This window comes from Phyllostomus hastatus, unplaced genomic scaffold (genome assembly GCF_019186645.2).
Source record: "Phyllostomus hastatus isolate PE091 unplaced genomic scaffold, TTU_PhHast_1.1 phas_contig_150, whole genome shotgun sequence".
In the NCBI taxonomy this organism is placed as follows: domain Eukaryota; kingdom Metazoa; phylum Chordata; class Mammalia; order Chiroptera; family Phyllostomidae; genus Phyllostomus; species Phyllostomus hastatus.
This window is the reverse complement of record NW_025333611.1, coordinates 18931682-19073399: the sequence shown is the minus strand read 5'-3', so window position 1 is coordinate 19073399 and position 141718 is coordinate 18931682. Positions and strand designations below refer to the sequence as shown.

The 141718-nt window shown below is 47.5% G+C and overlaps 3 protein-coding genes and 1 long non-coding RNA gene across 9 annotated transcripts in view; 1 reads left to right on the top strand and 3 right to left on the bottom strand.

Annotated features, from left to right (window-relative positions):
* ATOX1 (antioxidant 1 copper chaperone) overlaps positions 1 to 2507 on the bottom strand; it is a 13862-nt gene extending 11355 nt beyond the window's left edge. For both annotated transcript variants that reach the window (XM_045824099.1, XM_045824090.1), the window contains exon 1: positions 2386 to 2507. In XM_045824099.1, coding sequence (XP_045680055.1) covers positions 2386 to 2391 — 6 coding nt within the window. In that variant the 5' untranslated portion in view covers positions 2392 to 2507. The remainder of the gene's footprint in view (positions 1 to 2385) is intronic.
* Positions 2508 to 10347: 7840 nt separating this feature from the next.
* Positions 10348 to 15294, bottom strand: LOC123810410. Of its 2 annotated transcripts, XR_006784242.1 has the most exons (4): positions 15060 to 15294; positions 13884 to 14185; positions 12752 to 12951; positions 10348 to 10585 (listed from the first exon to the last, which is right to left on the bottom strand). It is a non-coding gene; the product is annotated as an uncharacterized LOC123810410 (long non-coding RNA). The 2 variants fall into 2 exon arrangements; XR_006784243.1 differs by lacking the exon at positions 10348 to 10585 and having other exon boundaries at positions 12680 to 12951; positions 15060 to 15274.
* A 356-nt stretch (positions 15295 to 15650) lies between these two features.
* Positions 15651 to 53762, top strand: G3BP1 (G3BP stress granule assembly factor 1). 3 transcript variants are annotated; one of them, XM_045830248.1, is made up of 13 exons: positions 15710 to 15806; positions 16462 to 16511; positions 30451 to 30563; positions 33323 to 33404; positions 33803 to 33976; positions 36387 to 36477; positions 37357 to 37450; positions 38853 to 39054; positions 40242 to 40343; positions 42205 to 42316; positions 42525 to 42653; positions 42948 to 43057; positions 46506 to 53762. In XM_045830248.1, exons 2-13 carry the CDS (start codon positions 16491 to 16493, stop codon positions 46710 to 46712), a joined length of 1437 nt encoding a protein of 478 aa, XP_045686204.1. In that variant the 5' UTR covers positions 15710 to 15806; positions 16462 to 16490; the 3' UTR covers positions 46713 to 53762. The 3 variants fall into 3 exon arrangements, with proteins under 3 accessions (XP_045686205.1, XP_045686204.1, XP_045686206.1); XM_045830249.1 differs by lacking the exon at positions 16462 to 16511 and having other exon boundaries at positions 15651 to 15806; XM_045830250.1 differs by lacking the exons at positions 15710 to 15806; positions 16462 to 16511 and adding an exon at positions 16155 to 16179.
* Positions 53763 to 66932: 13170 nt separating this feature from the next.
* GLRA1 (glycine receptor alpha 1) lies at positions 66933 to 138367 on the bottom strand. Of its 2 annotated transcripts, none has more exons than XM_045826333.1 (9): positions 137494 to 138367; positions 107876 to 108003; positions 102004 to 102071; positions 85885 to 86108; positions 83175 to 83257; positions 81837 to 81974; positions 80287 to 80501; positions 73235 to 73381; positions 66933 to 67315 (listed from the first exon to the last, which is right to left on the bottom strand). In XM_045826333.1, the coding sequence occupies exons 1-9, from the start codon at positions 137547 to 137549 to the stop codon at positions 67001 to 67003; spliced, it is 1374 nt and encodes a 457-aa protein (XP_045682289.1). In that variant the 5' UTR covers positions 137550 to 138367; the 3' UTR covers positions 66933 to 67000. The 2 variants fall into 2 exon arrangements, with proteins under 2 accessions (XP_045682289.1, XP_045682297.1); XM_045826341.1 differs by having other exon boundaries at positions 66933 to 67291.
* Positions 138368 to 141718: the final 3351 nt, after the last annotated feature.

Below are 141718 nucleotides of genomic sequence, written 5' to 3'. Positions count from 1 at the left end.
CACAGAGCCTCAGACTCGGCAAGGCGGGGACAGAGTGGGGTCGTGCTGTCCAGCTCCTCTCAGACAAGGAATTCTTTCTCAACGCGCCAGGACATTCAGCCTCTGAAGGCCCCAAATAAGGGGAGTTTACCACGAATAACATTTGAGGGCCTCCTCTGTGCCAGACCTGGCCCTAGGCACCTCTGTGAATTACAATGGTTAATCATTACAATAACCTGTAAGTTATTACTATTATCCCTTCTTGACAAGGGAGGAAGTTGAGGTTCAGAGGTCAGGTTGCTCACTCAATGTGACACAGCCAGTGAGTGGCAGGGCCTAGACCGGACAGTCTCCAAAGCCTGAGCCCACAACCACCGTAGTCCTTGTCAAAATGAGGTCTGAGGTCTGAAGTCTGCCCGCCGGTAGTTCCACCCTACTTGTCCTGGGTCTCTGCAACAGCCAGCGTTCCCTGTGGATTAGCTGTGCCAGTGGCTGAGCTGAGTATTTCGCTGGCATTTTCCCATCCATACTAACAGTCCTGGGAGGCCGGTTTTTACCCCCATTTTACAGATGAGGAAATCAAGGCCGAGAGAAGTAAAGCGGCTTCCCCAAAAGCATCGGGTTGGCAAGCAGGAGCAGGTGTTCAAATAGGTTTCTGAGACTGAAAGTGTTTGAGACACCAGCCTCTCAGGAGGCAGGCTTCCCCTTTCAGTTTTGATGGCAGGCCCTCTGCTAAATCTTCCATCCTCCGGCTGTTCATCTCGAGATGGGGCACCGAGTGCCCTCTTCCTACTGACCATCCCCTCTGATGAGTCTTTTGTTTGTCTAAATCCTCAGAAGTGAACAGAGGACAGTGATCCTCAAGCTGGCCACCCTCCCCCCCCCCAAAAAAAACAACCCTGGTGGCCTCACTACCCCAGTCCTGGGGTGACTGATGCTGTCCTCTAACCCTGCCACAGGCAGACTGGTTCAACTGGGAGCCAATATTGCTGGGTTCTTGTCCAGACTTTGTGTTGTCTGAGGATCTGTCGCAAGGCACCCGGCAAGACCCAAGGGAAATGACACCTGTGATGTTTGTGGCTTAGCCCAAGGGGCCTCTGGCTCATCTGTCAGCTTCCCCAAACTAGGAGGCTAAGACACAGGGCATCTGGGAGATACCTCTGAGTACTCCCTGGGAGCAGAGCAGTGAACTCAGCACCCTGGGGGCAAGTGCTAAACACCACCTGACCCAACCAGGATCTCTAGGATGCAGCTGGGATCAAAGCTTCCTCCCAAGCCAAAGGGACTACTTTTGTCCACTTACCAAGTGGCCAGGCCAGGAAAGACTGGGCATCTGAAGATAAGAGGATTAATCCTGGCTCCATCCATCGTCCAACTCAACCTTGCATAAATTATGAGCTTTGGGGTTTTTTTGTGTGTGTTTTTTTTTCTTTTTGGCAAAAGGTTTGCTTCCTTTCTTCCTTCCTCCCTTCCTTCTTTTTTCAAATTATAAGAGAAACTTTATTCATAAAGTTACAGAGACGAGCCCGCTGGGCTTCTGAAACAAGTTACAGAAGCCAAAGAAGGGCCCTGGGAGCTTAGAAGAGAGAAAGGCGAAGATAACAAACCGTGGGTGGGGCGAAGAACAGGAGGTAGGGAATGGCGGGGGCGCGCGCCCGACCGGGAAAGTGCGCTAAGAGGCCTTCATTTCTTATCTGCACAATGAGGCAGTGAGCTACTAGATATTTGCGGTTAAGACTGAGTAAGCGGCAAAGACCGGGGAAGACCTCCTCTGTCCTCCTGAAACCCTGCCACTAAGCAACAGGAGACGTTGGGCAGGTCCTGAACCTCTCCGGGGTTCCTGGGTTCAGGTTCAGAGAATGAGCGGCAAAGCACTGTCTCCATTCAGTGTCGTCCAGCCCTGACCTGAAAGTCGGCCAGAGCGGGCAGGGGAAGCGAAGGAAAATACGGACCTCTGAAAACCCTCCTGGTCCGCAAGGCCCTAGCCACCCCCTCCCCTCTCCCAAGGCCAGCTTCGCGGAAGCGCACCAGGCGGAAGGGCAGGAACTGGGAGTCCTAGTTCCCACTCACCACCCACTCCCCGTGTGCTCGCGGGCTCCTCTCTGCCCTGCTCTGGGTCTCCGTTTCCCCGTCTCTGCAGGGAAGGTGTGGGCTTGCCGCCGGAGGCCTTGCGGCGGCTCCGATGTTCCGAAGCCTGACTCCTACCTAAAACCCCCTTCGCACTCGACTTTCTGGAGCTTCGCAGAAGCAGGGGGCTGGGTGGGGAGGGCCGAGAAGGGGCAATAGGTCCCGGCACGGCCTGAGCCCTGGAAGAGCGACATCTGGCCAAGCAACTGTGCAGCCGAGGCGCAGGCCGGGGGCCGCAGACCTGCGCTGGGCAAGGGCGGGGGCGGGGCGGCCACTTACCGGCATGACTGAAGGGACCGTGGGAGGCAGCAGCGACGCTCCTGCAGGTTCTGAGCACTCTAGCTGCTGGGTTTCCAGGCTTGCGCGCCCCGGGGAGCCGCCCCGCAGGCCAGGCCCCGCCCCCTCCGCCCTGCCGGCAGTGAGGCCCCGCCCCCGCCCGGCCGGTCGGAGCAGCCTGACTGCCTGGTCGCTCCGCCCTCTTCCGGAGGGCGTGGCCCCGGACAGCAGCAACTTAGGAGCGAGGCCTTGCAACCTATTGGGCTGGCATCTACCTCCCGTCGGCTCTTTGCGGGCTGCTGGCTTCGATTCAGGCTCCTGTTAGGGCCTTTAGGAATACAAGGGCCCCTTAGTGAACAGGACAGACCCCGTCCCTCCCTAAAAGGACAACCTGCTGTGTTTACTCAGTCACTATTTATTGAATTACAACCATGAGCCAGAACTGTACTAGGCCTCCAAAAGCAGTGGTGGAAAAGACATAGCCCAGTAGGGAGCCAACGAAGCACGGCAGGATATTGCAATGTTAAAGGAAATGTGTCATGGGAGCAGAGAGAGGATCTCTAATTCAGAATAGAGAGAGAGAGAGAGAGAGAGAGAGAGTGTGTGTGTGTGTGTGTGTGTGTGTGGAGGGAGAGGGGAGATTATTGCCCGAGGTAATAAATGAGTTAAGGAGAAGCGAACAGGTTTACCTGATGCTGGAGGAGAAAGAAACTTTCCTCTACCTTCCAAGGTTCTTTCTGCTTGTCTAATAATTAAATTGTCATGACAGATTAATGGGAGAAAATAATCCAATTTAATAACATACCTGAATGAAATGTCACGTACATGAATGAGAGACCCCAGGTACATGAGAGGTTTTGAGTTAGAAAGGGGAAATAAATATATCACATTGTGAGCGAAGGATGAGGTAGGGTGTTTGGGGCTTTGGAGGGAAGGAAGGTCATTCTCAGAATAAGAAGGGCAGAAGTTCAGTAATTAGAAGTTCGCCCTGACACATAGGTCCTAGAAAGTTATTTCTGGTGATAAACCTTATGGGCAAGTCCTCTGATTTGAATTCTGCTAGTAGTTGGGAGGGGGCATGCAGAAGTTTCTCTTGAGTGCAATGGAGCTCAGTTGCCTTTAGCTTAAAGTAATCCACATGTCACAGAGATTCGTCTTGGGGTGAGTCATTATGAACCCCTACATGCTGAAGGAAGGTGAGCAATTTGGGAAGGAGGGAGGTAGACAGAATAGCAGGTATAAATGTCAGAAAGCAAGAGTGAGCATGGCTTGAGAGGTGGAAATAACTCAGACTGAGAAGCAGGCACAGAAAGAGATGGAAACATGAAACCCCAGAGGCATGAGCCCCACAACCACAGGTGAAGACAGATGGAGGCAGAGATGGCCCAGGACAGCTCCAGAGAAACAGGCCTGCCAGTGCTTGGAGTTTCAGACACACAGACAGACACCCCTCTGTACACACACAGCACCAGGGTGGTTCTGTCCTTGGAGTATCCAAGGATTCTGCCAAAGGGGCTCAGTCTGAGCAGTTCCAAAGATCTCTCCATCAACAGAGGGCTTGGAGAACTTATTAAAAACTCAGATTTCTAGCCCTGACTGGTGTGGCTCAGTGGATTGAGTGCTGGCCTGGGTTCCTGGTTTGATTTCAGGTCAGTGCACACGCCTGGGGTGTGGGCTGGGTCCCCATTTGGGGGCGTGTGCGAGGCAACCACACATTGATGTTTGTTTCCCTCTCTTTCTCCCTCTCTAAAAATAAATGAATAAATAAAACCCCTCAGATTTCTAGACCTCACCCTGTATGCATTGCTTCTTAATTTTAAGGCATGCTTTTAGTCCCCCATCCTCTTCCTGGTTTGGGGAACCACTGGTTAAGGAAAACTGTAGTCTAAACTCATGAAACCTTTTTAAGAAACTGCTGGTCATTGTCTCTTGGGTCCAATTCATCCTTTTTGTCTGCTCTGTGAAAAAGAATCCAGACCCTTTATATATGTCTTAAAGATTTTATTTATTTATTTTCAGAGAGGGGAAGGGAGGGAGAGAGAGGGAGGGAAACATCAATGTGTGGTGCCTTTTGCATGCCCCCAACTGGGGACCTGGCCCACAACCCAGGCATGTGTCCTGACTGGGAATCGAACCGATGACACTTTGGTTCACAGGCCAGTAGTCAACCCACTGAGCCCCAGCAGCCAAGGCTGGATCCAGACCCTTTAAATATTTTTTCCTTTGTCCACTGGCAAGATGGTAAGCTTCCTCCATAAAAGCTCTGTAGAGACTGGAAAGGGGAAGGTTTTTCCATCTTGTTTCCACTGTGCTCACTCAGTAGGCCCTTGCAGGATGTGTGATTGCCCCATGCCCAGCTTCTGAGGATGGCTTCTCCAGCACCAGGCTCCTGTTGTGCTCAGGGACCAGCAGCACCTAGCAGCCAGCAGCACCCCCAGTATCTAGCCCCTCGTTGTGTGCTTTCATAGCAGAGTGCCTTCAGTGAGATGCCTCTTTCTGTGACTAGCTTCTTTCATAATCCTAGCAGGTGGTTTTCCAGCCACGAGGGTGGATTTCTCATAAGTTCCACCAGCAGGGCGTTCAGTGGACCAAGCCTGGATCTCAGCCTAGGGGCAGAGGTGGGGTGGAGGTGGGGTGGGGGTAGGGGATGCTTTTTAGGTGTTCTATCTTTCTATCTTGGCTACATAGTGCTATATCATTCAGTTGTTCCACAGCTTATTTAACCAGCCCCCATGGCAGAAATCATTGGTTGGCTAATTCAACACTCATTCCCAATCTTTTTACTCTTGGTACTGTAGTGTAGGCTGGATCCCTAAATACTTGCTTTCCCATCTTCCCTTGCAGCCAGTTTGCTCGTACAATATAGCTCTGGATGATAAGTTCAAAGCAGAAGTCTGCTAGGAAGGAGCCTTTCGGGAAAGCTCTTGCTCTTCTCATAAAAGAGAACAGATACCGCTGCCTAGAATACTGATGTCATATCGAGAGCGCACGTGCACTCTCTTGCAACCATGAGGGGAATGCCAAGGGAATCAGAGAGGCTGGTCCTGGAGGTGCTCATTGAGCCAGCGCCAGCCGCAGCTTGCTTCCAGACGTGCTCTGTGGGAAAGGTGAGCCCTCTCTGTGTCAGCCACTGCTGCTCGGACTTCCTGTCACTCGCCCCTGACACAGTCTACATGCAGTCCCCCACTGACAGAGGTACAGGTTGCTTCCAGTCTTTTAATGTTCAGGATGATATAATGACGGTTTATATACATACATGTTTGCTTAAAATTTTACACAGACTAAACCCCTAGTGGAATTACTGACTCATTGTCAATTGTGATGCAGCCACATTGCCTAAGCCTTACCAACCACATTTGTGTTTCTTCACATCTGTGTATACTGCCCCCAACCATTCCAAGTTTACAGGTAATTTTTAAATGTCTCCTTTCCTGCTTTTCTTTGCCATATTCTCTATAATGAATATTAAGAAAAGGACCGCAGCGGGGGAAAAAGAGTTCGAGATTCTGAGTTCCAGACTGCCAGCAGTCTCATCACCAGCCCTTGTGAACTCGGGCCAGCCTTGCCATCACCAAGCCCGCCCGGGGGCCTGGGGGCTGGGCCCTTCTGGCCGACAGCCCTGTGGCGGGGACAGGCGTGTGGGGACCGCTGCCATGTGCAGATGGTGAGTTTGCCCACAGTGGTCGGTGCCCTCTTCCTGCTGCACCCCGCCTCTGGCCCCCACCTGCTGAGTGATCACTTGGCAGGTGCCGGGGCTCAGCTTTGCAGAGAAAGGCCATTGTAGCTGCCGCCTCCTCCCTCAGGATGGCTATTCCAATCTATGTTTTCTGCTGGCGGTGTAGGAGGGGGTTTTCCCACACGTTTGCCGACATTTGGTATTAGCAAGTAATTATTTTTCATGATTTGGTGACTGAACAATGATTTAACATTTTGGTGTCTTAGTTTCCCCATCTGTTGAAATGAGCTGTTTGAGGTTTAGATAAGCTAATATACATACAGATATTTTATATATACATTATATTTTACATGTATATAAAATAGCTATATGCACACATAATATATACATAGGTGTACACATACACCTATGTATATAAAATGCATAGGTGTACACATATGTATATAACATGCACATACACATGCATACATACATGTACATATATACCTACACATACATACATATATACATATACATGCGCACACACACACACACACACACACACACACACATATATATATATATATATATAAAATAGTTCCATTCTTCTTTGCTGGGCTTTGGATTTAGAGTGATAGTAACCTGATTTTGAATACCAGCTCTGTCACTTTCAAGCTATGTGACCTTGGGACAGTCACTTAACTTTTCTGAGCCATAGTTGCTACTTCTGTAAACTTGAGTTAGTACAGGGTGGGTCAAAAGTAGGTTAACAGTTGTTCGAATGGGAAACAATACAATAATTAATAAATAGTAATGCAAGAACAAACTCTGTGTTTCACGTGCTCACGGCTGTAAACTTCCTTTTGCCCACCTTGTGCTTCAGCATTTCCCTCAGGAGAAATGGAAAAACTATGCCTGGCACCGTGTCTGTCACATAGTAGGTGTTTGATACATGCCGATTCATTTGGACTTCAAATGTGGTCGTCCCTCTTCTAAGCCACAGCAAGTGAGGACTGCTAGGTCTGTGCAGAGAGTGTATAGAGTGTGCTACAAAAACCCTCTTGCAAAGAACTGCGGCTGCAGATTGCCACGATTCGCCATGGACTCCAAAATTCTCAAACTACCTGGAAATCTGTCTACACAGAATTGTCTGGTGGCACACCTGAGAGAAGGAAAGACCATCCCAGGTTCTCAGGGGATTCTGAGGAAGGCATGCCCCCTTTCCTACTGGGGGCTATATCCTCCTTCCTTGGGCAGTGGGTAAAAGAACCTGGACTTGAAACCAGGGAGCCCTGGCTCCTAGCTCTAGCTGTGTGACCTTGGGCAAGTTGTTTAACCTCTCTGAGCCTGTTTCAGAGAAATGGGAAATAGGGTTGTTAAGAGCATTAAATGAGGTCCTCTTCGCAGAGAACAGTAGCAAGGCACCTGGGTCATGGACAGCACTCCACAGACTCTGAGGGGGTGCCGAGCTTGCAGTCAATGCCAAGGGAAGCGTGCTTTTCTTTTCTTTTTTTTTTTAGATTTTATTTATTTATTTTTAGAGAGGGAAGGGAGGGAGAGACAGAGAGAGAGAAACATCAATGTGTGGTTGCTGGGGGCCATGGCCTGCAGCCCAGGCATGTGCCCTGACTGGGAATCGAACCAGCAATGCTTTGGTTCAAAGTCCATGCTCAATCCACTGAGCTACGCCAGCCAGGGCGAAAGCATGCTTTTCTAAGCCAGCGAAGGGTGTCTTTGGATCTTTGTATGGTTTCTGTGTGGTAAGGGGCAAAAAGAAAAGAAGTTAGCAGTATGGGAAGGAGGCAGATTAAAACCTTGGTGCCTCGTTTTCAAAACCCCCTGTATATCTGAAGGGGCAATAAAGAACTTCATCTTGTATTAAAGTCCAAAGTTGCCATATTTGTAGTTCTTCATATTGTTAATGGCAAACAGCACCAGATGTTAGCCCTCAGTCCTTGAGTTTTGGCTAAGAAAAAATTCATATTTAAGACTCAACTACAGGCAAAACTTTATTTAGAAGGCCACAGAGGTAGAAGGAAGGAGCCAGCTGGGCTGCGCGGCTCAGGAAACAAGTTACAGAGGCAAAAGGAGGGTCCTCGGAGCTCAGGAGGAAGGAGGCAAAGGTACACACTTAGGGGAAGGAGGGGGGAAGCCTCAGGTGAGAGAGAGAGAGAGACAGAGAGAGAGAGAGAGAGAGAGAGAGAGAGAGAGAGAGAGAGAGAGAGAGAGAGAGAGAGAGAGAGAGAGAGAATACGAGGGAGCACTGGGTCTTGGTCTGAAAGACTTTTATCTGGCCGCCTCAGGACAGGATCTCCGTGGAACAGTCAGCAGCCTTCCAGGTGTGTCTCCTCGGGGTCCTGTCTCCACTGACTGGCGCCAGGGCCCCGGAGCACCAGTCCTTGTAGCTGGTCCTGATGTCAGCCTTGGCGTCATTTATCTGGTTTTGCTGCCTTTCTGGTCCTGGAGCTGAAATGCAGCTGAGGCCTAGATGTTATCTCTAGTTTGAAGAAAACTCTGTCTCTTCGGTATTCTTAAGATTATTTGATGGTCCCTGAGTGGATGGGGGGTTGGCCCACACACTGAAAGGTCACCAGTTTGATTCCCAGTCAACAAGGCACATGCCTGGGTGGCCGGCCAGACCCTCAGTTGGGGATGTGTGAGAGGCAAACTGATCGATGTTTCTCTCTCTCTTTCTCCCTCCCTTCACCCTTTTTCTAAATATAAATAATAAAATCTTTTTTTTAAAGATTATTTGCTGGGACTCAGAACCTCATTGTCCTGAGGGCCTAATGCTTAAGAAAGTGGCCATGCAAGGGGCCGTGTGGGAGATGTAGGAGGCACTCCACGGCCCGTCTCATTCCTCCTCCAAGGGGGTCTGCCGCATGACTAGTGACGTGCCAGAGGAGGAAGGTTAGAGGGGGGTCCGGCCGCATCACCAGCAATGTGACAGTTCAGGGGGTCTAACCCTCATGACCAGTGATGTGCTCAGGGCTGAGGTCCCACCCTACTATTGCCCGTGGCTAGACACCCAGAGCTTTCTGCCCTGGTGACCTTCTGTACCTGGCCTATGGTTCTTACTCTGCTGGCATATCTGTCTAAATGCCTACTGTATGCATATCACTATTAAGGTCTGTATTTAACATTGAATTTTGTTTAAAAAGCCATTCAGTATCGAAGAGTACAGAATGAAAACTAAGCCTTTCTCTTACTCTGGCTGGCCCAAGTTCAGCTCCCTGTTAGGAATCATTAACAGTTTCTTGTGACTCCTTCCAGACATAATCAGTGGATGTACACCAAAACCATACAGGAATGTATTCGGATAACTATAGCAATACAGTATATCTTTTTGAAAATTACATTTTATTGATTATGCTATTACAGTTGTCCTGATTTTTCCCCCTTTGCTCCCCTCCATCTGGCACCGCCCACACCCTCAGGCAATCCCCCCCACCATTGTTCATGTCCATGGGTCATGTGTATGTTTTTTTGGCTACTCCATTTCCTGTACTGTACTTTATATCTCCATGCCTATTCTGTGACTACCTATTTGTACTTCTTTTTTTTTTTTAAAGATTTTATTTATTTTTATTTTTTTAGGGAGGGAAAGGAGCGGGGAGAGAGAGAGAGAGAGAGAGAGAGAGAGAGAGAGAGAGAGAGAGAGAGAGACATCAATGTGCGGTTGCTGGGGGTTATGGCCTGCAACCCAGGAATGCACCCTGGCTGGGAATCGAACCTGGGACACTTTGGTTCCCAGCCCGCGCTCAATCCACTGAGCTACGCAAGCCAGGGCTCTATTTGTACTTCTTAATCCCCTCACCTCTTCATTCATTCCCCTACATACCCCTCCCATCTGGCAACCATTAATTTTCTTAAATAAGTCCCTTAAGTCCCTTTAACATTTCATATAATAATGGTTTGGTGATGGAACTCCTTTTGCTTTTTCTTGTCTGGGAAGCTATCTGCCCTTCGATTCTAAACAATAGTTTTAGAGCAGAGCAGTCTTGGCTGTAGGTCTCTGCATTTCATGACTTTGAATATTTCTTACCAATCCCTTCTAGCCTGCAAAGTTTCTTTTGAGAAATCAGCTGACAGTTTTATGGGAACTCCCCTGTAAGTAACAAACTTTCTTCCTCTTACTGCTTTTAAGATCCTCTTACTGCTTTTAAGAATCTTACTGCTTTTAAGATTCTCTTTACCTTTAACGTTTTTAATTTTGATGTGTCTTGGAGTGGGCCTCTTTGCATCCACCTTGTTTGGGGCTCTCCGTGCTTCCTGGTCTTGCATGTCTGTTTCCTTCACCAAATTAGGGAAGTTTTCTTTCACTATTTTTCCAAATAGATTTCCAATTTTTTGTTCTTTCTCTTCTCCTTCTGGCCCCCCTGTGATGCACATGTGGGCCTCTTGAAGTTGTCCCAGAGGCTGCTAACACTGTGCTCATTTTGGGGGACTCCTTTTTCTTTCTTGTTGTTCTGATTGGTTGTTTCTTTCTTCCTTATGTTCCAAATCATTGGTTTGATTCTCAGCTTCATCCACTCTACTGTTGTTTCCCTAAAAATTGTTTTTTATTTCAGTTAGTATATCCTCTGTTTCTGACTGGATCTTTTTTATGCTGTTGAGGTCCTCACTAAGTTCTTTGAACATCCTTATAACCAGTGTTTTGAACTCTTCATTGATAGATTGCTAATCTCCATTTTATTTAGCTTTTTCTGGCGTTTCAAACTGTTCTTTCATTTGGGCCATGCCTCTTTGTCTCCTCATTTTGGCAGCCTCCCTGTGTTTCTATGTATTGATAGAGCTGCTTTGACTCGGTGTCTTGGTTGTGTGGCCTAATGTAGTAAGTGCCCTGTAGGGTCCAGTAGCACAGCCTCACCTCTCATCCAAGCTGGGTACTGAAGGTGTATACTTCATGTGGGTTGAATACATTCTCCTCTTGTAGTTGAAATTTGATTGCTCTTGGCAGGTCAATGAGAGGGATTTACCCAGGCCATTTAGCTGCTAGGACTGGCTGTGACCACTGACCACAACCCTCTTCCCCCCAAGGAGGATCAGCTGTGCAGGGTCAGGGTGGTGGTGTCCTGACCTGGTCTGTAGCTGCCCACTGGGTGCTTAGATTCTGGGGTTTCCTGGGTGGTGCAGGCCAAGAGCAGCCCCAACCTGTGTTTTGCCCAGCACACCCTGCATAAGCTATAAAGCAATCTGAGATGGTTGCTACTTGTGTTGGGCTTAGAGACTCCCAGGTGAAGCCAAGCTGTGAATCTGGGCTGGCTGCTGCTAGTGCTGGGCCTGAGGCTCACTGAGGCCAGCTGTTGCTTGTTTGATAGGATTTAGGAAGTTGTGAGGCACAAGCCAAGACCAGCCATTCATAATGAAAGGCAAAGTTGGTTTGGGTGGAGTCTTAGGAGATCTCCAGGGCTGGGGAAAGAGTATTAGCCGGGTTGTTGGAGTCTCAGATATGGCACCAGTCTGCTGGCTCTATGGGAGGATGGTTTAGAAAAGGGACAATGGTCTCTGCTGTCCTTGATGCCAGACACTTCAGCTTCTCCCTGTATGCCACTGATGCCTTTCAAGCTGCCACCTAGGTGCTGGAACTCAGAGGGACTGAGTCTGAGTCAGTGAGTCCGTGTGTGGGTTCTTTAAGAGGAACTGCTTAGAGCTCCAGCAGTTTCTTCCACTGACTCAATCCCTGCTTGGTTTTGCAGGCAGTAGTTGGGGGCACTTATGTTCCTGGCACTGGAACCCTGGGCTGGGGACTCCTTGCTCCCAAGATATCCCTCCTGAATTTTTATCCACCACAAATGGGTGTGGGACCAGCCTGTTCTGTGTCTGCACCGCTCCTACCAGTCTGGATGGATGTGGTTTCTTTAATTCTGTAGTTGTTAGACTTCCATTCAACTCGATTTCTGATAGTTCTGAATGACGGCTGTTCTATATCTTAGTTGTAATTTCAATGTGGTTGTGGGAGGAGGCGAGCCATGCCTGCCTGTGCTGCCATCTTGACTGGAAGTCTGCCCCATAATACACTATATCTTCATAGAAATAATTGCCCCAAGGTATCCCTCCCGCTTTTTTACTCTTCCCATAATTCTGCACTTTACTTTCTTCATTTATCGGTATTTCTTGGAGATTGCTCTCTAACTGTCCACATAGATCTGCCTCATTGCCTCTACGGTTACGTGACAGTCCACTGTAAGTGCGCACTGTTATAGTATTATATCTAACCAGTCCCATAGAGCTGATGGCTGGGTTGTTGCCTGTCTCTATTATAAGCAGTGCTACAATGAATATTATTATAGTAGGTCTTTGTTCATAGCTGAGAGTTTAAGTTATATACAGGCACATACCTGTATTTTTAATCACCCTTCATGAATGACTAGCTATGTTTGGGAAACTGATCCAGATAATATCCTTAGGATCATAATCTTTTCTGCCAACCTTCCACTCCCCCCACTAAATTGTATTTTCTGGGGTTGTGCCCATGTCTTCCCACTCTGATTCCCTGAATCTGAAGGGTATGGCAGGAAGAGGAGGGTGAGGTACTGCACTGGAGGAACTGCTGGTTTTGCTTAGTAGTGGAAAGCCCAGTAGGCGGCTGAGCAGGATCCACCCCCCCCCCACCCCGCCCCAGATGACTGAGACAAGCAGACCAGGGTTTCTCCAGCAACTTTTTGGCCTGGTAATTGTTAGTCATGGGGGGCTCTCCTATGCATTCCTTACCTCTACCCAGTTGTGAGAAGGTCATATGTCTCTTAGGGGCAAAATCTCCCCTGCCTCCCCCATTGTAAGAGGCATTGCTCCAGGCAATTCACTGTCGGTAGATTATTCATTGAACATGTCACTCAGTATCCAGCATTGGGTTCTGAGGGAGTATGATGTCAGTAGGGGAACCAGCACAGAACATGTCAGCTTGCTCTCTCCTGTGGAAGACAGTGACAGCCTGTGAGGTCTTGTCCACATTTGCCCTCTGGTGATCTGTTCCTTCCTTCCTCCCTTCACACCTTACACAAACATAGTCTTATTGTAAAACTTCCAAGTAATGCATTATCCTCATCACTTCCAACCTGGGTGGGGGAGAACTATTGTTTTATTTTAATTTTTAAAGATTTTATTTATTCAATCCTAGAGAGAGGGGAAGGGAGGGAGAAAGAGAGGGAGAGAAACATCCATCAGCTGCCTCTTGCACATGCCCAGTATGGGGACTTGAATCCACAACTCAGGCATGCGTTCTGACTGGGAATTGAACCTGCAACCTTTTGGCTTGCAGGCTGGTGCTCTACCCACTGAAGCATACCAGTCAGGGCTGTTTTAAATTTGGAACTCTTCCTATGATCTTAGATACCTATTTTAACAAACAGAAATCAGGAGGTATGTTTTGCTTGTTTTGTTTTTAACGAGACTTCACTATGTTTTGTTGAACTTGATTTTTTTCAATTAGAAGTCCAATGAACAATTGGAGACCTGTCCATATCTGTATAACTCTATCTCATTTTTTATAAAGTGCTGCATAGTATTCTATATTATGTGCATAGCAATAGTTAATTATTAATAGTTCGCAAACTCAGCAATTACTTTTTCAGTTTAAATAGTCTAACAAGCTGACAATACTGTAATATCCGTATACCTCTTTGTAAAAATAAAAATGTGGCTCTCAACCAAGATGTGGGATATATACAATTTAATAAGACTGCCAATAGCCTTACAAAAAGAGCTGTAACCACTTAAAATTCCCTCAAAATGAAATTAAGAATAGCCTTGACCCCTATCAAAGGCTTCTTGGGTTAAATGACCAATTTGTGGGTTTAAAGTTTTGCCAATTTGCTCTCATTAGCGGTTCAATTTGGAGAGTCACCTTGTAAATGCAAATAGAAATCTTCCAGGAGCTCTCCGCTGCTCGCAGAAGTTCCAATTTCCTTAGCATGGCTAGCGCGATCCTGCACCGGTGGTTCCTTACTCCAGGAAAACTTCGGCAGCACCGGTGGTTCCTTACTCCAGGAAAACTTCTCTCCTCTGGGCTCAGTTCCCTCTGGTGTCTTCATAGCCACAAACACCTGTTCCCGGGTCTGGGGAGCTTCTGGCCAAGGGCGGCGCTCTGGTCTGTTGAATGAGTGACGGCGAGCAGGGACAGCGTCTTGATCATCCCTGATTCCGGCCCTTGGAAATCACAACAAATGATGAGAGAGCAAGGCCGCTGGCGGACAGAGGCATGGGCGGGTGGGGGAGGAGGAGTGAGCCGAGGGGCCCTCTCACTTCGCTCCTGGGGCCAGGCCGGGGCTGGGAGGCGAACGGGGACGATCCCGAATGCCGCCAAGCGGCTGCCCGCGACCCTTTCTTTCGCAAGAGACGCCCCACGTGCTTCATTTCTAAATTTCTCTGCAAAAAACTTAAAGGGAGCCTCTCTTGCAAGGTCACAAGCCTGGAATGAGAAGGCACCCCAGGTGTGTCTTTGTATTTCCTTAGAAAATGCTTTTGGTCACCAACAGAGGGCCCAGCAATACACTTAGAGATGTGGACTGGACCAGATCTCTGTCGCTGGAGGGCCACTTTGCCGTTGAACTGTATCAGGAAATCTTCGGGATGTCCCTATAGGAATCGGACAAGTTACCTTTTAAAGATGGAATGACCCGGAGAAATAAACCCCCACACCCACAGCGGTTAGAAAACTGAATGACAATGGTGGTGACGCACAGGATGTTCGAGGCCCAAGCAGATGAGAGAATTTAAAAACTACGGCCCCTCGGCAACAGCAAAAAAGGAAGGACCTCAGTGAACACCCATGAGCCGACCTTCGGGCTGACCTGCAGCAGCACTTGCCAAAAACAGCAGGGCAATTTGTGTTCTTCCACCCAACCGCAGCCTTCACGTGTGACTTTTTACAAGATCTTAGGTATACGGTGGGAGTTATCTTTTCCTTTGGCTTCCCTTAATAGCTGTCCAACGATAGTGCTGATTAATGGTGAGAGCCAGCAAGTGCCCTTAGGCATGGAAATAAGTTGTTATAAAAGAAACAAACAACAGGAAACTTTACCACTTGGTTACTGCGGTGTCAATCTGCGGAAAAGGAGGGAGAGAGGCCTCAGGAGTCGGAGCCAACAAGTGAGGAAAAGAAAGGAGAAAGGGCACAACCCTAGACTGGAGAGCCACAGAACCGCCCCAGAAGCACTGGGGCCCAGGAGCTCCGTCTCCTTGGTGCAGCCCTACCCCCGCGTCAATCAGCTCCTTCCGCGTTGCGATTGGCCGAGGGCTTCCTTGGCCTCTTTGGCTCCCACCTCCTAGTTGCTTGGGGTTTACTTCCCCAAAGTACACGGGCCCCACCTTGTGGAGCAACCGCTCCTGCGTTAGAAAACGGGTCTCCGCCCAGGGGAAGCCGTTTTAACGAATGGGAGCGGCTCCACGCATTTATTGGCTTATGTTGATATCAGTCAAAAAGCCTCCCACCCACCTTCTCACTATAATTTTAAATAATTGGCCTCTCTCTGTGTCAATCCGTTACTAGGGAAACGAGATCTTCATAGTCTCATAGGCATGAGTCAAAGCCAATCAAGAGTCACGCCTTCGTCCTGAGTCAATACCCAATTGCTGCTCCAGGGGCCCAGAGGACACCGTTGGGATTGGTCTTCAGCCTGCCCGACCTGGTCGCAACAAGTTAGGCTGAGTCGCCGTTATATAGACCGGCGACGGAGCACGCGTGTGTGCGGGCGCAGTTGCGTGAGGGTGTTTTTCCTTCCTCCGAGCTGTGGAGCAAAGCTTGTTCCTTTCCCGCTCAGCCGCGCAGGTACAGCGGGGTGTGGGCGCCCTGGGGTCGAGTACCAGCTGCAGCGGTTGTGAGAGGGAGAAGATGGAGCTAACGCTCGTGCTAGGCGTGCCCCCCCTTTAACGGCCGCAGACGGGTGCGCGGGCGCAGGGGCGCGCGGAGGCTCTCCGTCCCGCGCCACTCCCCCCCCCCTCCCCCGCCAGCGCGCGTGGCCGTGTCCGCCGCGTGCACGTGCCGCGCCCAACTGCCACGCGGGGCGAGAGAGAGCCGCGGCCGCCGCCCCGGCTCCAGAGCGAGCTCGGGGGCCTGGGGCCCTGCGCGGCCCTGCGCGGGCCGGCTAGCATTTCCCGTCTGCCTCCCCACGCGCCCGCAGAGTCTTTCCTCCACTGGCAAGGTGGTTCAGCTTGGCCTGGGCCATGGGAGGCTTTTATTTAAGGGTGGGAGCGACACGAAAGTGCAATGAGGATTTTTTGACCCGGGAAGCAGAAGTGCTGGTCTTTGGTTTTACAGGGAGTCCAGGGGGAGCACTGAGTGCATGGGTAGTAAGTGCTAATAACTAACACTTTTTCTAAGCTCTCATTGTGTGCCCGGCACTGTATTTGAACAACTTGTGTGCCTCGCATTTTCTCCCACAAGGACTGATGAGGTAGGTTCGATGATTTTCTTCATTTTACAGCAGACTCGGAGGCCCAGAGATGGAGTGACATGGTCAAAGGAATGCAGACGGTAAGGGGCAGGTATTTGAATCCAGGTCGCCTGACTCCTAGGTACCGAGACCATTTTTTCCTTTGTTCCAGCGCTCTGTGTGGCCCCGGGGCAGTAGTAGTCCCTGGGGACAGCATCAGCCTCGAAGTCCAACTGCTGCAGCCTTGCAGCGGCATTTGTACTTGAGCCAGTTCTGGGCTTCCAGGGAGACCAGGGTTGGACTCGGGCTTAAAGACAAAGGAAAAGAAAGCATTTGTGCTTCCTTTCTACATGTATCCGCACAGCAAGCTGATGAATGTGCTGCCCTAAAAGCTTTTTGGAAAAGTATAGAATAAAATGAAGTAAGTGCTAGTGAACATGGACAGCGTTCCCTGTCAGATTTGAAACTCAAAGCATGATGATGGGAAATTCCCGCCAGCAGGAAGTTAGGCTCCGATACTCAGCCCTGGATCATCTCTCTCTTTTTTAAAAAAATTGGAGCAGAATTTTGAGAAAGACCTTCAAGAACATCGTTTAACTTCCTCGTTCTGTAGTGGAAGAAAATGAGGTTCAGAGCCATGACTTCCAGATCTCACCAGCATGTGTAGGTTAAAATTTGCAATTGGAATGGAAAGAAAGGATGGTGCTCAGTTACAGTGTGCATTTCACCTCTGTGGAGCTTATGCTAGGTGAACTACGGACGAGTGGGGTGTGTTGGAAATCTTACCCTTGCCCAGGTAGTTGGTCTTCTGTGGATGACAGGCTGTCTGCATTTTAGTTCATTATTTAGCATTTACTGTGAGGCTCCTGTGTAAACGTAGAAGACAATTTCAAAGACTTGAGTTTATATTTTTCTAGTAGAGTTATATTCCAGTTTTTTGAAAGCTGTTATACTCCCTGGCTTAATGAAATGTTGCATGTGTCCGTGTGTTGCTGGGCCAAGTCATACATTGGAGGTGTCTCTGTTTGAGATAAAACTACAATAAAAGTTTTGAGACTAATCCTTACGAATTAATTTTGATTGGAATGGCTTTCAGCCTTTTTTAAAAAAATTATTTTGTACAGGCACTTTGGGGGATTGGTCTTGACTTTTGCAGTCAGAGAGAACCCACGATTTAATCCTCAATCCTTGTAAGTAAATTTAAAAACTAGGAGGAAGCTTAATATTTGTGTTTCCGTTTACCCAAAAGTTTCAGTGTTTCTGAACAGCAAGGAGCAAAAGATACATGAGTGAAATTTTGTATTGACAAGTTGTACCTATGTCAGTGTTACCATAAATAACAGATTGCTTTAGAAGATAACATTGTTTTCCCTGGAATTTGCCTTTCTGTAGCAATTCCACTTGCCTTTACCGGTTAACTGTTGAATTAGCATTTTAAGTTAATCAAATGTAAACATACTATAATGACCTACACTAAACTGGTAAATTTGAGTCTAATTTTATCATTGCTTGAGGTAACATATAGCAATGAAATCATCTTAATGCATTAATGGAGGGAAAATTTTGTTATTTTTCCCTTCAGATACTTCTTAAAAAAGAACAGTTCTTGGCTTCAGACAAGTGGTTATCAGTTGGGCAGGAAGATGGAAACTGCCATTTCACCAGTTGGTAGCCTAGCTGTTCTGTCCTGGGTTCATTTATCAGGAACAAATGAATTAAAGAAAAATTATGCTAATGCAAGACTTGGGTGCCGCCCTGATCCTCAGCCAAGTCAAAGGTTACTTTTGTTGTTAAATCCTTTCAATCTAAGCTTTTATACCTCTTAACTGGTAGAAAAGTAGGCAGTTCTTTGTTCTGTATTTAATTCACTTTGCTGTTCTCAGCTGACAGTCTGCTAAGGAAAACAATCGGGAGATTTGGTAATGTTTGTTGGTGACCTACTTTGCAGCGGTTTTTGTAATTTATATTATTTTACTTAATTTTTTTTACTTTAACTTATTTTAGTACTTTGCATGGAAAATAAAGGGCAGAGGTTCGTTTTAAATTTTTACAGGTTTGTGAATTGTGTATGGTTCGCGGGGGAGGGGCAATGTTTAAATAAAAGATGAAATTTAATATAAAGCTTAATTTGTTACCTAAACCAAGTTTCTTTTTGCCAGTTTAATAAAATTACCCACTTGACCTTTCAACAAATAATTAAAAAAATAGTATTTCAGAATTTACATATGTATACTATGTTCATTTAATTGTGCTTTAAGACTGCTTTGGACGAAACTTAATTGACCTTAACGAAGGGAGATAATTCTCAGAGTAGGTGGGTTAAAAAAAAACTACCCCCTCCATTCCACTCCCCCCACCCCCCAGGCAGTTAACATCCAGTGGGCAAAAACCTTTAGTGCAATACTGCCCGTCCAGCCTTGGAGTTAAATTTAGACTCAGCAACTGTAACCTCACTTGTAGTTGGTGATCACACTGTGGCAGTTAACTAGGTTTATGGTTTTAAATCTCAAAAATAAACTTTCTGTTTAAATAGATTTTTTTTTTGTCTTGTTTTACATATTCTTGGATACCTTGATTGGGAAAGCTAAATTATGAGCCGGGTGATGATGGTGAAGAGCTGTTAATAATTGATAACATGGAGAGTGGGTTTTATAAACAGAAAGTAACTGTGAAATAGTTTCACTGGCTGTGGCCCTGGTAAATAGGGTCTTTATGTGATAGACTTGCCCTTCGGTGCTCTGGCCCATCTCATTACTTAGCTGTGTGTGATATTTCAGGTATTTAATGAAGAGTAAATATTAGACGATTCAGAGAAAGAAAGCTGGCTCTCTGGATGGGACACATTTTGTAGGGATGTCATCCTTGGTGGCTGTTAACTTAAGTGGTCATATAATAGCATTATTTTATATTTGTGTGGCCCTTTACATCTGTTAAAAGTGCTTTCACGTATTTTAGGTGTTCTCATGTTTTTACTTAAAAGAGAACTGATAATCTGATATCCAAATAGTTGTCTGAAGTAGTTTATAAAGCCTGTTGTGTGCCTAGCAGGGAACTAGTTAGATATATGCCAGCTATTCAAAAACACCGAAGAATTCCAAATCCGGAAGGTGTGAACGTGACACCCCCCGGTCCCGGGCTGTGCCTCAAGCACACCCCGTTTTCATGCACCCTGAGGTGTCAGGGCTGCCTGGAGTGTGGCCACACCTGTGTGCCGTGAGGTCTGAGGGACAGGAAATTACGTTTTTCAGAATTTCATAGTGTTTTTTTTGTCCTGGTGAGAAAGAACAGATTGTTGCTTAGTTATAAACCCAGCTGACTTTTTAAAATCGACTGGAGAGAGAGAGATTGATTTTTGTTGTGCTACTTATTCATGCATTGTTGATTGCTTCTTGTCTGTGCCCTGGCTGGGGAAGGAACCTGCAACCTTGGCGTATTGCGATGATACTCTAACAATTGAGCTACCCAGCCTGGGCTAATTTTTCATTTTGGAGTGGGAAAGGGATGCTAAAAACCAAGAAAAGACTTGTGAATTGTTGTTTTCTAACTTCTGTCTTGAAGTTGCTATCTTTTGGGAAAACTTGTTTTTGAGATAAATTTTAGATTTATAATGGAGTTGAAATGCAGAGACATCCTATACAGCCTTCACCCCACTTCCCTAATGTTCATGTCTCCCCTGACTATGGTGCATTTATCGAAACTAAGACATCGACCTTGATGGAACACTATTAAGTGATTGGTCTGAATTGGGTTTTCTTACCTAGTCCACTACTGTCCTCTCTCCCAGGTCCAGTGCAGGGTACCACACCGCACTCGGTCCTCCTGTGTCCCTAGTTTCCCTCCTCTGGCCTGGGACAGTTCCTGTCTTTCCTTTGTCTTTGTGGCCCTGACCCTTCAGATCTCAGTTTGGGTGTGTCTGGTGTTGTGAGTAGGCTGCGCTTATGGATTTGGGGGAAGAATAGCACAGGGGTGACTTACCCTTATTACAGCAGGGGGTACATAATATCGTTGCTAGTTGAATTTACCCTTGATCACTTCATGAAGGTGGTGTCCACCAGGTTAGAAGTTTCCCCTTCACGTATTCTTTTCATTAGAAGCTGGTCACTAAGGTGAGGAGAATCTGTAAATTTGTGGACATGCATTGAAGCTGCCACTGTATTTCCTAGACACCTTGAAGCTGTGCAAATACTCTGTTTCTCTAAAGTTTTCCCCTTTAATTTTAACATTTATTAGTGGGTCTTGCCTGTAGCTAGAGCATTCAAATGGTGATTCTTTATTTCCCTCCTTTCTGCATTTGCGGTGAGGAAGAGTTGTTTCTGCTCCCCCGTTTATTTACTTTTTACTAAGACTTTATTTTCTTACTCATTGATTATTTTTTCATGGATCTTTTATTCTTTGGATTATAATCCAGTGTTACCCTGAATTTATTTTTGCTTTTTTACTTACTTTATTGGTCAAGTTGTTACAGTTTTGGCTCTTGTGTCCCCCTCTGTTTTTCAAAAGATTTTATTTATTTTTAGAGAGAAGGACAAGGAGGGAGAAATAGAGAGAGAGAAACATTGATCAGTTGCCCATCACATGTGCCTCTACCAGGGACTGAACCTGCAATCCAGGCGCATGCCCCGACTGGGAATCAGACCAGTGGCCAGAACGACATCCAACCAACTTGACCGCCACCCATCTCGAGCCACACCGGTCAGGTCTCTTATGCCTTTTTGATGATTGTGTTCTTCTAGGCCCCCCTTTTTTTTTTTAACATTTTCTTTCTTTACTAGGTGCTTCAGGCTCATCTTGTATTTTTCTGTCCTGTCCTAGAATCAACTGTTGCTCCAAGGAGCTGTCAGGAAGAATTTTGAAGGGAGGTGGCAGGTGGGGAGTGTGAAGAGTTACAAGACAGATTGGGCAGCAGGCCCAGTGGCGGCGATCCTGCTCCTTCTCTGAGCTTCTGTGTGAGCGTTTCTTAGGTTCTGGGAAGACATCTGTTTCCCCAGTAGCACAACAAATTTCCAGCGTTTCAATACGTAGCAGAGTCTTGCAACAAAATGTACGGCAATTCATATTCATGTTAGTACACACAAACCCTTGTTTATTTTTCCTTAGTGTTTTTGATGAGTAATTAAAATAGAGTAAGAAGGTACCACTTAAATACCATGTACTCAGAATTCACATTTAACATTTTGTATCACCCTTTTGTATTTGACTTCTTTTTTAAAGATTTTATTTATTTATTTTAGAGAGGGGAAGGGAGGGTGAAAGACAAGGAGAGAAAAGCATAAATGTGTGGTTGCTTCTCTTGCGCCCCCTCCTGGGGACCTGTCCTGCGAACCAGGCATATGCCCTGACTGGGAATCGAACTGGTTCCCACAGATTCGCAGGTTGGCACTCAGTCCACTGAGGCACACCAGCCAGGGCTGACTTCTTTTTTCCCTGTACAGGTTTCCATCCCATCTCTTCCCGAGACGACCTTTCATCTTTCCAGGCTATTTTATTGGTGGGTTAAACAAAACAAAACAACTGTATTGTGATTAATTGACATACAATAAACCCCACGTGTCAGATGCACAACGCAGTCATTTTCAGCATCAGTTACACCCATGAAACCATCACCACAATCACGAACGTATCCGCTGCCCCTCAGAGTGCGTTCAGGCCCCTTTGCAGTTCTCTCCTCTGCCCACTCTCCCACCTCTTCTGCCCTCAGAAATACATTAGCTGCTGTCACTGAAGATGAGGTGCATTCTGTAGAGTTGTTACGTAAATTGAATCATACAGTGTGTGTTTTATTTTAACTGCTGAGTAGTCCTGTTCTGTAAGCATACCACACTTTGTTTATCCTTCCACCTGTTGATGGACATTTGGTTTGTTTCCAGCTTTTGGCTGTTACAGATAAAGCTTCTAAAACGACTGACATTCCCAAGGTGGTCGTACCATTTTTCGTTCCCACCAGCAGTGTTTGAGGACTCCGTTTCCGTGATCTCCTGGCCAGCACTGTATGGGCAGCCTTTTACATTTTAGTCCTTCTGTCAGGCGTGTGGTGGCAGGTAACTCACTGTGGCTTTAAGTTGCATTTCTGTAATTACTGATGGTGCTTAGCATTTTTCATGTGCTTATTTGTTTTTACGGGTTGTGGCTCAATTCTGAAGCTCTTTGTTCTATCAGATACATGCTTCGTAAATATTTGCTCCCAGTCTGGCTTGCCTTTTCATCCTCGAGTGTCTTGCAGAGCAGAAATTTTTAGTATTGTCAGAGTTCATGTTTTCTCTTCTTAGAGACTGTGTTTTTGGTGTTGTATCTACAATATTTGTATAACCCAAGGTCGTGCAGATTTTCACTAGAAGTTCTACAGTTTTAGGTTTTATCAAAAACCATTTCAAGTTGAATTTTAATATGATGTGAGGCACAAACGAGGTTTGTTTTCTGGAGGTGGATATGCATTTGTTTCAGCGCCATCTGTGGGAGAGTGCCCGTGTTCTGCTGAGTTGTCTGCACTTCTGGGTGTACTTCTTAACTGTGTTCTAGTCCACGGAGCCGTCTGCTTTTCATCCGGATTATTTAAAAACTAAGTTTATATATATGTGCCTGTGAACAGTGTCTGGTATTGTTTTATGTGTACTAAAAAAACGACTTTTAAACACTTTGGGCTGTCATACACCGCAATCTTGGCTATCGACTTCACAGTTAACATTGTTTTTGAAATCTCTTCCACGCTGACTTTATGACTGATGCGAACAGGGTGACTTTATGTTCTGGCTTCCTGGGGCTGATCCTCATTCACTCCACGTAACTGGGCGTGATTATTAACAGCACCACATGGTCGTCTTAGGTTTGGAAAGTTCCACAGTGTGGATAAGCCACAACTTAATCCACTTCTAGTTATTCCCTGGCATAGGTTTAGAGCTGGAGTGGCAGTTAAGGTCTCTTTATGTTTTGTGTAAACAGACGAGTTTCTCTTGTGTGTATATACACACCTAGAAGAGAATTGCTGGATTCATCAAAATGTTTCTGATTTTATCAAGATAGCTGCAAAGTAGTTCTCAACCGTGGTTGTGCCAGTTGTACCGTTTCTGCAGGTTCTCTCTTCCTGACTTCCTTTTGCCAGGGTTTGGTATTATTTTAATACTTTGGGAGAAATCTCCTGTGACAAGTGATAGGTTTAATTTGCATTTTACTGGTTACTTAATCTTTTGTTTGTTGCCCATTTACTTTTCTGAGAATTCCCTGTTCCATTTCTTTGGCCTATTTTTCTATTGGGTTCTGTTTTTTTTTTTTTTAAGTGATTTGTATAGGAGTTCTATACACATTCTGCATACTAATCTTTTATTGTATGATGCTGCATTTTTTTCTTAACTTAAACCTGGCATTTACATACCATGAGCTACTGAGGCCTTTTGCCATTTTGATTTTGTTCGAGTAAGCTCTAGAATTAAAAGTAATTTGGGCAGATTATGTGTGGTCCGTCTTCACTGTGCCTCCTAGCCCTCGGAACGTGAATGTTCACAGTTCCTCAGAGGAAGCACCTTTACCATTCCTCTGTAAACTTGTGCAAAATTATTGATGGGGAAGTTCTTTGAAGTTGCCTTGTAGTCTTGTAGTTTGGTAGTAAGTGGACATTTGGAAAGCTAAGGCAGTATTCCACATCAGGGTTGGTCCAGCAAAAATGAGTCATTGGTTATATTAATCTGTGAGGCGTCTTGGGCATTTCCATGTGCTTACGCTTTTCTAGAGTAGCACTTACTGATGATACTGTTCTTCAAATTAGGTAAGAAAAGTATAAAAATTACAGTATTCAGTCTGTATAGGTAACTGACAACCAATTCTGTTGCCTCAGACTTTTTTTTGCATTATAAACTACCTTAATCAAGCTTTCCTTGTTGGATTTGGAGGATCCTAAAGCCAACGCAGAGTGATACTGTTCGAAAAATTATAGTGTCATAAGCCAAAAGCAAATTCCTTCCTAAAATTGGAAAACTTGATCAGAAAGTATTCTGATAAAGTCCTTTAAAAAAACAAAGTACACAGATACCTTGTTTTAAGACAGATGTAAAGGTGAAGAAAAATTTAAAGTGTTTCTAGGCGAATGCTCAGCTCTTAGACCTTTGCCCTGAGAGCTGGAGAAAGTGACCGGATAGAAAACTTCCCGCATCATGAGAAGTTGAGACTGGGCCCTGACCAGAAGGTCATGTTTACTACCTTGCCCTCCCTGCGGGTTTCTCTGGCTCTCAGGCCGATGCTCCGCCCACCGAGCCACACCAGCCAGGGCTCCCTGAGGGTTTCTAGATGGTCGGCATTTCCTCCAGTTCTGGAGGTCAGGAACTGTTCCCCTTCCCTGGTGTGGCACCTTTTCAGTGTTTCTAGAAAAAATTGTTAAGGGAAAGTAAAATTGTTTAAATATATATATATTTTCCTGTCCTCTTTCATGGAGTACAGTTTTGGGATTTGATGACATTCACAAGCACTGGGAATATTATAAACTTGAATGTAAAGTGAGTGGTTCTCCTCCCCCCTTTACTCTCTTCATCTCTGATCTTTCTAGACTAAAGATTTTAGTTTGTATCATTCTTTGGAATATTATTTTTAAAAACTTGATTTAATTTGTTGGGGTGACATTGGTTGATAAAATTACGTAGGCTTTAAGAGTACAGTTCTGTAACACATCATCTGTACATGTACTGGGTGTTCACCACCCAAAGTCAAGTCCGCTCCCATCAGCCCTTGTTCCCCTCGTGTCCCTTCCCCCTCCCCACAGTCTCTCTGACTGTCACCACACTGTCATCCGTGTTGAGTTCTTTGTTGTTGTTTTTGCTTAATCCTTTCACCTTTTCCACCCAGCCCCCCAGGAATTTTACTTTTAAGTGATTTGTAGTATAAACCCTAAAAGTTTTATCCTGTTGCTCTAAGAGTGGTTGGTATAAGAAGGGAGTGATCTCCAAATTGGAATTATTTGGAATGTTTGTTTGACAAACTTTGACTTGGGAGAGTGGCTTTAATGAGTTCTTCACATCAGCACGGGGATTGAAACGGCAAGACTAGTTTCCTGCTCCTGAGTTTTGTGTTTGCGTGCTTCATAGTCTGACCACCAGTGCGTCCATCGGCATGTGCTGTTACATCGGAAACAGCCAGACTCCACAGGTGTGTGAATTTGTAAAACCTCTTTTAGATGGACCGTGTTCCAGAAGTGTTAGTAAATGAGGGAGATGTTTTGGAACTTTATAACATGGGTTTCCATGGGTGTTCATAGATGCATCATTGTCACAGTGCATCAGTAGCTGGTGGCAAGACACTAGCATTGCTGAGATGACGCCTTCTGCATTTGCTTACTTTCATTATTTTAGACTTGATAGGGGTGAGAGTTCTGACCAACGAGAGGTGAGGTTAAAGATTTATTCTTAGGAGGTGTGACATTAGTTCACGTATTCCTTGTGGTTTGTTTTTTAGGTCTGGGCCAGAAATGAAGATGAAGGTTTCAGAGAGATGATTTACCAAATAAGGTTTTTCTAATTAGGATGGAGTCTGTCCACTTAGACCCAGGTCTGTTGGGCTCAAATTGCCAATATTTTCTTTTTTTACTGAGAGTGGTTATTAAATAGGCGAGCACACTCACCAGACCTGCAGTGTGTGGTCTCAGATCACCCAGGAACTTCCCTCTCTGTTTTGTAGTGACTGGTGCTGTCGGGTAGTTCGGGTAGTTCGGTGATTTTAATTATGTTGGTACATTTTATGGTGTCTTCAGACTTTATAAAAAGCGTGGAAGCATGTTTTATTTAAAATTTTTGAGGCAGAATTTACAAACAAGATTACAGACAGTTTCTCACTTGTGCGCAGGCAGCTGCCCCAGTACCTGCATTTTTCCCGCGATGACCGGCCTCGGTGGTCCGGTCAGTGGGTACATCTCACTCCGCACTGTAGCCTGCCCTGCCGCCTCCCTTCTCTGTCCAGTGGCCGCGTCCTGCCTGCTGTCTGGCCCGAACGGCAGGCCCCGGGCCATTTGGCTGACATGTGGGTGGTCAGAAGTTCATTTGGCTTGTATGAAATTTTAACCTCCTGAGACAAAACTTATTTCCTCTCGTATGTCAGGGACTGTTAGTATCAGGACTAGAAAGTTCCTGTACAAAATGACTCAACTCTCAAGAAATACAACATTTAGGACAAAACTTTCATTCTTCTTAACTAATGTAGAATTCGTGGAGCCTTTGGCTTTTTAAATTTTGGAATCAGCCTCTTTTTGTTTGGTTTGTTTGTTTATTTATTTATTTATTTTATTTTTTATTTATTTTTTTTATTTTTAGAGAGGGAAGGGAAGGAGAGAGAGAGAGAGAGAAACATAGAGAGAGAAACATCAATGTGCGGTTGCTGGGGGTCATGGCCTGCAACCCAGTCATGTGCCCTGTCTGGGAATTGAACCTGCAACACTTTGGTTCGCAGCCCACGCTCAATCCACTGAGCTACGCCAGCCAGGGCTTGTTTTGTTTTTTTAAACAGGGAAGCAGTATAGTTCCTTTTTGCTAAACTGCCATATATATTCAGTCACATGGAGTATTATTTTTCTGTTTTTCCCAGTTTCATCGCAAAATAGTTGACAGGAATGTTATTTTTTAAATACCGCAATCATTTCCCTTGCGCGCATTGGTCAGTGTTTAGTACAGAAGAGCTGGAAGGGGGACTTCACAGGCCCGAGCTTCCGTTGTAGTGGGAGCGCCCAGGGCTGGCAGTGGGGACAGACGCCTCGGGGGCTGCACAGGCGCTGGAGCAGCCCCAGTGACTGGCGGTAAAACTGGCAACTTTGTTTCAACGAAGCTATATTGCATGCTCCTGGACTTGAAAATTTCAAGCCCAAATAAAGTACCATCTGTTTGGGAAATTCAGAAATGATCACGGCGAACCTAGTTTCCAAACTATTTATTCAATTATGTTAAAGTAATAAAGAAAACTAATGTTTGGAAACTTGGTGAATGATACGGATTTCTCTGACAAGCTTCACAATTATAGCAGTTAAGGAAAATATACAGATGATATGGTAAATTTAGCATATAAATGTTTAACTTCACTTAGTTGGCTTTATAGCAGTGACCCTGAGATAAAATAGTGATGATAATGGTGTGATCAAACTAAGAATGAGCTTTTAAAATTCTTTTCATTTGAATTATCTGGGCAATTTCAAAAGAAAGGGAAAAGAGGGATTCTAGAAGTGGTCTGTAGGTTTTAATTTTTCTTACCTTCGATACACAACCTAAAGGGTTTTCATCATGTTTGCCTAGGAAGATTGGTTGTGAGAGAGAGTATTTGATAACATGCTACTTAGAAATTTACAGCACAAGGACACTGCCTGGCAGTGAGTGGTAAAGGGTGACGTTCGGGTGACGTCACTGAGGGCAGTGGTGCCGACGTCAGTGGTGCCGGCTGGGGAATGGGCGCAGATGCCGCCGCCGAGGAGGAGTGCGTGCAGTCAGGGTGGAAGGACAGGGGTCTACTCAGTGCGCCCTGGTCGGTGCGTCTGTCCTGTCGGGGAGGGGGGGTCCCTTCACATTGCTTCATATTGTGGATCCATTTGTCTGCTCTGGATCAGACAGGGAAGCAAGATTCTCTGTTCAGCCTCAGTATATTAGAAAAAACCGTAAATACAGCTAAATGGAATAAAAGTGATATTAACCTGACCAGGTTCTGTGGAATTGGGAAACCGGTTTTCCATTTTTGAAATTCATTGCGAGATCTGCGGGTGTCATGGAACCACATTGGATTTTTCCTTTTAACTGGGGTTGGGTCAGATGTTAGTGATTTTTGCGTAGAGTAGTAGCTGAACTCTTTGAAGAAAGGAAAATTCGAGCATGTGAACGAGCCGTGGACGTGGACCCGACAGTGCTGTGAGGAAAGACAGTGGGAGCCGGGGTGGGCCGGGCGGAGGAGGGCAAAGGGGGAAAATTGAGACAACTGAAATAGCATAAACAAGAGTAATTTTTTTTAAAAAGGAAACTTTATATGGGAACTTGAATATACAAAAGGTGTGGCTGCCCTGGTTTAAGTAGTGGGCAATCTTAAAACTCAGAAACCCCAGGCAAAATCAGAGGAGGACGAGTACCATGTGATTTCACTCATGTGGCCTCTAATGAACAAAATGAACTAAGAAGCAAAATAGACACACACTCATAGGTAGAACTCAGGGACACGGGCAGCAGTGTGGTAGTTACTGGGGGGTGGTGGGATGCGGGGAGGTGGAGGAGGGGCGGGGGGATAATTGGTGATGGACGGAGACTCGACTTGGGGTGGTGAACACACAGTCCAGTGGAGAGATGACGTGTTGTAGAACTGCGCACCCGAAACCTGTATACGTTTGTTAACCAGAGTAACCCCAATAAATCAAATGTAAAAAAATCACAGGCTAGATGACTATTAAGAACCTTTAATGTTCAGCTGTAATCTTGAAGTTTTGAAGAATTTAGGATCAGTAAGAACATCTGAAATGATCTTTTTTGGACCAAGAGCTGGGGGTAGGGGCGGAATACAGCAATTTCTCATTCTGCCTCAGGTTAGTCTACTTTAAGTATATCAGCGTACCAGTTAGGATCTAAATTCTCATCACTGATATCCTCATGACCATGCCTGCAGGCACACTGATCTCGAGTGTGGCTGGGAAGCTATTCCACGGTGGCTGCAATTTGGGGAAAATGATGAATAGCTCTTCAACTAATTTCTTAGATTTGGGTGAAACAAGTAGTAAGTGGGACAGACATTTAAGAATAATGAGTAAATGCACTTAATGAAGATAAACATACCTCCACAAATTGCTTGTGCAGGAAATGTCCAGCCAGATTCAATTTACTTTGCCCGTCCTTTTAAGAAAATGGAAATAAAATTTGTCTCCTTTTTTATACTGTAATTAATCTGTATATATTGCTCTGTTTGCTTTTAAATTGAAGATAATTTTATCTACTTAAATGAAAAATTGAGATTATCTCATGCCAAATGTCATTTCAAAGTTTTTTTTTGTTTGAAATTTTTTAAAAAATTTTATTTTTTCAATTACAATTTACATTAATAGCCCTGGCTGGTGTAGCTCAGTGGATTGAGTGAGGGCCTGCAAACCAAGGGGTCATGGTTTGATTGCCAGTCAGGGCACAAGCCTGGGTTGTGGGCCAGGTCCTCAGTAGGGGGTGCATGAAAGGCAACCACACATTGATGTTTCTCTCCCTCTCTTTCTCCTTCCCTTCCCCTCTCCCTGAAAATAAATAAATAAAATCTTTGTGGAAAAAGGAATGCTCATTTGAAAAAAAAACAATTTACATTAATATTATTTTGCATTAGTTTCAGGTGCATAGGGGAGTGGTTACAAAATCATAGCTTTAAAAAGTTTCTTTCAAAGTAGTAACTGACAATAATTGAGGACTTAGTATCTTTCTGGTGCCTTTCTTAACACTCAAAGTCACTAACTTTAAATTGTCGTGATAACTGTGGCATGGCAGCGATGGTTTTGTTGTGAAAATCATTTTGTTTGTTAACTTCTACCCATATTATTTTCATATTATTTTTGGTCCCACTATAGTATGAATAAAACATTTAAAACTTCCAGTTCTTGTGGTTTTATTTCTAAAGACACCAAATGTTTCTTCTAGTTTGACTAGAAATGTGATCGTGTGTGCCTGTATGCCTAAGCTCGAGTTACTGTTCGACTCTGTCACCCTTGAGTGTTAGCGCTCTTACCTCTGGAGCATTCTGAAGAAAACTGGGACAGGTTGCGTGCTGGAAATACGTGCCTGTGAGGTTCTCATATTTAGTGTCAGAAAAGGAGTGTCAGGAATAATGATGAATTCTTCGTAGTGTTTCTTTTCCCCCCCAGTGTTTAGCTGATGGCAATAAATTTGAATGTATAAAGTCCCACCTGGTCTGTGGGTTTTCTTTTTATAGTAATAATTTCTTTTTAAAACCAGGAATTTCTGAAGTGATCTAGTGTTACTTGGATTTGGTTTTAGCTAAATGGTTACCTTCTCCCCATTTTTTTCCTTTGTGTAATACTTGGTCTTTCTGGCTGAACATATTTAACTTCTTTTCCAGGTTGAATTGACCAAAGCAATGGTTATGGAGAAGCCTAGTCCCCTGCTGGTCGGGCGGGAGTTCGTGAGACAGTACTACACGCTGCTGAACCAGGCCCCGGACATGCTGCACAGGTGCACGCGGCCCCCCTGCGCCCTCAGCGGCTGCTTCCTCGCACGTGGGCGCGTCTCCTCCAGAGCCTCATTCCTCACGCCCCTGGCAGGGTTGCTGCATAGCGGTGCTTTGTATACGTGCCAGTGAATTATGGTTAAAATGGTATCATTTTAATGGAATATACAGATAAAACTTAAGAATTGGACTTAAGTTACTAAAAGTTACACAGTTTTAAAAAGTTTTAGTTTAAAAGTTACTAAAACTTTTTCTGTGTGCATGTAAACATTTTAATGTACTAGCTTTTAGCTTATTTGATAATCTGGGGTCTTTTTACATGGATTATACAAGTTTCACAGTAATTTTAATATCCACAGAGAATCCCCTGATGAATAGCTTTCATTATTTCCCATTATAAACAGTGGTTCATTATACATAACTCTTACGTGTATATGGACTTGTTAAAATTCTTAGAAATTCCAAAATGTGTGTTTGCTGGACAAGAACTATTTTTCCTCTATACTTGGACCAAGCTTACATATTGGATAACACATGATTATTAGATGCAAAAGATAATTTATAAATATCTTTTACTGTATTCAGTTTTTTAAAATTAAATTTGTTGGGGTCATGTTGTATAACGACATTATGTAACTGTCAGGTGTACAGCGTTGTGACGCAACACCTGTGCACTCCGTTGTGTGCTCGGCACCCAGAGTCTCCTCTGCTGCTATGGGTTTGACCCCCTCTGCCATCCTCCTCCCCACCCATACCCTCTGGTAACCAGCATTACGTTTGCTTTTATGAGTTTGTTATTTGGTTTATATATCCTACATATGCGTGAAGTCGTGGTTCTTGTCTTCTTGTCCTTTTCCGTCTGACTTACTTCACCTAGGATGACACTCTCAAGACCTGTCCATGTCGTTTTAAGTGGCAACATTTTATCTTTTTTATGGCTGAGTAGTATTGAATTGTATATATGTACCACCTCTTCTGTATTCAGTCATCCACCAAAGGACACTTAGGTAGTTTCTGTGTCTTGGCTATTGTGAATAATGCTGCAGTGAATTTAGGGGTATCTATATATATCTTTACATATAAGTATTTTCAACTTGCTGGGTTGTATGGTGGGTCTGTTCTTAATTTTCTGAGAATTCACACGGTTTCCAAAGTGGCTGCACCACTTCTGCATCCCCACCAGCAGTGTGGGAGGGTTTCCTTACAAATCATCTCTGAGTCCTTCCTGTGAAAGTGGACAATCTCATTCTCTCTTTTTAAGACTTTACAATTTCCAAAATACTTTCACCTATTTCCTTTTGATCTTTTCTAAAACATTTTAGTAAAGCATTCTGGGAGAGTTAACCTCATTTTGCAGATAAAGATAGATGTTAAGGAGTTAAAAATTTTGCTGGTATTCGTGTAACTGTTACTGCTAGAAAAAGTCTCCAAACTTTTTTTTCCTTTTTGTTGTGTTTTAGGTCAAAGTTTTATTCTGTGCCCGTAGAAGCTAGGTAAATTTGAATGTAAAAAGGAGCTGGGGTTGGAAGAAACTAACCAAGTACTGTATTTTGTGGTGTATAATGCACACTTTTTTTGCCCAGATTTTTGAGGGAAAAAATAACTTGCACATTATACATGGGTAGTACTAATTCCATGTCTACAGAAATGTTTTTAATTCTTTTATTTATGCTCATGCATTAAAAGTGTAACTCTAGAAAGCAATAACGATATCTGTATGCAAAGTAATGCCCTGGAATATGATCACCAGTTTTGTTTTTAAATGTAAATAAATAAAAAATTGAATTAAAAAATGAAAATGAAAGATTTTCCTAAAAGTTTGGGCCAAAAACATTGGGTATGCATTATGCATGGCAGAATACGGTATATTCATATGTTAGCATTGCTGTTAATTGATTCTAAGGCATTTTGGTTCCCAGATTTCATCTCTGAGGTACATCTTAGATATAATGAAAAGTAGCTCAGCCAGTAGTGAACCAATTTCATTGGCTAACGTGCAGCCTTTTAATAACTTCAACAAATAAAGATGTACTTGGGGTCTTGTGGGCCCAGAGCTTCCCCCTTTTGGGAGGCTGGGGGAGGCGGAGTCAGGGTGTAGGATGGCACGTATGGCCTTACTTGGGAGAAATTGTTTATTTGGAACCCAGATATCAAATCCTTGTAGTGTGGTCGTGTGGTTAAGCCTGCATTGGCTTTCCTGATCCAGGATAGAATTATAATGAAAACAAGCAGTTGAGTAGAAAAGTGAAAGGTATGGGAATTATAGCCTGTAATGCACCAGCAAAAATTATTAAAAACAACTCCTAAAACCCACCTGCGTGGTGAGTTTACTGGGTTTTAATGGGAATTTCTCACGTTTATTCTTAGGTCCAGAAGGACTCTCCAAGTCCGTGGAGAGTACAGATGTTCTCATGTCAAACCCGCCTGTTTTCTTTGTGATTGAAAACAGGAACTTTGGTTTTATTTCATGCGGCCTTCCTGACGCGAACTTGCTTACGCGGTCCTTCCCGCCATGATCATCCTGCCCCAGACCCCTGCAGACTTATAGAAGAAGTGTTCTGCCTCCCTGACCAAACCCGTCCCCGTCCAGCAGTGCTCACTGGTGCTCGGGGCGACTCTGTGGTTGCGTACAAAGAGGAAATAGAATGCACACTCCTGCTTCCAAGAGCCTGCCGTTGAGGCAGTTAGGTGCCAAACGTGAAAAAGAAACACCTGGTCTTAGAGTGCTTGGGGGTGACAAGTAAATTACATTTCTGTTTCACAGATTTTATGGAAAGAACTCTTCTTACGTCCATGGGGGCCTGGATTCGAATGGGAAGCCTGCAGACGCAGTCTACGGACAGAAAGTAAGCATACCGGGCTTCGTGCGGGCTGCTGGGCAACTAGAAAATGACCCTGAAGCTGAGGTAGATGCATGCTTAACAGATGTGCTGGTATTTAAAGATCAGTTTTCTCACCTGTGTAGAAATTTAGGTGTTTGGTAACTTTGGTTCATACAGTTACTGAACGCTTATGATGTCGCATTTGTTCATTCTGTATGATGTATACACCGAAGGCTTCTTGCTCCCTGGCATATTCATCAGTTTGGCTCAGATAAACTCTCTGTACAAAGATAGATCAGAATGGGGTGTGTGTGGTTTGTGATTAAACACGCAAATTCTCTTTACTTGTGTTGTGTCGGGAAGTTTTTGTTGTTGGAGATTGCGCACAGTGTGAGGCATTAACCTGTTCCTCCATCCCTCAGGAAATCCATAGGAAAGTGATGTCCCAGAACTTCACCAACTGCCACACTAAGATCCGCCACGTCGATGCCCACGCCACTCTGAATGACGGCGTGGTGGTCCAGGTGATGGGGTTGCTCTCCAACAACAATCAGGCTTTGAGAAGGTTCATGCAGACGTTTGTCCTTGCTCCTGAGGTATGAGAAGAGAAACACCTCTTTAAAAACGATTCATTTTGAAGTTTCAAATTTATAGAAAAAGTTGTAAAAATAATACAATAACTCCCACATACTCTTTACCTGGAGTCACTGTCAACACTTGTCCACAGGTTTATAATTTTTCTATTTTAAAGAGTCTTCTATTTCATTTTAAATTCTGAACCACTTGAGAGTGAGTTGGAGATACCATGCCTAGTCATCCTCCAGAACTTGAGCATTTTCTGAGACCAAGGCATTCTCTTCCACACTGCAGTGCAGATTCGTGAAGTGTTGATGTAGCACAGTTACCAGTCCGAGGTCCATGTTTAAATTTTGGTCCTCTTCCCAATAACGTCCTTTACAGTAAGCCCTGCCCTGGCCCGTGGTTGAGTCTAGGGTTACACATTGTGTGTGGCCATGATGTCTCTTCACTCTCCTTTTGTCTGCATCAGTTATTTAATCTCCTGTTCCTTGTGGCATTGGTATTTTGAAAGAGCTTGATCCAGTTACACTGTAGAATGCCTCAGTGTGGGTCGCCTGGTACTTGTGGTCAGGTTTAGGTTACGCGCCTGCATGTCTTAGTGCTTCATGTTAGGGAGGCTCTTGATTCATTTAGTCTTTTTTTTTTTTTTAAGGTTTATTTATTGATTCGATTTGAGAGAGAGTGAGAGGGAGATAAACATTGCTTTGTTGTTCCACTTATTTACACATTCATTGGTTTCTTGTGTGTGCCCTGGTTGGGGATTGAACCTGCAACTGTGGATTATCCGGACAGTGCTCTCACCAGCTGAGCCAGCTGGCCAGACTTTACCATCGTTGATGTTAACTTTGATTACTGAGTTAAGGTGATGGTCAACAGATTTTGCCACTGTGAAGTTACTGTTTGTGCTTTTCTCATTAGTAAGTAAATTGTGGGTGGTTGTTTGAGACTGAAAATACCCTCTTCTTCATCAAACTTAGGTACTAGTTTTTGCATTAATTGATGATTCGTGCTGGAACCAACTGCTACTCTGATGATTACAAATGATGATTATCTTATTCCATCAGTCTGTGTTTATTAGGTGGTATTCTGCTGTGAAGAACTTTGCCTTTTTTCTGTTATCACTCATGGAGTCTTGGTTTATTGAATGGGTTTAATGCATTGCTCACTTTAATTGATATCTAAAATGTTCCAGATGTGCTAAGTGTGAACCTCTTTAAGCTGGCTTCTGTGTGTGTGTACATGAACATATGTGGGCACTTGTAACTTCGTGGCACAGGGTGTTTCAGGCTCACCTAGCACTGTCTCTGCTCCAGCCCCAGCCTTGGAATCAGCTGTTTTCTTCAAGGAGCACTGGTTCTTTTTAGGTACCATGCTCATCGTGGAGGGACCATGAGTTTATGTGGAATAACCGCACGTGCACTGTTTTCCCAGTAGGTCCGGACTGAGCCAGGGCAGGTGGCCTGTGCACATAAGCATGTGGAGGTGGTTCAGTTAGGACTTGCTAATTAAATGTTTTCTCAAGCATTACTCTTAAGATAATTTTCTGTTCAGGATCGTGAATCAAAAACCCCTGTCAGTTTACTGTTTGAATATAAAATAACCGAATTGTCTTTGAAAAATTACATGAAGTCACTTTAGTTTTGATTTTTAGAGGAAGGCTTAGGTTATCTGCAGTGTAAAGCTGTTGATGGACTTCTAAATATGCACGGGACAGTGTGGGATATGAAAGAGTAAGAATCTAACATTACCTTAGTATGTATAGTGCTTTGTTACACAAACTATTTCATTTAATACTCAGAGCTCTGCGGAATAGGGTGGTATTTCTCTTTACAGATTAGGAAACAGCCTTAGAAGTTGAATAACCAACTAGTAGTTGACATATTTGGATTTAGACTCAAGAGTGTCTTGATTTGGTGTATGCAAACCTTTTCATACCCTTGAGTGCTTGAATCAGTAGTCTTGGGTACAGATTTAGGGAGTTGAAAGCTCTCACATTTGGCAGTGGGTATTTATTGGTCAAGAAATGCTGTGAGGTGTGGCTGTGGAATTTACATAAAGTTTTGTTGATTTTTGGGTATCCATCTGGTAGTATTTAAAGCAAGCCATGTATTTGAGTGTAGTTGTTAACAGCCATAATGTGGAGCAGGCTTTTTGGCCTTGGCAGTGTTAATTTTTGGGCTGAGTTAAGTCTTTGTTGTGACTGGCGGTCCTGTGCATTGGAGGATGCTTAGCAGCACCCCTGCCCTCTACTCAGTAGTCGCCAGTTGCTGCATTGCCCTTTGAGAAAACTGAAATGCCCCCAGATATTTCCAAGTGGCTCCTGGGGAGTGGGGGTCAATAATACCTTCAGTTGAGAACCACTGGTGTAGGGTGATTTGGCTTGTTAAAAGTCTGCTGAATAGTAAAAACTTTTTGTTGGCATTGCAGGGCTCTGTTGCAAATAAGTTCTACGTCCACAATGATATCTTCAGGTACCAAGATGAGGTCTTCGGTGGCTTTGTCACTGAGCCTCAGGAGGGTAAGTTACTTGCCTAAATTTTTTTGGTGGCATCAGTTGACAAAGAGAATATGGGTTTCTTGAATGTTTCCATTATAGTCTATATTCTTCATTAATACCTACTGCTTGTCAAGACATAAGAAGGGCCTGAGTTTTTAACCTAGTTGAAGCTAATAAGTTAGTCTGCTTCATGGGAATTGATAGAACACATAAAACCCTAAGTCAGAAGTAGACAGGTTATTACAGCAAGACTAGTAGCATTTTTTGTCACGGTTTCCATGGGACATTGAAGTCCAAATGATACCTGCATGGCAACAAGGGTGCATTACAGGAATGGAACCTTAAGTTTAGGGGACCCAAATCTTTGAGAATGGGCAGTAAGCATGCCTGCACGTGGCTCGGGAGGGACATACAATTTTCCCTCCAGAGGTGGGGTGGTTTGCTATGTTAACTGTCCTTAAAAGATAGCCTGGAACAAAGGATAGCCATTGCCTCAATTGCAAGATGTGTAGAAATACAAGAGACCCATGTGAATGATTGTTTCAGAACAATTTGTGTATGGCGAGACAATAAAATTCTAAGCATTTTATGTTTATTGTGCAATGCAACAGCCTTATAGTTAGGTACTTTGGGTAGAGTTGCTCCCATTTAATAGACTAGGACGCTGCAGCACAGAGAATTTGCCTGGTGCCATCATATAGCTGGCTAGTCAGGTGGTAGAGCCTGTTTTGGATTATTCACAGTGCGATGTCAGAGTCCATGTTCTTGACCTGACAGTACAGTCACCTTCATTCTGTCCTTAAAGGCTGAGCCATCATTTTACTGAATGTACATCTGCTTTTCTTGTTTTGTTGCCCTTTCTATTGTGGTGTTAGTTTAAAATCTGTTTTCTCACTTAAGAGTCTGAGGAAGAAGTAGAGGAACCTGAAGAAAGACAGCAGACACCTGAGGTGGCACCTGATGATCCTGGAACTTTCTACGATCAGCCCGTCGGGTAAGGAGAACTTCGTCTGTCTGGAGCTGCGTGAGAGTTGGGTTGTCTGGTCTTTCTCTTTCTTGGAGCGCAGTCTTGTGTTCTTAGATTTATCTAAGAAAGTAATGATAATTCCCCAATAGGAAGGCTTCACTTTTGGTATCTTTGAGCTTAAAAAATCTATAATCTTTCATATAATCTACTGTATAAGGACTACTTACATAGTATCTTCAGTTACTTTTTGGCTTAGTTTTTTCTGGGTGGTAAATGAAAAAGGGTTGGGATTTCTGTTTTTAAAAGATTTTATATATTTTTGGCGAAAGGGAAGGAGAAAGAGGGAGACAAACATCAGTGTGTGGTTGCCTCTCCTGTGCCCCTCTACTTGGGGACCTGGCCCACAACCCAGGCACATGTCCTGACCGCCAGTCGAGCTGATGCCCTTTGGTTTGCAGCCCGGCACTCAATCCACTGAGCCACAGCAGCCAGGGCAAGAGTTGGAATTTCTTACAGAGTAATTAGCACATCGAGCCACTGCATTAAGTGCTTTGGGGGGGATATAAAGTATACAAGGACTTATTTAGAGATCAAGCATAAATTGATAGAAATTCAGGCATGATTTGCAGCAGTAAAGAATTTCATTAAGTAATTCAGACAGTAAATGCATGACAGTATCTTAGGTATTTGTTTTTGTGTTTTAACCTGCAACTAGAATAGAAATGTGTTTGATAGGAATAGAAATTAATAAACTGTTCCCATGTGATACTAGTAATATTAACATTCAATACTTAAAGGATATTTTTAAATGTTTCTCAAGGTGTACTAATGAAATAACCACAGTGCCTACCTGGCTTGCAGGTTGGAAATGATTTATTGTCACATCACAGATGTGCTGAATTAGAATTTCAGGGGGGGAAACACCTACGGCTTTAACAAACTGATTTTATGTGGATGTTTAAGAATTATTCTGAATCATAATTAATGTTGTTTTTCTTCTATTTGTTATGAGAGGTTTTTTATGGTAAAACCACATAACACAGTTTACCTTCCTAACACTTGTAAGTGCACTGTGTGGTGGTGTTGGCTGTCTGCACAGGGTTGTACAGCTCAGCTCCAGAACTGGGACTGTGTCCACCGAACGGTTCCATTGCCCTTCCCCCTCCTCACAGCTTGTTAGAGTTTTGTGATGTGTGAGAGGTAAATTGTAATAGTTTTGGGATTCTAACTGAGAAACTGGTCTGGTTCATTTTGACGCATTTGCTTATGAGCATTGAGCTAATCTAACTACAGTTAAGATTTGCTCATACTCAGACATGTGTTTCTTAGATCTTTTGGAGGGTTTGGGTTTCTGTAGTTAATGATACTTGGGAATTTCTTGTGAAGTCAATGGAGGCAGAATAATATTCCTCAAATTTTCCTGTTAAAGCAATGACTTGGAAGAGCATTTGGAGGAACCTGTTGCTGAACCGGAGCCTGACCCCGAACCGGAGCCGGAGCAGGAGCCTGTGTCTGAGATCCAGGAGGAAAAGTGTGAGCCAGCGCTGGAGGAGGCCGCTCCCGAGGATGCGCAGAAGAGCTCTTCTCCAGCGCCTGCAGACATAGCCCCGACGGCGCAGGAAGACTTGAGGGTGCGCAGCGCGTCTGCGTTTTTATTCTGTTTCCGGTTTATTTTTGAAATCTCTCTTCCTTATTATTGCTTGGTTGACTTGTGTAGGTGCATTTCCATATTGGTGGTTCAGGGAAATTTCTTACACATTGAGTCATGCCTCAGATAAGAAGATACACATTGCTTTATAAGATCAAAAGTACATTTTTTCACCCTCTGAGGAAACTTGAATACTTTTTAGACCAGAAATGTCAGGTGCTATTTTATTAGCCTATTAACAACCCTCATCTTTTAAGTTGCAAATTATTACGTTCTTCTTATAACAAACAAGTGGTTACGTAGCTTCAAAAAATAATGAGACAACAGACTTGCCTGCCTTTTTCTATGAAAAAATGTATTTAAGGATAACTTTATAGGAGTAGAAGCATACTGCTGAAATAGAACTACTTTTCTAATTAGAATACCTGATTTCAAAATGTTTAAGCTTTTCAGTTACCCCTAAGTCACATCAGGGTGATGTTAACTAACTCACAGAACTTTCACATTTGAAACTCTGTGAAGGAATATCTTTTAGTGCCGTATTTATGGGGTCAGAGTTGTTACAACACTGTGTGTGTGTGTGCACGTGCACGCGCGCATCTGACAGTTCATCCAGGTGCCTCTGTGGTAGGCATTGTTCTAGGTGTGGCAACTGTCTGTAAAGTGGGTAGGGTTCTTGGCCTCTCCTTTAGCTAATAAGTAAGTAAGTAGAAAAGAAACAGATTTTTTTAGCTGACAGGTAGAAAAGTAGTTGGCTGGATAGAGAATGGGTGAGTAGTAGTTGGGAGGTGGCTATTGTAGGGATTCTGGGGAGAGATCATGTATTTTGGGTTAGGGTCCTGGTAGTGGAGATTGGAAGGAAGATAATTAAGAGTTAAATAACAGGATTTAAAATAACAGTGATTTTTTTTATATGGATTGAAAGGTAGGTGTTTAAGGTAATTCTACAGTTGGTGTGACTGGATCAGTGTTCGTCCTGGATCGTAGCAGTCCTAAGGAATTTTAGTGCTGAATTTGACAGTGGGGGGAGGATGGAATGTCAGGATTATAAACTGTCCTGCCTATGAAAGTGCAAGGCATGTGTTATGTACAAGAAATCAGGAGCTCATAGCTTTTACGTTGTTCTGACATACGGTGTAATCAGCTGGTGTTGATGTTCTGTTACCTTAGACGTTTTCCTGGGCATCTGTGACCAGCAAGAACCTTCCACCCAGTGGAGCTGTTCCAGTTACTGGGATTCCACCTCATGTTGTTAAAGTCCCAGCTTCCCAGGTGAGAACTCAGTGAGCTTGTATTAAGACAAATTTACTTGTATTTTGAGTAATGAAGTTTCATAGAGGTTTAGACAATGTGGGAACTGTTGTGGGTAGGAGGGGTGGAGGCTGGTGGACCGGTCGGTCCCACATTGACATGCAGATAAACGAGGTGAAACAACTGGGGAGCGAGACAGACCGCACAACCCAGGGCCCCAGCATGGGGAAATAAAGCCTCAAAGCCTCTGACTGAAAACTCCTGTGGGGGTTGAGGCAGCAGCGGGAGAAACTCCCAGCCTCACAGGAGAGTTTGTTAGAGAGACCCACAGGGTCCTAGAACGGACACAAACCCACCCACATGGGAATCAGCACCAGAAGGGCCCAGTTTGCTTGTGGGAAGCGGGGGAAGGGACTGAAATCGGGCAGAGACTGGAGCAAATGCCATTGTTCCCTCTAGAACCCCTGCCCCACATACAGTGTCACAGTGCAGCGACCTGGGTTTCCCCGCCCTGGTGAACACGTAAGGCTCCGCCCCTCACTACGTGACAGGTGTGTCAAGATAAAAAAAATGGCCCAAATGAAAGAACAGATCAATGCTCCAGAAAAAATACAACTAAGCGACAGAGAGAGATAGCCAACCTATCAGATGCAGAGTTCAAAACACTGGTAATCAGGATGCTCACAGAATTGGTTGAATATGGTCGCAAAATAGAGGAAAAGGTGAAGACTATGAAAAGTGAAATAAAGGAAAATGTACAGGGAACCAACAGTGACGAGAAGGAAACCAAGACTCAAATCAATGGTTTGGAGCAGAAGGAAGAAGTAAACACTCAACCAGAACAGAATGAAGAAACAAGAATTCAGAAAGATGAGGAGAGGACTAGGAACCTCCAAGACAACTTTAAACATTGCAACATCCGGGTCATAGGGGTGCCAGAAGGAGAAGAGGAAGAGCAAGAAATTGAAAACTTACTTGAAAACACAATGAAGGAGAACTTCCCCAATCTGGCAAAGGGAATAAGACTTCCAGGAAGTCCAAGAAGCTCAGCCCCAAAGAAGCTGGACCTAAGGAAGCCACACCAAGGCACATCATAATTACATTATCCAAGAGTAAAGATAAGGACAGAATCTTAAAGGTAGCAAGAGAAAAGGAGACAGTTATCTACAAAGGAGTGTCCATCAGACTGTCAGCTGATTTCTCAAAAGAAACCTTGCAGGCAAGAAGGGCCTGGAAAGAAGTATTCCAAGTCATGAAAGGCAAGGACCTACAACCAAGATTGCTCTATCCAGCAAAGCTTTCATTTAGAATGGAAGGGTAGATAAAGTGCTTCTCAGATAAGGTCAAATTAAAGGAGTTTATCATCACCAAGCTTTTAATTTATGAAATGTTAAAGGGACTTATCTAAGAAAAAAGATATAAAATATGTATAGTAAAATGACAACAAACTCACAGTTATTAACAACCACACCTAAAAAACAAAAGCAAACTAAGCAAATACTAGAATAGGAACAGATTCACAGAAATGGAGATCACATGGAGGGTTATCAGTGGGGAGAGGCAGGAGGGAGAATGGAGGGAAAGGTACAGGGAATAAGAAGCATAAATGGTAGCTACAAAACAGATGGGGGGTGGTTAAGAATAGTATGGGAAATGGAGAAGCCAAAGACCTTACATGTACAACCCATGGACATGAAGTGGGGAGGGGGGAGGAATGTGGGAGGGAGGGGCTGTGCAGGGCGGAGGGGAATAAAGGGGAGAAAAAAATGAGACAACTGTAATAGCATAATCAATAAAATATATTTAAAAATATTAAAAACCACGAGAGAAAAGGAAGCTTGCTTGTTTTTTTTACACAAAAGTTAACTTACAAATTTTTCAGCCTCGCCCGGAGTCCAAGCCTGAATCTCAGGTTCCACCGCAGAGGCCTCAGCGGGATCAGAGGGTTCGAGAACAGCGGATAAATATTCCTCCCCAGAGGGGACCTAGACCACGTAAGAGCACAGAAGGGTGACTTCCTAGTTTGGGGGGTTTGGGGTGAGAACTTGTTTTTTGGCGGGGAGGTGCTTAATGCTTGCTTCCTTAAAAAAAATTGTGGGGTTGGTGGAATTACATGTATTTATGGTAAAAAGAAAGCAGTTGAATGGAATAGTCACTGAAAGGTGTCTTCATCTCTCATTTCTGTTTTTGTTCTGTCTTCAGTCCGTGAGGCTGGTGAGCAAGGTGACGTCGAGCCCCGGAGAACTGTGAGACACCCCGACAGTCACCAGCTCTTCATCGGCAATCTGCCTCATGACGTGGATAAGTCAGAGCTTAAAGATTTCTTTCAAAGTAGGTGCATGAGTTGTAAACACCAGGTTCATCTAATGCAGCACGCCCTGGTAGAACTAGAAGATGAGTCACACATGTAATCATTTAAACTGCCATTTCAACATGTGAAACTATATAAGGGACGGTATACATTTTTCTATACTCAGCTTTTAGAATCGTGTGTTTTTTACACATAATGCCAGTGACTGGCCATATTTCACGTGCTCTGTAGCCACGTCATATTGGGTAGTGTGCACGTCATCTTTCAAAGAACTGTCCCGGTGAGTTACTGGAGAATGTGTATTTCCCTTGCAGATTACGGGAATGTGGTGGAGCTGCGCATCAACAGTGGTGGGAAGTTACCCAACTTTGGCTTCGTTGTGTTCGATGATTCTGAGCCTGTTCAAAAGGTTCTTAGCAACAGGGTAAGCAGTGTCTTATGTTGATTTTTTTTTTTAAAAACCAAGCATGTGTGTTGGCTCTTTGCATCCACCTCCTTTGTGAAGCACAATTTATTCCAGCGTGTTTGGGCGACAGGTTCTGTCCCGTTTGGCCATCAGTATCAAAAGGACTGCCCGGGGGTTTAGAACAACAAAGTTCCTGCCCTAAATAACTTAGTTTTCGATGAGTGAATGGTGAGAAATAAATAACTAATAGTTACCAGCGCACTGAGATTTATGCAAATTCCATTTCTTGGTGATGGCTTCTGGTGTAGAACGTGGAATACAATGTTACCTTTAAGGTAATTTAAGAGCCTGTTTGCCCTGGGCGGTCTTGGTATAAAACTGCTGGCTGGGCTATAACTATCAGGGACTTCTTTTATTCTATACATTGTCTGGTGTTGGAGTCACCCAGCTTGGAGCCACTTCTACTAACAAAACTGTTGGTCTGATTACAGAGGGATTTGTAGAATCAGGCTCGTTTTACTGTGCAGTTCCTAAAGAACTCTTCCTTCTCTCACATCTTTCATTAGCAAATGGCACTTTTTGTAGCACTTGTAGTACAGAGGAACAGAGGGTTAAATAATTGTTAATTTACTGAGATTGGTGTGGGATCTTAAACTTCTCACTTTTAAAAAAATTTATGTAAAATTCACATAAAAATAGCCATCTTAATTTTATTTTTGATTTCTTTTTTAACCCTTACCAAAGGACATGCCCATTGACTTTTAGAGAGAGGGGAAGGGAGGGAGAGACGGGGAGAAAAACATTGATGTGAGAGAGAAACGTCGATCTGGTTCCCCAGACCGGGATAGGGTGTGCCTGGACCGGGAGCCGAACCCGCAACCTTGGCATGTGCCCTGACCAGGAATCAAACCCAAGACCTTTCAGTTTACTAAACTATGCTCCCACCAACTTAGCCACACTGGCCAGGGCTATTTACTTTTTTTTTAAAAAAGTGGTTTTGTTTCTTTTTAAACTTTTTCCCATTATCATTGATATTCTTTATTGTGAAGTATACAGTGCAGTGCTTAGACATTCTTATAACTTATGAGGCGGTCTCCCCGCCCCCCACGGAGAAGGCTAGAACAGTACAGTGGCGTCTGTTAACACTTGACTGTCTTACAGCCATTGCCTACCTCGTTACTCACATTCCCACCAGTAGTGAGCACCTTCCCCATTCAGCAGTCTCCCCATATCCTCACTACCCAGCCCCTGGCAACCACTAATCTGCTTCCAATCTCTGCAAATTAAAACTACACATTTTTAAAAGATTTATTTATTTATTTTTAGAGAGGGGGAGGGAGGGAAAGAGAGAGGGAGGGAAACATCCATGTGTGGTTACCTCTTGGATGCCCACTACCAGGGACCTAGCCCACAACCTAGTCATGTAGCCTGACGGGGAATTGAACCAGTGACCCTTTGGTTTGTAGGCTGGTGCTCAATCCGCTGGACCACACCAGCCAGGGCTAAAACTACACATTTTTAAAGCATGTAATAGAAATGCTGTAGATCATTATTTCCCAGAGGTTCTCCACAGTGTTTACAACTATACTGCAAAGTTTAATGTGGTCATAACATGGTGTGAGCCTTAATCTGCAGGCGTGCATTATCCAGAGTGCCAGTGAGGTGTGCACACTGAAGTCACTAGTTTTGTGAAGTGTCTCCTGCACAACACTGAGAAATGAGAGGACAGTGGCTTCTCTCACCCAAACCACAGCACACTGAACCCAGACATCTCCAGTGGGCTTTGTGGGTGGGCCCCTCAGGGAGCGTGCAGTGGGTGCAGTGGGTGCAGTGGCTGGCCAGCCTGTCTGGGGCAGCCTCGACTTCTTTGTGTCCTTACAGAGTGTGATACTGCCACTGGGCCAGAGGAGGTCAGACTTGATCATTGGCTTCTTAGTTAATTGTCCAAGATAAGGGGCTTGTTTCTTTTAAGGAATGTGGGTAAGCCGTGGTGTCTTTATCCATAAGAAGTGTTTGAGGTGAAGAAGTTCTCACAAGAGGGGCCGTGAGAACGGTCCCCATTCTCCGACACCTTCCCATTCGGGTCGCCTCTGCCCCCGGGGTGCCTCCTCAGCGATGTCCTCTGTCACGATGTTGAGCACATCCTCAGCCCCAGCCTCTCTCACCTTCATCTTTCAGGCTTTAATGCAATGTTATTTTTCCCGCTTAATCCAGAACATTGCCTGGAACAGCACTTCAAATTGCATGTGAAGTGATTTGTATAGTGTGCATAGACAAATATTTATATTATGTTAAATGTTAAATAAAATACATACATTTATAAATGTATAAATATATATTTCATCAGAATTTAAAATATAAATTAGAGTTCAAAAAAAGACTCTTCTACATGTACATTTCAGGTCACTCCTTTGTATTTTGGTAACTTTAAACGTAGCTTGATTTTTTTTTTCCTCTCTGTATTGTATTGGTGGGAGTCCCTTCGTCAACTCTTTGTGAGTGCAGAAGTAGCTTACACTAGCCTGGTGACCACGGTGTCTGCCATGCCGTAGCGTAGCAGAGCGGTTCAGAGCTTACGCCCCCCTCAGTCAGGATGGCCCAGTTTGCGCCCCTCTTCCATCGCTCACGGGTGTTGTGACCCTCGAGCTGAGTCCCTCACCTTCCCTGGCCCTGGTCTGCTAGTTGGTAAAGCAGGTATAACAACAGTCCTCAGAGGGTTGCTGTGACAATTAAATGAGATAATAAATGTGAAGCATATGGAGCACTTATCTGCATAGTAAGTACTGTTAGATACTGATTTTAAACAGTATTTCAGTTAGAAAACCAGTGAGTGCCAGTGAGGGGTGTACCGAGGTTGTCGGAGTCTGGAGTAATAACCCTTTTTTCCTACTCTGTTGGGCGAAAAAGGTGGCCAGTGACTTAGTGTGGTTGTATTTGTATCTTCTTTTTCTTTTCAATAAGATAATATTCTCTTTATTGTCTTCAGTATTTTTCAAGATTCTTTAAAGGCCAATAGCATTTTGTGAAAGTTAAATTTAGATGAAGTTAGTGATGCATTTGACATGTGTGTACTTTGTATAAACATGTACAGCACGAACTTTTCACATTAGGTGATGATGGGGTTTTATTCTGAGCCTTGCAGTCCATAGAGAAGGCGGCAGTTCTCATATTCTGTTTATGGAATTCTGTGGGAAAACAGTGTTTAATAAGTACAGTGGGGATTCCTTGTGTTGTTGTGCTGCTGAAATGGCCTTTTTGAACTAGCCCGCGTCCCCTGCACACCTGACCACCTTTCCATGTACTTGTTAATGGGGACATTACGTGTTCTGAGTTTGAGATGAAAATTGAACCCTGAGAGCGAAAGTGATTTATAAGCTGCTGGTTCTTTATATAATAGCCTTGTTTTAACTTTGATAGTTGGTAGCCCGTCAGCACTGTGTAAGTCTTCTCACCTTGACTCTTATAGCCCATCATGTTCAGAGGTGAGGTCCGTCTGAACGTGGAAGAGAAGAAGACTCGAGCCGCCCGGGAGGGGGACCGGCGAGACAACCGCCTGCGGGGACCCGGAGGCCCTCGAGGCGGGCTGGGCGGTGCAATGAGAGGCCCTCCGCGCGGAGGCATGGTGCAGAAGCCGGGATTCGGAGTGGGAAGGGCAATTGCTCCCAGGCAATGAATTGCTCTCTGCCGACGGTCACGCAGCAGTGCCAACGTCCACTCCTGCAGAACGGTGAATTTCTTCGACCGCCCTTTGGTGTCTTGCAGTATGACCCTGGTCTCTCATAAACTGCTTCAGTTTGTACAATTTTACTTTTCGTGTTAATGGTGTGTGTCCCCTCCCCTCGCCTCACCTTTCAGTCCTTCACTTCCAATTTTGTGGAATGATATTTTAGGAAAAATGGATTTTAAAAGAAGAAAAAAAAAAGACTGAATTTCCTTGCTTTACTTTGCATATATAGACTGGATTTTTATTTTTAACAGCCATTTCCCCAAAGTAATGTGTCTTGCTTATTACTGACATTTGGTATGTTTTATTCATTGGGATATTTCTTATTTTCTATGTGTTTCAAAGCCTTTGAGAAATACAAGATTTGATAAACATTTTGAAGGCAGGAAAAACCGAAATTGTTTCTTCTTAGGAGAGTCATGACTACCTTCTGCTGTGGAGAAACTGCCATTGGAAAAATTGACAATTTTGATTGTCTCTGGTGTGGTTAAAAACTGAATAAAAGGTGTTAGTGAAATTTTTTTCTTTTAATGTAAGATCACAAAATGATTCTAAAATCCACTGTTGATAAATGGAGATAGGTTTTAAATGTCTAGAATGCAACTGATAACACTTTTCTTTGAGTTGTTAGGTTTTTTGAAGTAGAGTTTTTTCTCATGTTTAATTTGTATTTGTAAAAACAAACAAAATACCAAAACCAGAATCTGAATAACACAAAACTAGAGCAAAACTGTTGTGCCTTCTATTTATCTTTGATTCCAGCCCTGGCAGTTGTTTTAAAGAAGACTAATTTAAAAAGTCTGGATCGGTTTCTGCCCCCAGGTTCAGAGTGTGTTGGGAACGGTAGAGTCCCTCTTTTCACTCTGTACATCTTCTGTTCACTTGTTATGCCTTATTCTGAAACTGAGTCTCAAACTGGAATGCCTTTGAGGACAGATGCTTCTGTAGAGGTCCGTTGACTTAAATAGTTTTGCATTTTATTTCGGCATCTTCAGAATTCTAATCAGCCCATAAGAAAGAATGCGATTTTAATATTGGACTTTGCTGATGTGCTTGAGTGTCTGCTAGTTGTTTTCCTTTAAATCATAGCCATATGGTAAATTTTCTATTTTGTTAATGGTTCTCTTTTATTGATGGGCATGCAGTGGGTGCTTTTTGGAAATGGCCAATTTTTATTAAAATATTTCTGGAAGAAAATTTAACCTGGCAGTATAGAGTAATGCTCGTTTTACATAGCGTGGTGTTTGTTGAGTGCTGTGTGTGAGGTGGGTGAAGGTTTTGTTTACACACTTGTGAAGCAAGCCTTTGTGTGATATCTTGTCATTGCTAATGGAAGGGCAATGAGGTTGTCAAATGTAACTTATTTATTTTCTTCACAGTGTTCATCTTTAGGGCTGCTGTCTGAGGGTAGTGTGAGTAGGCACAGGAGTGTTTATCTGTTACTGGGAAACTAGGCTTGCTGAAGGGTGTAGTCTTAAAATAAAATGAAATTTGATGTTATCAGTCCTCAGTACCATAAATATTTGAAAGTTGGCAGCATCTCTTTCATATAAAGAAACTTTATATAACTGAGTCACGTGGCTGTTTTGGGGGTCAGTTTAAACTGTTATTTGGTAACCACTCAATTTGGCCCAGGCCAGTGATAATTAAAAGAAATTTCAGCTTGTACTTCTGTAGCTTATATTAAGCTTGGGGTGGAAAGAAAAAAAAATACTTAGCCTGAGTTATTTTTGCAGTAAATATAAGGTCATATTATGGATAACCTAGAAATCATTTTTCACAAGTGAGTACTGAAGCATACATTTCAGAATGAGAGTTCTTCCTGCTCAGAGGGTTAGAGGCACTAACCAGACGCAGCGGTGCTCCGTTTGGGGCGGTTATCTCCTAGAGGACCTTGGAAATGTGTGAGATTACCGGGTGTGTGGCGGGGGACACTGCAGCTGTCGTTCAGTGGGTGGGGCCAGCGATGTCACGTGTTCTGTAAAAAACGAATCTACACAAAAACCTGGGTAGCCCTCCTGCGATGCATGGTGGGCGGGGCGGTGGGGACTGCAGCTGGAGTTGAAGACTCATTGCTTTGAAAGTAAATGAATCAGCAAATAGTTCTCTCTTCAGGAATTATAGTAACATCTCTTGTAAGTAATCTCGTTTTCCTTCATTTGTGCCAACTGTGTGGTTTTAAAAAATTTTGTAATAGAACTACAATAAAATACCTAATAAAATTGTTTTGGACGGGCGGCAGTATGCTAGATGCTGCTTGTAACTTGTTGCAGGGAGTTATTGCATGATCTCAGAAAACAAGTTTGCTTCAGTAATTTTGACTAATTAGAATTTGCGTGAGTGTGGAGTTTTGACTAGCATTGGACTTTTTTTATGAGTGTGATTTGGCACCATGGCTGACACTGTTAGAAACCCTGACGTCGTTGCTCACAGTTGTGCTGATGGAATAAACATGGTACCATAGAGGAGGTACATGTGGTCACACAGGTAGAAAGTTAAAGTAAAATAAAATAGATCAAGGCGAGATTATTCTGTGTGCAGCATCCGCTCATCACATTCAACCTTTCAGATTTTAAAATACAGTTTTTCATCTGTAAGAATGGCCCAGAGTATAGTTCTTTCCCACTGAGCTTAATGCCCTTCACCAGTTTACTTACCTTGCATCTGACTGGGCAAGATTGGTTTGGTTCAGTGTGCATCTTAGCCTTTTAAGACCTGTTGAAAATGAATACATCTGGCGACATAAAAAAATACTTTTCTTTTATGGTGAGGTTGGGCTTTACTTGTGTATTCCTGTGTTCTCAACTTTTTGAGCTATTGCTGGGAGCAGTAATAAATGGATAATCCCAAAACTGACTTTGAGTAGGTTACTGCCGTAGCGTTAGTTGAATTGCACTTGAGTTTTAGGTTGGAAAATTAATTTCCACCACTCTGTGAGCTAGGGAGTTTCCCCCAAAGCAATAGATAAAGAAGAAATGGCATCAGATCAGTTACAGGACTAGGTCCCCAAGCCATCCCTGCAGCAAGGAGCAGATTGGCCTCCCAAACGGATGCTTTTTCTCTAGAACCAATAGGCCTTCCTGTTTCCGTTTGAATGACGTTAATAGGACATGACCATGAAATTACTACAGTAAAGAGACCAGAGTCTATAAATCATTCTTAGCCAGGTTAGTTAGCATTTTTGTTCTCCGTGTCCTTTAGAGTAGTGATATAGCAAACATTGATTTTATTTTTTTAATAGGACTTCTTTTGACTTGCAGACTGTTTGGTAACACCCTAATAATGACTTTGTTCTTAGGTTATTTTCTTACCTGGATTAATAATACATTTAGTACAATCTTGAAATCCGATGTGGATGATAACTAGTTTTTGTTAGAACGTGACCCAGGTGAGTTTGTAGCAGTTGTGCTTCATGCTTACAGTTGCCGTCCTCTAGTCCTTTTCCTCCGTCCTTTCCTTTGTGAACAAGTTTATTTGAAAACCCTTGATGGTTTTAATGAGTTAGTGGGAAATGAGGCACTTTATAGAAAACATTTGTTAGAATCTATATGGAAATGATCTTTCTATGAGGTTTAAATTTGTAGACCATTGTTTATGCTGAGCGGCCTATTTCTTTTATGTAAATGGTTGCATTTGTCAAATCTACTGATCTAAAGATATCTTTTATATTGAAGTTGTATTTTTTTTTTGTTACTTAGAATCTCTGCAGGGGCTTCTCCTTTTAGTTCAGCAATTTTGAACCTTGTGCAAGAAGCGACTTCAACATTTATTTGAACATGAGGTTCTAGCTAACTGCCTAGTATACCAAAAAGGGGCATTGGACACTTAAGGTAGTCTTCCACAAATGTTTTAGAAATCTTAAGGAATACATTAGCAACCTAGCAGTGTCTTGTGTGGGATGAGGTTGTAGATTAAAGTTGCTGATCAAGTAATTGGCCATGCGGTTCTAGATAATTACGGAAGGATTTCTGGTTGTAAGGCAGTAAAACTTGGGACTTGTATTTGTGTGCTGTGGATATAAAAGTTCTGGGGACCATAGACAGGCTTGTGAACTCTTACTAGACTAAAGGAAAAATGGTGGCATATGTGAGATACAACTTTTATTTACATTCTTTTTAGTGAATCTGTACGTAGCTCAGGATGGTGCTGAACTTAGCCTGCGTGGTTCATGCTTCCATGAAATAGTCTCTCATCGTGGTCTGAATGAATGAAGAGCTGATTAGAGATGGCCTAAAGCCACTGTCCCATTTTAGTTTTGATTTTCGCTAGTGTATGGCGTAGAATCAAGGTTGTTTGCCTTTTGAGTATGTGACTTGTTTTGAAAACCTTGGACAGTTTACCTGATTTTCACTTGAACTTGGTAGTGGGTTTGTTTTGTTTTGTTTTTGTTTCTTAACAATAGTTCCCTGTGAGAAGACAATAGTATTAGAAGTCGGTTCCACTGTTAACTTCCATAGCATGTAACCTAGCCAACCACAGAAGTCCATACGTGTTCAGTACTTCGAAGTGTGGCCGGTGTCACAGATTCCCTAAGGGACTTGTGTCTGTCCAATGTGTCTTATTTTCTTAAAAAAAAAAGAAAAGAAAAAAGGAAATTAAGGGATGTGTACCAAAAATTCACTATTGAATTTCTTTAACAAGTTTTTTCGTTTGCTTGCTTGTTTTTTTTTTTGCCCCCACAAACCCACTTAATAGGAAGTTTGCTTATACTTTTGGTAGTAACTACAGGGACGATCATATTTCATTTAATCTGGATATAAGCAGTTTTAAATATTGTTATAATTAACCATTTTGGTTGCTGAAACTTTCCCCAAACTTTGATGTCACTATTTGATTTTAGGTTTGGCTTAAATTCTTAAATGTTTGTGTGATATATATACTAATTTGGCCCTTTTAAATGAAGACCTACCAAGAAGCTGGTATGAGGAAGTAGGGAGAAGAAAAGGACTTCCTTTCTTTAAAGATTCATTGCACACTTAAGTAAATTATGTAAAAGATACCTTGTTAAAAATAAATTCACATAGCTATGTACATGTTAGAAGTTGAAGAAGAGTGGGAGGTGGAACTTAGCTGATGGTTTTGGAATCACTTGTGATTTATATGGAAAAATCATAATTTTAAATGTGAAACAATAGAATGTTTCCTTAATCTCCATTCTGTTATTATCACAAGGGACAGGAGGCTCCTAGACTTCTTTGAATCATAGAAAGTCAGTGCTAGAAAGGACTAAAATGATTTGTACAACCCCTTCACTTTCCAAAAGATACAGGTGGCGCGGAGAATCTGCGTGTTAGTACGGAGTCCTAGATCGGCTTGTAAAAGTAACGTGAAGCGCCTTCAGAGAGATGCCTAGTCTGCCCGAGGTTCGGCCCCGGAAGCCCGAGCTGGTGAAGGTTGGGAGGTGGGGGAAGGAAGGAGCCACGTCTTACACGCTCACCCAGGGCCTTCGGCCTAGTCAGTTGGCACTCCTGGGTTTTCTCTGTCTCCTTAGAGCTCTCCATGCCCACCGCCACCAGGGCCCTTTGTCTAGGGATGCTGACAGCGCCCCCCAGGGACGGGTGTGCTACTAGCTGTCAGAGAGCTGTTGGGTATCCTAATGTGTTAATAGCTGAAACTCAGCTGTAATTTTCTCCTGAATCTGTCAGCATTTACATTCTGTACATTGTGGTGCTTTTTCCACCTTGTATTGTTATAACTGTAAGCTCCTAAGGGGCAGCCATCTGGTCTTAGGCATGTACCCTGCTCAGTGCCTGGCAGTGCCATGTAGTCTCAGGGTCCTAACCTTCCTTTCCAGTGATTTCTCCCATTCTTCGTGGAGGCGATGCTCCGGCCGTTCTGCACTACTTCTGGTTCCTCTCGTAAGCCAGCATTGCTGACTCCGTGGCTCCAAGTGCCTCTCTTCCCTGAAGATGGACTTGCACCTGCTTTGCCCCTGTGCAGATTCCTTGCCATCCAAGTCATTTTTTTGAAGACCCAGTTCAATAACTAATTTTTTTCCCCCTAAGAGAAAAGAGATTGCAACAGGAGTGGGGAACTCGATTTGGTGGTTGATGTGGCCAGAATTCGAAGTGAGGAACCAATCCATTCCCCTCCTCTTCCCTTTCACATTGTCCCTCCTGTCGGATAGTCTGTCCCAGTCTGGACTGCTAAGAAAACATGTGTTCCTGGGAGTACTTTATGCCTTCTCTTAGCTAAAAACTTCGACCCAGAGTTAGTGTGACCGGCATCTGTTCTACTACATGATGAGAATGCCGGCTCCTAGAGGACAAGGACCGAGGAGTTGACCCCTGGGCCCCACCGGAAGGCACGGGCCGTGCACAAGCGGCCCTACAGGGTGACTGCTGTGGTCGGGTGAATCAGTGTACTCTGGTTGTCACTTTCCCGAGGGGCGCATGCCTAGAGGTAGGGCCTAACCGAGTAGGTTTCGGCGCTGGGACACTTCATGGTGGTGAGAATTGTTGGGAAAGGGATGGGCAGAGGAGGGAGGAAGTCACCGGTCACTGGAGGCGCTCCTGTCCCCGGTCTGAGTGATGAGTCATTTCTTTCTGACGGCGCCCAGTGTGTCTTGGGGGGCTTGTGTCAGTGCGGGAGGATTTCGTGTGCCAATGTTTATTTCCTCTCACGGACCCACTCGGCCGTTCCTTCAGCTCATGCCATTGCCCACCCATGTCCAGGCCGCCTGCTCCCCTCTCCCCACTGCCCGCACCCAGTGTCCAGCTGAGTCCTGTCAGTCTACCTCAGCCATCTTTCACATCTCTCCTCCTCACCTGGGTGATTTCGGTGGCCTCTCAGCTTCCTTGACCCCTCCTCACCCCTGCCTTCTGTGTACCCAGTGCCAGACCCATCCCACTGCGACACGGCTCTGACTGCGCGTCCCGTGTGTGTGTCCTCTCTCCCTCCTAGACTGTAAGCTCCGACGGGCAGGATCTGTGTCTGAGACATCCTTGTATCTCCCGTAGTGCACATATCAATAAATACTTCCTGAATGAATGACATAAAGCCTTGTCTGAAGTGAAATGATGTCTTCCAGATTATACGTAGTTTTCTTTATAGGGGAATTGCAAAACATCAAAAGTTGTACGTATAAAGTTGGTTGAATAACAACAACTATGGATTAACCACAGAGAAAATTACAGAAAACTTTAATTTTTTTTCCATTGAATCAGCATGGATATGTGTGTATGGATGGTTCAATAAATATATTTTTATATACATGTATCACAGAAATTTTACATTCCATCTTCAAACTGCAGAAATAGGGTTTTTTTTTACAAGCCAAAAAATAACTGCCATAACTTTTATGACTTCATGCAAAAAAGGGAAGAGTAAGGGGCAAAGGGGAGTTGGTTAGTCCAGGTTAAGAGTCCCGTCAGAAGTAAAAATGTTACATTAAGGAAGCGATTGCTTAACACGCTGCTTAAGGTGGCAGCCAAACAAATCCTTAACTGCAGCATTAAGGCCATACCAAGTCTATACATATGTACAAAGATTTCCATATAAAAGACACACTGTCACATACTCTTCTGGGAAAGGATGAGGAGCTTCATGAGTAATTCTGACCCAGTTTTCCAGGCCAATTAATTAAGATTTCCCCAGGCTACTTCGAACTCTCTTTTACTTTGGCTAGCTGTCAGTTACTGCTCTGTGGGCTTGTGACTTGTGTAGGCTGTAACGCAGAAGTGTGCATGATCTTGAACCTCTTCCATTATAGGTGATCAAGCACTTCTTAGCTTCACGAGTTCTCCCTGCCCAGCCCAGCATACGTTTCACATCTCCCTAAAGTGCTGGAATCACAGAACTTGAACTTCCCGTTGTCTTACCTGTAACGGACTCCACAGCCAGTGCTGGCGTTGTGAGCCGCAGAGTTACAGGTTACCCTTCTGCTCTTTGGGGTTAAAAAACAACTTCTTGAATAGTTACAGTGAAATGAAGCAAAATGTGAAGTTTCAGGCAACATCCCCTGGAGCTCATGGAGGTTAACCTTGAATTTTCACCCCCTGTGTGTCATGACATTAAGTTGGCAGCTACCTTTTTGGAAAAAAAAAATGTAAAATCACTTGTAGAAGAATCATAGCATGGGATTTACTTTTCTGCCTAAACATCAAATCGGGTCACTTTGAAGACAACAGATAGGTCTTTTGTGCAAATATCCAAATGGATGAAGTGGGGACAACCTGGAGGGGGAGACCTTTGGAGGTGACAGCCTGTTAACGCAGAAGTCATTTACTTTGTCAAGGGGGGCTGAGATTTGAGATTGGGCGCTGGTTCTGTTGGTAGAAACTAGCATAAGAGGATAATCTTGGGTCAAAAATAAAGTGACTAAGTTTGTGATAAACAAAAGACCCTTCTCCCAGCGACTTGACTGAGCCTTTATTTGACAATGTAATTCATTTTGAATTGTTTTAAATCGCTCTAATACTGCTTTTCATTAATGCTGTTGTAGCTGTGAGTTGGTTATCACCAGGAGCCCCGCCCATCCCCAGTTCTCCCTGGGCCAGGTTCCAGGTGTGGCTCCAGCGTGTTCCCAACTATGGCTGCGGGATAGTTTGGTCTCCTCCCATGGGTTCCCAGGGCCAGTCCAGTGTGAGAATGAGGTCTCTGGAGATGGCCTTCCTGGGGGAGGAGACCAAATAGTAATTTGGAAGCACTTCAGTATGTTTCAACGCTTAGAAAGTGAGCAATCATGGTTCCTTCCAATCACACACCAGCTGCTCTTTGCCCAAATGACTAGTCATTTACACTAAAGTAAGTCTCATCAGTTCTAGAGAAGTGCGTTTAGCCAACAGACTGATTGGGACACTGAGACCCAGACAAAGAGACATGGACACACTTTGGCAACATTACCTAGAGGGCTGAAAAGCATTACGGGTTTTGTCTTGGTTCATTTTCAAGTCTAATTACAGAAGTTAAAGATGTGTATTCAGTTCAGTTTTTCAAACTTCAGTTGGAGGCGGCTGAGGTCCCTGCTGTGTTTGACTTGAAAGTTGAATTTGGTTCTTGAGCTGGCTTGGCTTTTTGGTTTTTTCGTTCTGAGACCTCTGTACTGATGGACACACACACAAGAATCACACGGGGTGGGCCTCTTGTCTCTTCCCAGCGGGCTCGGGAGCAAGAGAAGCCCCTTCATTCATTTTAAGTGTCATTAGTGCTGAAAATGCTGTGATGGACTAAGTATTGGAAAATTGAACCATTAAAATATGTAATAGTATGAATTTTAAATTCATGGGATAAGTTTTAAATTCAATGCTCTGAAGTGCATAATGGGAACACCCAATTTTTTAGCTTACAAACTATCCCCAGGACACCCTTACACACCCCAAGAGCATGGTGTGGACACCTTTGAATGAGGTAGGAATAATGTGGAGAATGTGGAAAAAATTTTTGAGTTAAGCAAACTACTTATTTGATATGTAAGCACTACATTAAAAAAATAATTTGGGCCGATCATTTACTAGGGTAGGTAATACTAATCTCTTTCCCTAGAAATAATTTTTCTAAAGAGTTTATTTACCCAAGAAAGGTAACTTTCTGAAAGAAGCTTCATTTTACCTACTATCAGTGACTTGATTAAAGTCATTTTGTCTTTTATAAAAAATCATTTGGCTTTTTTACTCTTCATACCTCTTGTTCTCTATGGACATAATTTCGTGTTTTGAATAGAGAGAGACTCCCTAGGCCAATGAGACGCAGCCGAAAACAAAAAAGGCATATGCGAGACCATGTTTTCTTCTGGGTCAGCCCTGTGGTGACTCCCTTCAACCCCGGGCAGTAACGGCACTCGCACCGCCAACTCCCCTGCCGTAACACCTCACTGTCCCAGCTGTGGGCTTGCTGGTAGACCGCAGATGAGGCTCTGGAAGCTTTTCAGAATCACTGTCGACTAGCAGCCTCAACGTGGAGGCACGACTCGATTGTCCTGTCATCCCGTTTCCAGTGCCTGCCTAGCACAACCTAAAAACTTAACGTGTTGGGTTGAATTGGGGCCCTTGAAGATGGGAGTTTCTAGTGGGTACTATACTCCTCTAAGATGAAGGAAAAGGTAAGTATCCCCCCCCACCATCACCACCCCCCTCCGCCCCCAAATAAGCACAGGAAATTCGGACTCTGGCTGGGGGTGTCAGCTGAGGGGAAGGGGGCAGAGCGAGCTGCTCTCCCACGAAGGAGGAACCTGTATTGATTGGTCTGTCTGCAAGAACTGCCGTACTGGGTCCCGCCCACCTTAGTCTGCATCTAAGGCTATGACGGACTCCGAGTCCATCGCTCCAGCCGTGCCTACCGTCCATTGGACTTGAACCACGTGGAAAACCACTGTGCCCGTGCGTGCCCCTGGTTTTTTGCCTCTGTGTTTTCACTCACGTTCCCTCTGCTGGAATGCTCTTTCCCCATCTGTCAAGACCTGGTGTGTTCTTTGAGGTACTACTCACTGCCCAAGTGGCCCTTGTGCCTTGAGACGTCCCATGGTTTATTTTCTGCCCACTTCGTGGCACTCTCCTTTCTCTTCTGCACTCCTCGTTAGTCACCAGTTTGGAATGTCTGTTGTCCCCAGGCCGTGCTTTATCCTACTGCCCTGCTGCTAGAGCACACTGTCTTGCCACAATTAATACACAGCAGGTGATGGCTGGCAGGCCGGTGTAGGGAGATTAAAAACAAAGCTGATACAAAGAGTGGAAAGAATATATATGTATATTCTAGTCCTGGCTGTGACGCTAACTTTTGAGACCACCTCCCTGAGCCTCTACTGACTTGAACCCTGAAAGGCTGAGCTGCTCTCTGCATGCCGAGCATTTCGAAAAACCATATAAAAGCAAGTGCGGAGCAGTTCCTTGGAGACCCGTGGATCCTGACTCGAGGTTGCTCACCAGACCCTGCAGAAAGAGTGCCTTTGTCTCACCAGCGTGTGGTGCCGCTGTGCGGAGGGCCAGGCCCTCAGAGCAGCGGCGGAGACACCCTGGCGTCCCTGCTGTCGCTTGTGGTGCTGTCACGCCCAAGGCCAGGCTTCTGGAGGCAGGTGACGAGACAAGGATGAGGCCCAGGAGGAGCTGCCGTACGCAGAGGCCTTGTCACGTGAATGGGCTGGCAGCCCGTACACGTCAAGTTACCTAGGGGATTGTTAGGAACGAAAGGACTGGGAGACAAGCAGCAGCTTCTATTTCACTTTTCTTTGGTGGAGGAGGGTAGGTCCATGCATTTCCCTGAAACTCCGTTTTCCCACGTCACGTCCAGAGCTTGCATGGGCGTCAAGAGCCACTAGAAGCCCCCCCCCTTTCCTGGAACTTGGGTTGTGCCACCTGTTGTGATAGGTCCACTTCTATGGGGTCTCCTGAGCAGGTGCCCCCTCTGTACCTGAACACCTGCTTGGGGGACATTGTTCCTTGCATTTAACCCTTTGAAGGATGAGTGAGACCACAATTCCATACACCCAGGTAGTCAACTGCGGGGGGAATTACCTGTGAGACTGAATTCTCTCTCACCTCTTCCCACGTCTTCCCTGGAATTAGGGAAGTCGCTAGTTAGGGACAGTGCTTGTCTTTGGTTCCCGTGCCTTGCATTGTGTGTAGTAGGTTCTTTGTCTTAGTTGAGTGAATGTTTTCAAGGGATTCCAGGCTGAGGAAAGACTTCCAGAGAAGGTCTAGCCCTTGCTCTTCATTCTGGCCAAGTCCGCGCCGCTCCAACTACACCGTGATCTCTTCCACAGGACTGTTCCCCGGGAGTGTGTTCCGGGCTCCTGCCCGCCTTGCTGCGCACCCGGTTCCCTCTCTCCCACGGTTCTGTAGCCAGAACATCACCCCGCATCAGCTCCAAGTCCTTCAGGGGCCAAAAACCCGGGTAGCAGGCTCTCAACATTTTAAGGTGGTCGGATGGGTTCGTTTGTCCGTGACCAAGTGGTGAGAAGGGGAAGACGAAGGACTGTTCAGTTTGGTGCTTGATCAAGAGGATGTTTGATTTCTCATCTAGTACAAGAAAGTATTCCTTGGCATTTCACAGATTATAGCAGTTTTTGTATACTGGAATGTACCTAGGCAAAAGGCTCCATATTTTTTATTAGCAGTTATAAGATTCCTTTAAGCTAAAAGGACTGACAAACTACATCAAGTACTTGTTTTTGTATTCAGTTTGGGACAGAAGAGCTTTACAGGTGGGTAACCAAGGTCACAGGGTGAGATAGTTTGTCGAAGGTCAAAAGCAGGTAAGTGGAAGTGGTGATCACATCACACCTCTTTCCAATCCTCCCATTGCTCATAGAGTCGTGTCCAAACTCTGGCAAGGTGTTGCCTTGGGCCGGTAAAAGAAACTTTCAGAGCCCTAAGTGCCCTAAACCATCAAATGAGAAGTAAGATCTTGGCCACTGTGGGACTGAAATGACTTAATTTTGAGAGACTGACATAGAATAGGTGTCCAGTAGCGGTGCTGTGATATTCACAATTCACGAGGTTTATTCACAGTCCGCTCCTAGTGCACGTGTGAGTGACAACTGTTTGTAGAGCTTGGTGTGGTGCCTCCTATTCAGCCGGTGCTCATATACCTGGGCAAAGGGGGTGCAGGCGCTTGGTCGGTGTAATCAGGACTGGAATCGAGGTCAGCGCGTGTGCGAGCTCGGCGGGGAGTGTGGAGTGATTCACCAGTGAGAGAATCCTTGAGCTCCTCGCAAAACGTCACTGTCAGCTGCTCCGAAGGGCGGGTGGATTTGGCTTTGGGAAGCCTGTCTCAATTCTAAAAGGAAGCTCTTTGGTGACCTCTTCTGGTGAGCAGGAAGAAGTGATTAGGATTTCAGAGAGCCTGAGATGATGAGAAGGCTTCATTTACAGCCAGGGGTGGGGTTAACATTCATGCTGTCATTTCACCTAGACATGGGGCTGGTGAGGTGGATATTATTGCCCCCAAACACAGAACGACCCTGAGGGTCAGAGAGGTAATGGTCTGGCTCAGGATGACGTGCTGTTCTTTGGTAGTCCAGGGAAGTCTCCTGGGCTGCGCTAGGACAACCGTGAGTGGACTAGAGGGAAGCTGAGAGAGTGGGACGGGGCGCCGGGCCGCTGTAGGGTCTGTGGGAGTCCTGCTTCCTCCTCCAGTTAAAAGACAACAGAGAAGTGGCTCTGAAAAAGGAAGCACAGCCAACTTTGCAGCTAGGAAAGCCCTCCAAGCCCCACTAATTCAATACTCCCGTTTTACAGACAGAAAAATTGAGGCTCAGAGGAAACTGAGAGGAAAATGGGAGAATTTTGCGGTGACCGTCTCTATTAACCACCCAGAACATGCAGTTACCACTTCACTCTTTGTTTTACTGACTGTCTATCCATCCGAGGCCTTTTTAAAATGTCCCAGATTTCAGTCTTGTCGGGGCAAAGAAGAGGTGGCCAGTTACATGATGATGGCACAGAATGCTGGTTTACAGTGTGGTTTCCATATCCTTATGGGAAGTTTGAAGCCTTCTACAGTATTTAAGTCTTGATTTTTAACTCCGGGAACAAGAACAAAGCTTCAGTCTGCGACATTCTCACGGACTCCGGGGCCAGGTGAAGGGAGAGGGGAGCACGTTCGTCATGTCACCCTGTAAACATTTTGAAGGGACTCCATTGATACAAAGCATAAATGCACCCCTGTTGGGAGAGACAGGAGCAGTGTTTCCCAGCCATAAAGAGTGTTTGTTGGAGCTGCAGGGCTGGGGAAGCAACTTCAGGAATTTCATTGCCGGGGAGGGGGGTGTAGCTAGGCCAGCCCCACACCTGCCGTAATATTTTTTTCTTTTTATTAGTGTAGCCCAGCTAACGGGATGAATTTAGATGAACCTCCCTAATGGCCTGGAGCGGTGCCACGCTTTCTGCCTATAACCACGGCTAAATTAACAGGGACAAACGGGAAACTATTCTCCCATCTCGCTGGCAGTTTGCTGTTCTGTTTAAATTCTGTCAGTGGGGGTGACGGCGCAGGCCGGGAGGGGCTCGGAGGCACTGCAGGTCTTCCCTGGGGCCTCGGCCCTGACGGGTTTCTCTCTGGTTCTTCCAGAGGCTCTGGCAGAGGGGGTCACGCACCTGCCCTGGAAGGCGGGTTCCAGCCTCCACAGGACACACAGGCTGAGGCACCAGAGCGGAATGCCCTTTGTTGGACAGGACGCTCAGGTGAGCAGCTAGCCTGAGAGGCAAGTCCACCCGTGCCGGGAAGTGCCTTGACCTTGGCGGCAGAAAAGTTAAGATCATAATCTCCTTGCGGGCCAAGACTCCTGTTGCTTAACCTCTCCCTACCCGCCCACTGGCTGGCCGGGGGGGTCGGGGTCTGAGTCAGACAAGGACGTGGGGAGGCAGTGCAGCATTTCAGGGCACGTGCCCTTTCTTCTCCTTCAACCCATGCAAGTGTCCTATCCGGAGTTTGGCTGTGAAGATTCTCCGTCAGCCCCGTTTTCACAAGGGCGTAAGCAGCGTACCTATGTTTCCACGGTGAGCCTGAGCCGGCCCCAGAACAAGGACCCCTTCCCATTGGCCTCTGTCCACTCCAGAAGGCAGGTGTGTTTACGCAGGGTGCTGGGTTTCCGAGGCTGCATAAGAAAGCAGGCGAATCTGAGGAAAGGGGGCCGGACACAAGGCAATGCAGGTGTGGGATCGGGAGACCCCTTCTGTCTGGAACCTGCGTGCAGCCTGTGGGTCCTTCCTCCCTGAGTCAGTGAGCTGGCGCTGCTCTGGAGCCCTGTGCACGACGCAGTCGTCCTGGCCGGGTCCTCTGGAGGGCGTGCTGTTGCCTGGCCACTCTCTGGGCTCCGCCTTCCGGCCCAGCGTGGCAGCGGGCGTTCTCCAGGGCAGGCGAAGTTTCAGAATGCACAGGCAAGAGGAAGAGGAGGGACAGAAATCGCAGCTGCAGATGAGCCAGGAGCTCCCGGGTCTGTGTTAGTGCCCCTGCATCTCCCGCCCCCTCAGGAGTAAACCAGCATCTTCTGGCAGAGTTTAGTTTCACGAAATGAGACATAAAACTGATGAAACAGGAAACGCAGATGGAGGGAGGCAAGGAGAACGGAGGTGGGGGGAGAGCAGAGGAGGGAGGAGGGACAGTCTGCATGTTAGCTGAGGCCTTAATGATCCTAAAAATCAGTGGGCAATAATTTCTACTTTGGAATTCATTTTGCTGTTCCAAAGAATGATAAAGCACCTTAATTATTGCTTTAAATAAACACATGGCTCCTTCGAAACAGCACGAACAAGCGCCCACGTATGAGCAGACCTGTCTCCCGACACTTGGCAGCTCGAGAAATCCTGAAGGAAGAGACAGGACGAAAAGCCGGTGGAAGCGTCACGGAGCCCGGGCCCTGGGGGCTCCAGACCACTGGGGCGGGGAGAGAGGTCTGCAGGGCGCTCCTTGGTGCCCCGAGACCAGTGGGGACAGACAGAAGGAAGTCACTCCTTTCCTTCTCTTAGTACCGGGCTGGGGTGGGGAGGGCAGCGTTTCAGCGTTTTTTTGAAAGTTCTTTATATCTACAGGGGTTTCAAGCTTTCCAGGGATGTTCCTTCTATGCACTGGCATTTCAGGGAACGGAGACCAAGGCCTTTCTAACACCCACTCTTCCTTACACTGATACCAGGCGTGAAAAGCAAGCCTGTTCAATCAGAACAAGGCCTGTTGCTTTTATGCCTTCCTTTGGCCGGGATGAGCTCCTGTTTCCAGCTCCACAGAGCTGCAGAAAAAGGGGAGGGTCCTTATTCCAAACTTCTGAAGTGGGTTTCTGAGAGAGGGGGCTTCATGGAGGGGGGGAGAAGCTAAATTGAATTTTAAGAGCATGTTTCCTGCTTGCCTGTTTAGAGAATTTTTGGCCCAGTTGGTTCATGAATAAAGATGCTTCCTATCAGGGGTGGAGATCCATTCACCCTTTCTCGGCAGACCCGACCTGCCCCTCCGAGCACAAGCTTTCTGTTTCACCCTAGGCTGGTAGGCCACGGGGGAAACCGGTATGCCTGCCTCCTCAGAGCCGCCTGCAGAGCATGCGGACAGCCTCCCTGACCGAATCGGGGAGCTGCCACAGAGCGCTCGCTGGTGGTGCCAGCTCTGGGCTTCCAGCCCTGGCGAGCAGCTGCAGGTCCCAGGTTTCGACCCCAGTCCTGACGCTGAGACAGGCTGGACCGCCACCGAGCCCTCCGCGTGCCAGCTCTTCCCGCGGAGGAGGCAGTCACTGCAGACCGTGACAATTCAATTCCCTTCCGTTTCAGTGTGCTGCAATTAACCGAGGAATCTAATTTTCACAACAGGCTGACTTAGTGACGATGGCACCGGCTTGGCTGGGGCACCAGTCTGCCTGCAGTCTAATAACACGGGGCCTCATGAAGCCATCTCTTTTCAATGAGCGATGCTCACGAAAGTGGGGACTTCGAAGGAAAGGAACCATCTCTTGTCTTATTTTCTCCCCAGTATGAAAAAAACTAGCCTATGAAGAATATTGGTGAGCTTCTTAGAGGGATGCATTTCTTATTTATTGGTAGCTTAGAAGAAGAGATTCTTTGGTTCAAATGACCTTTTGTCTTTCTAGACTTGAGCTAGAGTTATGCTCCAGGTACCACTCGTAGGCACGTGTGCAAGTTCAACTTCTTTCCGTTCCCGCCATCCTTGGTCCCTCCCTAAAGCCTCAGCTAAGAACGGACTCTGGCATGTGTGGAAGGACCAGAGGGTGGCAGAACTGAGCCATTTATTGTGGCTGCTCTGGAAACAAATGAGACACATTATAACCTAATAGGTGGGAAGTTGCTGGGATTATCTGTCTGCTTAATTGCTGTCCCCTAAATGTGGCTCCTGTGTCTCCTGGGAAGAGCTGCAGTGTGGGAGGCGGGGCAATCACCAGTCCCTCTGTGCCGGGATCAGCTCTCCCTCCAGCATAACTACCGGTCTCTGCGTGTGCAGGTGCGGAAACTAGTTGACCAGTCACCACACCTAAATCGTTGCCCCCCACAGTAGCACTGGGCATGCGTTTTCCTGAGGCATGGTATTTGCTGTGCTCAAATGGAACAGGAAATAAAGAGAGTTTTGTCTGTCCTCTCTGTTGGAGCCACCTAACACATATTTGGCCTAAATTATCTAGTCTGATTTCCTATAATGATGAAGTCCATGCGACTGACTGCTGAATCCTTGACATTATACACGAATGGTAACATCTTCCTGAGCACGTTCCATTCCTAATTCATGATGGTACCTTTGACTTCATAATAATGGATGTTTTTCCCCACTGCTCTTCCTTGTCGATAAAGCAGAACAAGAGGAAAAATGAATCTGCAAATTTTGCGAAGAAGAAAGGCGACGAGAGCCGTGTGGGCCCGTGTACGTGCGCATGTTTATGAGCGTGTCTGCCTGGGAGGGTCAGAAACCAGAGTGACATGAGGCTTCTCACTGCATGACTCCCCGCTGACCAGCTCCAGCACACAGGACAGTCGGAGCGGAGAGGGCTAGAGGCCACCTGTGCCACTGTCCCTGCTGTGTGTTTAGAGAAGCTAAAGCTTGGTCATCTAATTGCTCCCCCAGCACATTGCTCGCCACACTGCCAGAATGCATCCGGTCACATTTTTTCCCCTTGAGAGACACTGAGTTAGGAGTAGCCTGAGAGCAGACTTCAGTGACACCCCTCTCTGTGTCTTAAGGAGATGATCCTGTTGTCTGTTGGATCCCACCAACTAGACCTGGCAGCTCCTGGTGGGCCCACAAGCTGAGTGTGGTGACCGAGGCTCAGGGACCCAGCAGAGGTTGGGCGAGTGCCCCGTGATTTCTCTGTCCCGGAGAGAGACGCCAGACCCCTCCTCCGAGGGGCCAGGTCTGAGATCTGCAGATCTGGCCGTCTGAGGGGAGGCAGGGTGTCAGAGCTGCCGGCTCTGGCTCCAGTCCCCGGTGGAGACCTGCGCCCTTGTTGCCTGACTTCCCTGGACTTCAGGCTTTCTGGACGCACACCAGCAGAGTAGGGTAAAGGTGAGAGAAGGGCTTCTTTAAATTTTTTCCTTAAAAAATGATTTTTCCCTTAAGCAGAGTGAATAAAGTGCTAGTGAAGGGGCTAATGGCCTCTCCAGGGGCTCTTGCCCCACTTTAGAACTGTGGCTTCCTCCTCCCTTAAATAAAGTGAATGCAGTGCGAATGAAAGGTGCCGAAGCAGCTCGGAGACGGATACTCTGGTCTTGAACTGGCAGTAGTTCAAGTCCCTCCCTGTAACTTTTCCTCCTTTAGGTGCATGTGTGCGGTGGGGAAAAGGGTGGTGTTGGACGGGAGGCTCCTGCCCACCTGGCTCCTACCCGTAAATGCTTCTTAGGAAAAAGGAGTCCAGTGTCTGTCCCACACCATCCGAGGCTAGGATGCAGTTTGGCTTCCTGGGCTGCGTGGGCCAAGAGAATGGAAGGCCATTGACCTCAGAAACACAATGTAAACAGCTCTATCCTCAAGCCCAAAGCCAAATCCTTTTTGGCTGCATAGTGCATTTTCTTGACCTAAGTCACTCTAGATCCCCATCTTGGCCTGCTCTGTTGGCCTCTGGAGACATCGGCTATTGTGCATCGGGAGTGGGAGAAAGCTCCCTGTGGGAGGGTGCTTGAGGAAGGAGCAAGGCTCCCCGTGTCTCATCTCCGTCCTGGCCCATGTTGGGGACACTAAAGACGCAAGCGAAACCCTAAGCCGCAGTACAAACCGATTGTCAGCTCTGTCTCACTGTCTACCTACTGCAATCCGAAGCCACGACACTGACGTGCAAAGGAAGAAGAGCGACCCCAGTCGCTGACGGGAGCAGGGAGAGCGCCAAAGACAGCGGTGCCAGCGTCGGGGGCAGAGTGGGGTCCGCAGCAAGCGGGCGAGGCTGCTGGACACAGCCCGCCTCCTCGCAGCCTTCCTGCCTGAGGACAGCTGGGTCCCTCTGCGCATCTCCCCCCAACCCACAGTCCGCTTCCTAGGCTCTCTCTCTCCTTCTGGGGGTGCCCTAGCTATCCGGGGATAGATCTGGCACTTCAGAGTTAGAAGGAAAGAGAAATAGTTGTCACATGTTAAAGCTAAACAAAGCACCAAAAAGGAAAAAAAAAGAAAGACTTATAAAAATATAATGGGGTCATCTCCCCAAGCTTCCCACATTATTTGCAGTCTATGAAATGTCAAAATATAATGAACAGACTCTCCACGCATCACCGTTTCCCTCCACCCGTATGTGTCTGAGCTGAGGAGTGTCGGCAGCACCCTCTTGCCCCATGCGGTTCCACTCTGCAGGACCGCTCCGCCTCAGCTCGGCTCACCCTGCGGACCCCACCTCCCCAGGACACCGCCACTTGCAATTCCAAAGAGACGTTCCAAAAAAATAGACATTTGAAAAAAGTGCATCTGTTCACAGTCTATGCATAATTGTTTCTTGAGATTATTACTTTTTTTCTTTTTAACCGTAAAAAAGATTGCATATTGGCAATAGGATGAGAAAACCATGGTGGCCCCTTCTGGGTGGAGGACGGAGGGGCGGGTGTGGAAGCACAGAAGCGAGAGGACTCAGAGAGGGGCAGGTGCGGTCCTGAGCCTTGAGACGGGAGGATCGAGGCGGGCTCGTCTGGATTCTCAACCCGTGGGCCTCCGAAACGTCCCCTCTCTTTAGTCCTTTCTCTCCTCTCCACCCTTCCCGCTTCCTCGCCGCATGCTCTGGCTGCCCAGCCCTCTGGAGGCAGAGGCGGAATGGCAACAGCGTTTTGGCACGTGTCCCCCTGGGCCGGATGGAAGACAGGCATGGCGTTTGGAGGGGCGTGATGTGGGACACACACCAGAGCAAGCTTATTTGTGACTGTTTCCACTCAGGGAAAACTTGTCCATCACTTCTGTGACTTTAAAAATTTAAGCAGTTAGTAGGCGGATAGGTTAAGAAAAATCTTTTGTTCTCATGGTTTCGCATTAATATTAAGCATGAATAGATATCATATATTACATTGCTTTCCTACAGCTCTGGGGCAGAGTGCACTCCTTCCAAACAGGAGAACCACACAGGCCGTGGACTCCGGTGTTTGAAAGCTCTTCTCCCCGCACTCTGGCCCCCACCCTGCCCTTCCCTGGCCCCTCAGTTCCTGCATTGGAAAAGCCCCCCGCCCCCACCAGCTCACCTGTGCGCAGATAGATAGTGCCGCATTGGAAGACTCATGCACCACTGCCTTTTGCTGTGCACAGGTAGCAGAGAAAGAAGGAGCTGTGTACGCGCACCCCTTCCGCTCCTCCCCTTCTCTTCCTGTGCTCGCCCCTCTCCACCCTCTCCCAGCGCCCCCATCGCAGACCCGTCACTGGTTGTGGACGTCCTCCCTGCGGACAATCTTGTAGATGATCCAGTAGAACATGTTGAAGATGAGGAAGGCCATGGGGAAGCCGATGCGGGATATTTTGTCGATCTTCTTGGCCCTCTGGATGAAGAGTTTCCGCATCTCCTCCGGGGACTTGGATGGCGCAGGAGGGGGGTTGGTGGTGTTGTTGTTGTTGGCACCCTTGACCGAGATGCCATCCTTGGCCTGCAGGCAGGCTGGGCCCATCCCGTAGGCTGAGAAGTTGAAGCGGCCCTCTCCGGCCTCGTCCTCCTGGAACAGATTCAGCATGGGGCTCTACTTAAAATAAGACAGGGGCTGGGCACCCTCCCTGCAAGGCACTCCCGGGGGCCAGGCCACGCCCATCTGGTTCTCCCTGCCACCCTGCACCACCGTTCCAGGTTTCCGAGGGCTTTTGGCTGGCTGGGGAGTCATGCCTTATAGAGGGGCGCCCCTCTTCTGCCGAAACAGATGCAAACCAGGGGATGGAAACGTGGTGTGCAGTCTCGAGCCTCTGTTACCTCGTGGCTGCACGACCTTAGGAAAGTCTTCTGTGAGTCTCATGGTTTCTTTTATTTCATTTTTATCTGTAAGTGGGGGTAAGGGTCACCCTGCTACCTCAGAAGGTTCTTCTGCCCATCAGAGGTTTGAGACAAGCACGTACTCTGAGTGCTGCATTATCAGAAATCCAGGGGGCAATTTGGAGAGATCCCCTGCTTTGCTTCTGTTGCCTCCTTGCTCCCTTCCCCCACCCCCTGCCCCAGTTCAGGTCTTCTCATTTGTGGGTTGGGGGGAGGGGGTGAACGCTCGGTGAGGGAGCAAGAGCTGTGGGCCTCACGTCCGTTGCTGAAGCCAGGGAAGCCACAGTTTCTTCCTACCCCCACGTTCCCACGCCCCTGGTGGCTGTGACCTCAGACCTACCTCCAGACTTGTATCAAGTCATCATTCAAGGCCCTTCATTGTTTGGCTCCAACTTACCTCGACAGGTCTCTTTCCCTCCCACTGTTCGCTTTGCTCCCCGCCAGTATTGTTGCACTTTATGTGCTGACCCCGCGCACCCTACTCCCTGCCTCACACCAGCTCCCAAGGTGGCCGCTTCCCCCGCCTTTCTCAGCGCCCCTTTCCCAGCCATGCTGACCGTGCCCTGATCGGAGACCTGGAGGCCCTATTACTGTCTGCTCTTGAGTTCCGCTTTGTGTTTGTTCCTCTCGAGCTCTGAGGTGGCCCCAAGATCTCAGCTGAGGTTCTGATTCCTTGCGTGGCTCTGGGAAAGTTTTGTTGGCTCACCTTGCCCTTCCAGACAGTGGGAGCCTTCAGAGGGGCAGCCCTGTCTCCTGCTGGTCCCTGTGCACGATGGGGCCAACCGAGCCACTGGGGCCTCTCCAGCTCAACTCCTGCCACCCCATTTTGGGCCGCCATCTGGGCTTGTGATGACTTTCAGCCTAGTCTTCCTACTGCCCCCAGGTGGCCCCCACCCCAACCCTTCAGGGTTGTTATAACACAGATCTCACTGGGCAGCTTTTGCCTAGAACTTTACATAAGCTAACACTGACCTCAGGATAATTAAAAGCCTTATGTGGTAGACAGGGCCTTAGATTACCCGGACCCTGTGTACCTCTCTGGTCTCATCTGGTGCCTTCGTCTATCTGGTGTTCTGTGCTCCCATCCCCCGGCACATTTCTGTGTATTCAGAAGTGCCATGCACCCTTTCTTTAACTCCAGGCCTCTGTTCAAGTCCTCCTCCGCCTGGAGCGCACTCGACTCCAGCCCTGCTTCCAGCTCCTTCCCTTTTACTCAAGGAATTCTTCCTCAGAAGCCGTCCCTGAGCCCAGTGATAGGCTAGGTGTCCCTGCTCTGCTTCATGAGGTCCCCGTGCAGCCACGCCCACTGAAAGCTCTGAACACATTGCATTCTGTGATTGACATCTGCCTCTCTCACTAGACTGTCAGCCCCGGGAATGCAGAGGTGCAGTCTCTCATGGGCATCAACCTCTCAACACTAAGTGAACACAGGAGCAGGGCAAGATCACCGTATGCTCAGAAAGGGAGAAATTAGAAGGAGGAGGGCAGCAAGCTGGGTCTGACGGTTGCTTGTCACTAGGAATCTGCCCTAGCCGTAGGCTGCCATGTCAGGAAGTGTTTTTGCTGGGCTCTGGTTGTGTAGGGGAGGCACCAAGTTAACTGTCTTTGTATTGGGTTGGCCAAAGAGTCCTTTCTGTTTTTTCTCAAAATAAAAGGCATGTGTTTCATTTTCACCAATAACTTCGTTGGTTTGGGTGTTTTGAGTATGTCAGCTCTCTCCCACTACTGGCTTCTAGTGGGCAGAGGCCAGGGGCGCTGCTGATGTAGAGACAGCCCCACCACACAGGGCTCTTTGGGCGCACGGTCAGTAGTACCAGGAGCCAGGCCACTTTTGACACGTTTGATCAGTCACAGCACCTTCTCCACACATGGCTCAAATCTTTTTTTGCATTTCAGCTGCATTTTTACCTTTCTTGAAATAATAAGCCATAATGCACTGAAAAGGTTGCTTATCTTCTTTCATCTTTAATATTAAAGTGGCTGCACAAAAATTCACCAATTTGATAGGTTTTTAAAAAATGCACACTGATATGATGGCTGTCACAGTACAATCTAACAAAGGTGTTTTGAATGAAGTTAAAGACAACTAAGCACTACTAGAGCCATCATATGGAAGAAACATAACAGACTTTTTGGCCAACCCAGTAATTTTGGGTAAATTATTGTCTGCCTCATCTGCTGAGCATGGGAGTGGAAGGGGTGGGTGGGCACTGGAGGCCCCATCTGGTTAGATGACTATCAATTTCACTTTGCAGCCAGGAGAAGGGAAATTCTCTGGACACAACCGAACAAAGCCTTCTATTCCTATTCTAACCAGCAGGTGGCAGGAAACGAGTGCCCAGCGGCATCTGGAGCTGCTTGGGGACAGCGCAGGGGAAATCCCGTCATACTCTCTGGAACCCAGGGAGTCTGGGACTGTGCCTGCCCAGTCCAGCTCACAGAGGCTTCCTAATACTCTGACTAATGAGGCCCTCCAGGAATTCGATAACCAGATGCTTTCTGCCCAACAAATGAGGTAGCTTGGGAGGATGGCGGGAGTTGAGGAGCCTGGCCAGGATCTCAGGCTCTGAGAAACTCAGGCATGCAGCTAGTTCCTGTCCATTCACCATCTGGGGATTAAAATCCCCTCTGCCGCACTTCCTGCAGCCCGAGCCTGTGCACTGCCAGTGCGCAAGCCTCGCCAGAGCGGCCAACTCCAGTGGAAGCTCTTTCTGGTGTGTCTAACTCTGCGTCCTTGTAGGTCCTGACATGTGTGCCAAGCTCAGAGCTCTTAGGAACAAGGTCAAACTAATTTGAACACCCGCACGGGACTGGGCAGGAGAAATGTGAGCGATGAGGTGAGCCGGGCTGAAGAGCCTGTCCAGGTAGAGGGGGCTGCGGTCAACTGCGCAGGGCACCCCCCGCCCGAAGGCGTGTCCAGTGCGCCAGCACCATGTGGGATGGGCGTCCCACGGGGCGGCAGGCTGTGATTTTTTGAGAGATATTAGAAGTGTGGTTATTAAATGCTGGCACCTTATTCCAGATTTTTAAGACACTGCTCATGAAATGAATGATATTTCCATGTTGAACTTGACTTTCTGGCTACTAGTTGTTGACCTCCACCTTATTATAGTTCTTATTTAAGATCCAATAAACGCAGGACTATTTTTACCTGCTTCAGTATGGAAACACTGATGGGTTGGTAACAACGGACGCTGTATGGCTAGTGTGTGGGAGGAGCCGTGGGCCCTCGAACCCCGCCCCTGCCTTTACCAGCAGGGTCTCTGTGGTCCTGGTGACTGGCTCCTCCCCGCCTGCCGTCCTCTGCCCAGGAGGAGTGGCTGGGATGCTCTTTGAGAGATCTTGCAGCGCTTGCAGGCTGTGAGAGAGCCAGTGAGGAACTGCACAGCAGAATCTGATGAAATCTGGGCAGCAGCCTTATCCACACTTTACCTGCCAGAGTGAATGCGTCTGTTTTCCTCTAGTGTGTCATACTGGCAGGGATTAGGCAAGGGAGGAGGCAGCCTTTGGAAGTACCACAGGTCCACCCTCTCACACTTCTGCAAGGGGCTCCCTTCACATTGTAGCCTATGTAAGTAGCGCCCCCTGGAGTTGTGAAGTGCACAATCTAGGGGTCTGGTATTAATCATCTTTCAGCAAAAAGCCACTAGCCCATGGGAAAAAGGAAAAATAAAAAGTAAATCTCAGAGACAGTTGTGTTTGGTCAGTTCCTCACTTAGATTGTTTTGAGAGTCAGAGGCTAGAAACCCAATGGAAAGGTAATGGAAGGACTAAAACTAGGGGTCATGTAAGAAGCGCTTTCTGGCTTCTTAAACAGTGTCCTCTCTCAATGCAGGCCGTATCTTCCCTCCCAGGGGCACCTTCTGTCCTGGAGTGTCTGCCTTTTGCCTGCGGTGAACTGTTAGAAGTTAATTAAGTCAGATTGCTAATGTTTAAGAAACATGGATGGAGAGTTATCCCTGCGTAATCATTCTAATTCCTGGCACTTGTGGCGGGAATGAAACTTAAAGCTACTTTGGAGTCTGGTTTGATCCGCACCACAGCCCCCCTAATGCCAGCTTTAGTCCGCGTCACTGAGGGGAAAGCTGGGCCTCGGGCGAGGCTCATACCAGACAGAGCTGAGGAGGCAGGGTCCTTTGTCACAGCGCGGGGCCCTTCGGCGCAGTGGCACCGAATAGGTCAGTCTGAACTGTGTGGTGCCTTGGTGTGCGGCAGGTGTGTGGTGCGGCCCTGACAGGTCACAGCGTATGGGTTCTTGGTTGCCCTAATCTGCTGCTGGAAAAACTTCCAGGCAGGCTGTCGGCCTGAGCCCCGGTTCCTTTGCTCCTCTGTCTACGTGCTCTACAGACGGCTCTTACACATTCACTACGTATCAGGCCTGGTGTTGGGCACTAGGCATGTACCACTGAACAAGAGCAGACATGGTCTCTGTCCTTATGGAGGTTACAGCTCCGTGAAAGAGATGAGCATTAAGCAATCACATCACTGAATGTATAATTATGAGTCAAGGTAAATGTTCAGAAGGAAAGAAACTGGGTGTGAGCAGAACACGGCCTTTGCTAGTGCACACAGCCTTTGTGCGTATCAGGGGCTGGCCTGCCCCTTGGGGGCTTGTGATTGGAAGCCTTTCCTCTGGCTGGGACGGCCCATGCCAGGACACGGCTTACAGGGGAGGGCCTCGCTGGCTGGGGGCCCTTATAGGAGACAACCTGCGTGGCCACACTCGGCGGCCTTGTAAAGGAGCCTCAGTACAGGCCCGGGACCCTGGCCGAGGTATCAGGGAAAGATGGCTCAGCGGAGGGCTGGACAATGAGCGGGCTGAGCCCAAGCGGAATGTCCTGGAGGAGCAACCCAGGAAGGGAGAGCCAGCTTCCTGAAGACCCGTGTGTGTGTTTGAGGAGCTGGGGAGACAGCTAGTGTGGATGGTGTCCCGAGGGCACAAGAGAGGGTGACGGGAAGACAAGGCTAGAGAGAAGCGCAGGCTCTCTGACCCCCGGGGAAGTGGTACAGACCAGGGTGCAGAGTTGGTGTGCTACCTCAGCCGCACACTCCCAGGGGCGTTTGCTGGTTGGACTACAACCTCTGAGGTAGTTAGAAGAGGCTGGTGACTGTTCAGAGAAAATATTCCTCTATTCAGTCCGTCAGGGGGAGAATCCGCACTGGGGGAGGATTTTGCTTGATGCCCCTTCCTTGGAGGTAGGGAGCAAAGGCCTGGAAAATGGACACATTACCTGAACACCTCACCCAATTCCTGCCTGGAACCAAGCCCCCTGAAATAATGTGGCCCTGCAGAAAACACCAATAGGTAGCCCCCAGCCTGCCAGGCACTGGGTTTCTAGAGAGCCATTAGCTTGGCCCCGCCGGCATTTGCGCCATCAGCTCTGACTTCAGGCGCACCCTGGTCATTTCTGTAGTGTTAGCACCGTTGAATGAGTGACTGCCTGCAGACCCAGTCGGGTGTTACTTATAGGAGCGGAAGCTGGGACTTCTGTGACTCTCATTCCCATTTCCTGCCTGCCTCGCCCACTGAGAAGGATGGTCCAGTGAAACAAGCATCACCAGAGAAGGCTGCCTGCTGGGAGCTCTTCCATGTACCGCCAGCTGTCCCTTCCTGGGTGGGGACCCAAAGGCCTACCTTGTGGTGTCTTCGCTTCCTGCGGAACCGGAGCAGCTCTTTGTGCTGCCGAGACACAAAGTTGACAGCAGCGTACTCGAGCAAGGCGGAGAACACGAAGAGCAGGCACACCGCCATCCAGATGTCGATGGCTTTCACGTAGGACACCTGGGCGGGGTGGGGGAAGAACACAGGGCGGTGAGCACAGAGGAGAGGAGTGCTGACTGGTGGGATGGAACTCCCCCTCCCCCACTGCCGTCCCGCCCCAGCTGGGGCATTAGAGGGGAGGGCACAGAGGAAAACAAGAAAAAGGCACCAGGAAGGCCAGACAGAGGAATCGGAGGAGCACTGGAGAAGGGAGGACAGAGTGCCCAGCACTGTTATTCAGCGGAGCAGAAGGTTTAGTCTGAGGGTGACAGCGGCAGGATGCTGCACCTGTGTCAAGGTAGAGAATGCCAGTGAGAATCGGGGTGTGAGAACTTCAGAAACTCACCCCCTATGAGAGCAACAAGAGCACCAGCAAAAATGGTCCGAATAAACTTTTCTCAGAACTCTGGTAAAGAGCCAAAGGCCGACAACAACCCTGTGAGCATTTATTTAAGAAAGACAGCCTGATCTTAGTAAGAACAAGCTTTGTACTGTTTCAAAAAACAGCTTTGTTGAGATGTAATTCACACACTACATAATTCACACATGTAAAGTGTACAATTGAGTGATTTTATACATTCACAGATCATGTGCAACCATCATCAAAGTCAATTTTAGAATTTTTATCACCTCAAAACACCCCCCCCTAGAAACTTCTAGCTGTCATCCCGTAGTGCCCCAGCCCCCCACCCCCAGTCCTAAGTAACTAGTAATCTGCTTTCTGCCTCTGTGAAGTTACCTGTCCTGGACACTTCCTATGAGTGGGAGAATAAGTATGACTGATTTCTTTCACTTAGTGCAATATTTTCAAGGTTTAGCTTAGTACGTTGTAGCTGGTGTCAGTATTTCATTTTTAATGGCCAAGTAATATTCCATCGTGTGTATATATGACATTTTGTTGATCCATTCACCAGTCGATGGGCATTTGGGTTGTTTCTACCTTTTGGTTATTCTGAATAAAGCTGCTACAAACATTTGTGCACAGGTTTTTGTGTGGACATATGTTTTAATTTTCCCTTGGGGCTTTGTGGCATTTTACATTGCCCCATTTCTGTCCTCCCTCCCCCAGCTCCACGCAAGTCTTGAAAACCAACAGCTTGCAAACTCAGTGAAAACCATTACTGTGGCAGCCACTGATGGGGCTTCTTCAGAGTGCCACTGCCAGAGAACTGTTGTTCTTTACATAACCTGTGGTTCACTGAAAGACCTCACTCACAAACCAGGCTGTCTCGTCTTGGCTTGACTTGTTGCTGGCCCACATGAACAGCCATTTCCCCAGGGGTGTTTGTTGAAAACAGTGACAATTATTGAACATCCGGTCAGTCTGAGGCTGGTAAGAGAGTTGAGGCAAACAATAAGTTGAGCCAAAGCTGAAGAGGAAGAGCTAGGGAATGAGATGTCCACAGGAGGCTTGAGAAAACTCTGGCATATTTCTGGAAATCTACATGCATGCCCAGGGGAGGCCTGAGAAGGCCCTTAGGGTTCAACTCTGGCTAACCTTGATGTACTGAGCAAGCAGGAAGAACACTGCCCAGCTGGGTGCTGAAGTTGTGTCCTAATACACGGAGCCCCTAAGCAAAGGCTCGGGAGTTTATAGGTTCAAGACATTCAAGAAAATCTCTGTTTAATTTTTAGCTAACCACCAAACTTACTTAGTGGAGACTTCAAGTGTCTCTATTTCCGCAGCTAAGAAAGAATACAGACATTTCAGAATTAGTTTAGAAAAGTTACTAAACAAACAATGGCAACAACAGATCACCAGGAAGAGAATCTGATTTTCAGAGACAGCACATTAAATTTTGTAAAATGTGCAATTTTCAACAACACAAAATTACATGCAAAGAAACAAGAAATGGCCCTGCAATGGCCGAATGTTTGTGCCCTCCCCTCAATTCATATATATGGAAATCCCAATTCCAGTGTGATGGTATTTGGAGGTGGGGGCTTTGGGAAGTAATGATGCCACGAGGAGTGGACCCCTCGTGAATGGAATTGGTGCCTTATAAGAAGAGTCCAGAGAATTAGCTAGCTCTCCTTCAATCATGTGAGGATACAGTAATAAGTCAGCAGTTTGCAGCTGGAAGAGGGTCCTCACCAGAACCTGACTATGCTGGCACCCTGATCAGATTCCCAGGCCTCAGAGCTGTGAGAAATAAATTTCAGTTGTTTATGAGCTGTCCAGTTTTTGGTTCTTTTTTTAAAAAAGATTTTATTTATTTATTTTTAGAGAGGGAGGGGAGGGAGAAAGAGAGAGAGAGAGAAATATCAATGTGCGGTTGCTGGGGGTCATGGCCTACGACCCAGGCATGTACCCTGACTGGGAATCGAGCCTGCAACACTTTGGTTCGCAGCCCACACTCAATCCACTGAGCTACGCCAACCAGGGCCAGTTTTTGGTTCTTCATTATAGAAGTCCAAATTGACTAAGACTGGCCCATTCATAGGAAAAAAGCAGTCAAAAGAAGCTTCCCCTGAGAGATCCCAGATGTTGGACTTAATTGATAAAGACTTTAAATCAGTTGTTTTAAATATGTTCAAAGAACTAAAGGAGACCATGTCTAAATAACTAAAGAAAAGTATGAGAACAACGTCTCATCAAGTAGAGCATGAGAGAGAAATTACAAAAAAAAGAACCAAATAGAAATTTTGGAGTTGAAAAGTAAAATAAGTAAAAATCCCACTGGAGAGGATCAACATATTTGAACAGACAGAAGAATCAGTGAACTTCGAAAAGAAACAGTGAAGTTTGGGTTATCCCGTCTGAGGAACAGAATAAAGAAAAATGAACAGAGCCTCAGAGACGGATGGGGAACCATCATGTGCACTCAGGTCTGTTTAAAGCAGGGGTCCCCAACCTCCAGGCCATGGACCGGTACTGGTCTGGGCCCATTAGGAACCAGGCCTCCCAGCAGGAGGTGAGCTTGAATGTAATATGCTCGAATCATCCCAAAACCATCCTCTCATCCCCAGTCCATGGCAAAATTGTCTTCCATGAAACCGCTCCCTGGTGCCAAAAACATTGAGGACTGCTGGCTTATAGGATAGGAGAGAGAAAGAGGCAGAAAGAATATTTAAAGAAATAATAGCCAAAATTTTCCCCAAATTTGTAGAAAAATACCACACATCTAAGAAGCTCAATGAACTCCAGGCAGGGTAAGTGCAAAGAGATCCACACCTAGATACACCATGATCAAACTGTCAGGAGCCAAAGACACAGAGTCTTGAAAGAAGTGAGGGAGAAGCAACTCACCACATACAAAGGCTCATCAGTAAGAGCACTAGCTGATTTCTCATAGAAACTATGGGGTCTGGAAGGCAGGGGACATGAAAGACAGCCTAAATAAATGGCACTACATCCCATGTTCATGAATTGAAAGACTTAACAATGTTAAGATGGCAATATTCCCCAAATTTACCTAGAGACTCAAAGCATTTTTATTCAAAATTCCTTTTTTGTTGTTGCAGAAGTTGACACGCTTATCTTAAAATTCGTAATCATGTTCACATGGAAATGTAAGAACCCACAATAGCCAAAACAATCTTTAAAAAGAAGAAAGTGGGAGGACTCACCCTTCCCAATTTCAAAACTACTACAAAGCTATGGTAATCGGCATTGCAGTATTGGCATAAGGATAAACATATAGATCAATGGAATGGAACTGAGAGTCCAGAAATAAACCCATACATCTACGCTCAGTTATTTATGACAAGGATGTAAATTCAGTGGAAGGAAAGAATAGTCGTAACTAATGGTGCTGGAACATTTGAATATTTACATGGGAAAGTGTTATATTCCTGCCTCATACAACCTACAAAAATCTAAATGCGTCAAAATCTAGATTAAACTGTAAAACTCTTAGAATAAAATGTAGGTGTAAACCTTTGTGACCTTGGGTTACACATTAGTGTCTTACATAGGATACCCGAAGCACAAGCAGCAAAAGAAAATACATGAACTTGACTTCACCATAATTAAAACTTTCATGTATAAAGGCCACTGCAAATCAAGTGAAGAAACAACCCACAGATGGCAGAAAATATTTGCATATCTTATATCTGACAAGGGTTTAAAATCCACGATGCACAGAGAACTATGACAACTCAGCAATAAAAAGAGAATTACTTCAATTAAAAAGTGGGTAAAAGATTTGAGTAGACAATTCTCCAAAGAAGATACGTACATGGTCAATAAGCACCTGAAAAGAATGTCCAACATTATTAGTCATGAGGAAAATGTGGATCAAAATCACAATAAGGTACCACCTTGTATCAACTAAAATGTCTATAATCAAAAAGACATAATGACAAGCATTGGAGAAGAAGTGGAGAAATTGGAACTCTGGTAGGATTATAAAATTGTATAGCCACTTCGGCAATAGTTTGGCAGTTCCTAAAAAATTAAGCATATAGTTACTATTCACCTCCAAGTTGTGTGTGTGTGTGTGTGTGTATGTATATGTGCCATATATGTACATATATATGAGATGTATGATATATATATATATATGTGTGTGTGTATATACATATATAGAGCCAAAAACATGTCCACACAATAACTTGCACACATATGTTCATGGCATAGCCCAAATGTCTCCCGACTGAGGAATGGATAAACAAAATGTGGTATATTTACATGATGGAGTATTATTCTGCTGTCAACAGAGCGAACAGCTGATACCTGCTGCCACATGAATGGGCCTTGAGGGCACTATGCATGTATCATACGATTCCATTTCCTTGAGATGCCCAGAACAGGTAAATCCATAGAGCTAGAGAGTAGGTCAGTGGTTGCCAAAAGCCGAGGGAGGGGGAGTAACTGGTGATAAGTATGGGGTTTCTTTTGGGGTGATGAAAAATCGATAGTGGCGAAGGTAAACAACTTTGCAAATATAGTAACTGCCAGTAGATTTTATGCTTAAAAAATAAAAGCAAATGGAGAAGACTGTGAGGTTGAATGTTAATAGCAAACAGAGTCAAATAGTGAGTCTAGTGTTCACAATGACTGGAGCATTTTTTGATAATTCAGAAATTTTAAATGAAGATTCTCTATTGGATGCAATTATGGCATTATTTCTAATTCAATAATAATGATTCAATGAATGTTAATTTTTTTAGATGTGATAATGTTATTGTGATCCTTATTCTTTACTGTCATGATGTCTGTAGCTTTCAAACGCTTGCGCAGAAGCTGCACCTGTCTGCCTCCTTACCCACCTACCTCTCTGTACACAGAGAGACAGAGATAAAGCAAATGAGGCAAAATGGTAACAATTGGAATCCAGGTGAAGGGTACTGTGGTGTTCATCGTGGGTTATTTCAAGCTTTCTGTAACGAAGCAGAATGTGAAGTGTGGCACTAACTGGACACTGTGCAGCGTGTCGCATTTGGCGTGAGGCTGGAGGGAATGGGGTGTGGGGTTCGGTGTTCACAACAGAGCCAAACGTTGCATCGAGTGCTGAGGGAATAAACAGGATGCGTCTGCAATGACAGCAGGGGAGGTGGGACAAGGCAGTGCCTACCTAGCGTTAGAAGGAGCCCAGCAGAACGAGGCACCCAGTGTTCACAGGGAAGGGGGCAGAATGTGGGATCTCAGGTGTGGGTGAACGGAAGAGTATGAGGTGTTTGGCATTAATAGTAAATGAAGCAGAACATTATGTCTGATGTTAAACGTGAATGAAGCAGAAGGTGAGGTCTAGTGTTAACAGTGAGAGGAACAGGATGGTATGTTTCTTTGAGGGTGACTGGAGGAGAATTAGCATTTGCTGTCGGTAATGAATGAAGTGGAGTGCCGTGTCTGGCGTCGAGGGAACAGAACAGGATGATGCTGTGTCTAGCGTGGAATGAAGGAAGGAGAATGCGTCATCTGGTATTACTAGTAAACAGAGTGAAATGGGGTGTCTCGGGTTAACAGTAAATGGAGCAGCCTATGGCTTAATAGTTAAATGGTGAATGTGGTGTTCAGCATTAGAAATATAAGCATCAGACTGAGGTATGTATGGAAAAGCATAACAGGCATGAGGCTGCTATCCTGTGAAGGACCCGCTTGCAAGGCTGGCCCTTGCATGACACCTGGGAACTTGGATTTGGGGGGGGGTGTTCCCACTTTCTCTAACTGATAAGTGTGCCTTGATTCCTTGTACAAACAACACGGTTTGTGCTGAACATCTGCTGTCCTTCCGGGACTCTGGAATTCTGGTTTGTGCCAGGCACCCAGCACCCAGTAAAAACCTTTGATACTGAATCTTAAATGAGTCTCAAAACCATTTCTCTTTCTGTCTCTCTGGGCAGAAACATCTCAACTTGAGCTGCCTTTCGTTGCTGGGGCAAGAGGGTGCTCTACGTGGTCCTCACGGGCGGGAGGGAGCAGGCAGGAAAGCCTGCCCTTGGGTCCCGCCAGCCGCTGCATGTGTCTGTTTCCCGTGCCATCCAGCTGTGCGCCCTGAGTCTTCACTGTGGGGAGCCTCAGCCTCAAGCACAACTGTATGCTGAGACCGTGAGTCCCATCACATCTCTGAACGTGGGGGTGGACTTGGAGACCCCAATACAGAGTATCTCCTGCTACTGGTGAAAGGAGTAGAATGTGGTACTCAATGTTAAAATGAATGGAGGAGGTGGTTGTTAATAATAAATGAAGCAGAATGTGTGTTTCATGTTGGCAGAGAATGGAGCAAAACCTGTGCTGGTGACTATCTCCTTCACTTTTTCTTTTTCTCATCTTTTTTTTAAATGTGTGTGTGTGTTTATATTGAATATAATGTTAAATCTGGAGGAAAGGTTCGAGGGATCGGAGTGCTGGATCCTACCAAGTGTGGCTGATGGAGACACAGTGACCAGTTTCTCGTGCTGGCCTGTCTCAGGCAGGGGAGGGAGAAGAGCATCCTCCCCACCTGTCCAGGTGTTCTGTGCACTCGGGAGGTGGCGCTCACCTTGGGCAGGGAGGCTCGAGAGCCAGAGCTCTGGGTGGTCATGGTGAGCACAGTGGTGATGCCCAGGCCCACACGGGCGGGTGCGGCATCCATGTTGATCCAGAAGGAAATCCACGAGAGGATGACAATCAGCAGGCTGGGGATGTACATCTGGATCAGGTAGTAGCCCATCTGTCGCTCCAGGTGGAACCGGGCCTCGATGCAGGTGAATTTACCTGGAAGACATTACGGTGTGAAGGCAAAGTAGCCTAGTGGGTAGGACTAAGATTTTGGGGTCAGAACAATCTTGGCTGTGGTCTTGGTTCAGTGCAAATCCTAGCTGTGTCCTTAGACAAATGTTTGACTCTCTCTTTGTCTCACTTGTCTTGTCTATGGTAAATTGGGGAGGACGATGATGACAATAATAGTAATAGTAATAGTGATAGTAATAATAATAAGCCTACCTCACATGTTTACTGGTATGGTTACCATGGTTACTGTGATGCGGGAATGAGATGGTGCCTATAAAGAATGTTGCACATCCTCACACCTCACTAGTGCTCAGGAATGCCAGTTGCCATCATCCCCATCATCACGATTTTGTTGCAAAGAGTGGGCAGAAGTGCACCGTCCACTCCCCTTCTGCCACTTCTCTTCCCCAAACATGACTTGATCCTGTTCCTCCCCTTTGCAAAACCTCTCTTTCCTTCCTTCCTTCTCTCCTCATCCAAGAAGGTCCCCTTTACCTGCAGGGAAAGTTCAGACTCTTCAGTCTGCCCCTTGGGATGGAGGGTGGAGTGCTACCTGTTTTCCATCCCATTTCCCGTCTTTCTTCAACTTAGTCGCCCCCACCTACACTCCATCCCTTGCCTGGAGCCTGTGTCCACACTTGGTCGTGCCAATCCCTCTGCCTGGAATGCCCTAATTCCCCACCACAGGCAGCCCAGGAAACCCTCCTCCTCCTCCCCCGGAGTTTTTACACGTGGAGCCTCCCCCACCACAATGCCTTTCCCCCTGTGTGTTCCTTCAGCCCCGAGATAGAGAGCTGAGCTAGAGAGAGGTGGTGCCCCCTCCCCCTTGTCGCTGACAGTCTAGTGGTTGTTTCCCAACTTCACTGCTTGCTGACTTCCCTGCCACCTCCCGGCCTCCCCCTGCTGAGGTCTGACGTGAGCGCTCTCTGTGCCTGGGCCCTATCCGCAATGCCAGCCTCTCGGGGACAGAGATGGCTGATGTCCTCCCCATAGCGGCTTTTCCTTCTTCCCGAGGAATCGGGTCCATTTGAGTGAGGGGCACTGCCGCCTGGAATGAAGACTGTACCTCCCGGCTTTCTTTGCGATGAGCTGTGGCCTAAACCCATGCTCCTTGCCCCGGGACTCTTAGAAAGAAAGTGCCAGAGCCACTTTTTGGTTTCAGAGAACATTCTCCTCACCACTGGTCATAAACACACAGCTATGCTCACCGAGACCACCTCATACGATCTGTTGAAGCAATGGCTGAGTGAATGTTTGAAATGGCCTCTGGCCCTGGCGGAGGGTGGGGGTGGGACCCAAGGGGTGGCACCTTGCACCCACCTGTGTTGTAATGCTTGGTGCAGTATCTCAAGTCCTTCTCCTCCTTCAGGATGAACTGGGGCAGAGTCAGTCCATCTGCCACCTGCACCGCTCCCTGCTCCTGCCACTCAAAGATGAGGTCGTTCATGGTGTATCCAACTGGGATGGGACCAGAAGAAGGAGCAGTCACCACCCAGGGGCACTTACGTGGGGCGTGTCAGGGTTGGTTAGGGTAGAGACAGAGGCATCAGATGCTTAACAGATTCATGAAACCATGTTGCTCCTCCTCCCCACAAAGGAGGTTAAACCTGGTTTAGTTGTTTGCATTTACCCCACTACCCTTCTCCCACTCTTCCTACTGCTCCCAGTGCCCTACCTTAGCTTTCCCTGTTGCCCCCTTCCCCTCATCTCCATGGTCAAGTTCAGCTGACATCTGCCATTTGTGCCTGTGCACTATCCTTGCAAGCTCCCTCTTCTGCCCATAGCAGACTGTCCCCAGGGGAGTGACTCTGTGGTTTGCTTTTGTGGTGGGACTGTCACTTGGGGGTGGAAGTGTGGGATGGTGGCTCAAGAAGACCTGGCAGACTCTCCGCCCCAGGACTTTGACCCTCGAGTGGAGTCAGGAAAGGTTTCAGGGTTGGTCTGTGCCCATTCCCGTCAGAGGCGGTGCTTCAAGGGGCACGTTTGTTAGCTCCTGCTGCCTGAGTGCTCTGCCCTGGCTTCTGCACTTTTGGTTTCTCCTACAAGTCTGGGAGGGACCTCCATGTCCTTCCATTTAATTATACTTTAAAAATTAGATTGCTCTCTGGGTTTACCAGCAAAGAATCCAGCTACCTGTGTCCCCGTGCCCCCCGCTCCCGCCAGCCCTCGTCAGCATCTGGGTTCACTGCCTGTCCACACAGCCTTCTCCAACGATGCCCCTCCCTCCCATTCAGAAAGAAGCCCTCCTTCTGCCCTGAGGCCACCATGCTTGGTGCTTCTAATAGCACCCGTCCCACTTGCTGCCCTGTGCCAGCCAGTCATCTCTCTGCCCTGCGGGACTGAGTGTGCCCATGACCTCCAGGACCATGGCTCATTCAAGCGATTTCTCCTGCCCTCCTGGAGAGCATGTTCACGAGGGACACAGACCAGTGCCTCCTTGGGGAATGCTGCTGGTCCCTGAGCAGAGCCTCAGCCCGTGTGAGGGGAGCCACACTTCCAAAGCATCTTCCAAGGGCTAAGCCCCTCATCTGATATGTTGAGCTGCTACAGGAATCTCCTGGGGGCCTGAGGTCAGGAGCTGCTGTGTGGGGATGTCTGCCAGTCCCGAGGGTAAACGGGGGCCTGATCCTTTCTCGAGGCCTCAGGGAAGGGACTCACAGCTTTCCAGTTGCATGATACACGTCTGGACGTCCATGGGGAAGTTCTTCAAGTCCATGGGGCAGGCCAGGGTCAGGGTGATTCTGGGAAGAGAAGGGAGTCGAATGAGCAGGGCCAACAGACCAGGGGAGCTGTGCCTCCATTCTCCTTACGGCCAGAAACTGGTCCAGTAGGAGAGGTCAAGGGGTCAAGGAGGCCAGGGGACTAGGGTTTTTGGAACCAATGTTTGTATATTCCCACCCTTCAGGTATGTAAATGGAGGCTCCGAGAGATCAGTAGGTTGCACAGAGTCAGGGGAACTTCTGTGTTTCCTTGGAGTCTGTCTGGCTTTGGGAGGCCTGCCTTATCTAGGTGCCCAAAGCTCTGGAGGCCAGGCCTCCCCTCCCCAAATCCCTGTTTTGTGGAGACTCAGGTAGGAGCAGAACCTGAATTTTCTGCTGAGTAGTACCAGGCCTCAGGCATTCTCAGGGGCACCGGCAGCAGGTGCTGTGAGTGGTTCTTGGCTGCCTCTCTGCGTGCCCTAGGCTCATCAAAACTTATGTGCAAAGGTCTCCTGCCTTCTGAGTGTCCAAACACAGCTGGCTCACACCTGCGGGCTCATGCTGGGGTCAGCTGGAAAGTGGTGGGCACCCCAGGCTCCTGGGCTAGCTTTTGACTTTGGGTTGTTCCACCCTTGCAGAGGGCTGCAGCCTCAGACCCGGAGGAAGTCCCCTTGGCAGAACACGAGTCCTCTGGAGAGGCTTCGCCAGTGTCCCAGCACCTGCTGCAGGGACTGGAGAGGAAAGGCTCTCAGAGCCTTTGATCGTAAGGCCCACTCCCTCACTTGACAGGTGAGAAAACCGAGGCTCAGAGCAGGGTAGGCAGAGACTCCTGTAAGGTCCCAGAGCAAGCTGACGGCTCAGGCAGGATTTAATACCGTGTCGCCCAGCCTTGGGAAGCTTGGGCCATGTGTTGGCTGGCAGGCTTTCCAGCACTGCTTTCCTGAAAGGCACCGGGTAGGCGGCGATCTAGTGGCACTCAGTGCTGGCACCTCGGCTGCACACGGAGAGGCCCCAGCCCACGTGGACCTCCTCCCTTCAGCTCACACCCACGGCTCTGGATGTGGGTCCCTTTAGGCACCAAGTAGAAGCAGGAGGGGGAAAGGGAGGGGAAGATGAGGCAGAAGAAGGGTGGTGGAAAGTGAACACAGTTGATTTCTGAAGAGAAAAGCTCCAAAGTGGGGCAGCTGTCACACGGGGTTAATTTCCTGAAGTCAAAGGACCTTGGGAATATCACTTTCTGCTGATTTGTCCTTGTGTCAGGCTGCATGGGGGCTTAGCTTCCCAGACATGAAACTAGCCTGGCAGCTGCAAAATCCAACCAGGGTGATCCCCCCCACCCTCCTGCCCCACCTCCGCTGGCCACCACCCAACCCAGCCATCTAGACATGGTGGGTGGTCTCCCAGGTGAGGAAGGTGATGCTGCCTCTGGTTCCTCCCAGGCTGCCCCTCTGTGGAGCTTCCTTTCCCTCGGAAATTTCTCAGCGCCCTCCCCCACCTGTCTGCCCCTCAGTCACATCTGGGGGTCAGGGCCTATGCTGCCTCTCCCACGGGCCTGGGCATTTAAAGCTCATCTCCTAAGGGAAATTGAAAGATTTATTCCCCCTCAAGGAGCTGGAGTGGGAGGGGGAGTCATTTAGGACCAGCACTCCCCTTTAAACTCTTTCAAATAAAAGTGTCTCCATTCATTGGTCACATAGGCTACGTGGCTATTAAACCCCATGTGCCTGCTCTTTGAGGTGCTGAGTGGGCGTCAGATTAGCTGTGGGAACTTTGGTAAATTACTTAAACTTTTTGATCCTTACTTATCTAATCTGCAAAATAAAACCTACTTTGCGGGGCTGTTAGGAGGATTAGACATCCTCTATGTAAAGTACCCAGCCTGGTAAGTACGTTCTCAGGGAACGGTCATTTGTGAGAATCACGTGGACATTGGTCGTTTTCTTCCTGTCCCGGGGGAGAAGGCTGGGAGTTAGGTGGCGCAGGGTAGCAGGGGACTGACTGTGTCTGTGGGGAGCTGGGGACGGAGGACCCAGCTCCCTGGACTCAGTGGCAGGCACGGAGGCGGGAAGGCACCTCCGGAAGAGGCACAGCCTCCCAGGCTGACACGGGTCGGGTGAGCAGCGCCTCCGCCAGGCAGGCCCAGTTTCGGGAAAGTTGCTGGGACTTTTCAGGTTTTGTGCCTTTGCTCCTGATATTTTTTTTAACAAAGATGGTAAGAACATTTCACGTGAGCTCAGCCCTGGTAACAAGCACTGGAGTGTGCGCGCGTGCTGCTGACGGCCGCCCCGAGTGGCACCGCAGGCTGCCAGGGCCCATTCTGCTCTTGCATCTGCACGGTCTTGCTGTGGGCCGTCGCCTGGGATCCTCTTTCCCCACCTCGTCTTACTGAAACTCTGGGTGGGTTTAGGGGCCTAACCCAACCCTCCTTCCCCCAGATGCTTCCTTGATCTCCCTGCTTACAATAAACCACTTGCTCCTAGGACCTCCCATGGTATTCTGTTCTCACTTGCTGAGTGTGAGCTGCAGAGCTGGCTCTGCCTGTTTGGCAAAGGTGTCGGGTTCCCAGGGCCCATTCGCCTCTGTTTGACCCCTCCCTTCGTGCCTGCTCCCAGAAGGCAAGGGGCAAGGTGCTCCCTGAGGCTGGGGTGACAGGCCTCCCGGGAGCTCACCTGATGCTGTAGAGGACGTTGCCGTTCCGGGAGATCCTCAGCAGCTTGTTGTCCGTGGTGATCTCGTGGAAGTGCGCCCCCTTCTCGTTGGCAAAGAACAGGTCGGGCTTCCAGATGGAATCCAGCATGGAGGGGTCCAGGTCCAGAGAGTCGTCTGGGTATTCGTTGTAGGCCAGCCGGGGGTCGTTCCACTGCTGCCGCAGGAAGATGTTGACCCGGTAGTCCTGCGGGCAGGAGGCAGGGCGGTGGGGTCAGCACTGGGCCTGGGAGGTCCACCCTCCGAGGCCCACGTGCCTTCAGCCAGTGCCCCCCAGGGCCCCTCGGGGGTCTCTAATTAAAGTGCAGCTGGAGCGTACGTGGGAGTGAGACGGAAAAGTGGGTGCACCGGCCGAGTCCACGGGAGTCAGCGTCATCCCAAGACATTCGCTAGCTGCCCCACGAGTGTATTCATCTCTGAACTGAGAGGGTTTAAACCTTGTTCTTTCTTTTGAGAAGTTAGAAAAATAAAAAGTTCAGGCTGATGTCATAAACACCTGTGTTCATCCTGTCAACATTTTCATCCTGTGAACGTTGTTTTGTAGGTGAGAGAGGTAATATGTCACAGATAAAGTTTGAGCCCCCCTTTTATCGTGAACCCCACCAGTGCGGCAATTCTCGGGGGCACTCAGGTGGGGCAGCCCCCCGGCCTGGACAAAAGGACAGACTAGAGGCTGATGCCTGGGCGTTCAAACTATTTTGCCTAAAGAGGACAATTTCCAAGCAGTGAAGGGAGGGTGAGTAAAAATTCTACAGCATTCCTGCTGGTCCCAGGGTCCCCCCACTCTGTTTTCACGCCAGCCTTCTGTGACCTTCTGTGTGGTGTGTCGATCTGTGTGGGGAGAAGTAACCCGAGACACACTGTGGAGCCACATCTCTCTGGGTCCCAAACTGAGCACTGCGTGAGATGCTTCTGTGGGGCTGCAGTGTAGTTACTCCGCTGATTAAAAGAATTCACGGATCAACCAGTTAAGGGGAAGGTTCGGCTAACGCAAATGCAACAGAGCTCTTCATTGTAGGATTTCTCAGAAGTCACCTCAATGTGCTAATGACGTGTGTGGCTCTCCAGGAGGGGACTAGACTATGCAACACTTCCCTGGTTTATGATGGCCACAGAACTCTCTAAACTCTCTAGTTTGAGCACGACGCGTGTCTTCCACAGAATATGGGTTAGGAATTGCTCGCTCAGTCAAGACTCCTCCCCATTCCTGTTTTCCAGTTGGAGAAACTTAAGTTCAGAGAGAACTGCGACTGGCCCAGGGTCACCCTGGAAGGGCAGAGCTGAGCTGGTCCTGGCACCAAAGTCCCCACTTCTAGTGAGGGGTTGTTCAGCCGGCCCTCGAGAAACTGGGAGTCCGTTTAGGCCTCCAAGACCAGACACTGGGTAATGAAATTAAGAAACAGTTGCAAAGCCAAGTTTTTAATTTTGTGAGTGGGGCATTAGAAACCTGGGTTCCATGAATATCGTGATACACTACAAGTAGAATTTAGGGGATACCTGAGTTTTCCCAGGAACAAGAGCATGGCTCTCTGTTGGAGTCCCAGAAGAATTTAAAGTTCCCAAAGACGAATAACCTCAGCTCAGACCCAACGTGAAATGCTCTCCTTCAGGAAAGAAGCTCCAGCCATGAGCACCTGCTCTGTGTCTTCCCCCCGAAGGTGCCAGGTAAATGGGATCACGCTGTATTTTCTTGGGGGCGCTGCTGCTAAATGCTAATCACTCCTGATCTGTCACCTGCAGGGCTGAACGGAAACAAACAGCCCTCCCCACCCTCTCTCTCACCCCCAGCAAGCTCCTCCCACAGCACACGCCTCAATCTGTTTGCCTGCAGAAGCAGCGATAGCTTCCTAACTGTGCCAAGGTATTTTCTAGAAGGGCTCTATAATTTAATTGAGACCTCTCCCTGCAGCCCCGTAGAAAATGACGTTTGGTCTCATCATCTCCTAAGCCCCACTGGAGGGAGTGTGGAGGGAGAACTTCAGACCAGCTTGGAGTTGACTCTTTGGGGTTTTGGGCTGTTGTTGCCGACGGTCACAGCCAGCTTCCGGCTGGGCCCCATCGCATTGGGAGTCAGAGACAGCCCCCTCCCTGGGATCTCACAGGCAGCGTGCGTGTGCGCGCGTGCGTGCGCGTGTGCGTGTGTGTGCGCGTGCGTGATGAAGCAGGGGCGAGGAAGCAGGGGCCGGCCATGTCAGAGAAAACAGACTATGGATGGCGGGGCAGAGAAAGCCTTCGGACCCCAAACCCCAGCGGCACTTCTGGCGTTCTTGCCAGCGACATGTCAAACCTGTTTGTGTAACTGGTGGGAAGGAAAGAAAGTGGCATTTCTTACAACGGTCTGTTAGGCAGCAGGTGCTGCTCTGGATACTGCCACAGACATTTAATGGTCAGCAAAGCCCTGCACGTCCGACGTTCAGATCCCCATGGTAAGGGTAAGGAAACCGAGGCTTCGAAGGCTTGAGAAACGTGTCGGAGGCCCAGAGCTGGTAAGCGGCAGCGCTGGGATGTGGACCCACGACCTCCTGACCTTCAGGGAGCGAGCACCAGTTTCGGGTGGACGGACCACGCGTGTGGGAGGCCGTCCTGTGAGAGGGCGCTCTCTCACCCTCACGGCCCAGGTAAATTCCGCCCGCTCGGCTTAAGCCTCATCTCCTGCAGGAGCCTGGGTGCCCTCAGGCTTCCCCGATCTCTTCCTTGTCTGATCTCCTAGCAAAAGGGAATCGCCGGGAACATTTCATTTAGCACTTGCTCTCTGTGCGTGTCTCCTCTCCTAAACTTGATTGGCAACATTTGAGAGGATGAATTTGAGTTTACCTTTCTCCTGCACCGTCCCACCGATTCCCCCGACTCTCCCAGTCAGTGCACCTAGGAGCTACCCAGCATCCAGGAGGAGGAGGGGAAGGGACGGGGCAGGGGGAAGGACTGAGGAGGAAGAGGAGGAGGAGGCAAAGGTAGGAGAAGTTGGAGCAGGAAGAGCTTTCCTCATTTTATAGCTGGAAGGACTGAGAGTCGGAGAGGGAAGGCATATTCTAAGGTCACGCAGCAAATCAGTGAAGGGCCAGGGATTAGACCCTGAATCACTTCTCTGGTAAAAGAAGGAGTTAGGCAAGATGGTCTCTAAGAACACTTCCAAATCTAATAGCTAATAGTTTTAGCTAGTAGCTAGTCGTTATTAATTTGCTTTTTCAAGAAGATTTAACTGAGCATCTAGTCAGTGCCAGACACTGTTCTAGGCACTGGAGAATGTGCTGGGAACCAGAAGAACATATCTGTGCAGTCCCAGACCTGCAGAACCGAGTCCACAGCACCCCGAGGCTCAGGTAGGGACCAAGCCCAGGGTGCTAGGCAGACAGAGGAGACAGCTCCCCCATCCAGACTTGGGGTGGTAGCCAGGAAAGGCTCCAGGAAGACACGGTATTTAAGGTGAGGCCAGATATGGTTGAGCCAAAGCAGAAAAGCATTTTGGGTAGCTGCAACGGCATATGCGAAGGCCTAGAGACAAAGCAAGCGTGCCAGTGCCGTGCTTCGGAGAGGACAGTGAGTGAGTGTGGGGGTGGGGAGGGGCGGGAGGGGGAGCAGGCAGGGCTGCTCACGCCATCCTGAGGAGTGTGGACCTCATCCTGGGAGTAATGTGCAGCTCTGAGGAGTTTTAGCTAGGGAAGGACACTGTTTACATTTGTATTTTATTTCTGACATTTTATTTCATTTTGTAATAGGAGAAAGACTGCATTTGTTGATTGTAATCATCTATTAATCTGGTATACAGTGGATACTTTAACATACTGTACATCATTCGACACTCACAGCATCACTAAAATTAGCTTATTATCTCCATGTTGCAGTTCTTCCCATCTTACAGTTGAAGTCATTTAGGCTCAGGATAATTAAGTCATTTTCCTAACGTCACAAAGAAAATAAGTGGCTGGGTTCTCGTCCATATTGCCACTGCAGAAATGCATCGTGAAGAGTGCTTTCACATTAAGTACATGTGTGCAAACACACGGTGTTCTTTCACAGACAAAGTCTCTGTTTTGTTATCACTGCTATTGTGAAAATGTTTAATTTTTTCTTATTATAGAAGTAACACATGCTGATTGTAAACATACAAACATACCTCACCTCACAGAAGGAAAAACCCCGCAGGGTCTCATAGTGAAATGACTAACGGGAGGTGAGGGCGGGGCCTTGAGCAGGCGTCTGGGCCCTCAGGCGGCCCCGCTTCTCCCACGCAGCCACTGCCTGAAAGAGCTGGGCCATCGACTGCTCCCTCCTCCCCGGTGAGCAGCAGCGGGCACTGCAGTGTGGAAGGGATCGATGTGATTGGTGTAATAGCCCGAGAGCTAAATGCTGTTTTGCTTACTTAGCTGTGTACTTACGAAGCAAAGGTGTTCGACACGGTGGGGTCCATGTTCAGGTTCACGGCCCCAGGCAGCAACACTGGAACCCTCTGCCAGATAATCTCAGGTTCCACCTCTGGTAATTGGTTTCTAGATCTCAACCTCTCAAGGGTGGCCCACCTAAGTCTGAGGCGGAAGGGATTTCCAGAGTTCTAGTTCAACAGTTTTTAGCATTAGCTCACCGATCTTGCCTCCGAGATTCCCTCGTGGTCTGCCTTCTGGAAACTGGGTAATGGCCATGCTTGTCTGACCAAGGTGGAGAGTTCATTCATTCATTCTGTTATTCAACAAATATTTATTGAGGGCTTCCTGCGGGCCCCCCCTGCCCCAGCCACAGTGTGTCTAATTTCAGATTCTAACCCTGCCCGGTAAACTTCTCTAAACTCGGTATTGTCTTGAAATAGCATGAGGTGCTTTAGTGTGAAAGAGCTAAGAGCCTGGTGAGTGTGTTGGTGGGAAGGGGCTGGGGAAGGCAAGGTGTGTGCCCACTGCAGTCAGAACCAAGAGACACTGCCCAAGAGGTGACCAAAGAACAAGGTGTTTACACCTTCCTTAGCTTCAGCACGCCAGCTCTCGAAGGGGTGTGTCTCCTCTAAACTCAATTCAGCCCTATAAACATTAGGCCCAGAGGGAGTACCTTGACGGTGGAGGCACACAGTCTTGATTTGTACCCCCGCAGAGCTCAAAGTATCTAGCAGGCAAGGCCAGCTGTGGACAAAACCATTTACTGTACACACTGCCAGCGATAAGCGTCCTAAGAGGTTGTAACAAATAGCCACTAGGTATCGTTCCCAAGTCATCAACAGACTTCCAGCCAGGCTGGGTGACTCTGGGAAAGCTTCTGGAGAGCCCGTGGTGTTTGAAGTGGCCCCGCCAGTCTGTTTCATCCCCCTGCAGTGAGCCTCTCTAGATCTGGCGTTGTTCTGAGACGTGAGCGGGAGCTGGTTCCAGCTGGAAAGGAGGCCAGCGAAGTGAGACGAGGAAGGACCGGGGAGGAGTACAGGCTCAGAGCAGGATGGGACGCGAGGACCAGGGTGCAGTCTCTGTGCTTTTAGGGTCAGGATGTGAGGAGTTGAAGGTCGAAGGACTCGTGCAGGAGGAATAGCACCAGCACAGGTGTGTGGGAAGGGGCAAACAGTTTAGCTTAGCTCAACTGTTACCAGCAAAAGTAATAAAAGGTCCCCCTTACTGAGGACCTGTTGTGTACCAGGCAACAAAGTGCTGCACAGTTCAGCTCCTTTTACCTTTAAAACAATCCTACGACGTCGGTATTTTCAATCGAATTTCACGGATGAAGAAGGCTCAGGGAGGTTATGTAATTGGTCCAAATTCACAGTCGGTCAGCAGTGGGGTTGGAATTTGGATCTGGTCTGTCTGAGTATACGACGTTTGCGCTCTCAGCCCCTCCGCAGCGATGATGCCGTGAAGTGGGTGTGAGACTGGCCATCCTCCACTGCCAAACTGGGGGCTTCGGGCTTTATCCTGTGGCCGGTCGGGCACCGCCGAAGTCTTAAGCAGCAGAGCTTATCCCAGTTTAACTTCAGAAGGTCAATGTGGTAGGAATGGCCGTGCTGTGCTGGAAGGGAGCGAAAGCAGGTGGGGAGACCTGCTGTGGGCTGTTGGGAAGCAGTCCAGTCGAGAGACCGGGAGGAGCTAAACCAAGGCAGTAGGAATGGAGAGTGGGGTGGATGCGCAAGTCACAGTTCTTTGTGATCATCATCATCATCTTCATCATCACTGCCAGAAAGAACCTTGGAGGCCTCTGCCTCAGCTCCTCCATTTCACCCATGGCCCCGAGAGGGAGAGGGATTTTCTCCGGCCGCACAGCAGTTCAGTGGCTGAAGTGAGGCTTGCAAACAGAAATCTGGGCCGCTACCCTACCTCTTTTCCTGTCCACTCGCATGCCTTTGAGGGCAGAGGGGAGAGCCAGCTGAATCTGCCACCAGGCAAGCGCTGCTGTCCGTGGAGAAGCTCTAACCTAGACTCGGCTCTGACAGGGTTTGGGATTCAGATGCACGAGGGTGGACTCGTCTGCGAAAGCCAGGGGCTGGGGGCATGCGGACAGGGGGGTGCCCAGGCTCGGGTCAGGAGCTGCTGCCTCCTCATCCTCCTGCTGCCCTCTTCTCAAGCACGGTCCCAAACGTCTGAGAGCCAGAGGTGTTGCCTCTAAATGTGGGCGGAGTCAGCCCCAGTCTCCACACAGCCCTGCGAGGGGACGGACTCATGGACACGTGTCAGCTACTACACTAAGTGCTTTAGCGACCCCCTCTCAAAGTTCTCACAGTGACACCATTCCACAGATAAATGGAGGCTTTGCCGTATTTAGTGCTTTGTCTAAAGTTAGTGAAAGAGCTGAGGCTGGAATCCACAACTGACTGATTCCAAAGTCCTATGCTTTTAAGTAGCACACTGAACTGATTGGCTCCATTTATTAATAATAGCTTATACATATGTGCTGCATTTTACTTTTCAAATCACTTTTACATTAATTTTTTCTATGCAGTTAGACATGGAAGAGAAGATTCTTAGAACCCTTTGGACAAATGTTGAAACTAAGGCCCTAAAAGCTCAAGTTCCCACGATGAATTACTGGTAGATCCAGAATTGGTAATAACAGTGTTATTGGTAATAACAAATGATACTAATAGACTGAGACTTGACCGCATGCAAGGAATGATGCTAAGAGCTTTACGTGTGTTATTTTATCTTCACAATAATCTTGTGACGTAGGTTCTATTATCATTCAAGGTACTCAGAGGTGAAAGAACTGTTTCTAACATCACACAGCTATAAGTGGCAAAGCTGGGATTTGAACCCAAGATGTTAATGCCAGAGACCAAACACTTAACCACTAGATCACACTACCCAGGGTCTCTCAGAATTGCACTGAGGGATGGTTTTATGACACCTCGGGGCCACTGGATAATGCCTTTGGCTGCTGTTATGTACCTGTGGGTTGGTAGAGACCCACATTGAGGAGGAAGTATTAAAAAAAGCAAAGGACAAAAAGCCTGTGCCCCAGACCCGGCAGTCCACTGACGCTCCTGCCTCAGTCCCGCTCCGGCCCTCAGCTCTGACCCCCTGTCTGCTCTGCACTCAAGTCCTGTGCTGGCGGCTCCCCAGAGCCTGACTCACCGCCTCCCTGGCTCCAGATGCCGGCTCTGCACCTCGATCCTCTCCTCAGCCACCACCCTGTCTGGTGCATTCTCATTTGGGTCTCATGCAATCAGAGCTGTATTTGTTGTAAAGAACGGTAGATGGTTTGGACCAGTGGAGCTGAGCGTCTCTGTTTGTCTCTAGGGGATCACTGAAGCCCAGCATGAGTCTAATAATTGCACGAACATGCTAATAGCAGCAAGTTCTATTGGATGCCTGACATTTGCTTGAACTTTATATGCATTGTATCTCTCAACCTTTCATCAACCCAGCACCCTGGCTATTACTATGCTCGTTTTAGCAGGAAACGGAAACTCAGAGAGGTTAGACCGAGGTGAAGTGTCTTGTTCAAAGTTCTAGAGCTGGCAGGTGCTAGAGCAGGGGTACGAATCCAGGACTGGCTGGTGCCCAATTTCGCCTTCTTGTGACAACTGCCTCCCTGTCCCCACCCCCAGTCCTTTTTGAAAACCAAGTTCTGGGTGAGTGGGTTAAAGAAGTGTAGTAGCCGTCGGCACCCCACTGAACCCGTGTGACAGGCTGGCTCATGCCGATCCTGATAGTATCAGGTGGAGAACTTTGGGTGGGGAAATTGAACAGCGGGGTGGGTTCACACTGGTTGCCAAAGGTTACAGGTTGAAGGGCGGATATTAACCTGGAAAGGGGGACAGGGGACAGAGCTGGCAGTCCAGGGCACAGTGGCGAGACGCTAACTAACCTGGACCTGTGGGAAACAAGCCCGCCCTCTGGGAGTGGAACTGGTGGCAGAGATGAACAGGTAGCAGAGGAGCTGGGCGAGGCCCTGTGTCCATCGCAGTGACCGATGTGCAGCCCCGATGATTCAGGACAGGCGCGTGCTTGTAATCGAGTAAGTGGAATCTTAATTTATTTTATCACGTCTTGTTTAGAGACTGTCTTACAAACATGTGGGAGGTAGTCATTCAGTAGTATAAGAATGGGCAGTTCGAGGAGCAGGAATTTGGCAGCTGGTAATCTGGCGTCACCTGGGGGAGAGGGCGCCCTGTCTGGGGGACGCCAGCTTTCCTGTCACTGGAATGAGGGCTCCGGTGTGGTGAGGCTGGCGCCGTTTCTTAGGCGTCGCTTTAAAACGGCCTGGATGAGCTTTCCTTCCAGACTGTCATGTTCCTCCTGTTCCAGGTGCGTCAAAAGCGACTTTTGACTGGCTTCCCTGATATGCAGGGAGTGGCAAGGAAGTGCTTTCATGGAGGGCAGGAGCATCACTCTTATTAGATCGGAAAGATCCATCATAAGTTAAAATAGCTTGGCAGCCTTGGTCACCCCCTTCAGTCTTTTGTGGGTTTGATTGTCCTGAGTCAGCCTTCCTGGACATGACCTGACGGAGAGCCAACTCTGGGCTGTCACAAATCCACCGTGGTGACGCCCCCCTTGGTGGCGTATTGGGAGAGGGTCAGCGAGCAGATGTCCCAAGACGGCCTGTAATTTTGTTTTCTCTCTGAACAGACTCCAGCAGCATTTCCGAGAGCTCTGGCCTTGGCCTTCTCGTCGTCTGCGGTTTACCAGGGCTGTGTGGGGTGTTGATCCACATGTACCTGGATGACTTTTAAGATGCTTTCTCGTGGATTCCCCAACCCACGAGTGTGAGAAGTGACCTGGCATTAGCTGTGTAGACTGACTGAAGGTGTAGCAGAAAACGCAACAACAAAAAAGAATCTCATTCACAATAGCAACCAATCCCCTCCAAAATCTAAAAATAAGCCTAACAAAGAATGTGTGAGTTTTTTTTTAAGTTTTTTGGTCAAACTCTAAAACTTTACTGAAAAGCATAAGGGCATACCTAAGTAAATGGAGAGACACACACACCATGTTTATAAAATATTGTACAGATGTCACTTCTTCCCAAATTAATCTGTAAATGGTCTATAAGTTCTGAGGCAATTTTTATAGGTGTCCACAAGCTGGTCCTAAAGGTCTTGTGGAAGAGCAAATGGGCTGAAAGGGTCAAGAAAACTTTGTAAAGAACAGAGGACTACCTCCACCAAACTTGGAAAGACGCCGCGAAGCCGCCCTGATTGACACAGTGAGGTATTGTTGCAGAACCAAGCACCCAGAGCAGTGGGTGGGTCAGTACACGGAGACTGGACACAGACTAGACACACACGGGGGTTCAGTCTATGGAGAAGTTAGCGTGTCGAGTCAGTGGGGACATAATGGCTACTTAAGAATGGTGTTGGAAATAATCAGAGAAAAGTAAACCACCGCCAGATATTTTACAGAAAACTAAACCAAATGGATTAAGGAAGTACATGGAGAACAAAGAGCCTATAATGTTGTTCAAACTGCCCAATAGAAATATGCAAAGATGCTCAAGTTCACTAGAAATCTGGAGTGAAAACTAAAAATGACAATGAAGAACCATTAAAAAAAACCTCATCTGGTAAAAGCAAGCGCAGCACCTCGGGCGGCCAGGACAAAGAGAAGCGCACTGTTCTAAGGAGAGCAAATCACTGAGCTTCTTCAGAAGTAAGCTGGGCAGTGACACCTGTGAAAATACTACAACGAAGCGCGTGTTGTTTTGGTAAAGTAACTCCACTTCTGGAATATATCCTAAGGAAATGGGCAAAGAGTCCCACAGAAGAATAGTCATTTGTAAATGAAAAGCTGCCTAACCCTACAGGTCTGTCAGAAGGGTAGTTAAATGCCATGAGGGGGCGTCCAGGCCACAGAAGTTTACAGGTGGGTCCTCCAGTCTGGGAACATCTATCGAACATGCAGGAATGATAATGACCCATTATGCCCCCAAATTTGGTGGTGAGTGGAGAGTTAGGAATGAGGTGGACCTATCTGCAGTGGCGTGGACAGAGGCCAAGGTGGTGGAAGTGAGAAAGCCAACTGCGCCGTGCGACCCTGTCTCTGCAGAGGTGTGTGTGTCCACAGGTGAAGGTGTGGTCACGGAGAGGGCTGAGGAGGATGTACACGAGGTTGCTTATCTGCTCTCCTATTCCTCTTGTCTTTTTATTGGACCTATTACAAAGCTTGTTTCCCATCTATCACTCATACACTTTAAAAAGTGCGCAGAGTTCTGCTGTCCATGAGCACACCCTGGAGAGGCTGTCACTAACCCTGGGGTCCTGGCCGCAGTGCGCCCGTCTCGGTGCCAGGCTGGCCTGATCCTGGCTGAGAGAGGCTGCACCTTCTGACCTGGTAATGGAAACGCTGGGATTCCTGCCCAAAGGATGCCAACACACACGCACAGGCACACACTCTCTCTCATTTGTTTGCATATAGTTCCACGTGAATTGCAGCGACACACATGACCCTATATGCGCACACTCGCCTGTATACCTACACATGTGTATAGAGAGACTCACACTCACATTATTGACTCATGTGCACACTCACTCATTCACATATATTTGCATGCACATGTACACATAAAATATGCTGACTCATGCTGACGCATACTTAACCACGTGCTTATATATTCACAGATATTCATACATGATTACATAAATAAAAATAGTATCCTTTAGGTACAGTCACTCTTCACTACTTTAGCATATTTTTACATATATGTATACACAGATACATGCACATTCACACTTAAACATATTCATTTGTACATTTATAACCAGGAATGCACATACTTATCCCTATACATAGTCATACACATTTCCCTTTGAGGTTACACGTCCAAACATGTTCGAACTAGCAGACACATATACACATGCCTATGTGCACATTTGCATAAACAACCCCACAACACACACATATGCATCATACTGCACAGGCACACAGCTGCTTATGAGTGTGCATGAGTGAGTCGGTACACACTCATGCACACTCATAAACACACATGTCTAGACAAGCTGGGTGGTTCCCTGCAGGTTCTGCCAGAGAGGCTGCCCTAGGGCAGGAGCCCCTTCCTGCCTTTTCCTCATGCATTCCTGCTCCAGCTTCAAGTGGTGACCTTTGTCTGGCTGCCTAGACTCCAAGAAAGTCCCTGCAAAGTTCAGATGAAGGACAGGCAGCCTCTGCCCTCCCCGGGTCTGGAATGGATCGAGAGCCCCGCTGCTTTGCTGGCTGCCTGTCTCTGCTCTCAGGTCTGGTGAAGAAGGCCAGGCCCTGGGAAGCAGACAGGCGAATGCAGGGCCTCCAGCTGTTTCAGAGCTGCTAGGCACTGCTGCTGCTCCTGCAGAGCGAGCGCAGCCTGGGAGGGTTCTGACACTGGGGCTGTATCCACATTACCGGGGCTCCGGGGGCACGGCAGCTCTTCTGGTGGCTGGAGAACCCTGGCCAGGAAATCTGGGGCCCGACATACCAGGCCAGTGACATTTCCTTTCAGCTCTAACTCCCTGTACCCAAACCCTTCTGATCCTGTTTCCTTGTTGGTAAAACAGGGATCACACTTCCCGCCTCGGGGGGCACCGTGAGGTCCCGACGAGATGGTGTGTGCAGAAGCACCCCGCACCCTGCCTGGCACACCAGCATTGGATGTGTGCTTGTTGCCGTGGTGTGCTGAGTGACGAGGAAAGGGGCTCGGATGGGAAGGTGGCCCTAATGGTTTGGTGGGTAGGATCCAGGGGAGAGAGCTGAAGGGAGCGGAGCCCTCGGCCACTGCGTGGAGCACTGGTTCCAGGCTCCGTGACCTTGCTGCAGTGGTGCCCCCGCTCCAGTCATCAGATCCCTTTCTGTGGAATGAAGAACTGGCTTAGACCATCTAAGGTGTTTGCCAGCTATGAGTTTTGAATTTTTCTTCTCCCCCTAAATCATCTACAAAGCAAATTAAACACATGTAGATAATTAAAGACCCAGTGGGGGAAAATCATGGTACTGTGGGTGCACAAGCCGGAGAAGGGCAGCTCCTACTTTCTGGGCTGAGGTTAGTAAGTAAGGAAGTAAGGAGAAACCCCTCAGCTGCAGGCCATGCCCAAGACAGCGCCTCATCCCCAGCCCTTCATTTCCCGTCTAAAGACAATTGCTCCCCCCCACCGCCCCCCGACCTCAGGGGGCCTTCTGCTCTGCACTCCACTGGCTGGTTGTCCCTGTCATCACTGTTTGCCATTTCCCCCTGAGGTGTGCTGAGCCTGGCGTGATGAGACTGGGTTTCCACTTTGGGTAGCACTTAGGTTATTGCGAAAGTGTGCTTCGTGGGCTGGTGGGCCCCCAGCTTCCCAAATCTGCTCTTTGGTGTTCCAGTGGCATGATGCAGAAGGAACACTTGTCTGTGGTTTAATCCCTGCCCCGTCACCCACTGCCCTGTGACGGGTTGTCTCCAAACCCCACGTTCCTCAGCTGCCTAGTGGAGAACGTAGGGTCTGCCACGTCTACTTCACAGAGCAAGACCCAGCGCTTGGTGAAGGAATCTGGTGAGAGAGCGAGGGTAAGGTGTGTTGGAAATTCTCAGTGCGTCTCATAGCAATGGCTTATGTTCACTGTGTACATGCTTCGTGTCAGGCCCTGCACTTGGCACTTGCTATGCAGCAGGTCGCATGGTGGATGCTATCGGTATCCCATTTTACAGCTGAGGCAGCTGAGTTAGGTCCCCACCTTGCTCAGGTCGCAGAGCTGAGCCTCAGATCTTGTCTGGGTGTGGAAAAGTGTCCCAGTTGCTACACTGAGCAGGAAGCCAAACACAGCAGCAGAGTCTGGATGGGTAGACAGAGACCTGGGAGAGGAGCAAGCTAAGAGAAGTCTCTGCCGAGAGCTCACAGCTAATCAGTGGTAGCTTTGAGTCTTTAGTGTCCAGAGTCTCTATCGTCATCATCCTCATCTTCCTCCTCAAAACATTTAGAGCATTTCCAAAGCATTTACTGTGATAGACACTGTCCTGTACATAATAACTTGATGAGATCAGTATGTTCATCACTGCTGGGATTTTGCAGGTGAAGAAACTGAGGCATAAAGGCATGAAGCAAATCAGCTCCTACGTTTAGTGAGCCCAGGTCTATGTGAATCCAGAGCCCGGGCTTTTAATCACCACACCAAGTAAGGGCAAACTGCCGTTCTTTCCAGAATCGTGTCAAGGAAATAGATTTGTGTGGTCATTCCAGGGAACCAAGTGGGAGTGGTAGGGGAGCCCAGATATGCACACCTGTCCTCAGGTAGCCGAGTTCTTTACCTGCTGGTCCCTGATAGGGTTTGATAACTCTTTACCATTTTGGAAGAACGGAGGGGTCAACGCTCATTGCACAAAGACTGTGAGGAATGCAAATGTCAGTGCACCTCTGATTTGGGAGGGAGAAGAAGAGCAAGGGCTCATTAGGGGCATTTACAAGTTATCCATTCCACGTGCGTAAAAACATGGTGGGTTGACCTGGATGCCCAGTGAAAAGCAGCCATGTTTGTCTCTAGTCAACAGGTGGGATCGACTTATCTCTCCTTTTGGAGATAAGGGGCCTCATTTTGGAGGAGTTTGATCCATTGCCCGTTGGATGTGGGTAGGGTCTATTTGGCTTTCTCCAGACACAGATGACCATGTGGTGATTACTGAGGGTAAGCGGGGAGGGGGGAGGCAGAAGAGGGTGAAGGGGGGAGAAATGGTGATGGAAGGAGACTTGACTTGGGGGGCGAGCACACAACCTACTATACAGATGATGTCTTTATAGAACTGTACACCTGAAACTTGTATAATTTTCTTAACCAATATCGACCCAATAAATTCCATAAAAGAGCAAAAAAAAAAGGTCTCTCTGAAAAAGGATGGATTTTGGACCATTTGCCTGTGACCTACAGAGCTCAGTGACTTTTGTCCGTCTGGGACTGAAAGGTTCGATGTCATCTAATGCTTAGGACCAAATGATGGTTTGAATTGACAGGCAAGATATCTGATTTGGTTGATTTATTTTTAAAAGTTATCGAGTACCTGTTATTAAGTCACTGCGCTAGCTGCCTGAGGTTACCACAGGAAACAAGTCGAGGTTCTGGACGGCAACGCACTTGCATTACAGTGAGAGAGAGGAGGGGAGAATGAGCAGGCTGTGAGGGGGGAAGTGCTGTTATGGAACTGTAGGGAGTGTCATGAGAACAGGAAGAGGGGACCCATCCTAGTCTTGGGTCAAGGCCATATGTGAACTCACACATACACGTACACATGTGTTAGAGTGTGAAGTCTTCCTGTGGAGGTGATTTGAAGAAGAAACTTAGAGGAGAAGAGGACGGGGCAAGGGAAAGGAGGCTGCGTGGGTGCTCCAGGCACCGTGTCAACAGAAGCTGTAAACCAGAGAGAACCACCACCTGCGTGGGGAACTTCAAACAGTTACCTTTGTCCTGAGTAGGCAGCGAGAGAGGAGAGATGAAGCCAGGCAGAATCTGGAAGGGCCTTCTCAGCTTTGCAAAGGGATTTGGGCTTAATGCTGAAGGTGAGGGGGAGTCCTGGGGAAGTGTTAGAGCAAGGGTGTGGCGTGGTTAGTTTGCCTTGTTGAAAAGCCATTCTTTTTGTACGAAAGAATAGATGGGAGTGGGGGGCAGAATGAAAGCTGAGAACCCTTTGCAGTATGTGAACAAGCCACGTTGGGAGCCAGAACTAGACCAGGGGCAGGGGGGTGTCCAGAAATGGACGGTTCAGAGGACTTCAAGGATGTGACCTCTGCAGGACTTGGTGACTGGCTTCTTCTTTTTTCTTTTTTTTCTAAATTTTTTAAACATTTTATTTATTTCTTTTTAGAGAGGGAAGGGAGGGAGAAAGAGAGAGAAAGAGACATCAATGTGCAGTTGCTGGGGGTCATGGCCTGCAACCCAGGCACGTACCCTGACTGGGAATCGAACCTGCAACACTTTGGTTTGCAGCCCGCACTCAATCCACTGAGCTACACCAGCCAGGGCAACTGGCTTCTTCTTACTCCACTCGTAAAGAGAGGCCTTAGTTATTTTCTCACAGGTCACTCCCTTCCGGACAAGCAGAACTCATTATTTTTGTTTCCAAGGACTGAAAAAAATATTTTAAAGTATCATTGTATTTATTTATAATTACTAATATAATATTTTTTCCTTTTGGAAGTTTGAAAAATATAGAAACGCTGACAGAAAGAAAAAAAATTTATCCATCAATTTATGATATAGGAATAATGGCTATTAGCATTTTAGTATTTTTCCTTTCAGCCTATTTTGTGGTGTTATTGGTTTGTTTTAAACTTTTCACTATGGGACTTTTTAAATACATGCAGAAGTGCAGAGTAGAGTAGAATCAACTCAATATACCCCTTTCAGCCTCTGTAACCAGTCTTCTGGTATTCCGTAGTTGCACTTGAACCTTACAATACAAGCAGGTCTTTACGTTTTCTTTTCATCTAAACTTTAACCCACTGATAGGATTTTGTTTCTGGAATCCTGGGTGTTTGGCATATGTGGGCCCTGCTAGCTCTTTGGCCATTTTCAGATGAAGGCCCTCACCTAAAACATCCACGAGGACAGTAAAAATGTCCAATCGCTAGACCACCACAGACCTGAGAACAGATTCCCCACCTCCTTGGGGAAGACCAAAGCAGAGGGTAAACATTTCAGGGAGAGAGACATCCCCAGCAGAAAGAGCAGCTTGTGTTTTGACTCACTCACCATAGTTGTCTCAGCAATGGAGCCAAAGCTGTTGATGAAAATGTTGCAGCTCACGTTCACCGGGGGACCTGCCAATCAAGAGAGATCCCCCGCTTAGCTCTGTAGTCATGAAGAACCCCACAGGACAGGACTCGTTCTTGGAACACTGACTTCAGGGATGGAGACTCCTTGGCGAGGAGGCCCCCGTTTGCCCTCCACCCCACCCCCGAGCATCTGGGACTCCCAGCCACATCACTGAGCCAGATTCCCTGGTCCCCAAGTGAGCACCAGGTACAGAGCACCGGGGTCTGAGCCGAGATGTACTATCATTAACACGGGATGATTCATCATCCTGCCATATGGTTGAAATCCCTTCCCCAAAGCCCATCGGCTGCCTTCTGATTTTCGGCTGGAAAGTATTTACGGCTACATTTGGAGGCCATCTTGGGAATCACAAGGAACAGCAAGTTCCTTGCCTTGAACTCATGAACGAGGAATGATCTCCGGAAAGGGTGTTGATGGGAATTACCGGCTGAGGAATCCAGAGGGAACCTCAGGCAGGTTTTTTGCATCCTACTGCAAAGGTTAGGAGAGAAGTGGAAGAATTTTTGCTCTTTAGAATCATTGCTAGAGGGACCTCTGTCCAATTGAAGCTAAATATCTTCATTTTATGCTATTAATTATAGCAGTTAGAATTTATTGAGCATTACAGGGTTTGCTGCTGGGCTGAGAGTTTTACTAACATGATCTCATTTCTTCCTCTCTCAACGTGCTTATTACAGACGAGGAAACGGGCTCAGAGAGGTTATTTACCCTCAGCCACGTGGTTAGTGAGTAGACAAGCCCGAGTTTGAATTTGGACTTATCTCATTCCAGAGCTGGTGGTCTTAATGGCTGTACTTGTAGAAGAGAGGTTCAGAGGAAGGATGTGGCAGGTTCAAGGTCACACAGTGCTAGAATCCAGGGTTTTAAGCCCTGGGCCTCCACACGAGCTGACAAGAGGGCCAGCCTCAAATAATCAGAGCAGAGTGGGCAAGAGCGATACAAACAGTAGGAGCCCAGGTACAAGAGAAGTTCCAGAGAGTGAGGTATTAGGGAAGACCTCACGAAGGTGATGATCTTGAGCTGACCTTGACAGTAGGTCAGACTTGGATAACGGGTCATAATCCTGTACATGAATATTGCAATGTGCAGTTTGTGAATTTTTCAGGCCCACTTCCTTGTTGATCCCCATTGAGGTTGAGGTGAGCAGGGCAACTCATTTAGCCAGCAAGCCGTAGAGCCAGGACTCGGACCCAAGTTTTCTGATTGTGGAAAGAAGAAAGCAGATGTCCTCGTGTTCTGTGACCAGATCTTCTGTGTTCCTCTTGAAAGAGTAGCCCAAGCATGTCACCCAAACTCAGCCAGGATTTCCTTCTTTTCAGAAATCTTGGTGTATAGGGTGGGCCTCGGTCTTGTGGTGAGAACACAGGACCCTGGGTTTTAGACACAGCTCCAGCGCTCACCGGCTCTCTCACCTCAGGCACGCCCCTTCCCTGCTCTGGGCCGCAATTTCCTTGTCAGTCTGGGGGGAAGCTCTCGATCTGGGCATCCCTCTGAGCTCCAGTGATTTGGAACTCCCTTGGGAAGCTATTCATTCAAATCACAAGGTTATAGGACTTCAGCTATAGGCTGGAAGGTTTCTTAAAGGTCACCTGAACCTATGCCCAGACAGGGCTGTCTGCAGCAGTCACCCGGGGAACGAGTTCAAGTGCAGAGTCCTCGGCCCAGCCCTAGAGCCAGCAGACCCATATCTCTGGAGGTTAGCCCAGAATCTCTATTTTAACGAGCTCCCTGGTGGTTCTCGTGCACAGCCGGGTTTGGGAACCACTGCTGTAGACCAGCCGCCATTCGGGCTCAGCGCCGGAACAGCTCCAGCAGTGGGGAACTTCCCGTAGTGTGCTGGGCATAATGTGCACCCCTGTGTGATGTGCACCCCTGTTTTTGGCCCAAACTTTCAGGAAAGAAATCTTCTGTTTTATTTTTTTAGTTCAATGATTGATTCACTTATTTATATTTAGAAACAAAACCGGTTATGTTTAAAACCAGGGTGTTATTTTGCATATGGATATAATTATTACTTTCATGAGTTACACTTTTAACTCATAAGCATACGTAAAAGACTTAAAAACATATAGGTATGGAATTAGTACTGCCCATGTACAATGCGCATCCTTAGTTTTTCCTCGAATATCTGGGCAAAGAAGTACGCAGGGTACGTGGCAAAATACGGGTGTTTCGTCTCGAGCAGTCCTTTCCATGGTCAACAGCCTCGCCTGCTAAAGAATTTTCCTAAGGCTGCGTGGAGACCTGCCTCCCCGTCACTTCCACCTAAACAAAGGCCCATTAAGTTTTTTCCTCTCATTTAGATTCACACCCGGGTTTTTCTTTCCATTTAGCCTCTTCCTATTAAGATGCCCCTAAGAGTTACGGCCCGTGCCCTGAGTGATGTGCACAGAGCCCCCACCCAGCCCCTGCAAGTGTCTGGTGCGTGACTCCCCTACAAATTAGGTCCTGATTTATGTTTGCGAGAGGGTGCCAGCCGCAAGGACCCCTGGGGAGGTGAGCTTCATTGACATAAATCTGAAATTAAATTATCCTCAAGAAAATTACAATCTGGCTGCCTTTGGCAGCAGGGTAATGTATATATTTCATTAAATATTAAAGTTTAATTTTGCTTCCGTGTGTATGTGTTTGCATTGGGCCGTGCCCCTGATCCTGGGGACCAATATCCTACACAGGATCTTAGAGAAGATACAGAAAGTCAGAGCTGGAAGGGCCTCGTCTTGCTGGGTCATGGTACAGATGCGAGAACAGAGGCCCAGCTGTGTCAAGAACGTACTCTGCGTCACACGTATCCGGTGAGTGGCCGAGTTCTAGAATCGAGTTTTACAGTGGGCACTGCCCCTGTGCTCTGCAGACCGAGCCTGCCGCTCCAGCCATCCGTACTTCAGCAGAGTCAGGAGCTGGCGAAATTTCTGGGGCCTGACCGAAACCACTGAGTGGTTAATCGCTCCGGAGGTTTCAAACAGTGCAGGCCTCTTCTTATCGTGTTGGGGGCACGGGGGCCTTATCAGGAGCCCTGTGGTTCGCGTGGGGCTTTGGGGAATCTTCTCCGTGTCTGAGTGGAAGTGTGATGGGACAGTGTGTTGCCGGGGGTGGGGGGACCCAGGGGACAGAGGCCCCCTCCTCATGCCAATGTTTCAGCAGATACATTGCTTCCTAGGAACCTCGCTTCCCAGGAACCTTGCTTCCTAGCTCCTGGTGGGGTTCCAGGGAGCTGCACTGTGCTTGGAGCCTGACTCAGAGGGGACTGAGGGGTTTGAGACAGTGCAGGTTGCAGGAGGACTGAGATTGTCTATTCTGTAGATTTGGGCCCCAATGTTTGGCCTCAGGTGGTCAGAGTGGGCCCTGATTCAACGGTTTTATAGTCTGGGTGAAATTTTATTAAAAAAATTTTTATTTATTAATTTTTAGAGAGAGGGGAACGGGGGGAGAAAGAGAGGGAGAGAAACACCAATGTGTGGTTGCCTCTCTCTCGGTTCCCATTGGGGACCTGGCCTGCAATCCAGACACGTGCCCTGACTGGGAATCTAACTGGTGACCCTTTGGTTTGCAGGCTGGCATTCAATCCACTGAGCCACACCAGCCAGGGCTGAGATTTTATATTTTTAAGTTGTTCACTGCCAAGTCAGTCAGTCAACAAATAAATAAGCAAGTAAACAAGTAAATAAATGACTAGCACTAGATAAAGAATTGAGTCAGAGTGGCTAGCTGGGTTAAATAAAGTCCCAGCAGCCTTGGCAGTGTGACCTGGGAGTCACCTAACTGCTCTAAGCCTTAGCATAGTTGTTGGTTCATTTACTCACACATTCATTTATGAAGGGGTTATCAAGGGCCTTTCATGTGCCACGTGCCAATGTATGCACAAAGGATAGCTAACATGTGACCCCTGGATGTGTGCACATTGGGCAAATGAGTCCTTTGTCATAAGACAAGACCAGGGCACTCAGGATGGAGTTCTGAGAGTGACCACCAGGGGGCGCGGTGGACTGGAATGCCTGACAACTGGATGCCACCTGGTGTGGGGATGGGGGTGGTGATGCAACCTGGTGGTCAGTTCTTTAATGTATTTGATTTAGCCAATGGTGTTTCTAAAAGATGAGATTTAGCTGCCAACTTGGAAGATTTCGCAAAACCCCAGACTCAGGTCTTACCTTGGAAGGCCTGCTGCTCAGGGCCTATCTTTCTACCTGGCAGCTACTGCCTGAGCTGAGAAGTGGCTGCCCAAGACTAGCCCTGTGCTTCGTTCTTGTGCCGCATCTGCCTGGTCCCTCTGAGTGTTTGATATTGTGACCCTGGTGAAGGGCTTGGGCCCAGCGTACTGTGACAGCAACCTTGGACCTGACTTACCTGTCCTCGAGGGGACCAAGGTTTATGTTAACGATGCTGGAAGTGTGGCCTCAGGAGGGTGGTACTGGGGGACCAAAGGAGCCCCAAGGTAAACGGGGTGGGAGGTGGGCCCAAAGGAACCTCAGAGCATCTCCCAGACCGTTTTCTGTGTGCAGAGCACTCTGAGAAGGGGGCAGAGGGAGCAAATATTCAGGAGTTGTTGCCAGCTGTCACGTCCCTTGTTTGGTTTTGGACCTGAGCCAGAAGGAACAGTGAGGAAGGGCAACGGGAATCAGGGTTGATTAGGAGGCTGACAGTGGGTCCGTGACATGAGGTTTCTGCAGGGGTGTTGGGAGGTAGGTCAGAGAGCACAGGCTCCCAGAGAGGCTGTGAGGCTGCACCTGCAGAGTCCTGCTCAGTGGTCTAAGATGGTCACAGCCTCCCCAGCACCAGGGCACAGTGGGAACCGGTCCCTCTGGTTACAGATGTTGAGATCTCATAGGATCGTGAGGACTAAAAGGAACCTCTCAGGTCACTTTGGTGAGGGTTTGTAAATTGGCTCCCCACAAGGCATATTTGGCTCACAATTATTCTCTGTTTGAACATGTATATTTTAGGAATCAAGGAATTTTGCATAAATGTTGATTTCTGGCTCTTCATGGAATACTGTGGAGCACTGGGTGACCTGGCACGTGGGGCTTACATTCCTGTTGGGCAGCTATGTGCTGGGGCTAAGGAGAGGCTGTCCCTTTTAGAGGGCCTGCCTTCTACTTCTCCACAGTCTCCACCACTCCCTATTGCCTTACTCCTGGCTCCCCTCACTCATTTAAGTTACTGGCCTGATTCCTGTACTCATTTGAAATTGTGACTCTGATATAGACTTGAAAGCTTCAAAATTATTTGTTAATCTCTGGGAACTTTTCAGGAAATGAATTTTAGTTGAAAGCCTCTTACCTAAAACAAATACAAGTGGAGGTGCTTGGGAGAGAGGCCAGGTGAGCTTGCTCATTGTGCCCTCTGCCTCTCTTTTTGGGGGCACATGGAGAAGGCCCTGGAGCATTTATGAAGTTTAAAGGCCACAGATAGAGCCAACACCATTCCTGCAGAGATGAGGAAACTGAGGCCCAGAGAGTGGAAGAGGGCTATCAAAGTTCAGAGAGTAAATATGTGCCTGAACTCAAACTTGAACCCATTTCTTTATATTCCACATTGTCTATCTGTCCATCATACCAAAGGTAGCAAATAGGTTCTAGTTCATATACTGACTCCTGGCAACCAGAAGTATTGTTTGGTTGGGCTTGGTGGGGGAGCAGACTGAATTGATTAACAATGTCTGCCTAGGGCAGAGGGAAGAGTGTGAAATTCCTACCACGTATTTACCATCTGTGTCCAATACCATGCTGTTTGCTTCTTAATCTAGGAAGGCAGGTGCCTGGGGACCTGGGAGGAATGTTTTCTCTACCTTTAAAGTTGGGCCTGATCCTGGCATCGTATCCAGAGGTTCTGCCCATGAGCTTATCCAGGAAGTCCGAGGGAGACATAGGCTTGGGTGCAGAGCGGGCAGCTTCAGCCTCCTTAGAAGCAGCAAGGCTGAGAAGGGAGAGAGGAAAGCAGAGGGTTAATGATGGCTCTTTCTCATGCTGTGGTCAGATCCCAGCCTCGCCTAGCCTTTGTAGAACCACTAGAGTGTTCGCAGCCTGAGAAATGGGTAATAGCAATCCTCAGTGAGGTAAGGCCGAAGGTACAGCCCAAATATCAGCCAGCGTGGGATCCTGGCAGGCAGCTGCGTGTCTGATTGCTGCTGAGGAGCTGCTGATCTTTCAAGGCTGCAACTCTGGGGATCAGACACTTGGCTGCTGGTCTCCCTGGGGGAGGGGACTGAAGGGTTAAGTTCCTACTAGGCCCAGCCCTTTGTTTCGTGTGCCTACCCCCCCGCCCGGGTCCAAGAACAGCACCTCCAGAAAGAATCTTAGCGATCAAGTGGTCCAGGCTCTCCCCAAAGACTCTTCGGAATCAGTCACTAGTTAAAAGGAAGAAAAGTTGCATCCGGGAACATGAATTTAATCAAGCATCTTTACCCGAGGTCTTCTCAGAACCTTTAACAAGCTTAGACGCTATGCTTATGGGACTACTATCTCATGAAACACACACTTAGGAAAAAGCTCAGTTGGGAAAAGTGGGGCACAGCTGGTGGAAGGGACTGACCCCCCATTTCCACTCACCAAAGTGGTTTCAGGTTCTTATTTGTACCATAGTGTGAATTGCTGATGTCTAAGAACATGCAGATTTCTGGAAGAGTCAAAATGGGCAGCCGAAGGGCTGAAGAACAATCATTAGTTTGCTTTGTGCAAGTGGGCTCTTCTCGTCCTGAAATGCCCAGGAGAGGGCTGGGGGCTGGTGTACCCTGTCGTGCATGCTGAGGGGCTGGGATGTGGGAGGCAGTGCGTGCACAGGAACATGTACCCGAGAGTTGCCAAGTAGGACATGGTGTCCCCATTCCCCAGGACTGGGGCCTCCGAGCCATCTTGTGTCTCAGCCCCTGTCCTCTCCCCGCTCTGCCCCACTCAGCAGGTCCTGGCTGCGCTGCCTTGCAATCCAGTTCCTTGTGTTGTGTCCCCAAGACCAGGAGTCATGATGTTCGTATTCGTTATTTGTTCTTTCAATCTCCTGCTGTGCCTACCACGGTGTTTCAAACGTAACTGGTGCTGAGTAATTGCATGGAGAATGAATGAGTGAATAATATGCTCCATCAATAAATCAAATATCCTGGTGAGTAGGGTATTCATAAATATGCATGTATGGATCAACAATTTAAAAATAATTAGACTATTATACCCACTAATGAAAAAATACTGAGAGCCACTTGATATTCCTTTGAAGATGCAGAAGGTATCCCAGGATTATTCACACACTCGTGCTTAGTGATTTGAAGGACCCGTATTCCTAGAACAAGAGCTAGTTTTGATTGACAGGACGAGGGACAAATGCATTTTACTGTTTTTACATGCGTGACCGTGGGTGTGTATGGGTCTATGTGAAGTGGGTAGGTTTCCAGGTGTGATATGGATGCATGTTCTGTGTACAAGGGGTACATATGTATGGATGCGTGGGGGTTAGGGTGTGCACGAGGGTGTTTGCGGATGGATAGTGGATCATGTCCCATAGATTTGTGTGTGCAAACCTGTGAACAGCTGGGTTCATGGGAAAGGGTGCTGTTAGGTGTGAATTTAGTGTGGGCATTTTGTGTGTATAGGCAGGGTGTATGTCTACATGCGGTGTAGGGGTGACTGTGTGAGATGACTTTGTGGGTGCATGTATGTGGTGCATGTATCGCATGTGTGTGTCCCTGAAATGCACCATGCAATGTGACGTGGAACAGGGGATTTGGAACCAGTGCCGTCTCATGCTGTCTGTGTGGTCTCGGGAAAGTCACTCAACCCCTCTGAACTTTAGTTGCCTCACATGTCAAACTAGTTTTACACAAGGAGCAACTGAGACAGTACAGGTAAAAGCAAAACAAAACTCCTAGGACAGTTCTCGGAAAGGAGCAGACATTCAACGTATTGTCTTGCTCTTGCCTCGCTCTGCATGTATGTGTGTTTGAAGCGGCTCAGAACCAGTCTGGGGACTTCTTCTGGTCCCACTGCACTTTCAGCTGCACTGTGGACCCCACGTGGCTGGGAAGTCCTGCCAGAAGCCTCCCACGACCCACAGGGCAGAGGCACCGCATCCCCAGCCTTTTCTCCATTCAGCACCAGACTCATGGCTGCTCTGCGGCCCCGGTGAGCCAAGGGGACCACAGGGAGGCACCTGGTGATTCATGATTTCTCTGCTGCTGTAACTTACTTCTCGAACCTCTCCAGGAGGGGCAGTGATGGAGCTTTCATTAGCTCCCGTTCTCTGTCCAGCCCCTCCTCTCAGATAATGAGATTTGGGAACATCGAGCCCCCTCCCAGCAGTTACTACAGCGCAGGCCATCTCTTGGCCCCAAGGCCTCTTTCATCAGCCTGAATCCTATTAGGTGGTGCAGCGAGAGCATGAATTCGGCCCGAATTATCCCTTACCATGTGCTATTAGCAAAATGTGCCATTTCATGCCTGAATCCTCCCCAAAGCTGCAGAGTCCTCTGGTTCTCTGAGCTCGCACGTCTGCAGCCAGGCATTTGCCATCTGGGCCACTGGCCGTCAACTCACTACAAACCTTGGCAGGGCCAGCTGGACTGGAGGGGGGAGACTCTGAGAGGTTAAGTAACGGGTCTGGCATCACACAGCGCTTTAATGACGGAAGGAGTGAGAACACACGTTTTCAAGCGTGGACTGTCCCCATGCTCCCGTCTAAGGGAAAGTCTTTTATAAATGGCGGAGAGTGTAAATCGTGATAGCTGCTCTTACTACTAATTGTTTTCGAAGCTTGTTACGTTCTGTTACATCCCAGAAAATCAAAACATCGGTCTGATTTCCAGCAATCCTGATGTACACAACCCTGAACGCATCACCTAAAGATGGAGCAGAAATAGTTGTGAATTACCGAATGACCCTCTGTTTTGCCGAGTGATTGAGAGGAGAATTCTCTGGAACTCTGAGATTCTCTCTCCCGTGCACCAGGTACGAATGGCTTCTGAATTGCCTTGTTTCTTTGAAACTCACCCTTTTATGAAAGGGAACTTTCTGTTCCACGACTCACAAATGACGAACCAGTGTGATGTGCCATCACAGAGATAATCGTGGTAGTGAATACAATGAAAAAAAAAAAAAACAACCTAAAGGGGGAGTTTGAAATTGTGTAAATGCTGTTGTTCCAGAGGAAGACCATCAAATGCTGGGAGGCATGAGAGACGTGTTAACTCCCCCAGACTTTCTCCGTGAGCCAATGAGAAGAACAGAAGAACTGGCCCGATAATCCACCGTTAGCTGGGTGTGACCCACCTAAAATCCTTCCCGTCTCTTACTGGCCTAGTTCAAAATTTCCCTATTTTTCTTTTTTGTGAAATACAAAGACTCCATTTTAATGTCAAAATAGCCACACCCCTCCCCTTGACAATCGTGCGTGTCTGCGTGTGTTTGGACATTTGGCAGAGAACTAGTTCAAGGCCCCGCTGCGGTACATCTGCGCGCTGGCGCAGAGCAGACAGGTACCGCCAGGCCCTTGCTGCTCCGAGACGAGCGAGCGCTGCCTCTGCTGGGCGCAGACATCTGCTGACAGACCGGAGCTGCTGGACAGAGGGGCCGAGACACGGAACATTGGGTCGTTAGGATTTGCTGACCCTATGCAAGTATTTGGAAACGATGCAAATTGTTCTAGGGATTATTGCAATGTCCCGCAGTGAATCAGACGGGGTTTAGACGGATTTGATTACAAGTAATTTCCAGAAAGATGTGAGGTCTCCTGGGACCAAGTGACCTGCCCCTTGCAGAGAAGGCTTATGACGGTAGCTGACTGGGTGGAGTGTTACATTATCCGTCACCTTTTCGTTAGGGGACCTGTCGCACTGGGAGACTCTGGTCCTTGAAGGACCTCAGTGTTGACTCCTCGTGACAGAGACCTGGGAGAGCCCAGGCGTGAGGTCCCACAGTGGGGGCGGAGGCAGCGAGACCCACTGAGGTGGGTGCTGTGCGACCTTCTGTGAGTCACTCCCCGCTTTGCTTCCCGTTTCCCAAGCTATAAAACGGGGGGCTTAGAATAATCTCTAAGAGTCCTTCTGGCCCAACTCATTTCATTAGTCTGTAGTATGCTTCTTTTTTTACTCATCTGGTCTCAGGATCTGAATTTGTCTGGACTCCTTTGAGGGAACGGGAGTGTGTTCGTGTCTCAGTCCTTCCCCTCCCGTCTCCTCCAGGTTTCCCGCCAGGGGGCCACCTCGCATTTCGGGGATTTGTTGACAGAAAGGCCGGATCAATGCTCAGATTCTCGTTCTCCAGTTGCGACATCAGTTGGAAATACGGAATCAATATGGATCCGTCCATCTAAATTTCCAATGAGCTGGGGGTGGTGATGGCGCTGGGGAGAAACAGTTTCAATCACACCCAGTTGCCTGGCACTCCGCCCAAAACCATGCTGGGTCAGCAGAGGGAGTCCCCCCTGAGATTCCATCATCTCAGTTCACCAGGGCGGAGAGTCGGCAGTGGGGAAAGGGAGGAAAGGCATGGTGAGGGGGGAAGACGGAGCGAGAGAGGCTGAGGAGTAACAAGGGGCGGGGGACGTGTAATGGGGGAGGAAGCTGGAGGTTCGGCTGAGAAGGGAGGGCCGTGGGGGGGGGGGGGGGGAGGGTGGGGAGGAAGAGGCGAGTGGGACAGCGGAGGGGTTTGAGGTCCGGCCAGAGCTGCGCTCGGGGCTCCAGTGAGCACAGAGCAGGGAGCCTGGCTGCACTGGGTGGAAGAGGGGGGTTTCCCAGAGGCTGGTGGAGAAAGTGGCTTTTTACAGTAGAGCTTGCAGGCTGGGTGTGGAGTTGGCCTGGAAGAATAGGGAGGAGGAGTGTTTTGGGTAGAAGGAACAGCACGTACAAAGTCTGGAGGTGAGAGAGGACTTGGAGAACTGAAAGTTTAGTGTGTGTATGGCGGGGAGGGGGATAGAAGGGGAAAATGAGAGAGAGAGAGAGAGAGAGCACGCAACGACACTCGGTGAGCAGGGCATGCTGAGTCCGTGGGGTTGGACGGAGCAGGGGCTGGACCCGGGGCCTCTGTCCTCACAGTGGGTCTGAAAGTTAATGGGAGATTATCCCTCCCTAATCCCTTTGCAGTAGAAACAATCCATCTGGATTTCTCAGCGGTTTCTGGTCAAACGGAACTGTGGCCTGGCCAGGCCAGGGATACGCTCCCTCTGAAGACATCTCCACGGGGTGTGTGCCCAGCGAGATTTCCAGGTCACTTGTCCTCCGACTGGGGCTGGAATAAACCTCCCCTTGGCTTTGGCGGAGAGGCAGCCCAGTGAGCTGGTGTTTATGCTGTGCACAAAGTACCTGGTCAACTAGTCAAGGTTGTTTGAAGGTCAGCCCTGCGTTTCCGTGGGCACCTACCTAATTCGAAATTACGAAGGTCACTGTGGAATACAGGGAGAAATCTTGAGGTGGGGGCTGAGGAACCTGGGGGTAGTCTTGGCTCTTTTTGTAACTTTCTGTGTGGTCTCAGACTAACTCTTTTTCCGGGATGGCCCTCAGTCGTGTCTTCTGTGCAATGGCAGTTTTGGATTAGACCAGGCGCAGAAAGCATTTCCCCTTGAGTGCCCACCCCAGTCTGGCAGTGGCTGCTCAGAGAGGGGCTCTGGGCTCTGACTCAGCAGGAAAGGGTAGCAGGATGGGCCAGCAGTCTCTGCCAAGGGACTGCAGTGTGGCATGGTGGCTTGTCTCATCCCTGTGGGTCCTCCAGCTCTGAAAGTCGCCGATCCTTCTGATGTGTTAAGCACCCACTGTATAAGGCACCGTGGGGGAGACACAGATAAATATGTCACTGCCTCCGTGTGGGTGGAGTTCGAGCCTGTCTTGTTCGGTGCCTGGAGTGGAGGAGCGATCGATCACCGTTTGTTGATGAATAGCCTCTGCCCTCTAATTGTTTATAGTTCAGCAGATAGACTAGATTAGGTGCAGAAGCAATTCTAAGGGGCTGCCATCCAGTCTAGGTGGCATAATTGGATTGCTCTGGTGATTCAGAGAAGAAAGGCGGTATTTGTGGGGAGGTGGGGACATAAATCAGGTAATTTTTCTGAGTTTTATTAATTAAGCCTTTGCACAGGTTTAGAAAGACCCAACATTTGCCACTGCTCACGTTGTGAGTTTGGGAGAGAAAGCTTCCTCATGCCTGTGGGCCGTCCAGGGAAAGGAAGGGGGAGGTGGTGGGGAGGGCATCCTAGGCTCCTGGGAAGCGGTGAGGCTAAGTGAGGTGAGTGCTCGCTGGCCTTGGGGACAGAACCAGTTTCCCGTCCCTTGCTCTGACTCCCAGGGCCTTGCAGCATGGGCCCTGCTGGTCACCCTCTGCTTCGCCCTTGCGTTTGGAAGTGGTTGCATCCTTAGGTCAACATCTGGCTTTCCCCAGCCAGCTGTGCAATTTGGATTTTATCTGATTGCAGTAAGGGGCTTAGGCTGACCCCGGAGTGCCTGACATTTTATTACTCTCACTCCATGATCTGCTAAGCACCCCTGGGAGCAGAATGCACAGTTGTCATGCTCTGAGCCCAATTATCCCAGGGAACAAGCCATCCTCCCCGCTCCTGTCCCCTCTCCCACAGCCATAGCTGCTTCCTATCAGGAACTCTTATCTGGGTAAAAAGCACATGCATTGGAATATGATTCTCTACCACAGTAAGATACAATCTTGGATCCTTGCATCTGGTTCTTCCCCTGCCCCCAGGGAAGTCTGATTCTCTGGGGATCTCTTATACTCCTTATACTCCAGTCTGTTCCTCTGGCCAGCTTTCCGTCCACGGATTCTCCTGCTTTATTTTATGAATCCCCTACAAAGCAGGGCCAGGAGGATGGTGAGGAGAATGAGGTGCCTAGCAACATTTAAGGAAGCACTCATTCTCAGGCTTGTACAAGTGGCAGTCCTGCACTTGCTGGATCCCCCAAATGAGTGCCTCCTTAACTTTTTGCCCTGGTTCACTGGGTTCACTTGCTGCACCCTAGTCCTGGCCCTGCTACAGCATCACAGGCCTTCAAACCCAGTCTATCTAGGGTAGCGTTTCCTGAAGGTGGTCACCCAGAGAGGGAGTCTCTACTTCTCACAGCCTCTCATTTTATTTCCAAAAAGCTTCATTTTTATTTTCTTGTTTGGTGGCAAAAAATCCCCACCCCACCCCACCCCACCTTTATATATCTTATTATTTTATCCAGCCTGAGAGGCAGGGATATCTGTCCCCAAAATTAAGACGCGTGTGTCTTGATCCGACTCTGGCACACCACACTGTGTTTGGTGAAGCTACGTCAGTGTTTCCTTCTTCTCCCTGCTCCTCACTCCATGTGCACGTTGCAAGGCTGGAATCATGGCAACCCTAGGTTGTCAGGTGTTTTCTGCTTCAAGCTCAACCTTCGGCTCTCTACCTTCCTATCTCTTGGAATTGGGGCAATCAGGTGTCATAGACAAGACCCCAAAAGAATGATTTTTGTAAGATTCATTCCAGGCTCTTAAAAAATACAGTTCTCCTGGAGCACAGAGCCTGGCTCACGCTCAGGGATCAATACTTGTTTGTTAAACGGGTGCTAGACACCTTGTGTTCCGGAGGAAGTTGAATTTAGCTGCACAGGTACTTGGCATCAGTGATGTGGTTTCAGTTCTAGCCCCGATGCCTTAGTCAGTCCCTGGGGGAAAAGCACCTGGTGTCCTCTGGGAAAGCCCAAGGCAGGAGAACAGGAGGAGAAGGAGCTGTCCTGTTTCTTTTAAAAGCATCTATAACCCTCCACAGAATGACCCACACTAGTGGGCAAGGTCCAACCTTGGTGCATAAACCTTACACGTCTCCCCACTTAGCGTACTCATTATAATTCTGCAATGACCTCCTCACTTTGCCCTGACCATCCCTGTATGTCTTCCTTGGGGGAGTTTTCCTGTGCCTCTGGCTTAAGCCTGTGGCCATCGAGAAGGCCCCCAGATGAGTTACAATGGGAGGAGCCCAGGAGGATTCTTCAGAGGCTTGAGTGCTGGAGAACAGACCTGTGGGTGTCCTCTGCCCGAGTGGGAGCTCCTAGCTAGCCCTGCATAATCAGCATGCGCCCCACGAGTTGGGCAGGGGAGCAAATGGCTCTCATTACCTCCAATGCGGCTTTCTTTTTAATCAGATAAGTCTCATTGGAAAAGTACATCTTTACAGAGAATGGAGCTCAGGGTTTCTGGACTAAAAGTTTAGGGGAAAAAAGATTGCATTAATCAGCAGGGATCGGTCACTTGAGGTCGCAAAGAGCTGGGAATATAAATATCGAGGAGAATTAATAATAGGCTGAAAACAGATAAAGACATGGTATTAGCTAATGATAGTAATAGCTACTCTCCCCTTCCTACTTCCTGTGGGCCAGTACTTGAGATACGTTAGGGTATTTAATCTTCCCCACCGTCCTGTGACGGTGATCTCATGCCCGCCTTGTTGCAGGTGAGGAGGGCGACACCTGCATTTTTGGAGGTTCGGCGGAGGTCCTACAGCCTGCAAACGGCAGTGCTCGCCAGTTGGCGGGTCTCCACAGCCCACACTATTGACCGCTGCACCTGTGGACTCTTCTAAGTGACAGCGATTTGCGAAGTCCCTCTGAGGAGCTGCTCTGGCTCATGACATGAATGTTTGCCTGGCTCTTTGGAGCTACAGGGAGAATTCAAGGAGCTCTGGGAACAGGAAAGTGTGGGCTGACACTGGGTTATGACCGGTGTCACACCAGTAACGCTCTCAGTTCACATGGCACGCCCAAACCCTTCACTCAGACCGCCCCCGGGACAGCACCTCCACGCGCAGGTGATGGCTCGGAGGCTCACCTGCAGGTTAAGAGAGCTGCTCACGGTCCCGGGTGCAGAGCCACAGTGTGACTGAGGCCTCCAGGTCTGCTCTGGGGCATCTCCCGCTTGACTATCTCCAGTTCCTTCCCAGAGGGCAAAGAGGGGGTGGGTGAACCCTGCTTTTTGTTTTATTGAATTTGTGGGGTGGCACTGGTTGATAAAATTACACAGGTTTCAGGTGTACAACTCTACAACACATCGTCTGTGTATTGTATTGTGTGTTTGCCACCAAACCCTTCTTGATTATTTATGAAGTCGTCTCTCAGAATTTCTCTGTAGTCAGCTCGCCTTTCATTTTATTTTTCTCCATCTCAGTTCACTCATCTTGAAAATATGATCTGCCTTTGCCAGTGGCAGGCGCTGTCTGAATGGCAGAAGCTCACGGTGCCTTCACAGATGCTGTGCCAATGAGTGCTGCTCCTTCTCAGGTCCGTCAACCTTTGCCATTGGCCAGGCGCTTTGAGGCAGTCATCGTCTCATTGGAGATAGCATTAATTTATTACTTCACTTATTTGCTTACTTATCGAAAATAGTCACGGGTGCCTGCTATACATCAGAGATGGTGCTAGGTGATTGAACAGGGCATGAATAATAAAGTAATAACAGTAGCCCCCGTTGAGGGGTTAGACAGTACCAGGCATTTCACTAAGAGTTTTTTTTTAATAAGACATTTACCTTCTTTTTTTGTTTAAAATTTTATTTATTCATTTTTAGAGAGGGGGGAAGAGAAGGAGAAAGAGAGGGAGAGAAACATCAATGTGTGGTTGCCTCTCATGAGTCCCCATACTGGGGACCTGGCCCGCAACCCAGGGACATGCCCTGACTGGGAATCAAACTGGCAACCCTTTGGTTCACAGCCTGCACTCATTCCACTGAGCTATACCAGCCAGGGCTCACTAAGAGCTTTATCTGTGACATTTAATCCTGAATAGAATCCTGTGGGTTGGGTATCATTTATTTTACTGATGAGGAAACTGAAGGTCATAGAGGATAAATAACTCATTCAGGTGCCCCTGACCCCACAGACCTCTCTGTCACCTGCGTCAGTAATGAATACGTCAGAACCCTTGTTTTCCAAAAGCTCCCAAACTAATAGAGGGAAACCTATGTGAGGACAAGGAAGCGCTAGAATGTCTGGGCCCTGTTAGAGGACAACATATCACCTTCCCCTCCCAAGTCTACACTAGCTCAAACCTATACTGAAAAACAAGCCAGGTTGCAGTGAACCTGTAGAAAACACACTAGCAACATGGGCTATTTAGTCCCAGAGGAAACATGTTTTCCTAAGACGTGAAGGCCACCCATGTGGTCTTCAAGCATCCAAAGGACTGATTCGAAGGAGAATGTTGAGAAAAGAAACCATCCTCACTGGGCGCTGAGGAACAAATGACTTTAAATTGTAGAAAGAGCAACTTGGCTTAAAATCTGAAGCCGCCTTTAATAAACCGACTCGTCTTCAGACTGAGAACACTTCACTGCGAGTTGAGAGGGCTTAGCTGAAGTGGGCATTTGTATGTAAATAGAGAATTTACGGGAGCTTGGGGCTCTAATCAAGCTCTAAGTGGCCGAGCCCTCTGCTGATTCCCTGAATCCTCCAGACAGAGAGCTGCAGCTGTGAGCTGCTCAGTGGGGTGGAACTCCTCTGTCTCACTCACTGCGCAGGTTCCAAAGTCTTGGGGAAGGCGTAGGCAAAAGAGTCTTAGAATTATGGGTCCTGGTCCTCTTGTGCATTAAAAAGAAAAGACATTTATTGAGCACCTGCTGTAAATTAATGACTATACCCTAACTCTGCAATGCCAGGAGGGGTGATCGTCTTCATGTTGTAGGTGAGGAAACAGACTCAGAGGTTAACTGACAACAATAGTAATTGCTACCGATGATTGCACACTTTCTAGGTGCCATGCACAGCGCTGCGCCACTCACCAACTCTATGAAGAAGGCACCATTTTCTTCTTAAAGATTTTATTTATTTATTTTTAGACAGAGGGGAAGGGATGGAGAAAGAGGAGGAGAGAAGCATCAGTGTGTGAGGGAGACAATCAGTTGCCTCTCGCATACCCCCGAATGGGGAGCTGGCCTGCAAGCCAGGCATGTGCCCTGACCTGGAATCGAACCAGAGATCTTTCACTTTGCAGGCCGGCAGCACTCAATCCACTGAGCCACAGCAGCCAGGGCCCAGTTTCTTTTTTCTTTTTCAGATGAGGACACTGAGGCCTGGAGAGGTTAAATGACCTCATCAAGGTGCTTGGATGGCAGAGTTGATATGTGAATCTAAATGAGGTAGAATTTGGCATAAGTTTTGAAGCATCTGTTCAAATGTTGCTAAAACAGCACACTCAACTTGAATGTGCATTGTTCTAAGTCCCTGCTGCTCTGTGGGTTAGTACAAGCTTCTATCGGGAGTATTTACAGAGGAGAATGGAAGAGGAGGGGTGTGAATGAAACCTATGGGTCTTAATGAGATGAGAGGAAGATAGACAGATGCTGTGGCCAGTGCCCCTTCTTGGTTTTGGGATGGGGCGGGGCTAATGCCCAAGTGGTCTCAGAGGTTTCTGCTGAGTCTTTTCCTTCTAGGTTTGTTTTTCCTTCCTACCCTGCACCTCAGGATCCTCCAGGTGCTTCACCTCTTTGTAGCTCATGGGGGGACCAAGCAGGGGCCCCGAATTCCTCTGCCCCCTGCTTCTTGTCGTATGTCACTGCAGCAGAGAGAGGCAGCCCAGGGATGGGAACAAGCTGCGGGTGTGGAGTTGGGAACCCTGGGTTTGACTCCGCCTGTTCTGATCCTTTCTCCTGCAACCCCGAGCAAGCCCTTTATTGTATTTAAGCATCAGTTTCCTCATCCACTGAGTGTAGATACCTCCTGTCCTAATTTATAAATTACTATTTGAAATCATGTTGAAGACAGCATAAGACACTGCACAAATGAAGACCTATTTCTGGACTGAACCAGGGGCATGCTCCGGGGAAGCGCACGGACTCCCAGCAGGCCCAGGCTCCGCCGTGCGCCAGCTGCGCAGCCTCGGACACGCTCCCCATCCTGCCTGCCTCGGTGTCTCCATCTGTTAGGCGGGGGTGACAGGAGCTGCTCTCGTGGGGCTGCTGCAGAGCAAAGCCCTTCTTTCCAGGGTTGACTTGGGTGCCTGGTGAGCAGTATGTGTTTGATATGATTGTTAGCGATTGGGAGAGAATTGGTGGTCTAGGCTGTACGATGGGGGATGAATATGTGAACTTCTAGAGGCTTCTTTGTGCTCTGTGCTGGAATCTTCAAGGACCCCCTCTCACACCTGGAGGGGAACCACAGTGCTCTCAGGTAATCACTCCCCTGTGTTCTTAGTAAGCAGCCCACTAATGGTGTTGCTTTGGCATGTCGATCAATAGGATTAGGGTGAGCCGCTGGCAGTGGAGCAGGGGTTGCTGCTGCGGGGACAGGACTGTCCAGTGGTGAAAACTGTCCCTTGCACGCTGGCTGTCCTCAGCTGAGGTTCCCTCAGCCCTTAAAAAAGTAACACTTTCCTCTGATGATTAAAGCTAAGTGCACATTGGAAAAATACCACAAGGACCAAAGAAAAATGGACATCCCACGGCAGTTTCACTGTCTAGATGCTATTGCTAATATATTAGTAAATCTTTTCTAGTTTTTTTCTCTAAAGATTATAATCAATTTTTTCCCTGCTTTTTACAGAAGACTCTAAACGAGAACTTTCTCTTGTTATTAAACCTCTAGAAGCATGATTGTAAATGACTGCCGAAGTCAGTGTGTGGCTGTGTTAGCATTCATTGAGCTGGCCCTCCCTCAATGATGGGCACATGTATCATTTTCAATTTTTAGCTGCTATAAATTATGCTGTGAAAACCCCCTTGGTCACAAACCTCTGCTCACGTCCTAGAAGCAAAATTTTGCTGAGTCAAAGGGCATGAATATTTCTAAGGCAGAAAAGCTGTATCTGTGTAAAGGAGCCCTCCGCCCAGGCCAGCAACTCGGCTCCTCATTGCAAATTCATTCTCCAAGAGGCGGGGTCTGCCTTACAAAGAATCATTTGTATTGTACATGGTTGGTCCTGCATGGTGCTATATGCTCTTTAAAAATTAAATTGCCCTGCCTATGACTTCTGGTTGTGTCCTAATCAATTCCTTATTTCTGAAAGTCTTTACAAATTATAAACGTCCCATGTGAGAGAGGTAGGGTTGTATGGTAGACACCAGACTGATGATTGTGCCACACAGCTGTGTGACCTTGGGCAGGTCACTTACCCTCCTCAAATCTGCTTCTTGGTGAAGCGAGGGTAATAATGGTGCTCCTAGGATTGGTGGGGTGGACGGAGCAAACTACGCGCCAAGTGCTGCTACAGTGCCAGACACGCAGAAACCACTCTGCACGTTAGCCATTAATACCAATAAAAATTAAAGCTTCTGTTCATAAGGGTCAAACATTCTTCACTAAACTTTTATGCCAGTCCAGGTTAAACCTCGTCACTCTGAAGAACCTTAGAAAAATCTAAAGACTAAAGGGGTCGAGTGGCAGGACGCACTAGCTGAGAGCTGTGCACTGTGCTCCGAATCTCGGCTGATTATTTATGTTCTACCGCAGGTCCTGCATTTTAAGAGGGACATTAGCAGGTTGGAGTGGGCCCAGAAAAGAACAGCTGGGCTGGTAACAAACCTGAACTTGACCAGTAAGGAATAAGTAAGGGCTCTGTGGCTGTTTGGCTCAGAGACTTTTTTCTAGACAGGGAAATAATTTTTACAAATCCCTTTTGGGCTGTCATGGGGAAGAAGGTTTCAACCTAATAAAATAACGTTCCTGAGTACTTACTGTTTGCCAGGCACTGAACTAAGCTCTTTGCAAATACGACTTATTTTTTCCTCCAGAACACTTTACGAGGTACATATTTGTGTTTGTACTGTACAGATTAGGTGACCCAGGCACAGATGGCAGAAGCGACTTGGCTGAAAGTTCGATGGCTAGTAGGGGGTAGGGTAGGAATGGAACTCTATCTTTCTGATTTCATAGTTCAGGTACCTTCAACAGCCCCCTGACTTGTTCTAGGTGACCAGGGAAGGCGGACGGGAGTTGCAAACAGGGAGGCAGCTGCCTACAGAAAGTGAGGAGAGACTGTTTTGACCATTAGATCCACCCAGCAATGGAAGAGGCTGACTTAAGAGACAGTGAGTTTCCTGTTGCTGGAAGTGTGCACGTACACAGGCACACTTGTTTGCAGCGTGCTATCCAGGTGCACCGGCTGAGGAGGGGGCTAGACTTGTGACCTCACAGCTGACTGGTATGCCTTTGAAAGTTACTTAACTTCTCTTAGCCTCGGTTTCTTCACCTGTAAACTAGGAGTACTTCATTCCAATTTTAAGATTGTTGAGAAGAGTGAAAAATTCAGATTAATCGCTGAGCCAAGAAGCTGGCATTCAGCAGTTGCTCATTGTACGCTGCGTGAACAAGTACCTACGGCCTTGTATTTGCACCTGTGGTTTTCACTTACACGGTGATGCTCTATTCGTTTCTTCACTGGGGTCAGCTACAGATCTGGCGACGCCACCTGTAGAGCTGGAATGCTACCTCTCTTCTGCAGAGGCCGGCGTCTGCCAGCTTCTGGCTCCTTGGGCAAATGGCAGGTTGGACTTTGAAACAGGAGCAGCGAAGCATAAATGAAAGGATGTTTAGACTGAAATGTTAAGCAACAGTGTAGGTATTACTGGGAGAGAGTTTAGAACCATTTCACCCTAGTGAGCAATCATCAGGTGGGTCTGAAGGGCCCACTCTGCGCCCAGCACGTCTGGAGGCGCTGTCTCTGTCCCTGTTGTTGAGGGCCTCGGGGCCTGGGGTGGCTCAGGCAACTGTGAAAGGAGAACGGGGCTGAGCGTCCTGCTCCTGCTAAACCCTTTGGCACAGGGCAGGCAGGGAAGGGATGCTTAGAGGCAGGGGGCTACGGAAGATGACCTTGGGAGATTCTTTCCACCCTGGGGTTTTCTCCATTTGGTGGTTCCCAGGACCGAGCCCTCCCAGGCACCATGCGGTGATGCTGCACTGCCAGCTCCCTCGGGCACACTTCTCCAGTCCTTCCCCCCCCGGGAGTATGCTAATCATCGCTGTTCCTTGTTAGACCTGGATGGAGAACTGGGCTACATCCTCCCTCTTTCCCCTTCCTCCTCAGGGGCTCCTGTTCTTCAGGCATCAGCCACCACTCCCGCCAGCGGGACCCGTGGAGTTGGCTGGCTGAGGATAAAGCTTTTATTGTTGCTAACTCCTGATGTGAGTGTTCTTTCCTTTCAACAAGACAAGTGGACTCCAGCTGCTCTGGGGAATGCCATCCTTTCTTCCTTCCCTCATTAGCATTTGCTTCTTCCCACCTACATTTCTCTCCCCTTCTGGTTCTCCACCTCCTTCCTTTTTCTTTCATTTGTTTTTGAATCCTAGAAGGATGGTGCTAAAAGAGATCTCAGAAGTCATCTAGTACATCCACCCACCCATTTTACAGATGAGGATACTGTGCTCCAGAGAGGGAAAGAGATGCGCCCAGTGAGTTCTTGGCGGAACCCAGAGAGGACCAGAGTGGAGTGCTCTTCCCTCTTTATTTTTCTCCATATCTCCCCCTTATTCTCCCTCTTTTGTTTCCCCCTTTCTATTGTTTTCCTTCTTTTTTTTTAAAAAATAATTTATTTATTTATTTACTTTTAAGATTTTATTTTTTTTTTATTTTTAGATAGAGAGGAAGGGAAGGAGAAAGAGAGGGAGAAAAACATTAAGGTGTGGTCGCCTCTTGGGTATCCGAGGCATGTGCCCGGTTTGGGGACCTGGCCCACAACCCAGGCATGTGTCCTGACTGGGAATCGAACTAGTGACCCTTTGGTTTCCAGGCTGGCACTCAACTCACTGAGCCACACTAGGCAGGGCTATTTCTTATTCTCTTTTGAAAATATGTCCCATCCTGCATTTGTTCTAAAAACCCAAGCCTAATATAATTCTGACCTTCCATTTCCCAGGGACAGTTTCCACTCAGCAAACTGACTTCAGTGGGAAAGCAACTTCCCTTTGCTCAGAAAATTCTTCCAAACACACCCTTCTCAGCCTCCAGCCTGGTTTTCACTTGTTTTAATCCACTGGGCACTGGTTCAGATCACTGCAAGTGCCTTTTTTTCTCTACCTGGTGCAGGTTATCTTTTATTAAGGTGGGCTCCAGGTTTGATTACATCAAACCTCTGCTCTCTGACATTCTTTTAAAAAATCTATTTTTCAGCTTTCAAAAGTTATATATATATATATATATATATATGTATATATATATATATATTTGTAAAACATTCAAGCATTACTGGAATATTTAATGCAGGAAGGAAATGTCCCCCGTAGTCTCATTCGAAATAGACAGTCACAACTATAAACAGTTTGGGGCCCATTTCTCTGGACTTTTTTTCCCACATGAGAACAATAAAACACTTAAAAAGTAAAAATGGGGCCCTGCTATGCATTCTGTTTTGCTACTTGCTTCCCCTCCCACCCAACCCCCCATTTAGTCTTTCGTTTTGGATATTTCCGACTCTTCTGCATGGAATGAGGCCACCTGCCTTTGGGGCTTCTTGGCCACGAGACTTTGGATGAATCACTGCTCCGCTCAGGGTTTCTGTTTGCTCATCGATAAAAGGGAATGGCCCTCTTCCACCTCCCCTCTCCTATGCTTAAGGCTCTAGTGGAAGTGCAGGCGCCCTGGGGCAGCCGCTAGTGGACCATTCTCTGCCCCATTATCCTGTTTTACTAGGTTTATAGCACCGGGGGTGGCCTGAATTCTGCAGTCTCCCAACTTGCTCCTTTGTTTGCTCCCCGCTCTAGGAGTTGAGTTGGGTGAGAGCCGGGACCATGTCTATTCTGCTCATCACTGTTCTCTCCCCAGAACTTAGAACAACTGCTGGCATATAGTAAGAATTCAGTACATATTTTTGGATAATGAACACATTATCCGCTCTCAGCTGGGCTTCCAATGGACGAGAGGCCCGTTGGAAGGGAAGAGAGCAGAGCAGGCCTGGGCTGAGCTTGGGCAATGGTGGACAGCTGGTCGATCCAGTGCCCTCGAGCTCCTCTGCACCCAGCTTGCCTGTGCTTCAAGCCCTGTTCCTCTGCCTGCATCATTCTCTCTTGGCACTCTTTGCCACCTGGTGAAGTAGTCATTCTTTATGGCTAATTATCTTAAGTGTCCTGACTCCTAGGAAATCGTCTTCAACTTTGTACTGTCTCCCCACCTGCAGGCAGGGTAAGTCAGACTCTTCTTTATGCTCCCACAATGCTTTGTACCTCTCCCTCTTGAATACCAGTAATCATGGCTTTCTTGCTTTGCACAGTTGCTATGTGCCACATGCGCTGCTAACCTTCTGCATGCCTTCTTCCATTTCATCCTTTAGTGTGATCTGTCAGGGAGGGATAATTATTGTTGCCATTTCACAGAAGAGGAAAACTGAGGCTTAGGAATCTTAAAAACAATCTTGCTCCAAGGCATCCAGCTAACAAGTTGTGTAACCAGGACTCCGGATTGTATCTGGCTGATTCCCAAGCTAGAGGCTTTAACTGCTGGGCCCTTTGTGAGCCAACTTAATTTGAGAATTATGCAATGATGGCTGGAAAGACCCATTGTCTTTACACAGTTGAATCTTATTTCAAGGAAGGAAAAACTAAGATTCAGTCGCAAAGTCAGAGCAGGGCCCTCGGGGGAAGGAAATCTCGCTCTAAGCTCTGGGCCATCCAGTTTGAGGCAGCGAGGAGAGGACATCTTCACTGAACCTTGTCACCTTCTCGTTCAGGAAGTGTAGCTTTTTATACTTGGAGGCATAGTCAACGAATCCCTCCAAGCCCCTTCTGTCTGGGCATGATGCTGTCTTTCCTTGGCTCCTGGGAGGGTTTTTTCAATTCTACCAGATGGTTCAGGTCCCATTAAGAAAATGATCTCCAATAAGGCCCATGCTTTCTGTCCGATTACAACCATTTTAGAACGTCTGCCTTGTCCCACGGAAGGGGCCCCTCTGTGGACCTGGGTAACGGTGGGGAGCGGCCTCGTCTGCGATGGCTCAGATGTTTCGAGGGGCCCAGAATGTGGACGTTCTTGGCCACCCAGCGAGGATCAGGCTGAACGGTGACTGAGTCAGGGCCGAGCTGCCGCGTCTAGCTCACTGTCACTGTGACTCATTTCTTGGAGCAAAACGGGTCACAGTGAGACACAGCAGTGATTTGGGGTTGGCCGGGGAGAAGCCTTCTGATCCTGGGCTTCCGCAGAGCCAATAAGAGGAGAATAGGAGCAGGCACACGGGGACAAAGCAATTCAATTGCACAAGCCCTGAATATCTAATATACATGAGCCACGGGATGATACTACCTGTGAGGGGGACGTGGAGCAGTTAAAAGCCCTGGGTAGCACCAGAGTGTGTGTCCCTTGTCTTCTTTTTGGCCTTTCACAGGCACCGAGAACTTCATTAAGTTCCTAGTCATTGAAGAGCTTGCAATTCTGCAGGAAAGTTAGGGCACCTAAGTGTATGCAAGGCCACTTAGAGCAAACTGAGTGTTGGAAGGGAAGCCTACATTTCCAAAGGGATTTAGGACTGAGAGTCCCGCCCAGTCAGGGGTAGGGATGGTGGCAATCCAGGGGGCTTCTCTGGAGAAAGCAATGCGAGGGGTGGGCCTGGAGGCTAGGATCCCAGAGAAGTGGGGAGGGAATGCCATTTGTTAAGGGCTTGTACTCCACTCAGAGAGAGGACTCCAAAGGTGACTGTTCATCTGCTTGAGCAAAGTGCTAAGATAATAGCACAGGGAAGTTGGTGGGCTTGGATCCAAAGCTTGGGGCATGTCTTTCACGGCGGAAATGAGGAAAGGGGCTTTCCTAGAGGTGTGGAGGGATAGACAACCATGTGAGAAAGTGCAGAGGCGAGAATGGTGGCACATCACAGAGACCCATGAGAAAGTCTGTTGGAGCTGGGATTTGGAAGAGGAGCTGGGAATGGTGGTGGGGGCCGGACTGCGTCAGCTGAGAGTGGTGTCATGCCGGAACCTGGCGTTCGCAGTGACAGGTGGCCCAGATGCAAAAGTGACTGAGGTAGACCTGCGTGTACAGCGCCAAGGTATTGATGAGGGAAAAAAGGGAAGGTGCAGAACGTGGTGTGTAGTACAAACCCATTTTTGTGAAACAGGAACAGCTCACTATTGTAGCAAAGCAGTTAAAGGCTCTCTGGAACCAGACTGCGTGGATTTCCGACTGGCCCTGCTGTTTCCAAGCTGGGCAATCCATGAAAAGTATTTTAGCTCTCTGTTTCCTCGTCTGTAGCCTCATCCATAAAAGGGATGAATAATAGTATATACTTTATAGCATTGTCCTGAGCATTGCGTGGGTTAAAACATATTCAACTTTTCATATTCAAGATATTAGGCATGTAGTAAGCACTCACGTTTTTGTCATTATCCTGCTATTACGATCATTTGCAGATATGAATATCAGACTGTTTAAGTGATTTACCCCAAGGAGTAAGATTTCTCTGTATTTTAGTTCTAAACATACCTCCCTATGTGGTTTAAATATTTGATAACAAACATGTACAGTGTTTATTATGTAAACAAACAAACTAGCAAGTTCATTTCAGGAGCCGGTACTAGGAGACACAGATGTCTGTTGTATTTTTTCCTTCGCTAGCAGCAGGCCTGCTGGGGGCGCACCCAGGGACGTCCCCGGTGTCCCTCAGAGGGCCCTTGGAAACAGGTGTCCGAGGCAGCACCGCCTGGGCCTCCCACAGGCCGTGACTAAGTGCTGCCCACAAAGCAATGGTCCTGAAGGGAGAGCTAGCCCCGCCCTCGCTGCCTCTCTCCAGTGTGCCCCCACCCCGGCCTGGAGGTGCTCTGAGTTGGGGCTGCTTTGTGAGTGGCAAGCCTGGAGCTTGTGGTGAGGCCTCCAGGGCTGGAGGCCGGGTGGCCTCTCCAACCTCCCACACTGAACAGTCAGGGAAACCGGGTACACGCAGTCCTGTGTGTTTGGGGTTAGAGCGTGAGGCTTCGGAAGGTCTTCGGTCTAAGTACTAGGGAGTAGCAATTAAAAAAATAATAACAGACCAGAGGATGTGCTGTCCTTCTTTCTGACCTCCCGACTCAGTCAGAAGTTCTCTCCCATAATCCTCAACAGCTCTTCCAATGGAGGGACTTAGGTCACAAGGCAGGTGGGACAGAGAAGAGAGGATGGGCTGCAGTCACCTGTCAGAGCCCCAAACATGTAGCTCTGGGACGGGGTGGAAGTCAGCACCATTTTCCTCCTACGTGAAGGATGGAGACCGGACACTCATATCTAGTTACAGATGTACGTTAACTTCATTAGTGTCTAGACCCGCTTGCAAGCGATTAGCCCTTGACGATCTGGAGAGGCAAACTCTGCCCCCCGCCCCTCATCCAGTTCAGTCTCCACCCTCCTCCCTGGTTCGTTCTTGGAGTAACAACAGTGGTGCGGTAGGTAAGCGGTGGTTAAAAGAGTATTTCCTGGGGTCAGACCTGTCTTTGAATCCTGGCTCTGCCTCCTACTAGTTGTCTTGCTTTGGGCAAGTTACACACCCTCTTTATGCCTCAGTTTTGTTACCTGTAAAATGGGAATGTAATAGTGCTTACGACTAAGGACTTTTGTGGGCTTAGGACATGAAGCATATGGTTGTTAGCACAGTACATATTGTTGAATAAGTACTCAATAGTAACGGTTATTATGAGTAAGTGGTTGCAGTCAAGGCTGAGATAGAGCATTATGAGGGAGGGAGGGAGGCAGGGAGGGAGAGTTCTGGAATAAAGGGGCGTCCACCTGAGGTGTCTATTAGCACCGAAGATGCACGTGCTGTGGGCCCAGCAGTCCCAGCTCTTGTTCTCCTTATCTGCCTGGACAGCGGTCATGTGTGTTCACAGAGACGTAGGTGCCCTGTGATTATAGCTGCACTGATTGCAGTGGGAAAGTTAGAAGAAACGTAAATGCCCAGCAGCAGGGCGACGGCTGGACACAATGGGAAATCCATGGCAGAGTGGCCTGCTGCAGTTTGACGTCGGAGGCAAGCTGGGAGCCCCGATGGGGCAGCTGCCCCAGACGTGCTGTCACGTGCGCAGGACGAACTGCAGAACCGTGTGGGCAGTGTGGCTCCATGAAGCGACGGTATACGTATTGCAATAGATAGTACATGTATTTCGATAGATTCCAGTATGTTTCAACATATGGGCGTATAACTACTGGAATAGATATATCACCATTTCGTGTGTGTGTAAAAACAAAACAAAGGTGATCAGGTAAGAAGCTCCTTAAATAAATAAAAGCTGGGATGGACCTGGAGATCATTATTGAAGGGGATTTAAGGCTTACATCTTGTTTTAGAACTAAAAAAAAAAGAATGTATGAATGTATGGTACAATTCGAAAGGATCACAAACCAAGAAAGAAACACCCATCTGGCTAAGAATCGGAAGGAAACGACGCTGTCAGAGCAAAGCCCCGACGGCAAATTCCCAGCTCTTCTCCCATAGGCCTCTTTCCGCCCCCACGGCCCCCTGGCCAAGGGGAGGGCTGTTCGCCTCCTGTCTGTGCCAGCTCACAGGGTGGCAGCTTTAAGAGGAACACGTAAAGAGGAATGGGTGCGAAGCATACAGGGCCAGGGACATACATGGACTCCAGCTTCACGGGGAAGAGGCAGTGTGGCTGGCCAGGGGGAAGATCTGCATTTGCATCCTGGCTTTACTCTGAGATTAACAGCGTGGTCTTAGGCAAGTCATCTTTCTCCTCCGAACCTCAGTTTTCTCAGCTCTCAAATGGAGGTTGTAACTGCTGTTTTGTTTTTCTCAAGGTGATCGGGAAACTTACATGGGGTCATGGATGTGAAACTCTCTATAAACTGTGAAGTGCTCTTGTCCGAGTGCCGGCCCTTGGGCCTGGCAGTGAGGACCGCAGCAGCCTGGCCTTGCCGCGGTCCTCCAGAGCCGGGGAGCACTGCAGAACTGGGCATGCGGCAGTGAGCACGCAGCCCTCAAAGGCCCAAGGTCAGGGCAGTTACCTTGCTCCGCGGGTATGATCCTAACGTGCTTTGGTGGACAGGGTGATAGGTCAAGGAGGTAGAGAAGAAGGGAGGACAGGGGTCAAAGTCCGACAGACAGTGGGTGGGCAGCAGCCTCTGCACATCTGGGAGGGTGAGGGGGGCCTCTGGTCATGCAAGGATGCGGGTGCACCGTGCCCAGGAAGACTGGCCTGCGGTCATCCTTGGGGAGAGAATCCACGGGTTCCCTCCTGAGCACCTGCCTCTTCCATCTGTCCCGAGGGCTCTCATCGTGGTGTTCCGGGGTTCAGAGCCCATTCTCCAGGTGCCCCTCTCTTACGCAGTGTCACCGTGTGGGAGCTACCCACCGTGGGAATGAGAGCTTTTGGGGCACTAGGACTTCAGGGGATGTGGATCACTCCCCGAGGAGCCCTTCTCTAGGGGCGTGCTTGTGGCTTGGGGGGTGGCCAGTGTGTGAGAGGGCTGAAGGAAAGTGCAGTGGCAGAGTCCAGGCCGCATGGACTTGACTGGAACACGTCTGGGGACATGCACAGTTGGGCTGGGTTTTAGGAGCTCTGCCATTCCCTCTGTAACCTGGGGGATGGGGGGAGTCATGTATCCTCTCATCTGCAAAATAAAAGGGCCCATCAGGAGCCCCCAGGCAGAATGATTTGGAGCCTTGCTACTCACACCTTTGGTCCCCCAGCAAGAGCATCAGCTGGGGGCTGTGAGTAATGCAGACTCTCAGGCCCCACCCCCATCCTCCTGAGTCTGACTCAGCATCTCCATGAAGTTGGAAAAGCACTGACTTACAGACTCTCATGAACATTCCAGGTCTCCCGGTCCCAATCCAGAGAGATTCTGTGTCAGTAGCCTAGTGTGATGGTGGGAAAGTGCGTTCTAGGATTCCTCACAGCTAGATTTGAGAACTGTTGAATTGGGGAATGCTCTACATCTCCGTGATTCTGTTGGTACTTAAGACACCGAAGGAAAGTGTGGTTCTATGGGGTTAATGAGTGGGCGATGGAGGGGGGACCTGGTGAGGAAGGGAGCAGAGGATGGTCCTGTAGGTGCCTGTGGTTTGCCCAGGACATGAAGCAGGAGGCAGCGCTGCCCATTTCACGGCTGGGATTGACTGTCAGCAGCTCCCTCTTAAGATGGCAAACTCATTCAGCCACGGACACTGAAAAACAGCCGAATTCAAAGGCAGAGAGTGGTAATCTAATTGCACTGAATTAGCCTCGGGAGACTCGGACAATATCAACTTCAGAAAACCACAAAGGAATCCTTTATAAAGAGTTTCAAAAGCTTTGGGGCCTCAGCTCTCCTCCGAAGGGATTGTACTACAAACCACATGCAGTGCGTGGATAAGCCTCTCCCCCGGCATTTCTGGGCATTGTCCCCTTCCAGTGTGCTTTCTGAAGGGACTTGCTGGCCAGCCGTAGGGTGTTATCAGCTGTGCATCAGGGTTAACAGGGGGTTGGTTCAGGAGAGATGGCAGGAGTTCAGGGCTGAGAGGCCTTCAGCCATCCCAGCCGTCCATCCTGTGAGCACCACCCGTGCCTGCATGTCCATGGACCAGTGCATTTTCCGTTGGTCCTTCTGGCTCTGACAGTCTCTTCTTCTGAGGGTGTTCTCATTGCACACAACCAGGCTCTTACATAATGGGGATGATTTCATTTCAATAATCCTTTGTTGTATGGTGTGTGTGTGTGTGTGGTCATTGTCCCTTTCACAATACAACCCATTTTAAAGAAGAAAAAGGTGCGAGTATGTGTTTACAGCACCAGAGAGCTTACAGAGATCAGATGGTAATTTGGAAATCAGGAAAGGAGGGAACTTAAGTATCTGATCTGCGTTTTGTTTACTTTGTTGCAGCATATTACAAATCTCACCCACAAAAGCAGTTCATATTTCTTCTATGTCCCTCCTGCAAGGTGGATGCCCAGTCTCTGCTTGCATACCTCCACTGACAGGGACCCTCACTACCACTGAGGTGGCCTCTTTCGCCATGTGACAGATCTGCCAGATAGTTTGAAATGACATCAAATCAGAATTTGCATATATACATTAAAAATTTAATCTATCCATTTACTCCAATTCTTCTCTTGGAGCAATCAGAATAAATCAAATCTAATGTTTTCTAAATGGGGTCCCTGGGTACCTAGGGTGTTCATGAAATAGTAATGAGGACTCAAAATCCATCTGAAACATTTCAGAGACTTTAACAAACTGCATATGTAACACTTCTGACAAGGCTTTATGGACGAACCGAGAGCATCATGTGCCTTTACTTTTGTTTTTTTCTTTGGTCAACTCAGTATGGTGACACTGCTTATCTTATGGTGTTTGTATTTCTGGCAGTTATGTATACCTTTGATTCATAGAGAGAAGGGAAATAAGTTATTTATGAGTGAGGTTTGGTAAACAAACATTTAAAACATAGTCTTTATGTGAGAGAAAAAGCCAAACAGAATTGTTGATGAAAAAGTATAGGAAACTTGGCTCTTCCTCTCAGGCCATTCTTGAGACCTATGAGAATGGTGATCAGGCATCCTATTTTCTCATCATATGAAGTGTTTTCTGGGGAAACTGACATTTTTATGGGACCTGTCAATAATTGTTTCTAGGTTGGGGTAACTCCCCAGAGAGTGAAGGTGTTAGTGAGGTCCTGAATTCTTTCAGACTGCTGAGCCTGAATATAATTCAATGTTGTTCTTTCTTGTAATAATTAAAATATGCTGAATACTGTACCCAAAACTGTTCTATTATGGAGGAGGTTGGAAGAACATTGTCCTTGGCCGGCAGACCTAACAATTATTTTAGACAAAATGATTTGTGCATTTCCTTCTCTCTTTTTTTGGCTGGGGAAACTGAGGCCAGAAAGGTCATAGAACCCTCTCAAGGTCGTGCCACTCGCTAAGTTCTGGATCCCAGGTCTTCTGCCCTTTGGACCAAGGCCACTTTGTCTAAAGCGGCAGAAAACCCGCAGAATAGCATGGAGATGGCCAGACGGGAGACAGTGCCATCCATCTTAGAAATCATTCTGGCTTCTGTCCGCTGATGAAGGAAATAAAGTTAATGACGCCCACATAAATGTGGTGCTGTCGCAGGGCGCGCACAGGCTGGCTGAGCTCTGCGGGCCCTCTGAAGAAGGAGGAAGGTTTTGATGTAGCTTTAAAGGGAGCCACGTCTCCCCTTCCTGCAAGGACAGGGACTGTGGCATCTGTTACCTCTGTCTCCCCTGTGGAGTGCCTAGTTTTGGACTGGACACATGAGCACGTGATACATAAATGCCTGGTCAAGAAATGAAGGCAGCATCAGCAGTGAAGCAGCTTCATCCTGAGCCTTTGTGGGCTCGGGCCTCTGTCTCTCTTAAAGACCTCATGCGAAGCTGGAGGGGACTCAGAGGTGTTGGAGTCAGTCATCTGAGTTCATCGCTAAGAAAACTGAGTCCTCACAGGGGAAGGAGACCTGCCAAAGCCATGCTGCTGGGTGGGGGTAGACCTGACTCTAGAAGGGGCTCTCAAATCACAGCTTGGCCACTCTTCCACTGCACTACGTGGTTGCAACCTCTTTCCCAAGGTGGTCTACAAAGCAAGTTCCCTAAACACCCCCTGAAAGTTCATTATCAGTTTTGCAAATATGCATGAGGTATGTGCCAGTGCATGACTCTGTTTATTACCTTAGAGTCCTTGTCCAAGCTGTCCCATGGGAACAGAAGACATAATGGTTTCTCTTTCTCAAGTTTCCTAAGCACCACCCCCCAAATGGGTAGAGAGACATTTTGATTAGCCCTACTGAAAACCTGCCCAAGGGGCTCCTTTCCTTAGGAAAAAGTCCTTGACCCACTTCAGTAGCTCCTAGACACTTTCTGCAGTGCCCAGAATGCAGCGGGTGAGACTCAGGAGGATACCGCTATGCTCCAGGAGGAAAGACCCAGGTGGTCATCTGGCCCGCTCAGCAAGCTTGGAGACCAGGAAGCCAGAGGGGCCACCTCAATGGAAAGCACATTTACCTTTCAACTGAGTGGTTTTTCAAGACTGAGATATGAAAAAAAAATATCTATTTGCCATGTTCCTCTTGACCCTACTGAGCAGAGAAACATTTTCCCTTCAAGGTTTGGGTGACCTTTCTTAGCAAGTGTGTGCCACATTCAGTCCAAAACCCTGAGCAAGGGACCATTTCCTGGGATGGCAGGTGGCACTGGCACATAACAAAAAGCTGTCATCTTTGGGGAAACTACCCATGGCTTAGACCTGGTTTATGTCCTCTGCCTTTATTCCCTTCTCGAGCTTAAGCTAGGCCTCTTTTTGCTTCCCTGGGATGCTTATGTGTTTCATGAGGGGCATTTTCTCAAGGAAACTAGACTTTTCTCATTATAATTAGTGCATCAGAGCAGTGGATTCAATAGTCGTTACTCCATACCAGTGGTTCTCAACTGCAGGCAATTTTGTCCCCCAGCCCTGGATTTCTGGCAGTGTCTGAAGGGGTTCTTGGTTGTTACGACTGGAGAAGGGGTGCTCTGGTGCCAAGGATGCTGCTAAACATCTTACAATGCACAGGAAAGCCCTCCTAACGAAGAATTGTCCAGTTCAAACTGCCAGTGGTGCCAAGATTGAGAGACATGGTTATTTACCATGGGTCTATTTGAGTTACTGAGGTGAGAAAATTTGGGGGTTACTCTGGTTCCTTCCCACCCATAAGTCTCTGTAAGGGCTTTGGGAATCAAAGCAAGTTCCCTTTGTTTTAGAAAGAAATGCATTTCTACCATTAAAAAACACCTCTTTGCCTATTATTTTTGACCAATCTGGATAAAAACCCCCAGCCCCATTAATAAGAATAAGGAGACAAAATTTAGGTTATTCTAAAATGTCACTCCTAGAATTTTAGACCCACAGGCTTTTCAAATATCAGAACAGGAACTTCAGCCAAATCGCCTCTTTTTACTTGTGGGGACTTGGCGATGAGTACCGCAGTGCTGTCTGTCTCCCAGGACCCCAGTCTCTGTCCCCCTCAGCTCTTTCTGAGGCCTCGATTGTTGGCGCCGGATGAGGTTTCTGCCTTGCGAACTCTGATTGTTGTTGTATTTGTTTTGCTGTCATTAATGCCATCTCGCTGGTTACGTGCTGATGCAGCAGCACTTCTGCTACTGAGTTTTCCTTTTCTAGCCCCCAGGTTTCCCCAACAAGGTGAGCAGCTGTCATCATTTAATCTATGGAGTACTTGGGTGCCTGAGGTGATTGGATTGGCTCATCCTAACTCAACACCTGTCCCTTGGGGGAGGAGGGGCTATTCACACAGAACCTTCTAGGGAGCTGTCAGCCCCCGTTTACCCCTACATGCATTCTATGGAGCCCCCAGATTTTAATGCTTCCTTACTTTTCACCTAAAATTTAGGAAATGAGAGAGTTAGCAGTGACCATGCCAATTACACAATGATAATACTTTTCCTCCCTATAACCCATTTTTTTCACCTCTATGAAGAATTGCTAAGGGTATTTCCCTAGTTCAGTTCTCATTTTTATTATTTTATGTTTCAGGTTATCTCTGAAACAGCGTTGACTCCTCAAATGCTGAAGCCATTTCTGTGTTTTGAAAGTGCAGCAGTGCCAGCCCCTTCCTAGCCCTCTGTCGTCACGACTCTCTTTCCTTATAAACACATGGAGCCTTAGCCCAGCTCCATTGTCGCTCACACACATCCTGACCCATGTAGGGGAAGCCGATGCGGAGTGATGCTTCCTGATAGGCCACCACCAGTTTGCTTAAAGTATTAACATGGTACATTCATAACCTTATCAAGATGATTACCAGGCAAACCTTTTAGACTGTGCTTTCCTTTTGAAAGATGATGTCTAGAAGAATAAAATCAAACCTTACGTATTCATCGAGAAAAAAGGAGTTGGATGGGGGTGATGTGTTTGGTCTTATTAATTTGCTCTTTAATCTCTCTGGTTCAGTTCTGTCTCCATATGCCAAACAGAGACTCAATTTGCATACAAATGTTACCAAGAACTCCACCTCCACAGCATTTTACAATTCTACTATGTATGAAGGGGAGAAATGATTTGGTATGGTTAAATTAAAAGGGCAGAGGATACTTTCTGCCCTTTCCCCCACCAAGTTGCTACATTTCACAAGGCCCTGGATTGTTGCACTTTTTTTTTCATTCTATTTGACTCCCTGGCTATTTGCATTCTGAGCTGTGGGCAGGACTGTGGCCTATCAAAGGATTATTTGAACTGGAGATTAGAAGCTTTAAATATTGGGTAGCTCAGAGAAGGAGAGGGGTCTTTTCTTCATCCTAAGAGAAAGACATGAAGAAAGGCTTACGTGTAGACCCTTACAGTCTAGGGGGAGGTGTCGTTCATGTAATAGTCCAACCGACAGTTAGTCAAACCTACCATTCATATGCAGAGTTCCCTACAATGTTAAAAAAACCCAAATCCAAGAATTATTTACTGGTTTATGACAGGGGAGAATAATATCTGATTGTTACTTATTTTAAAAAGCAACCTAGCGTGGGTTTTTCAGATGACTGTTAGTCCTTTGCCATGGTAAAACATGAGAGGCAGGCATCTAAAATGAGGAAGATTAATGATCCCTGCAGGTCATGGAAGAGGGATAATTTTTTTCAATTCATGTAAATGGAATTTATCATAACCACCTCTGAAGATGGCATCATTCACTCACTTTCAAAAGGACTATCCATTTCAATGCTTCTGAAGAGGCGATTTTTCACTTTTTGCTTGTACTAACACAAGAATGCTATGCCTGTTGGTAGAGAATTTTAACCTGGGGGAAAATGGGTGGGGAAACTCAGCTACTGAGTCAGGGATAGATATACATTAAGAAACAAAACACAAGCAAGAACTGCCCATCAGTTCAGGACCTTCATCTAACGGAGTTTGGAAAGGTGAGCAGAGGAGAGGAGAGAGTCAAAGTTTCAAAAGGGAGACGTTTCCCAGAATTTGTTTCTAAATAGATCCACTGTGCACCCGAGTTCAGGACTTTACAAACTGAGGTCATCACACTATCGTGTCCAAGCATTGAGCCTCAGCAGCACACTCCCACAATCCACAGAAAAAGAAAACAACAACAGCACAAAAAGGATAGAAAATGAAATGTTTTATGTCCAGTGAGTTCCAGTGCAACCTCCCCCGTCGCCGCTAGTTGTCACTTGGCTCCCCCAGACGGGGGAGCTGAGGTTTTCGGCACTGCGGTTAGAGAGAATGCAGTCCTAATTAAACTGAGTAACTCCTAAAGCTTCCCCTTCAAGTCCCCAGCTGAGCGAGAGCCAATATGCAGGGGGGCTGGGGGCCATCGATGGGGTGGGGGTGTAGCAGGCGGAAGGGCAAACAAATCACGAGAAACAGGCAAACAGCTGCCAGAGCAACGACTGTCTCAGACCTCCACGCACAAGCCAGACACCCTGCGGGCGGGGCTGGGGAGGGGGGAGCGGGGGATGGAAGGACCCGATTGCAGCGGTACACGATACCCCTCCCCCCAAATGAGGGGATCACGGACAGAGTCAGGCTCCGTGCTCCTTTCCCCCATTTTCATCAGAGCGATGTGGTTAGTAGAAAATTGCATACCTGAAGAATACAATGGTCTCCCAAAGGTAGAGTCGAAGAGTATTGAAGCTGTACATTTTCAGGTCCTTGTGCTTTGTAGTCCACGAGTTATGGGGCCAAAAATGTTTCAAATTGGTACTTATAAAACCAGCGAGCGCTATTAAAAAATAATCCAGATGCTAAGGGGAGGCGGGGAAGCGGGTACAGAGGGGAAGCCCCAGGGGAAATTGGAGCCAGGGGGCTGTAGGTACCGCGGACAGCCGCCGCCGCCGCGAAGCGTTTCAGCACCGCGGAGAGCGTCCAGCCCTGCTTTTCGGGAGCGCGAAGAGTATTGCTGTTTGTTAAACTCCAGCGTGTCTGTTGGCTCCCTGCGGCGCTGGGGAGGCACGTTTGGGGGTGGGTATATTTTCTTTTTTACCCGTTTTTCTCTTTAAACGGCCAGCTCCATGCAAGGAAAAAGAATCTTCCGTGGAGATCAGAGCGCTGGCTGCGGACTGTTAGATTGGGTGAGCATCTTGGGTAGATAGAGTAGGGCTTAATGCCCCTGGGCTGGCCTGAAGGGGGGATAGGGGCGAGGGGAAGCGATGGACGGTGCTGCCTTCAGTTAAATCCCGGAGAATGTGCCAGGCTGGTGCATCGCGACCGAGTCCCGGAATCTGTTTCCCCTGCCTGTGTGTCTGTCTGCTGTCGCCTTGTGATTCCTGTTCTCTGGTCCCCGCCGAATAAGTTATGATCGCTGCAGGAAAGATGTCCCATCGCTCGGGGCTGCAGACGTGAGCGAGCTCAGGGCAAGTTTCAGGGGCTGCTAGGGTCCATGGCGACTCAGCGGGGCTCAGGAGCCCAAGGCTTCAGATACATCTTGGTTTTCCGAGCTCGCCCATCTTCCTTTGGCCAAGACTCCTTCAGATCTTCAGAGTTTCTTACTGCATTAATTTAACAAACTGGCGGCGTTGGGGATTGAAGGGGGGGCAGGCGATGGCTGATGGGAGGGGGTGGAGAGAAAAAAGGGGGGAAAACTCCTTAGTATCTTCAAACCCTCCCACTCCAGGTGCTCATTGGCCAACGGCAGCAAAAACCAGATCTTTTCCCAGCCTTTGGCCAATTGGGTGTTAGACTCTGGGTTGAGTTTAACGCTTAGAGTGCTGGATGAGATCGTGTCTCCCTCTCCTTTGCGTGGGAGTGGTGAGGTGGAGGAGGTTATGGAGTTAATCTCTCGAGGTCTCTCAAAACAATGCATTGTTTTTTTTGTTTTTTTTTTTTTTAAAGAATGTAGTTGCATGTGAATAAAACAAACCCACAGGCCCCAGTTCAGACATGCTTCTGGGCTCAGTTTATTACCTTAAATGGGAAGAATTGAGCCAGGTCCAGGAGTTTCTTCAGAGCTCTGAAGTTATAATATTTGGCCCCAAGAAAAAGGAGAGGTTTCCAAGAGAAGCCTAGTCAATAAAGGAAGACATTCTTCTCCCCACTTTCTCCCCCAGGGCCACTGCAGCAGGAAAATAAAGGGGAAATTCCTTGAGCAATTTCCTGCTGTTCTGGCCTCACTGCTGGCAACCATCTGGGAGATAAGGAAGACATGCCATCTTCCAGCTGCACAGAAGACAGTTGTATTGACATCTCACAAGCTGGGGAAACAGAGCCACAGAGAGTTGTGGCTTGCTCCAAAATAACGGTAGAGCCAAGCTGTACATACAGGTATTCAGTACCTACCACTCCCATTCCCCGCATTTTCTTTCTCCCGCTTCTCTGTTTTCCCACCTTACTTGGGTCTCGGAAACCAGCTATACATTTCACTTCAGAGCTCAGCTGGGGAGGTGGAGTTAATCAGATTTTCTTCAAGCTCCTGGACTTCAGTGAATTAATGGCCTCTGCAGGGTTTTCTGGATGATTTGAACTGGCTGGGACCCCGGGGTCCCTTCCTTCCAGCCCATTGAGACTCTCCCTTACTCAGTTGCTTTAGGAACTCCTTTTGAATTCTTGGGGACTGGTTCTCTATAAAATAATTCTTAACAGTCCAGCTTCCTGCAAGCCCAGGCTTTTCCCCAGAAAAAAAAAATCTGGAAAGCTTTGTTCACCAGCCTCTTCCCTCCCATAGGGTACAGCACACCCCGCATTACTCCCTCTTTTATTGGCTCCGATGCACCAGAACAGTAATGAGCTACTTAGAATTTCCATGAGGTTCTGACTGCAAAGAAATTTTCTTTGAAGGTGGGTATTCACATGAGTCTGATACAAATTTGTGTTATGTATCTACTGATCACTAACCTTTATTAGCATGTCTTCTACATGCCAGGTATTAGTGTGCATGTCACATAATCTCACATACTTCTTACAGTCATGCCTTGAGGTAAACATTATCTTTGTGAATGTGTTTGTATACCTGTGTGTGTATATTTGTGAGTATGCTTGGGTGAGACAAGCATGTATATTTCTGTGTATGTAAATTGAGTTGTAATTTGTATTCTGCCTAATTATAATGAATGTAGGTGCACATGAGTATTTGTGCATTTGTGTTGGTAAACGGGTGTCTATCCACATAGGCATACAGGGTGGGGCAAACGTGGGTTTACAGTTGTTCATATGGAAAATAACAATTAATAAGTAATAATACCAGAATGAACTCTGGGTTTCACAACTGTAAACCTACTTTTGCCCCTCTCTGTGTATGTATTCATCTGTGTGTGCCATTATTGTGCCCTGGAGGTACCAAAACAAACTGTGAGCTGGCAACTGTGGATACAGTGTGGAGACGTCACTTTCTTTTCCTTCTCTTTCAAGGGATGCTCTGTGTGTGTGTGTGTGTGTGTGTGTGTGTGTGTGTGTGTGTCTATATGTGGTGGTTTTGCTCTTTGTGGGTGTGAATGTCTCCAAAGTTGTGGTCTATGCAGGTGATGAGAGTGAGTATTACCTGAGAGTAGTTATTATCTAGTGGGTTTCCATTTAATATGAGGCTGCTACTTTTATTTAATCAGCACACATGAATCAAGCATGTGCCAAGCTTTGGGGATGTGACAATGTATAAGATCAATAGCACTTTGAACCCCTGGGCATGCAATCACTTCAGAGGTTCAGTGGAAAAAGTTCCGCACTTTTTATCCCATACCTCACTTATTTCTCATGCCTATAAATAGTGCATGCAGGTCTTCCAGTCCTGTGTGTGGCACTGTTGAAAACAAACAACTGTAGGCACTGTTGAAAACAAACACCCTGGTTGGGTGGCTCAGTTGGCTGGAACGTTGTCCTGTACATCAAAAGATTGTGGGTTTGAACCCCTGTCTGGGCACATACCTGGTTGCAAGTTTGATCCCAGCCTGGGGCATGTATAGGAGGCAACTGATTGATGTTTCTTTCTCTTCCTTCTCCTCTCTCTAAAATCAATTTAAAAACATATCTTCAGGTGAGGGTTTAAAAAAAAGAAAGAAAACAAACAACAATAGGCTTGGAGGTCAGGGATTTGTGTTCTTATTGTATCTCTGCCTTGAAAAGGCTGGGTGATGTGGGACAAATGACCAAAATTTCTGGGCTTAAGTCAAATGAGGACAGTAATGCCTACTCTTCTCACCACGTGAAGTGGCTTAAAAGAAATGGTGTTCAGGTCTGATCTCATTGTGACTGCCATGCTATGAAACAGAAACCTGAGTGGAAAGGAATGGACTGGCTTCTGCTGAGGGTCCATTCCTATTGGTAAGTATTCTGTGTGGCTTAATTCCGATACTTGACTGGCCCCTTGTAGGTCCCAGTAGCCAGATTTGAATGCTGCTAAATATGGATAAATTTTGACACACACCAAGACTCACTTTATTATTAGAGGAGATTCATTCCTTCATTAGTCCAGCAGACATTTACTGAGCATTTATTACGGGTCAGGCACTGTTCTAGACACTAGGGAATACAGCAGGGAACAAAGTAGGCAAAGGCCCAATTCTAATGGTGTGTTTTCTAGTGGAGGGAGACAGAAGATAAATAAGTGAATTATGATACATTATAAGGGTTGGAAAGAAAGAAGCATGGTAAAGGGCCAGGGAGTGACACAAAGGGGCTATTTTATACCGGATGGTCAGATCTGGAAGTGCCTTCCGAGGACACATTTGAGCATGTGACCAAAGGAAGTCAGGGAATGAGTCATGCGAAGCTCAGGGAGGGGAGGGAGAGCTTTCCATGCAGTGGCAAAGCACATGCAAAGGCCCCGAAGGGAAGTGTGCTTCGAGTGTGCAGGAAACACCAAGGAGACCAGTGTGCCTGGGGG

Excerpts from the sequence above, each read along its gene's own strand:
- G3BP1 (XM_045830248.1), top strand. The coding sequence starts at position 16,491 with ATGGTCAAAGGAATGCAGACG. Across the intron at positions 36,478-37,356 it reads TGTCACTGAGCCTCAGGAGG|AGTCTGAGGAAGAAGTAGAG; the intron begins GTAAGTTACTTG and ends TTCTCACTTAAG. Across the intron at positions 42,654-42,947 it reads GCTTAAAGATTTCTTTCAAA|ATTACGGGAATGTGGTGGAG; the intron begins GTAGGTGCATGA and ends TTTCCCTTGCAG.
- GLRA1 (XM_045826333.1), bottom strand. The coding sequence starts at position 137,549 with ATGTACAGCTTCAATACTCTTCGACTCTACCTTTGGGAGACCATTGTA. Across the intron at positions 102,072-107,875 it reads GATCAGGCCCAACTTTAAAG|GTCCCCCGGTGAACGTGAGC; the intron begins GTAGAGAAAACA and ends CTTGATTGGCAG. Across the intron at positions 86,109-102,003 it reads CCATTGCTGAGACAACTATG|GACTACCGGGTCAACATCTT; the intron begins GTGAGTGAGTCA and ends TCCTGCCCGCAG.